This window comes from Mesocricetus auratus, unplaced genomic scaffold (genome assembly GCF_017639785.1).
Source record: "Mesocricetus auratus isolate SY011 unplaced genomic scaffold, BCM_Maur_2.0 Super-Scaffold_100014, whole genome shotgun sequence".
Classification (NCBI taxonomy): Eukaryota; Metazoa; Chordata; class Mammalia; order Rodentia; family Cricetidae; genus Mesocricetus; species Mesocricetus auratus.
The window spans coordinates 2,653,384-2,794,100 of NW_024429197.1; the positions used below are offsets into that span (position 1 = coordinate 2,653,384).

The window sequence follows — 140,717 nt, forward strand, 5'->3', positions numbered from 1 at the left end:
CAGCAATGCACAAGGCCATGCCTTTCATTGCCAGTACCATAAAAACCAGATACAGCGGCATACGACTGTAATTCCAGCACTTTGGAGATAGAGGCAAGAGATTCAGAAGTTCCAGGTCACCCTTGGCTCCATAAATTCAAGGCCAGCCTGCCCTACATGAGACTCTGTAAAAAAAAAATGAAACACTATTCAAAAACTCATCTGGGGTGTGGCTGAGAGTGCCTTGCGGTGGCAAAACTCTTACTTAGTGTATTTGCGGTTCTGAGTTTTACCACCAGCACCTCCCCACCCCCAATTGCAGTTTGGATCTTTTAAAAAAAACAAATTAAAAAGCTGCCCCCCTCATTTGTTGAGGAGCTTGGACACTGCCCCCCTAGTTGGGAGAAAAGACAACTCGTGGCACCGATGAGCTGCCCAGTGGAGTCAGGAAGGAGGCCTGAGTTTGGATCCTAGGTGTCTCCAAGGCTGTATCATCCTGAGCCACCAGCTCTTCCTTCCTGGGCCTTAGTTTTCTGCAAGATAACTAGAAGGGTTTGACATAGAAAGTGCCTTTTGGGGATGGAGAGATGGCTCAGTGGTTAAGAGCACTGACTGCTCTTCCAGAGGTCCTGAGTTCAATTCCCAGCAACCACATTGTGACTCAGTCATCTATAGTGAGATATGGTGCCGTCTTCTGGTGTGCAGGGATACATGCAGACAGAACACTGTGTGTATAATAAATAGATAAATAGGCCTTTAAAAAAGAAGAAAGATCGTGCTGTTTGAGCTCTGCTCTGAGGCCTCAGAGCCCCCTGGACCAACGGGACAGGCTCCTCTGTCCACATGGGGGTTCTCAGGAGTTCTGAGCATCCAGCAAGGAGCTGAGTCAGGGGACTTTGGAGAAGGTCAGTGTGGCCACCACTGCCCAGCCAGAGCAGGGTGGGAGGGATGTGGGGTCAGATGCGCCCAGAGTCTCCTGGGCCTCGTCTGTGAGCAGAGCTGGCACAATAGGGGACCTGGGACCCCTGGTGATTGCAACTGCCACTCAGAGCCTGCACTGTTTGGATTGTGGTCTCTGTCCCCACAGGCCAGTGCTGAGGGAGCCTTGTCTTTTGTTTCTGTTTTCTGTTTTAACCACTGGAACCTCTCATCGGCAGCTTTGTTTTGGAGGCCAGAGCCTTAGCCCAAGAGGGAGGCATCAGGTCAGTGAGGACAGAACAGCTAAGCCCCAGGACATGGAGTTGTCAGTCAGCAACTACTTGACTTTGGACAAGTCACCCCGGCGCCTCAGTTTCCCCAAAGTGAGATGATAATGTGCACATAATACAGGGACAGCTTCATTTACCGAAGTCACCAGTATCATCCTCACAGTGGGCAGGCAGACAAGGGCACAGAGGAAGAGCTGGCCGAGGGCTCCTGTGTCATCCTTGTGGCCCCAGTGGGGACTTAGGGCCAGCATTTCTAAGCAGTCCCTTTGCCATGAGGCTTAGGCATCAGTAGCCATCAGAAGGACTTGATGGCCAGGTCCCTGTAGCGCCACCGGCACTGGGAGCTTTGTTCACAAGGTTCAAGGAACTGGTCACTTGTAGTTTTCAAGGACTGTTCAGTTTTTTTTTTAATATATTATTTCATTTATTTATTTATTTGTGCAGTGGGGATGGAGAGGTAACAGCGGGTTCAAGTGGACAGTGTTCAGGAGGACTCAGATCTCTCTTTCTACCATGTAGGTCCAAGGGATCAAATACAGGTCATCAATCCTGGTGGAAAAAGCCTCTACTGGGTGAGCCATCTCACCAGCCCCTGCCTAGGTTTTAGCTCTGGATGTTCTGTCTCAGGAACACGCCTTGGTTCTTGCAAGGCTGGTCACCTTACTGAGAACACAGCCTCTGTGCACCCCAGCTGCCTGGTAGGACTGTGAACAGGCTCAGTTGGGTTAGGAGAGTAATGGCCTAGAGCCATCTGGAAGGTAGGGCGAGGGGTTTGCCTCACCGACTGTCATGGTTGCCTGGCCCAGGAAGAGTGTTGCCCAAGAGAGGTTCTAGGCACTTCCTAACTTCCAGGAAGCAGAGATCTGCTGCCGCTGGTCCAGGTTCTTCTTCCGGGAGCCACCTCGGCCATCCCGACACATTGCTTCCGTGCTGGGGCGTCATTCCTGGATGGGGCTCTGGAGTCTTACCTTCTGGCCGCCTCAGTTTCCCTAACAGTAAAATAAGGTTCTGTGTTGAGGTATATTTGATGGCACTGTGGAACTCCGAGACTGTGTTAATAAAATTAGCCTCAGATCAGGGGATGGAGACAGCCACTAGTTGTCAAGAATTGGCCTTAGAGAAAATGGAGGGTCCAGGATGGAGAGGCGCAGGGGAATGAGTAGGGAGGGACTTGGAGATTCTCCGTCTTTTTTGGTTTGGGATGGGTGGACGGTTTCTGGGCCTCTGACCAAAAAGGAAGGACAGCTGGTTGTTTCTCAGCTTCCCGTCTGGCAGGTTTTCACCCCAACATCTGACTCCTGAGTCTTTGTTGATAAACAGAACGATAGAGACTTAGTTAAGACCTACATGTGATGGCTGCGGCCGGGCCAGCGCCAGCAGACTGGAAATCCCGCCAGGCCTTGGTCTGAGCATTGGGACACTGATTGCGGGGCTGCAGGGCACAGACAGCAGCTAAAATGTCTGTAGATTCAGGTGCAGCCGCTAAGTAGACAGAAAAACCACAGTTATAACTTTCATTCTGAGCGCTTTACAGACACATCTGCCCCTTCCATCTCCTGGTCATCTGAACAGGATAGAGTGAGCTGCCTAGAAGGCCGTGTCATGCCCTCCAGGTGTGAGCGGTGGGCTGGGATTTGAACCCGGGCTTCCCGCCTGCAGGGGCCACATCGCCCCCCTCTCAAGAACCATCGGTGGTTCCACACTACGGATAAAATGGGAATCAACCCACCGCACTGTAGCGTTGACCTCCTGAGGCCCCTGCATGAAATCTCCTTTTCTTCAGAGGAATCTGAGTCGCCCCAGCTCACCATCCTCCTGCAGCCTGCACCATAATTCATCTTAATAGCAGCTTCCTTACCTTGGCCAGGGGTGTTCCAAGCCTCTCATGGCTATTAATACACTTGAGCCTCCTGATTTCCCAAGAGACTGGCCAAGTGTGTGTCATTAGCCCACGCTCTAGGAGACTGAGTCAAGGTCACCTGGCTGAAATGGGACCCGGCTAGATAGCCACCTGACCGATGATTGTGGCCTTAGCCACTAAGCCCTTGCCTCTGCCGAGGCTGCAGTGCATGTCAGTGTCTGTGGCCACCACCTTTGTTTGTCCTTCCTGGACAATGCTGTCTCCAGCTTCCCTAGGGATTCCTAGCAACTCATTGGGTGGCCCAGGGATACTGAGCTGAGTTGACTGGAACCTCTGAGCCAAAGGGCTTCACACTAGGAAGGTTTCAAGTCACTTTGGCCCTCCGTGGTGGATCCAGGGCCCAGCATGGTAGTGGACCAAATGTAGAAAACTGACCAGCTTCTTGGGTTACTGGAAGCCAGCTGCCTCTAGGAATGGGATGCTCCCTGGGGTTCAAGAGAGAGCTCTTCCTCCCTGAGGTTCAAGAGAGAGCTCTTCCTCCCTGGGGTTCAAGAGAGAGCTCTTCCTCCCTGAGGTTCAAGAGAGAGCTCTTCCTCCCTGAGGTTCAAGAGAGAGCTCTTCCTGAGGTTCAAGAGAGAGCTCTTCCTCCCTGGGGTTCAAGAGAGAGCTCTTCCTCCCTGGCTGAAGCACCTACCTATGTCTGCCTTCCTTTCTTTTTTGGTTTTCTTTTACTGTTTTGTTTTTTGAGACAGGCTCTCACTGTAGCCCTGAGTGTCCTGGAACTAGCTCTATAGATCAGGCTAACCTCTAACTCACTGAGATCCACCTGTGGAAGCCTCCTAAGTGCTGGGATTAAAGGTGTGTGCCATTGGGCCCCGCCCATGTCTGTATTTCCCACTCATCCATCTCTCTTGAGTCTTTCTGCCGTGTGTGTGTGTGTGTGTGTGTGTGTGTGTGTGTGTGTGTGTGTGTGTGTGATCACCAGCACCAAATGAGCAGGATGGTGGTGAGATATTGGATCTCAGCTCTTAGGCACAAGAATGCCCATGAGTTTGTGTGGTACCTACCTGGGCTCTGCCACCCAGACGTTGCTGTGAGTTGCCTGGGTAGTTGGGGAATGCTTCCTGGAGGAGGGCACGAAACTTGAGCTCACATGTCTCAGTAAGGTTCCCTCACATTGCCCATGATCCCTTGCTCTACTCAGCTCGGTTCCCGAGGGCACAGCCATGTTTGAGGTCTATGGGACACCCGGTGTGGACATCTACGTGTCACCCAGCTTTGAGAGGAGCCGAGAGCGAGCTGACACCAGGCGGTGGTGTTTCAACGAGGGGCTGGAAATCATTGTGGTCATGAACTCCCCTAGCAATCACCTCAACGACAGTCATGTGAGTTCACCCCGGCCCCGCATCCCATCTTCCTGTAGAGTTCCACAGCTCCGTGGGGGAGCACTCGGCCTGAGGGCCACACTGCTGGGTGTGAGTCTCAATTCTGCAACTTACAAGTCCAGGCTGCGTGTCCTCAGACCTCAGTGTTTCAATCTGTAGGGTGGGGCCGCTGCAGTCCTGCTCCCAGGCTGGGTGGGGATGAACCCTGAGTGTCTTCTCCTGCTGAATCAGCCCCCATGAAGGGAGGAGTTAGCATAGTCCTTCTGTGTTGGACCTCAGTTTCCCCATCTTTAGGGAGGGACTTGGTTAGGGGTTTCTGCTGCTCTGGATGGAGGAGAGAGCAGGGATGGGGAAGGAAACTGATGCCTAGGAGCTGACATTTCCCTGATGGGCCTCACCTCCCTCCCAACCACCCTCTTCCTGTCTCCATTTAAAAGATAGGAGAGATTTAAAGCATAGAAGAAACTGTGACTGGTGGTATCCCCTTGAAGGATTGATGGGGACCAGGACCTGTCATGAGGGAGATATTCTTGCATCAAGGGCAATGTTTTGGGGAGCTAATCCTTTAAGGATCATTGACCATTACTAAGCCCCGGGTAGCCCACATATCATGAGCTGGCCCTCTCCCCTATGTGGGGCACCAAGAAACTGTCAGGGGGCTGACCCAGCTAGGGAACAGAAGTTTTTAAGACATCTGGATTCTCACACATCTGGCTCCCTCCCTTCCTAGTCTTCTCATCTTCCTTCTGAATCTGGCTTCAGCCCTAAGCTCAATGAACCCATTTTTCAGAGGATAACACTGAGGTTAAGAAGGAGTGTGTCTTATGTAAAGTCACAAGTCCCAGTGAGTGGTCTAGTTACTGAGGATCAGAGTCTCTGGGGCTGGGCTGCCAGGCTATGGAAGCTCTGCCTGTTGTTTTGAAAGTTGAGGCTGTGTGGGTCCGTCCCCATCCTGAGCTCTGGGGCTCACAGGTCAGTAGGACTGAGGAAGGCCCTCCTCCCCTCCCCACATGTGAGAGCCTGGTGTAGATACTGGGGTTCCTAGTCTGAGGGGTAGGTGGGCTCCACAGGGTCCTGACCCTGCGACCCAGATGAAGGAGGATGTCAGAGCCAGGGTGGCATGGCACAGGTGTCTGCAGGACATGCCCCAGGGTCAGTGACAGATGCCACCACCAGCTTCCCAACGTGGCAACCTCTGTCCTCACCCTTAATGGTAGCTAAGCCTGGGCCAGCTGTGATGAACCCCCACACGCTGTGCCCCTTTAATCCACCTGGCTGTAACCCATCCTACAGGGTAGAAACCATCATTATCCTCACTTTATGGCTGAGGAAACTGAGGCCCAGAGGTCAGAAGCTATCTCAGGAGAGTCGATCTGAGACCAGGTCACCCGGCAGAGCCCATAGGAGTGCCCTTCTGTCACCAGAGTGGCAAATGTGGGCAGGTCAAATGTAGGGCTCTAGAGTTTTCTTTCCTACAAAGCAGGTCCCACCCTCAGAGGATCTACAGTTCTGGTCAGAAAGGCTGGGGAAACTAAGGCAGCACAGACAGGTATCAGACTTTCGCCAGAAGATGCTGGGCTCAAGTCTAGGTACTTGTTGGTAGGGCTAGAACTCATATCCCCATGGACCCAGGACAAATGGTGCCCACCTACAGACATGCCAAGGGATGGGAATAAATGACTCTGAGGAGCTTAAACGGGAGCTGGCACAGGGGCAGAGGTGGCTGAGGGTCCTGCCTCTGCCCACCAGGTCCCAGAGGCCTGTCCAAATGCCATATATGTGACACTGAGCATGTCTCTCTGCAGATTCAGATAGCCTACCACTCCAGCCACGAGCAGTTGCCCCTGGCCTATGCGGTACTCTACCTCACCTGTGTGGGTAAGCCGGGCAGGGGAGGGTGTGGCCAGCAAGCCCTGTGAGAACTGCTGATAAACTTCCTTTAAAAAGAAGCGGGTTAGGAGCTGGGCATGCTGCTCTACAGTAGAATACCCTGCTGACCTCTGCAAGAGCTTGGGTTTGGTTCCAGGAACACATGTGTGTGAACACGAATGTGCACATGCACACACACACACACACACACACATACACACAACGCCAACCAATTGTTTTTTTTAATGGAAAAAGAAAGTGCATATTAGAAAATTCAAACATAGGGGATAAAGGGCCTAGGGAAGACAGGTAAAGTGCTTACTGAACAAGCATGAGAACCTGAGTTCTAATCCCCAGTGCCCATATAAAAGCAGACCATGGCAGCCTGTGTTATAACCCCAGCACTGGGAGGGGGAAACAGGAAAACCCTGGAGTCTTGCTGGCTATCCAGGCTAGCTGAATTGTTGAGCTCCAGGTTTAGCGAGAGACCCTGCCTTAACAGGTAAAACAGAGGGGCTGGAGAGATGGCTGCTCTTCCAGAATTCAACTCCTAACAATCACATGGCGGCTCACAAATATCTATAATGAGATCTGGTGCCCTCTTCTGGTGTGCAAGGATACATGCAGGTAGAACACGGTATACGTAATAAATAAATAAATAAATACTTTTTTTTTAATGACAAGTGGAATCCAGGTACGGTGGCACAAGCCTTTAATCCCACCATTGGGAGGCAGAGGCAGGAGGATATCCTGATCTACATAGCTAGTTCTAGGCCAATCAGGGCTACATAGTGAGACCCTGTCTCAAAAACAAAAACAGAAATCACTACACATACCAGCTGTGCACAGTAAATGAAGTTACAAACATGTACTCGGCACACCAATCACTGAGTCAGCCCCCAGAGTCCCCCACCCAAGGTCTCTTCACTGTCTTCTGCTGTGTTCCCTTTATCTTCTATATGATTTACAACCAAGCACATGTAGCAAAGTGTGTAGTCTGTCGGATTCCTGCAGCTGGAATCCCTCCCTCCACATCTGCTCCTCTGTGTGGGGTTCCTTCCACCCACCTGTGTTGGTGAGGTCCCACCATTCTTGTCACAGTGGTGGGGGAATAAAATCACCCAAGTGCTCTCTCTCTCTCTCTCTCTCTCTCTCTCTCTCTCTCTCTCCCTCCTTCCTTCTCTCCCTCCCTCCCTCCCTCCCTCCCTCCCTCCCTCCCTCCCTCCCTCCCTCCCTCCCTCCCTCATACTTCAGAGCATGTTACCTTCAGGGAAAGCTTCCTCTGGTCCATTCTTTGCACTGACCCTCCTTCCTCCCCAAAGCCCCTCCCCTTGCCCAAGGATGGGAAACTCTAAGGCCCCAGCCTGTGGGTGTCTCCTGGGGGATGGCACCCACCTACCTGGCCCCGATGACTGAGGTGGACGCCAAGGTCTATCATGGGGACTCACCTGCTGCTGCCTCCCAACAGACATCACTCTGGACTGTGGCGTGGATTGTGAGGACCGACAGGACAGGAGCTTCGTGGATAAGGTGGGCTTCTGGCTGAGCCTTGGACAGAGGCAGCAAGTGTGGAGTTCCTATGCAGCAGGTCAGAGGTGCAAGGCCATATGAGTGTCACTTTCCCCCCAGGTGACTCGAGGTTGAGGCAGCCAGACAGAGACCAGGCATGGCAGGAGTCATCAGCAAATGTGACCATAATATGGGTCCCTAGACCTGGGCTATCTGTGATTGATGAGAAGAAAGCTCTTAGTTTACAAAGTAGGCCAAGGGTTATGAAACTTTTAGAAAGAAAAATAAAAGCCTTGCCAGGAGGTGGTGGCACACGTCTTTGGTACCAGCACTCAGGAGGCAAAGACAGGTAGATCTCTGAGTTCGAGACCAGCCTGGTCTACAGAGATAGTTCCAGGACAGCTAGGGCTACACAGAGAAACACTTATCTCAAAAAGTCAAAATAAATAAATAGAAGCCAGATTGTAAATGCTTTAGACCTTGTGACCTATACTACTTTGAAAAAGCCAGTTAACGCATAAACTAATCATGGGACTGTGTTCTGATAAAGCTTTATTGACAAAAACAGACGCCGAGCAGATTAGTCCTACAGGTAATAAATGTGAGGACCCAGGTCTGGGCAGAAAGAGCAGCCTACTGAATAAGACACTGTTAAAGGCCTTTGATACAGTCTAATAGTGCTGATGCATTGGGGGTTTAGAAGAGGCCACAGTGGCCAGAAGGGCAAGGAGGACTTCTAGGAAGGAATGCCTGAGCCAGACAAGGAGGGTTTCCGGGAAGGAATGCTTAAGCTGGGTTGGAAAGGGATTCCATTAGCTGGAACAGGGCTTGAGCTGGAGGGATGAGAGGGGAATTGAGAAGTCACCCATAGAGAAAGAGGATCATGGTCAGGGGGCACCTCACAGCCAGCCACCATGGATCGGACTTGATGGTGTAAGCACTAGGCCACCATGGATGCTTCTTGAGCAGGGGCTGCTTCAGTGAAAGTGGGCTTCTCACAGGATAGCATAAAGGCTCAGGAGGCTGGCCAGGAAGTACTGAGTTGGAGGCCTGCCCTGGGTCTGGCTGGAGCCCCTGTTGCCAGCTGTATCTTCTCGTTGACAGAGGCAGTGGGTGTGGGGCCCTGACGGGTATGGAGCCATCTTGCTGGTGAACTGTGATCGGGATGATGTGGGCTCTGATGCCCAAGATAACTGTGACCAACATGTGAACTGCCTGCAAGGTGAGTGTGCTGGGCTAGCCCAGTCTCTGGGTACCCAAGGTCCCTCCTCAGTTACCCCACAGGGGTTCCTACCCCCAGGAGGGGCTCTGAAGTTGGGCAGGGGAGGGTCAGAGTTCACCATGAAATTCTTCAGAACCCAGCCCAGGCTGTCTCTCCGCAGTCCCCAGTCCTTGTGGTACTGGAGGGAAAGGGCTGCTGGCATTGTCTGAGTACCCACTGTGTGCAAGGCCCTTCCCCCAGATCTTTCTTTAATCATTCAAGGGGGTGAGTGTCCACCCCAGTTTAGAAAGGAAAGGACTGAGGCTCAGAGGTCAGGAGGGATCCTCCAATTTGCACATCCAGCCTGTGGGCTGCCAAACCCACATCCAGACCCCTTCCCACTGGATCTCTGACCTGTGATGGAATGAGGCACTGCATTATACTCGTAGGAGCTGCCTTCTAAAGTAAGCATCCCCTGGGGATGGGAGGGCGTGGCTTACCCAGTAAGATGCCCAGGTGATCTTCAACTCTGCTCTGGGCACACAGGGAATGTGGGCTGCAGAGAGGACATGCAGCAGGGTAGAATCACATGTGCACACACACCTCTCAGTCACTCCAGTGGGTCCTGATATCTCCCTGAGCTGAGGCTGGGATGCCCAGCCCTTGAGATTTAGTGCACTTATGGAGCAGCTGTCTGTCAACTCCCTCTGTCCGGCTTCACAGATCTGGAAGACATGTCCATCATGGTCCTACGGACCCAGGGACCTGAAGCCCTCTTTGACGACCACAAACTTATCCTCCACACCTCCAGCTGTGATGCAGAAAGGGCACGGGTCTTCCACGTCTGTGGTAAGTGTGAATTGGGCACCCGCCCAACCCTGTCTGCCCCCCTGTCGTGGGTATATGTGCATCTCAGCTCAGGTTCCAGCGGAGTGTGTGTGCGTGTGTGTGTGTGTGTGTGTGTGTGTGTGTGTGTGTGTGTGTGTGTGATGTGAAGACCACAGGACAGCCTCAGGTATTGTTCCTCAGGTACTGTCTTGCTTTGTTTTCGAGTCAGAGTCCCTCACTAGCTTTTCTGAGCATGAGCTCTGGGCACGGCACTTGGGTCCTCAAGCTTGCACATCAAGTCCTTTATTGACTGAGCCATCATCCTTGAGCCTATTAAATAGGCTTCTCTACCAGACCCCTGAAGAGGGTTTATTTTGTTTTTGTTTGTTTGTTTTTGCTTTGTTTTGTTAGCTTTTAGACACAGAATTTCTCTGTGTAGCCCTCACTGTCCCAGAACTCGCTCTGTACACCAGGCTGTCCTCATTGAGCCCAGAGGTCCCCCTGCCTCTGCCTCCCGAGTGCTGGGATTAAAGGCGTGCTCCACCACCCCTTTGTTGAAGTTGAGCTTCTTACTGCAATTTGCACCCATATATTTTTAGATTCATTTTTATATATGTACATGGGGGTGGGTATTACACACATATGCAGGTGATCATGGAGGCCAGGAGAGGGCATCAGATCCCCTGGAGTTGGAGTTACAGGTGGTTGTGAGCTTCCAACATGGGTGCAGAGAACTGAACCCTGCAAGAACAGCAAGCACCCCTAACCACTGAGCTGTCTCTCCAGCCCCTGTCTACATATTCTTGTGGGAAGATGGTGAGAGGCAGCATGCTGGGTTAGGGTAAACACTGATTTGTCTCTTAGAGAAGAGTGCCCTTCCCCACCATGCCCAGGGGCTGGGCCTTTTCTCCCTCCCTGGGGTAGGAGAGGAAGGGCCCTTTTAAAGGCTGTTTGCCTTGCACTTGGGAGAAACTGCTCAACTCTCCTGAGACCTTCACATTCCCTGAGCAGCTCAACTGTCACAGCCCCTCCTCTTCTCACAGGTCCTGAGGATTCCTGTGAGGCCTATAAGTGTGTCCTGGGACCAGACAGGGTGTCCTACGAGGTACCCCGCCTCAATGGCGACGAGGAGCGCTTCTTTGTGGAGGGCCTCTCCTTCCCTGATGCGGGTTTCCCAGGGATCATCTCCTTCCACGTCACCCTGCTGGATGACTCCAATGAGGTAAGTAAGGGTGGCGCTACAGAGGGTGAGACAAAAGTTCCTGGGCATCGCAGGAGTTAAAGGTCTCACACTCGAATACCCTACTGGGCATCTCCATCCTTTAGAGAAGCCAAGGAATGGTTTGCTTGTTTTGAGACAGGGTCTTTTGTAGCCCAGCTTAGTCTTAAGCTCACTATGTAACCAAGGATGACCTTGAACTTCTAACCTTTCTGTCTTCACCTCCTGAACGCTAGGATTTTAGGCATACACTACTATACCCCCTTTTTATGCAATGGTGGGGACAGATCTCAGGACTCAGATGCTAGGCAAACACTCTTCCAGAGGACGTACATCCATAGCCCAAGTCAGGGAATTTCTTGAGGACTTAGGGGAGGGCTTCGGAAAATCAAAAGTCTTGTCTGGCCACCACACTCTTGAGTCCAGCACTCTTTGTCTCCGTCCTCCTATGAAGGACTTCTCCGAGACCCCAATCTTCACGGACACTGTGGTGTTCCGGGTGGCGCCCTGGATCATGACACCCAGCACCCTGCCACCCCGGGAGGTGTACGTGTGCAGGTGAGTCTGGGTGGAGTCCTAGCCTTGGAGTCGGCTCTGATCCTGGGCCCTGGCTCTGAGTGTCCCCTTCCACCCGGATTGCTCACAGTGTGAGAAATAACACGTGCTTTGTGGAGGCCGTGGAGGAGCTGGCCAGGAAGGCAGGCTGCAAACTCACCATCTGTCCTCAGGCGGAGAACCGCAATGACCGCTGGATCCAGGTAAGCAGCGCCATGGGCAGTCCCACTGGGACAGCATTCTGCAAGGAAATACCCATGAGGACCCAGGGCTCCCTGACTCCAGAGGTGGAGTCCTCATTCCAAAATTTCTCAGACAGGCAGACCTCTAGGGAAGGTGGCAGAAGCCACACACACTCCCAGCCCACTGAACTGAGCTGAGAGGCAGTTTATCCCTCAAGGGGACGTTAGGTAGCATCCGGAGACACTGGTTGTCACAGAGTGGGGAGAGGGGCTGCCTTTAGCACCTAGAGTCTCATAGTGTCGCTAAAACTCCAGGGCCAAGTCAAGTCCCGCAGGGAACAGTCTGGTCCAGTGTGTCAACAGCACAGGGCTGGGAAGCCCCACTGTAGTGAATGACTGTTTCAGAAGCCCTGGAGTCCAGGATACAAGGGGTACCAGAGTGCCAGAGGGGACTGGAGGAAGCCTTACTGTTTCTGTTGGATGGATGGCGGGTTCCAAGGGGCGGGGCTTCTGGCCGAGCGCCCTGGGGAGTCCTCCCCAAGGAAAAGCCCGGGAGGGAGGGGCCTCTGCGTGAGCTGGACTGGGAAAGTGGGGAACATTCACGGCTATTCCCCAGGCGCTTCCCCCACAGGCCCTGCATAGCGTCACTTCATCTTCTCTGGCCTCTTGTAATCACACCTGGGTGTTTGCTGATGAGCTCATGCAATGAACACCCAGCCACTGTGCTGACAAAGGCTTGGACTTGGACTACCAATCATCAGGTGGGATGGGATCGGACCAGCATATACCAAGGCCCAGAGGCAGGAGGCAGGAGAGTAAACCTTATTTGCTCCCTTGGCCAGGGCAGTGGTTCTGGGAAGGGGCAAGCGCTGAACTGAAAAGCCTTGAATGCCAAGCTACGGAGTTTCCAGTTCAGATAGAGGTTAGGATCCTGGAACAGGACACCTGGACTTCAGGTTCTTGTCACTGGCAGGCTGTGTGCCCTTGAGCAAAAAGCTAGTGTCTCTGTTCCTCTCTGCCTTCATGTATCATAGGAATGATAGCCATATCTTCCATGGATGGGTCGTGGAGACTAATAGTGTGTGTTCATAAAGAGCTCAGGGCCTGGCACACAGCAGGCCACTCACTGGCTGTGCCATCATGGATTCTGGGCCATCATTTCCTCAAGAGCTCTGAGGAGGGGACATCCCTGTCTCATGTCCCTCAGCACTGCTGCCAGCCCTTCATGACCAAGTATAGAGGCCATAGGGGTGGATGCATGCTCCGTGGGTGACCTGGGTGTCCAAACTGCTCCATGCTGCATCTCTCTGTACCCACCCTGACCTGCCCAAGCGCAGGCACACCCCAATGTCTGTGTTCTCCTTTATTCCTATGTGACTCTCATGGGCAACCAAGCCCCCATCCCCTTCTCTTGGCTGTCTCCCCCACCTTGAAAAGCCGAGACCGACCCACACCTAGGAGCCGCCCATCCCAAGAACTCAGTGGCCAGCACTTGGGGGCACTGTTGACTGTCCACAGCTGCGGTCTCTCTCCCCATCTGCAGGATGAGATGGAGCTGGGCTACGTGCAGGCGCCACACAAGACTATGCCCGTGGTCTTTGATTCCCCCAGGAACGGGGAACTGCAGGGCTTCCCTTACAAACGGATCCTGGTGAGTCGGGGGCCAATGCAGCCCCAGGGACTGAGACGACACAGCCTCAGGGACACCCAGGAATACAGGGAATAGCACCTGGAACCTTGTTCTGCAGGAGCAACAGCTGGCTGGCTGGTTACCTTATGAGAGAGGGCCAGTGATGTTTAGTCAGGGCAATCAATTTTGGTATGAGCCTATTCCACCCTTAATATGGGATAGATTTATGCATTTATCTGTGCTTCACTGCGGCAGTACTATGTGGTTTTATTTGCTGATCAGCCGCGGGAGGTGGGAAAGACGTAAGGGCTTTGGTATCATCCACATGCTGTGTGGCATTGAGAGACTTCTGTCCCTCTCACAGCCTCTGTTTCCTCAAAGGCAGAAATAGTTTCACAGTTTTATAAAGCCTGTCATTGTCACGGTGACAGCTGCCTGCCGGGAAGGAGCCTGTCTTACTAGAGCATGTGCTGCCTTTTGGGTTTTTGTTGTTATTTGGGGGATTTTTTTGTTTTGTTTTGTTTGGAGGGGGGTTCAAGACAGGGTTTCTCTGTGTTACACAGCTCTGGCTGTCCTGGAACTCACTCTGTAGACCAGGCTGGCCTTGAACTCACAGAGATCCGCCTGCCTTGTCTCCTGAGTGCTGGGATTAAAGGTGTGTGCCGCCGCCACCACGTGGCCTTTCTGCCTTTTGTAATAAACAGAGTAACAGTGAGTACAGAGGGCCCCTGAGCACTGAGGGGACGGACACTCTCGTTTTCTAAGGACTGTGCTCGCTGCTGCAGGTCACTGGGCCATATAGTGTCAGACACTCATCTGCCCTCAGTGCTGTCTGGATTCCCCCTGAGAGACAACAGGGGAGGCCGCCATTCTGAGAGTTTGAAGACTCTGCCCCCCTTGGCCTGGACTTGACAGGAGGGCCCTGTGCAGTTCAAGGAGCCTGTCTCATCAGGGTCTGTCTGATCGGGGTACAGAGTGACTGGGCCTGGCAAAATGTCACCGGCCTAACAGCTCCACCACGGGCCTCAGGATTAAATGCTTCCCAGTCTCAGTTTTGGCCCCTTTGCACATGTGACATAAAACCAGATCAGACTCAGTATTTCCTCCTGAAGAATGGGAGGCTGTTCCCACCTGTCTTTTAGGAGCTCAGAGACCATCACATGAGTTCAGACTCTTCCTAATCCTCTACCTGAGCCTGACTGAGTTTCCCCTCCCAGGGTCTAGATTTTGGCTATGTGACTCGGGAGCCTCGAGACAGCTCTGTGAGTGGCCTGGACTCCTTTGGCAACCTGGAGGTCAGCCCGCCGGTGGTGGCCAATGGAAAGGAGTACCCCTTGGGGAGGATCCTCATCGGGGGCAACCTGCCTGGGTGAGAGGCTCTGGGCGGTAATGGTGGTGGTGGGGATGAGCCCAGGGAAGTCCTGGGTGGGGTGGGCTGCTCTCCAGACTGCCTGTGCTTACCCTGGGAAGTCAGATAATACCAGCGAAGTGGGCCAGAGTGAGCAGGGACATGCGATGTCGTTAAGTCCAGCCCTTTCCTTTACAAGGGGCACAAAGAGGCTGGGCCACACACACACAGTACATCCTGGCTGGGCTGAAGTCCTCTGTGAAATAAATATATGGCACATGTAAGGAAGCATCTGAGAGCATAGAGAAAACAGCATCTAAGTCAAACCTTGGTCATACTGTAGTGGAAATGATTAATGTTGGATCTTTTTCTGAAAGCAAGGGAGGGATTAAGTGAAATGAGAGTTGAGATTACAGGAGCCTTAATGTGTACACACATACACACACTCATGTGCATGCACACACACATGCACACACATATACACACATGCTCATGCACAAGCACACACATGCATGCACACTCGAATGCACAAACTCTCTCTCTCTCTCTCTCACACACACACATATATATATACAGGCATGCACACACATGTATTCTACATGTGACACAGGTCAATGACGGACAAGGAGAGTGAAAGCTACAGGCAGTTAAGCAAAGCCACTAGAAGAGATGAGATCAAATATAGACGAGCCCAGAGTCAAGCTAGAGAGAAGACGTTGAGACCGTGCTGTAGGTATTTTCCAGAGGGCCAGAGAAGGATGGGTTGTAAATGCACGAACAGAAAGTCCCAGGCCTGTGAGATCTGCCGGGGCGATCTTGTTGACCTCTCCCGTGGACGTCCAGCAAACTGAGGCTGCAAGAGAGGTGTAAACTAACTCCAGGAAGGACTACTCAGTTTTGTGAGACTCAAGACAAGAGTGGGGGTGGGGTGGTTCAGTGTCCTGGAGAACATGGTTCTCAGGACCTGTGTCACGGGTCATTCATTACCGTGACTAGCCTGTGCTAAGTGGCTTAATCGGAACCCACCCTGAGTGGAATATTAAAATATACTTACTGTCTTTCCTATTTATAAAGTAATATGTTGCTTTGAGATTAACGTATTGCTACGTAGCTCAGCCTGGCCTGGAAGTCACTATATATCCCGGGCTTCCCTTGAACTTGCAATCCTCCTGCCTCAACTTCCCAAATGCTAAGTCTGTGACACTATGCCTGGGAGCACATTTTGGAGTCAGGTACTAGGGAGAGCTGCCCTCTGGCCATTCTGGCCATTTCCCGTAGAGTGTGTGTTTAGTCTGGTGTCTTTTCCTAACCACGCCCCAGGTCGAGAGGCCGCAGAGTCACCCGGGTGGTCCGAGACTTCCTCCGTGCCCAGAAGGTGCAGCCCCTGGTGGAGCTCTTTGTGGACTGGCTGGCTGTGGGCCATGTGGATGAGTTTCTGAGTTTCGTCCCTGCACCAGACAGGAAGGTAAGGACTTGAAGCATGTCTCGGCAGCCTTGAGAGTTTGGGGCCGGGGCTGAATGGGGGTGATAGGAGCGTAAGACCATGAGTTCAGCTGTGCCTGCTCTCCACACACAGGGCTTCCGGCTCCTTCTGGCCAGCCCCAGTGCCTGCTTCAGGCTGTTCCAGGAAAAGCAGAAGTGGGGTCATGGCAGGTCCCTCCTTTTTGAGGGAGTCATTGGTAAGTAAAGGCGTCAAGTCCCCCCCAAAAAACATACTGTCTCTCTCCTGAACTGAGCACCCCATGACTTCAGAAAGGAATGAGCATTTTATTTTATTTTATTTTTTTATTTTTTATTTATTTATTTTTTTGGTTTTACGAGACAGGGTTTCTGTGTATTGTTTTGGAGGCTGTCAGACCAGCCCTGCCTTGAACTCACAGAGATCCGCCTGCCTCTGCCTTCCGAGTGCTGGGATTAAAGGCATGCGCCACCACCACCCAGCAGAATGAGCATTTTAAAGCCAACTGGTACCCTCAAAATTCAGGACCGCTTCCTTCTGACATGGCACACCCTGCATCACTGGTGACCACCGTCTATTAGGGGCGGGGCTAAGATTGGCACAGGGCAGAGGGTGTGGAGAAGAAGGTGAGGGCCAGGTGTGCCCAGGGATGTCCCATCATGCCTCCACTCAGAAGGTTCCAGAGCCCAGGTTTAGTGTTTTTTGGTCATTGGTTTGAAGTCCAGATGATTTTTTTAAGTGAGGTCTAACAGCTCTACGAAGCTGCTGGAGCCCCAAAACCTCCATCAGTGGTCTCCTGTCTCTCTCAGAGGGGCTCTCTGCCACCCTCTAAAGTGCTCTCCGAAGCCCCAGCCACCATGCCTTCTGTCCTTGGTCATCACAGGATGTAGTTACGCCCTCACCTATGTCAGGGCCTGGCTTTAGGGAGAAACCCAAGGGCAACTTGGTGGGAGGAGCCTCTTGCCAGCACATCTTTGCCAGGAGGCTGCGGCACTCTGGCCACCTCCAATGGTGGCTGCTTGAGGTAATGAACCTGCAGGGGAATAGACACTGCAGCGGAGCTCATGGTCAGGGCTTGGTTAGCTGGCAGCTGAGAGGGCTCTGTTTCCCTGGCCAGTCCTGTCTCCATGGCCTCTACTGGGCAGGCAGGAAAACCCGACCCGAAGTCGCTCCTAAAAAAGCAAGCCAGAGCCTGTTGGTATTGGACTTCTAGGACCTGCTGAGCTGGGCTGCTTCACTGTCTAAAGAACCCATAAACCCCGGCCCTGGATGAAGGCCCTCAATAGACCCAGCTTCTCCCCAAGGAGCTGGAGGAAGAAGAATCATTACCAGGTTCCCAGTGCTGCTGTTAAGCCCAATTAGTCATTACCACTTCCAGTGAACTTAAATAAAACTACAGTTCATCGCACCCTGGCAACCAGGCTCCTCCAATCCCTCTTCTTCCCCCAGATGTGCCCATTGGCCAGGCTAAGCTCTCACAGATGCTGGTCACCCCCTGCTCAGGAGAGCCTTGGAGCCATTGACTAGGCAGACCAGCAGCTGTGAACCTGGCCTCTGGTCTCCAGAGCGGGAGGCCCTCACACAGCTTTGTGGGAGCGTCCCCAGGCCTCTTTGTCTCTTTCACAGGTGACAGGCGGGTCAAGACCATCTCCATCAATCAGGTCCTTTCCAACCAGAACCTTATCAACTTTAATAAGTTTGCCCAGGTACAAAGGCCATGGGGCTGTGGGAGGCACGTAGGTGTGGATGGGACTGGGGTCAGGGCCAGGGCAGACATCTGGGACCCACAGTTCACAAAAGGTCAGCCAGGTTGAAACAGGCCCAGACCCTCCTTTGACCTGGCATCTGTGAGCCCTGTGCATCTGAGAAATGAGGCAGCCAGGGCTATAAGCACAGAGACAGATGCAACTCAACCCCCAGGAAGGATGTCAGAGTCGGTGGCAAGGGTTTGGCCTGCTACAGCCTTGAACTTGGGACTGCGCGAAGACTCAGATGAGACAGGTGTGGGATAAATCAGTGGGCAAGGGCACTGCAACCCACCAGGCCCGAGGGCAGCATTCAACAGGTGTCCTTGAAGCAAGAGAAGAGGGCAGATGGGGACAGACTGAGATGGAACTGATGTGGAGGGAAAGGAGAGGTGGGAATAAAGGCTTGAAGCCTAGTGTAGGGCGTCCCATGGATGGGAAACTTGGGGAAGTCAAACTTGTGAGTACACCTTTTGCCTCTTCTGGCCTCCAAGGGTACTGCATCCAGGCACACACCTACACACACACACACACACACACACACACACACACACACACACACAATTAATGATAACATAGATCTTAAATCACGTATTGACTAAGAGCCCCTAAATTGGAGTCTAGGATGGTGTGTTCTCAGTGTTTGTTCAGACTGAGGAGCCGGACATGGGAGGGTAGGAACTAGGCAGGAGGGGTGTGTATAGCTGATGGTGGGCACTTGGTCACCTGCCTCAGCCACACTGGCAAGGTCTCTCCAGTTTGTCCCTTGCCCACCTGCAGAGCTGTATCGACTGGAACCGGGAGGTGCTGAAGCGGGAGCTGGGCCTGACGGAGGGCGACATCATTGACATCCCGCAGCTCTTCAAGACGGAGAGGAGGAAGGCCGTGGCTTTCTTCCCCGACCTGGTGAGTTCCCCACCTGGGCTTCCTCGGGTGAGGCTCTGAGTCTCAGTATGGGGAAAGACATTCGATTGCCTTCATGTGGGAACTGCAGTGACCTGGGGGTGGGGGTGAGGAGAATCGAGGCCCAGGATGCCCAGGCTGACATTATGGCTTCCTGTGACCCAATCTGTGGCATTAAGAAAAGTTACATAGGTTCATGTGTGCAGAGCACATGGCGTCACCCAGGAGCTCAGGGGTCAGCCCTGACTCTGCCGCCATCATTCCACACAGAGCCAGACGTCCTATGGAGAACAGAGACGGCTGAGAACGGTCCCTGGCCTCTGTTAAGGGAGCATTCTCCTCACCACTCTGAGGGCATGTCCCAACCACTGATTCTGCATGGATAAGGGGTCAGATCACAGACGGGACGAGATGCAGTCAACCTGAGATAGGAGTGGAGGTCCCAGAGGGCTTCACGGAAGGCATGCCTTGGATGGAACATGCCTTGTCTCTGCTGTCTCTAAACCTTGAGTTTCCACTTCAAACACCCAATACTGGAGCTCCCCCCTCAAGCATCCTGATTGAGCAGGTCTGAGGGAGGGTCATGGAGTATGGCTGCCTTCTAACTCGCTGCCAAGGAGCATTGTTGCTGCCCTGGTCACCAGCTGTTCTCGTCACTCTCCATCCTCAGAGCCTGCATCCCCTAACCCTGACCCTGACCCTGACACTAACCCTGACCCTGACCCTGACCCTAACCCTAACCCTGACTCTAACCCTAACCCTGACCCTGACCCTGACTCTAACCCTAACCCTGACTCTAACCCTAACGCTAACCCTGACCCTGACCCTGACCCTAACCCTAACCCTGACTCTAACCCTGACCCTGACTCTAACCCTAACCCTAACCCTGACTCTAACCCTAACCCTGACTCTAACCCTAACCCTGACCCTGACCCTAACCCTAACCCTAACCCTAACCCTGACTCTAACCCTAACCCTGACTCTAACCCTGACCCTGACTCTAACCCTAACCCTAACCCTAACCCTGACTCTAACCCTGACCCTGACTCTAACCCTAACCCTAGCCCTAGCCCTGACCCTAACCCAGTCCTCCCTTCCTTCCCTCTCTGACTTTCCGCCCTTACTTGCAAAGCCCTTCTCTGCTCCCCTTCCTTCCTGCATGTTTGGGGCAACCTTGTAATTAATCCGCATGCTCCCGGAAGCTTGTGCAAGGGTTGAGGTTCTTGTGTTGGCTAGAGGCAGAGGCCCACCCAAGCTGGCTCAGCCAGATGGAGACCTGACAGAAGGCCACTGTGACATCTGAGGGTGGTACAGCTGTAGCGAGCCCTCAGTGTGGCCTGAGCCCTCTCGTTTCTGTGTCCGCATCGCTGCCTCCGCTGGTCTCCTGTCTCTGCCCCTCTCTCTTTGCCGTTCGGCAGCAGGTGCGAATGTCTGTGTTACTTTTCTACTGTGTGTTAAAGCACCACGACCAAGGCAACATGTAAAAGAAAACGTTTCATGGGAGCTCACCGTTTGGAGGGGAAGTTCCTGAGCAAGGGGTGAGGCAGGAGGCAGGCAGGCCTGGCATTGGAGCAGTAGCTCAGAGCTCGTGTCTGATCCACAAATGTGAGGCAGACAGAGTTAACTGGGGAATGATGTGGGCTTTTTGAAGCCTCAAAACCCACCCCGAGTGACTCCTCCAACAAGGCCATATTTCTTTTTTATTGTTATTTTAATTTAAATAACTTGTTTTACATGTCAATCCCTGTTCCCTCTTCCTCCCCTCCTCCCACACCCCCTCCACTATCCCTCCCCCAGCCTCCCACCCTATTGCCATTTCCTTCCACATAGGGGATATCTAGAGTCTGTCATTTCACTCAGGGCAGTGTCCAGGCACTCCTCTAAGAGTCCAGGCTGAGAGAGCATCCCTCTTTGTGTTATGGACACACGATGTCTGTTTGTATTCCAAGGATAAACACTGATCCACTGCTCAGGGCCCCATAGGTTGCCCAGGCCTCCTCACTGACTCTTACACTCAGGGGGTCTGGATCAGTCCCATGCTGGCCTCCCAGCTGTCAGTCTGGGGTCCAAGAGCTCCCCCTTGTTCAGATCAGCTGTCTCTGCTGGTTTTGCCAGCCCATTCTTTGCCAATTTGCTCATCTCTCTCTGTCACTGGGTTCCATGGGTTCAGTTCAGTGTTTAACTGTGGGTGTTTGCCTCTGCTTCCATCAGTCACAGGATGAAGGCTCCAGGATGGTTATAGACATCAAGTTCATTATCAGGAATGGGCATTCGAGGTGGTCTCTCCACTATTGCTTAGCTTGCCAATTGGTGACATCCCTTTAGATCACTAGAGTTCTCACTGGTGCCAGATCTGTCTTCTAACCTATGATTCCCTCTTCCCCCTATTCTACCCCCCCACTCAACCTTCCTGTTCCCCCATGACCTACTCTCTCTTCCTCTTCTCCCCCTCTCTTCTTCCCAGCTCCCACCACCCCCCCACTCCTCACCATGTTCCCAATCTGTTCAGAAGCTCTTGCCTCATTTCTCTTCTCTTGGGTACCATGCATATCTTTTAGGTTCTTTCCTGTTTCCCAGACTCTCTGTCAGTGGAAGTGCAGACTGGCACTATCCTGAACCATGTCTAAAATCCATATATGAGTGAGTACATACCATGTTTGTCTTTTTGTGACTGGGTTACCTCACTCAGGATGGTTTCTTCCAGTGCTATCCATTTACCTGTGAATTTCAAGATTCCATTGTTTTTTTCTGCTGAGTAATACTCCATTGTGTAAATGTACCACATTTTCTCTATCCACTCTTCAGTTGAGGGGCATCTAGGTTGCTTCCAGGTTCTGGCTATTACAAATAATGCTGCTATGAACATAGTGGAGCAGATGCCCTTGTTGTATGAATTTGCCTCTTTTGTATATATGCCTAAGAGTGGAATTGCTGGATCTTGTGGTAGATCGATGCCCATTTTCCTGAGGAATCTCCATACTGATTTCCAAAGTGGCTGTACAAGTTGGCACTCCCACCAGCAGTGGAGGAGTGTTCCCCTCTCTCCACATCCTCTCCAGCATAAATTGTCTTCAGTGTTTTTGATTTTAGCCATTCTGACAGGAGTAATCTCAAAAATTTTTTTTGTTTTTTTTGAGGCAAAGTTTCTCTGTGGCTTTGGAGGCTGTCCTGGAGCTAGCTCTTGTAGAACAGGCTGGTCTTGAACTCACAGAGATCCGCCTGCATCTGCCTCCCGAGGATTAAAGGCATGTGCCGCCGCCACCCGGCAGCCACATTTCTCAATCCTTCCCAAACAGTTCCACCAGCTAGAGACCACATATGCATACATATTGTCACTCAAACCACCACAATGAATGGTGGCCATGAGATGCTGAACCTGTATAGAAAAAGATTCACCCCACGTCAACGCTAATTTTCTGGAAGAGGGAACCCGATTGGCTCATCTTGGTCAGCTGTTTAACTTGGTCCAATCAGAGATGGCCTAGGAGGGGTTCTGTTGTGCAAACATGGCAACCACCAAAGAGGAGGGCAGGGGCCTGGGCTCTGCAGATCCTTCTGCAGGTGTCAGGTTCGCTGGCGCTCTCCAGGAGAGAGGAGTGAGAGATCAGACATGTTCAAGGCTGCCTGGAGATAACCCCAGATTCTCTTGGGGCCTCCAGGGTGGGCAGGTGATGTTGGAGTCCTGCCTCTGATCTGGGCCCCCACTTTGCCGCAGGTGAACATGCTGGTATTGGGCAAGTACCTGGGCATCCCCAAGCCCTTCGGGCCCATCATCAATGGCCGCTGCTGCCTGGAGGAGAAGGTGCGCTCCCTGCTGGAGCCGCTGGGCCTACACTGCACCTTCATCGATGACTTCACACCCTACCACATGCTGCACGGGGAAGTTCACTGTGGCACCAATGTGCGCCGGGAGCCCTTCGCCTTCAAGTGGTGGCACATGATACCCTGAGCCACGCCCGTCCCGCATCCTTCCCCTGGGATGGGGCATCCACCCAGGCGATGGAGACTGAGACGGACCCCTGAGCAACAGGCACCAAGAGACTCCCATTTTCTACATGGAATGCCCAGGGTGACCCATTCCCCTCAGAAGCCTTGTCTCTTGAAGTGTCTGCAATCACCTGCAGCCCATTCAGTCCCCAGGAATGAATCCTCTTGGTTCCCCCCAAAGAAGGGCCTCTCATGTAGATCAACATGACCATGGGATACCCCTAAATACCATCCCTACACAGTCCAAAACTCCTCTGTGGGTACATCCACTTGGGTGTCTAGAAGTGTTGGCACATTGTCTCGTCAGCAGCTTGGCCTGTGTTTCCTATGGTGGAAGGCCCCATTGCCTCCTGTCCTACAGAGGATGACTGTAAAGTCAGAATAGTCCACATAAAACAAGAGAGATTCCACCCACCTCACCCCCCAGGAAGCTCTTGGGGGTCCATTAGGTCAAAGTGTGACCATCATTCCCACTGCAAGTTCCCGGCCAGGACCCACCTCTGTCCCACCCAACCTAAGCTATACACAGTAGGCACCTCTGTGAACTGTTGTCACACGGTGGGCGCCTCTGTGTGCTGTCACACAGTGGGTGCCTCTAGATGCTCTGAGAATGGCAGTTATTCATTTTAGCTTTATACACTCCCCATCATCTGATGTTTGAGAACCTGGTTGTCCAAATCCTCTTGGAGGGGAAGTGACTGAAGGGCTGTTGGTGCTTAGGAAGACTGACTTCCGGTGGAGAGTGTCTTTCCTAAGACACAGGATTGACTGTGGTGGTCCCACTGTCTGGAGGAGGAGGGTCAGCTGGCCTGGGGTAGAAGAGACCACTGGCTGACCTAGCCCTACACCTTCTGCCAATATGCCTGTCCTGCAAGAGAGGCCAGGGAGCCCAACCCCAGGCGCCACCAAGGCAGAACTCAGTGGGACAGTTGAACCTCTCCACATACAGGGAGAAGGGAGGGGCCTGGCTGTCTCAAGATGTGTGTTCTGTGGTCCAGCTGGCCAATAAATCAGCAGAAACACAAATGGCCTGGGTCTAGTGTTGGCCTTTCTTTGGTGACTAAATTGAGGGGGTTTCTTGCAACTGAGACATTTGAGGCTTGATAATTTGGGTAATAGGGTAAGAGTGCTTTGTCTTGGCTACAGAATGACCTGGGGGTTCATGAGCACATCGATGGTATAGATGAGAAAAAGCAAGCCTATGATAGGTGGGATGCTAGACCTGGGCTGAGCAAGATGCCAGGAACCAGGCCCATTGGAGATGGAGGCAGCATCATTGGGGCAGGAGTTCCGAGTGCTTGGAAGAGCCAGTTGCAAAGGGACAGAGACACAGCTCGACACTGTCACCCTCAACAACCTGGGGAGTCCCCCTAATTTTTAAGGATCTTGGCTCAGATCAAACCAGGATTCGTGGCTTTAGTGCAGAAAGGAATTTCAGAAGTAGACGGTATAAAGCAGAATTTGAGGTTTTAATAAAAATAATCTTAGTATATGCTGAGAGCACAGGGTGAGGAGAAAGAGAGGGAGGGGCTCAGAACTGCACTGGAGGACTGAGGAAATGACCCTGTAATATAAGAGTGCTTCTGCTATTCCAGAGGACCAGGGTTTAACTCCCAGCACCCTGTGTCTACTAACTCTAGCTCCAGGAGCTCTAGTGCCCCCTTCTGGCCTCTATGGGCCTCTGCACACATGTAGTACACACACACACACACACACACACACACATTTATTTTATTTTTTAATTTTGTTGTTTTTTCGAGACAGGGTTTCTCTGTGTAACAGTCCTGGCTGTCCTGGAACTCACTCTGTAGACCAGGCTGGCCTTGAACTCACAGACTCTTGAACTCACCTGTCTCTGCCTCCTGAGTGCTGGGATTAAAGGCATCTGTCACCACCATCTGGTTTACATATGCATTTTTTTAGATAAAGAACTAAAAGGCACCCAAAAGCATGGGTGTGATTATAGACTTCCAAGGAAGTGGCACAGGAAATGAGATGTCCCTAAGTGTGATATGGGCAATCTCAAAAAGAGTAGCATTGATTTATGGTTAGTGGTAGAGTAAGAACAGTGCCACTAGGCAGGAAAGAGAAGCCCCTGGCAGAGCGGGCTTCTCAGCGAGTTCTACAGGGGCTATGAGCTCATCTCAGAAGGGAACGACTGCAAACTAGTGGGAGGCTTCTGAATGGACTCTGTACAGACAGTAATGTAGAGACAGCCCCAAAGCCTGTAAAGTCATCCCCAAAGTCGTGCATTTCCCCCAGAAGCTGGGAACTTTGAAAGGCTCTGACTTACCAAGGTAATAGTGATGGCTGACTGACACCCCGCTTTCCTCACTTCCTGGTCCCTCCTTCCTCCTTGAGACTTCTTAGTCGACCTCCCCCTCCCCCAGTCTGTTTCTCCTACCCCACCCCACACCCATCCAACTCAACCAAACTCGAATCTCTGAACTCAATCTCAAGTTTACACACGGCCCAAGTCAATTAGGACGGAAAACAGAACCAGGAGGCCGGGCCGGCAACACACCTTCAAGTCCGTTCCCCTGTGGGAAGCTGCTTTCCAATTCAGTAAAGCTTGGCCTACTGTCCTTGTTCATCTCGGGATCCACTGACCTGGGAGCCACCGGTTAGGAGCGACTTGAGTGGCTGTCTGTTCTCCTGACCACGCCCATCTGAGCCAGGAATTTGGTTGCTCTGCTCTCAGGGATCACAGAAACAGTGCCATTATCCGTGTACGCCAGTTCCCTTTCCTCTCCCATGATGGCTGAGATTGTGGGTGTCTGTGGAGAGCCTTGGATGTGGCTATCAGACAGTCAGTCAAAGCCGAGAGCCGAGGTCACACAGTGTGTGCTCCTTCCCTGTGAATGGGTTTCTGGTGAGATTCCTAGGTTTAGAGTGTAGGTTCATAACTGGGAAGGCAGAAAGGTGAATGACTCCTTCATGTCCTCCTAATTTTTCCTGTCTTTCTGTCCTGCCTCAGAGGTGTGCTCTGCACTGCTGGGTCCGGGTAGGCACATGTGAGGGCCTCCCAAACCAAAACAGAATGCAATTTCTTTCAACATTGGGTGTGGCTCCCAGGGCACATCCTTTCAAATCCTGCTAGAACACGTATCGCGCTCCCCAGCTTATTGAGAGGTGGGGTGATGGCTCCAGGATCAGATACAAAGGGGGTGGGTTTGGGGGATGCATTCACCCGGAAGGTCAGCTCCTCCAGCAGAAACTCTAGGAAGCATAGATGGACAAACCCAGCCATTATAAACAAAGCCTCTCTTGCCCAAGTCCATAGCTGAAGGTGGGTCAGGGGTGAGGGGGATGGCTCAGCTGGTCCAGGCACTTGCTGTTCGTCCCTGGCAACCCTAACTGATCACTGAAACCCACATAAAAGTGGAGAGAGCTCACTCCACAAGGCCGTCCTCTGGCCTCCACCTTCATGCTGTGGCATATGCCCGCTCACACGGACACTACTGAATAGTGTGGTTAGGTCTGAAGAGTGAGCTCACTGCATGTCAGGGTTAGGCGGGGACAACTCCATTCCACACTGCCCTTGGGAGACCCAGGCTGGAGAAGGTCTTCCAAGTGTGGATTCCAAAGTCACTTTGAACTTGACCCTGAGAAAACAGAGAGGGGAAGACAGATCATCTCAGGTTAGAGAGGATGTGCAACACTGCCATATACATACATACATACATGCATACATACATGCATGCATGCATGCATGCATACATACATACATACATACATGCGTAGCAGTTTTGGCAGCTGGGTCCCAGCCTTCCATCTTCAGCACATGTTTCATTTGCTTCATGTTAGGATGTCCTCACAGTTTCAGTCACCTTTGCTGTCACAGCTGTAGCCAAGCAGAACCAGCCCAGGCCTGCAGGCTCCTGTCCGCCCCGTACTCCACTTGGTCATTCCCTGTAAGCACCTACTGACCATGGCACCCTGGAGAGACCCGAGAGTCAAGAGTGGGGCTGGGGAGATGGCTCATCGGTTAAAGAACTCGCCACGCCTGCATGAGGATCAGAATTCAGATCCACAGAACTCAGATTAATGCCGGGTAGACACAGGCAAGCCGTCTCGGATTCCAGTCTCAGAAGGCAGAGACAGGGGTATTCCCAGAGCAAACTGGCTAGCAAGATTAGCCTTACTTGCAAACTTCGGGTTTGACTGGGAGACCCTACCTCAAGTAATAAGATAGAAGAGTAACTGAGGATGAATTCAGACATTAGCCTTGGGCCTCCAGAAGCATGCATACACACGCAGAAGAAAAAATACATTCATGTACAACACACACACACATACACACACGTGTGCACACAGGCAAAATGGAAAATAGAGGGAAAAAGGAATCTGTGGTTTCTTTAGTGTAAAATGCAAAGCATGCTGTGGAATAATCCTTCTGCTTGCTGTGAAAATGTGTTGCTCTCATTGTTAATAAAAACCTGACTGGCCAATAGCTAGCTAGACAGGAAGAGGTTAGGCAGGAGAGCCAGACTGGGAGAACACTGGGAAGAAGGCAGAGTCTCCAGTCAGATGCAGAGGACATAGGGGATGAACATGCTGTGCTGAAAAGAGCTACCACCACATAGTAGAGCATGGATGAGAAATATGAGTTAGTTTAACTTGAAAGAGCCAGTTAGTAACAAGCCTAAGCTATGGGCTGAGCATTTATAGTTAATAAGAAGTCTCTGTGTGGTTATTTGGGAAGCCGGCAGTCCTGACAAAAGCCTCCGCCTACAAAAGCAAAACAAATAAGTGTAAAGAAAAGGAATTAAAAAGAGAAGTCTAAGAGTTTGAAGACGGAGGCCAGCCTTGTCTGGGGAGGTGGCTCCTTTCCTGTTTACAAGGGAGGAAGTGATGAGCCAATGTGCTAAGTTGAGGCTTTGCTTGCCACCCTGGTCTGTGGGTGGGGAAGAACCAGGAGGCTCAGGTCCGCCCCGTCTCTAATCATCAGCTGTATATGGACGACACACTGTTGTGTCCCAGACAGTAAGTGGCCAGGGCTGTGGCACAGATCCTGTGGTTCCAGGATACATGTCCTAGCTTTGCCATTCACTAGCGGTATGACCTGGGCAAGTTACTTACTCTCTCTGGACTTTACTCTCCTTAGTAAGCTGGAGATAGTGCTGGCATCTGTCTCCAGGGATGGCTGGGAGCAGCTAAGTAGTCACCATGCAGGTGTCTGGCCCAGTAAAGTGTGAGATGCAACTTGAAGTAACTGAAGAACCAGAAGAAGAGGAGGAGGAAAGGGAGGAGAGGGAGGAGGAGGAGGAGGAAGTGGAGAAGGAGGAGGAGGAGGAAATGAAGGAGGAGGAGGAGGAGGAGGAGGAAGTGGAGGAGGAGGAGGAGGACTTACACTTTTAAACCTGGCACTCAGGAGACAGAAGCAGGCAGATCTCTGTGATTTCAAATCTAGCCTGGACTATACATAGTGAGGTTCAGGCTGGCCAGAGCTACATAGTGAGACCTTGTTAAATAGATGCCCCTCAACCGAAACATGGATAAGGAAAATATAGTATATTTACATAATGGAGTACTACTCGGTGGTAAAAAAAAAAAATCTTTAAATTTGCAGGTAAATGTACAGAACTAGGGAAAAAACATAACTGAGTGAGGTAACCCAGACCCAGAAAGACAAATACAGTATGTATTCACTCATAAGTGGATATTAGACATAAAGCAGAGGAAAACCAGCCTTCAGACCACAATCCCAGAGATCCTAGGTAACAAAGAGGACCCTGAAAGAGAAATACATGGATCTGCTAGGAAAGGAAAAAAACAAGATCTCCTGAGTAAACTGGGAACATGGGGCGGGGAGGGGAGAAGGGGAGAAGGTAGGAGGGAAGGGGAGTGGGGATTGTATTGTTCAATAAACAGGGGGAAACCCCAATATGGTGATGATTATGATTTTACAATTCTAGGAAATACATTAATAAGAACACACATGCAGGATGTTACTAATAACAGCCACTACGAGAAATACAGGATCGAGAAACGGGCAGTGGTGACTTACACTGGAGCAGATGACAAGAATGAAGGGTGGCTTACTAAGAGCCCTCTGCACAGACGGAAGAAGAAAAAAGGGAGCATGCAGCCAAGATGAGGAAGATGGAGATGAAACAGGTGTTTGAGACGATGGTCGAAGAAAAAGTTCAAAACCTAAAGGACTCCAAAACAGGGCGCCCGCGGTGCCAGGAGCAAGTGAAAAGGAACTTGAAGACAAAAAAGCAAACTGGGACGCTCAGCAACACATTTTAAAGCAACAGAAGTCTTCAAGAACATTGGAAAAGAACAGGAAGAAAGGCTTTAAACCCTTTGACCAACGGCTATGTGTTACTTGCCAATGTGCCAGCTTGGTCACCGGTGTTTGCCAAATCCGTGTGACCAGTTTGCACCCACTTTATCCACAATGACCGATTTTATTTTTTTATTTTTATTTTTTTGGTTTTACGAGACTGGGTTTCTCTGTATTGTTTTGGAGGCTGTGGGTCCAGCCCAGCCTCGAACTCACAGAGATCCGCCTGCCTCTGCCTCCCGAGTGCTGGGATTAAAGGCGTGCGCCACCACCGATTCACAATGACGGATTTAACGGCTGCTGATGTTTGAGAGCCACTGATCTATAAGAAACCACACTGTTACCAAGCCCGAGTCCATTTACTCACTGCTCAAACAGACCCCAAGGGCTGGAAAGGTGTCCAAGTGCTTGCCTTGGAGCCTGGTGACCTGAGTTCAATCACCAGAACCCACGTGATCAAAGGAGCGAGTCCACTCCCGAAAACTGTCCTCTGACCTCCACGCTCATACCCTCACACGTCACACAGGACACAAATACGTAAATGAACAGTTTAACTGGGGATGCATGCTGCTCCCCGGTAGCAGAGAAGACGAGCTGCCACGCACAGCAACGGAGATTAGCAAGAATGCAGGGCAGCTGGAGTCTCACGGCTACTAACCAGATGAGATCGTATGAAGAGCAGCCTGTTGCTCCCCAGTCAGGTTAGCAGTGGCCACACCCTGCTCCAGAAATGCAACTCGTGGGTATAACGAGAACAACTCTAAAGTTGTACTCCAGGACGCATGAATAAACCCAACAACAGTCGTATTAACCATAAGCTTGAACACCCACTGCTCTCAGGATGGATAATTACATTGCTACATATTCATGGGATGAAATGTTAGACAGTAATGACCATGGGCCATCCGTGCCCCACACAGTCGCATGGACAAATCCCCTTAACAGCATGGAATTAGAGAAACAGAGGCATACAGTATCCATCCTTCAACACAAAGGCAAGCCCTAACAATAATGTAAAACCCATAAAGAAAACCAAGGGAATAATAACTGCAAAAGGCACATTTGTTCTGAGGTTGGAGAGGTGCAGTCAGGGAGATGACTATGAACATCTAAAGGCTCTGTTTCCTTAGCGAGGTGGCATTTGCCAGGCTTTACTTTAATATTCTTTAAGGTTCTCGTATGTTTACACATCCTCCTGATATATGGAATATTGTGTGATTTTAAGAGATGGTGACTGATAAAGAGAACAAAGAATGCTCACCTGAGCATACGTGAGCAGACCAAGCTTAGCCTGTGGCAGGTAGTGGCCCACTGGGCAGCTCACAGAGGGGACTGCTGTGGTTAGGCTGTCAAGGGGCCAGCTGCCTGAAGCTCCCAGAACAAGATTGCGCTCCAACAACCACACTGCATGCCACAGCCGGAATAGTTCCTAAGTGTGTGGGTGGAGGAGGGACAGCTGTGTCAATAAGCTTCGCCTACCCTGGTGAGGGCGAGTGGACTAGAGAGGGGAAGACAGGGTGAGTCACATTGGCAGTCTAGTCTAGCCAGAATTCTTACTATGGACTCTCTAACTGGCCTCCAGAGTCCATGAGCCCATGACAGCATGTGCAAAATGTGCTCTCTCTCTCTCTCTCTCTCTCACACACACACACACACACACATACACACACACACACACCACAATAAGATGAATCTTTAAGTTTTTTATTTCTTAAAAAATGTGTTTGTTTGTATGTATCTTAGGGTTTCTATTGCTGGGATGAAACACCATGACCAAGTTGGGGAAGAAAGAGTTTATTAGGCTTACACTTCTGTATCACTCACTGTTCGTGACTGAGGGAAGTCAGGGCAGGAACTTAGGGCTGGAACCTGGAGGCAGGAGCTGATGCAGAGGCCATGGAGGGGCGCTACTCACTGGCTTCCTCACATGGCTTGCTCAGCCTGCTTTCTTGTAGAACCCAGGACCACCAGCCCAGGGTTGACCCCACCCGAAATGGACTGGTCCCCCACCAATCGCTAATTTAACAAATGCCTTACAGCTGGATCTTACGGAGGCGTCTTCTCAATTGAGTTTCCCTCCTTTCAGATAACTCTCTATTGTGTCAAGTTGACAGAAAACTAACCAGCACAATGTGCCACCCTGAGTTTATATGCACCCCTTATGTACAGGTGCCCATAGAGGCCAGAGAGCATCAGTTCGCCAGGAGGTGCAGATCCAGAGCAAAATTATTTAGTGCCCAAAAGGACCACTTCTCATCCACCAGGGTCTGACCTGACCCCTTGTGACTATCACTGAGGTCTTTGGGGATGTAATTTAACAAACCACCACCAGCTTCCACCAACTCAGAATGTCCACACATCCAGAATGTCACCACAAGACAGCACCTGAGGCTTCCAACAGAATTCCTCTGCAACCTCATGTTGCTACCAGCATATTTGAAAAAATGCCTTGACTTATGAATTTTTCTTTGAGACAGTCTCTCTCTATGTAGCCCAGGCTGACCTTAAATCAGAGATCCAACCCATGCCACGGTTTCGTGAATTCTTTTTTTGTTCTATTCCTGTAAAAGCTTCATGAAACTATCATGGCGCCGAACCACAGTGTTGAGGGTGACCTGCATGTTTCCAGGCTGTACCCAATCATCTCTGACTTCAGAATAAGCTAATTCCCTTTGAGGTGAGAGCCATGTTTATGCATCAGCAAGGCCTTGACGTTACATCTTCGCTGTCAGAGCTGGGTGGCCTGAGAAACCATTGGAGTCTCACTGCACGTTCTTAGAGCCCACCCTTTCTCTCCAGCAGGTAAGAGGGTCACCCAGAGCTCAGGATACAGCTAAGAGCCCTGAGATGTTCTCTGCACACAGGGGCCACATACCAGCCATCAAAATGGCCTGGAAGAGGTGCGGATATTGTAAGACACTAGTGTCCCTCAATCTTCAATAGTCCCTGTTAGACTATTGAAACAATGATCACCCCAACATTGGAATTCCCCTCAGGAGTCTCATGGTGGGAGAAGGAAGAGGCTAAAACCTATCATCATCTGGAGGCTGAATTTGTCTCCCAGGAGGAGACTCCACAAATGCTGACAGTTTACTAGACTGCCCTTCTGAAGAAACTAGAGCCCAGACAATGACAGGTCAGCAGTGGGCAGGACCATACCTTGATCATGACATGCTGAGACATGCAGATTCCTGGCCCTCTACTTAAATGTTAAAGATCTTTTAAACTTTTTTATTTATATGTATGTGTGTCTCTGTGTGCCCACAGTGGCCAGAAAAGGGCATCAGATCCCCTGCAACTGGAATCACAGATACTTGTTGCTCTGATGGAAGGTTCAGCCCAGCCCCTGGCATCCATATACCCAGAGTCTGGGATGTTCTTGTGGAAGTTCTACCCAAGTCCCCCTCCCCTATGGCACTCCAAACCCTGCTGTGTCTCAGAAAGCCCACCAAATGATGACCCCTCCCTGAGAGATGCTCAAGACCACTCCCACAGGGTGTTTACGCTGCCCCCCAGAAAACATACATGTGGTTTTCCAGTCTCTCTTTTCCATCTCCTCTCTGGGAGGCTGGAAAATCATCCGGGAACATTGTATCCATTTAGCTTGGACTTCAGTTGTGAACCTCCACGTGGGTGCCAGGAACTGAACTCAGGTCCTCTGCAAGGGCATCAAACTTTCTTATCCACTGAGTCAACTCTCCAGCCTGGTGCTTACACTTCAAGTCTCACTTCAGGACCCTGAAGATGGACTTGAGAAGATCATTATATCTCTTTGTCCCTCTTCCCAGCGTGGCCACATAGACTAAATCTCCTTTTTCTGCTCTTTGCTATTGTATGACTGTTTTAATTGGCTTCTTGAGATCGGGTGGCTCGGTCTGGCTTCTCAGACTATGATCCCAGATTCAGCAACAATAACATTCCAAAGAATCGAAGGCCTGGATCCTTGAGACTATGGAGGGCAAAGTACCTGCCAGCAACAGGAGGATGGTGCATAAACAGCCCCCTGCTGCCACCGGGAAAGGAAGCCATGGTCCAGGGGTGTGAGCATGTGGCCACGGTTACTTACAACTTCTGTAACTACCAGAAGCGTGTTCATTCTACACCGCAGGACCCTTGAGTGACAGCTGGAGAGGATGAGTGGGCCTGCTTCCTTAGTGGGGAGCGTGGTGAGGTCTGGAAGCCAGGGAACAGAAGCCCTGAAGAGCTAGCAGCAGCCGAGGAGCCCAGGGCAACCCTGACCACACCTGGCCATTGTGCAACCCAGCCCTGCCTGGTAGCCTTCCGCTGGGTGTGACTCCACCGGGCAGATAAACACGTCCAGGAAGGGAATGACCCACGCACAGCTGGGGAAAGTGTTATTTTAAACCCGACCCAGGTTCAGTTCAGATGCCAGTGTTATTTCTGAAGACTGCTGGCCCAGCCCTTAAGTTGCTGTGGAGAGTTGGGATCGCAGTCCTGGGAGCCAAAGCACAGGGTGGGGGGACTCTTTAAAGCCAGCAGGTGCCTGCAAGGCCTGCCTTGATCAATGCCAGATGCCCAGCATCAGTAGCGTCTGTTCATCTCACCAGCAGCAACATCAATAGCAAAGGGCACCGTGGAAACAGAAACCAGGCAAGCGGGCACTGGGCAGCGATGACCAGGAGCCAGCTCGGGGAGGTGTGGTTTGATGAAATCATTTGGGAAGCAATTGTCTGACTCCACCATCTTACTTCCGTGGGTGTAGAGGAAATAAATCAGTATTTGGAAGAGAGGCTATGCTTCCCGCATGGCAGTGCTCTGCAAGGCCATCATGATACAAAAAGAATCTAAGTGCCCACCAACAGGGACAGGTAAGAAAGCGTGACACAAACAGTTCCCTGTGTGAGGAGACGGATACATCAGCTCGATTACCGCCACCATTTGACAATGGCTACCTTGGGTCAGCAAGCCGGCTTGGAGGGTAAAGGAGCTTGCCACCAAGCCTGACAACCTGAGTTTGATCCCCAGAACTATGTGAAGGTGGAAGGGGAGAATGGATCCCCAAATTTGTCCTTTGACCTCTATGTATGCCCCATCACATAATAGTAGTAATAATAATAATAATTCAACAACAACAAAAACATCCCATAACACACTGTGCATCTTGAATACACACACTTCTCAATAATCGGTGGGTAAAGTCTGGGGTGACAGCTCAGCCCGGAAAGTGCTTCCTTTGCAAGCATGAGGACCTGAGTTTGCATTCCCAGCACCCATATAGAAAGCAGCCCAGCCTGTACTCCCAGCACTGGGGAGTCGGAAGCAGGGGGATCCAAGTAGGACTCACTGGTCAGAAAATCTAGCCAATCAGCATGGGTTCAATGAGAGACCCTGTCTCAAAGAATAAAGTGGAGACACCCAACATTGCCCTGTGGCTTCTACCCAAGTACGCACAGTTGTGTACCCCCTCACCCCTGTGCACAGGCGCGGGACACATACACGAGGCCAGGCAGGGGTGGGGGCACACGCTTGAATCCCGGCGTTGAGGAGGCAGAGAGACATCTGGGGCTCACCAGAAGCCGGCAGAGCATACTTAGTAGGTTCTGACCAGTGAGAGAACCTGTCTCAAAAATCAAGTTGAGGACCAGGGAGATGGTTCAACAGGTGTTTGCTACAAAGCCCAGCGACCTGAGTTGGAGCCCCAGGACTCATGTGATGGAAGGACAGACTGACTCCTGCAGTGTCATTATCCCACAGCTGTGCTGGCTCTTCCTAGGGAACAGTCAAATATGCATGTCGTCATCAGCCCCTCAAGTCTGACCCAATGACCCCATTTAAAAGGAGAGACAGAGAGAGAGAAGGGCAAAGCAAGGAAGCTATTCCAGGAGAGACTTGAGTACATTCACGCCCGCCCACTGACTTGCTGTGTGACAGTGGGTCTATCGATACCCTCTCTGTGCTCATTTTCTCCACGTACAGAATGGAGGCTGCGTGTTGCCTGAGGGCTCCCTCCTGCCATTAGAAACACAGATACTCCTGGTCATGTTACAAGCCTGAGACACTGGGCTTATTTTGGGTCTACTGTGAGCCGGGTCACGTAGAGCATCTGGCCCGGTCAAATCCTCCAGAGGACAGGAAACGGCCCTGGTCCTAGCTCCTGTTTGGGGATTGCTGCACCCGGGGGCCTTTCTTGGCCTCTCCGGGCCCCAATGGCCTCCTCCCAGCTCTGGGGATGCTGGCAAGGAGGCCGTCTGTGTGATCCTGCAGCCGGCTCATCTCTCCTGAGGCAAAGTCTTTGATTGGAAGCCAAACGAGAAGATGAAAACCCCAGTTCCACAGCCCCCCCAACACCCCGCACTCGCTGCAGCTCCCGGGATGCGCCTTCTCTGGGCGCTCCCTGCCGGGACTTGTTCACCCACCCCCGTTTACCTCATTAGCAGACTGACCTGGAACCAGGTGCTGTGCCCTCATGAGAGCCCTGGGGCCAGTATGGCCCAAACCTGCACCATCTGGTCTCACGGGGGAGGCTCCCTGGAGGTGGACACCCAGGGTATACAGCAAACCTCACTTCCAGGTCAGGCACAGCCCTGCCACAGACAATCCATGGCCCCCAGGACAAGTAAGTGTCTTTTCCCTCCCTGTGCCTGGATCTATAAAATGGGCTAGCAGTCACCTGCCCTTGGATGCCTGGTGCTAAGGTCTGAAAAGATCAAGTCACCCGGGCAGGCTGCTAATAAAGGCCCTACCCTGTGGTGACGCCTCTGTTCAAATCCCGACTGACCGTGAAGGCTCCCTGTACCTCAGTTTCTCCCTCCGGAAAGTGGGTGTGATAATGTGTGCTGACCTCAGAGCTGCTTCCAGGATGAGCTGGGGGAGGGGACTGTAACAGCGCATGCTTCCTAGGCTGTCCTGAGAGCATCCCTGTAACAGCAGAGAGCAGGGGTCCTGATGAGAAGACCTCGGCGAGACTCAGCCACACCCGGCGTGACCTCCGGCTTAGCATCCCCCTGAGCTGCTCTGCTTTCGGATGCCCTGTTAAGTGTACCTCTGTGCTTCGACAAGACTACCCAGTCCTGGCCCAGGCAGGGGTGGTGAAGGCCACAGGCTGTGCTCTCCCCTCTCAGGCTTCAGGGCGCTTGACTCTTATGCCATTGCCACGCCCACCCTGGACACCCACCTGGGGGTCCTGAGTGTCCCAGGGTAGAGGAGGCTCTGCAGCCCACTGGGGCACCTGAGTGGCAAGGGGCTGGGCCTTCGGGGCAGGGCAAGTGCTGACTCATGGCCTCATCTGGTTCTATAAAGGAACCAGCCAGGGGCTTCCTGCTGCCTGCTGCCCGAGGATGGCCCAGGGCACGGTGATCCATGTGGCCCCAGAGCAGCCCACCCATGCCGTGTGTGTGGTGGGCACCGCGACCCCGCTGGACGTCTGTGGGTGAGAGGGAAGGCTCCTGAGCCTGTGGGGGTGGGGTGGGGTAGGCAGTGCCAGCGGGGAGGGGCAGGGCGCTGCTGGGCGGGTTGAGGCTCTGGGCAAGAGATCTGCTAGGGAGATAATCCGGGCAGTGTGGGACCCACCACAGCCAGCTCTCCTTGAGGTATAAATACTTCCTCAGCCAGGCTCTGCTGTAGGCTGATGGAGGGAAAGCTAATGGGCTAGAGCAACTGAGCCTCAGTTTCCCTACCCGGTGAAATGGCTCTGAAGGTTAAGTGTGGCAATTGCAAACGCATTTGTTAAGTACTCCGCGGCACTGCTGGTTAGGTAATCCACAGTGCAGCTTATTAGACACTCTGCACAGTACCGGGCCGATCCCCAACAGTTTTTCATTTGTGCATTCTTCCATTCCCTTGCTCATTCATCAAATATAGGCTGAGGACCTACAGAGCACTGAGACCTTTGCCAGGTCACACAGGACAATGGAGGAAGCCTCAGGGTGGAGTCTGGTGTCGCCTTTCATGTGGGAATTACTGTAGCTGACCCTACAGCGCTGTGACCCCCAGTAGCGTCCATAAAAGTCTCTGGGAAGTGCCCGTGGTCAGAAGCTGGTTGATGCCAGCAGCACAAAAACACTCAGGGTCTCTGGGGTCCCGAGGCCACCGGTGAGAGGCTGGGGACACAGGCAAAAGAAAGCCTGGTGTCATCAGAGAATGAGCTGCTTGGGTGTGGGTGCAGAGATGGCAGGGGCCAGAGCTAGCCCAGTGTCATTGCCAGGGTCCCAGGCTAGCCCTCCCTCAACCAAGGTCACGGTGGTTCTCTTGAACATGTCTGCACGTATACATGGTTGTAGATTCAGGTGTGGGAGGGAGCGTGTGGAGGCCAGAACAAACTGGGGTGTCATTCCTCAGGCTCTGTGTTCAGAGGTTAGAGGACAATCTGTGAGAGTCGGTTCTTTGATTTCACCTCGGGAGTTCTGGGAATGGAATTCACCTCATCAGGCTTGGCAGCGAGCGCCTTCACCCCTGAACTGACTAATCCTGATCGCAGTTTTCCAATGGGGAGATCAGAACAGCGACATTTGGTTAGACAGGGGTGTTGAAGACAATGTGGACGTTTGTCCCCTGGCAAGAGTCAATATAGCTCGTGCCCCGGCGTGCGGAGTCAGTAGGAAGAGAGACAAGAAGACATGAATGGGAGGGTGGCCTGGCCAGGAGCAGCATCCTGTGCTGCTTGGGTGGGGCACTGGAAGGACTTCTGCTCTTCTCAAGGCTTGGTTTGCCGTGGACTACCATGGAGGTGTGTTGGGCAACGGAATACCATGTGTGGACTTGGTTAAACCCAGACACTGGCTGCCATGTGAGAACAGGTACAGGGGTTGAAGGAGGAGGCAGGAGATGTCAGGGTCAGGTCATGGGAAGACCATGAAGAGTGACATGCTGGCTGGAGTCTGCTTCCCTAGCATGGAGATTTCCTTTTTTTTTTTTTTTTTTTTTTTGACAGGGTTTCTCTGTGTAGCTCTGGCTGTCCTGGAACTCATGCTGTAGACTAGGCTGTCTTTGAACTCAAAGAGTTCCATCCGCCTGCCTCCCGAGTGCTGGGATTAAAGGCATGCACCACTAAGCCCAGCTACCACGCTTAGCTTTTATACATGGGTTCTGGGGATCAAACTCAGGTCCTTATGTTTTTTACATGACCATGACTGGATCTGCTGGATGGATGGATAGATAGGTAGACAGACAGACAGACAGACAGACAGATGTATAACTGCTCCTAGCTGACCCTTAGCCCAGGCTGCTGGCTAAGGCAGACGCACTGGTCTCTGTAACCCAATGAGTCAGGGTACCCAGGCCTAGTGATAGCATCCTGCTTCCTGACTCCACAAGCATGGGAACCAGGTGAGGATGCCCTCTCACTTGTGTTAAGGGGACAAACAGAGGCACATGTGGTTTGAGATGAGTGGTGTTGAATTGTGTCCCTATTTGGGACCACAAGCCTATGCTGGGAGTCAGTGTTATGGATTAGGCGAATAATTGTGTGTGTGTGTGTGTGTGTGTGTGTGTGTTTGCACAATCAAATGTGCACGTAGGGAGGGCCAGACCTTACACATAGTGGCATTCTGTTTTGCTGAGTGGATAAAAGAAAGCTGAGCAAAAAAGGGATTTCATTGACGCTCAGTCACCTGGGAATTTTTTTGCAGAAAGATAGAAAGATAGACAGGAAGGGAAGAAGGAAGGAAGGAAGGAAGGAAATATACTACAAAAAGTAAAGCCCTTGGCTGGTCATTCCCCTCTCACCAGGCAGGTCCCCGGGTCACTTCCCAGCCTTTTCCCACAATCCTCCAGGAAAGTCTCTCTCTGTTCTCTTTGCTCATACAGCTCTGACCCTGGAGTATAGTGTGGATTCAAAAGGTAGGGATGAGGAAAAGAGAAAGGAAAGAGAATGTTCCAGAAATCAGGCTCCTTCACTCCTGCCCTGCAACCTCGTCCAGGAGAAGCTTCCTCCTCCACTGACCTCACTGTGACAGTCTCTGTCACTCCCTTCCTCCACAACACACACTCCCCATTACCCATGTGCTTGTCCTGACTACTGCTGACCCAAACCAGAAACTGCTCCCTGCCCCCAGCTTCATCACCTCAGAGTCGCTTGAGAAAGAAACCTGGGCGTTGCTCTTCCCCCTGTCCAGCAGGTTCTGTTGACTTTGAAATGAAACAATCGCCTCATAAAATAATAATAATAGTAAGAGTAATAATAATAATAGTAAGAGTAATAATAATAATAACAACAGGTTTTCTCAGCCACCAGCTTCATTTGTGCCTGGTTACCTAGGTTCTGGGTCCCTCAGCTTCCGCTCAGTTGGGTAACTCAGCAGCTGCCTATCAGTAACTTCCTGGGTGCGGTTCTCATGCCTGATGGTGCACCCTGGGGACAGGCGGAAACTCAGATCACTGGGTTCCAAGTCTGCAGCAGCAGATCTGAGGATCGAGCCTGGGAACCTGTCTTCCTGTTTCCAGGAGAGGTTGAGGCAGCTGCTTCTGTGCCTAGGACCACACCTTGGCTGTGGCAGGTCGCTGAAGAATGCCCACAGGGAAAGTGTGTCCCTGGAGACAGTCCTGAGTTCATCCGGCCTGGACGGGCAGTGGGTGGTTCCTCAATGACAGGGTCCCAAGGGGGAGGACTGGAGATGAGAAGACAAAGATAGGGAAGTTGAGGCCAGATCTTGCCTAAGCTGATGGTTTGTGTCAAGAGTTTATTGAGAACTAGAGCACCCTCTAATAAGTTTACTGAGAGGAGGGGCAGAGACAACAGAAAGTTATCACACAACTCTGCAAAGTCAGCAGGAAGTTGGTCAAGCAGTGTTGCACAAAGGGAACACCTTGTATCTCAAGAGCATCACTGAGCACACGGTAGCCCTGGGATGGGCAACTCCAGTCTCTCCCCCCGAAAAGAATCAGGTGCCCAGGAACTAAACCTTAACTCCTTCAAGACCCTGGCCCCAGCCCCAGATAGACCTTCTTGTCAAGGCCACCCCAAGCAGGGACCCAGAACTGAAGTTCCTTTTGACCTTTCTGCAGGACCTCTGAGAAATCCCGGGGTCATCTTGGCTCCTAACAACTTTTATAATTTTTATTTTGAGAACTTCATACATACATGAGTACCATACTGACCTCAGTCCTCCCCTCCCTCTCTGGTCTCCAATGCTCCCCCTGTTCCCTCACCTACTCCCTCTCAAATTCATGCTGTTTTGTAAATTTGAGTTGTTTTGTAAGAGGATGAGTCTCAAGAATGTCTACCTGCTCTGCCTCCCGGTATGGTGGCGCACGCCTTTAATCCCAGTACTCAGGAGGCAGAGGCAGGCGGATCTCTATGAGTTCCAGGCCAGCCTGGTCCTCAGAGTGAGTTCCATGACAGCCAGGACTATGTAGCGAGACCTTGTCTCAAAAACAGGAAAGGAAAAAAAAAAGATTGTGTGTTCTGTCAACTCCAGAAATCTGTGGTTTTGTTTTGGCTGTTGTGGGGTTTTTGTCTGGGGACATATTTTGAACCACGTCTCCAGCCCCCTGTGTGTGATTCTATATGCACACTGCTCTGTGGGTGCCTTTGCTACACACCTCCTGCTGCCGTCTCTCTAGCTCAAGTGTAGGGCCTCCAGTCTGAGGATTCTACTTTCTCATTCCCTTCGGGCAATCATGCCACATTTACTCTCTGCTCAGAGCAAGTCCAGCGGCGGCCTGTGTTTCTTCCTGCCAGGGAAAGGGGACAAGCATGGTGATGGGCTGGGCCCTGTCATCACCGATGCCTCTGCCGGGCCCCTGTCACTCACTCCACAGCTCTGCCCCTAAGGGCTACACGTCCTTTGGCGTCACAGCCTCCCCAGGAGTGGTCGTAGATGTTGCCCACAGTCCTCCAGCCAAAAAGAACACCACTGGGGCCTCCAAATGGCCTCTGGACCCAGAGCTGGAGGTGACCCTACAGGTCAAAGCAGCCAGCAGCAACACAGATGACCAAAAGGTAAGTGTGATGAATGGGTGGGGACCTGCTGGGTGGGGTGGGGTGGGGTAGAGAACCGAGGGTAGGGAGGTGAAGGGTTGAGGGAGGTGAGGGTTAAAGGGGGTGGGTTGGGGCCTGGGAGGTGGGATGAGGAGGGGGTGGGGGCTGAGGGTGGGATGGGGGACTGATGGGTAGGGTGGGGTGGGATGGGGGCCTGGTGCCTGGAGTGGGGGGCTGAGATTGGAAGATGTCAGCCCCACAGTTGCTGTACACAGTCTGTTGGATTCCATGCACAGGGCCCACTCTGGGAGAGCCTTCTTCCCCTGGCCAAGTTCTCAGTGACTTCTCCCTCCACAGTGTCCCCATGGATGGGACATCCATTCTTGTCATTCTTATCCTCATCACTGGGATCAAATACCCAAAAAACAAACAAACAAACAAACAGCTTAGGGAAGGCCAGGCTTATTTTGGCTCACAGCTTGGGGACAGTCCATCACGGTAGGAGAGAAGCCGCTGGCAGGATCTTGAGGCAACCGGTCACATCACACCCGCAGTCAGGAAGCAGAGAGAGACGGACGCTGGCGCCCAGCTTGCCTTCTTCTCCCTTCCACTCAGTCTCGACTCTAGCCCACCCGACGGTGCCACCACCTCATCCCTCCTCAGTTAAACCTCGCTGGAAACAAGCTCTTCGGCACACCCAGCGGCGGGTCTCCCAGTTCTAAAAGCAGTCAAGTTCACAGTGGAGCTTGCAGGCGCCTGTGAAGGCTGGCGTCTGGATCAAGTTCATCCGCTTAGCAACTGTTTAATAAACACCATCTTTGCAGAAATGGGCAAGGCACTGGTGTGGGGGGCTACAGTCCTTGGGGGCATCGGGTAGCATGCAGGTAGACCTCATAGCTGTGGCCGTGAGGTCTCTGAAAGTCACAGGCAGGGAGCCACCAGGGGCACCTTCTGTGGCCCATGTTAGTTCCCAGTGGCCGTTGCAGCAAATCATCACACCAGCTTGCTTGTGGGTGGAATTTTCTGTCCTGCCAGCCAGCTCCCAAATAACCACACAGAGACTATTGTTAGTTATAAATGCTCAGCCAATAGCTTAGACTTGTTACTAACTAGATCTTATAACTTAAATTAACCCATATTTCTTATCTACATTCTACCACTTGGCTTGGTACCTATACTCAACATGGCGTGTTCACTTTGCTTCTCCCAGAGTCTCCTAACAACTCCACCCTTCTTCATCCCAGAGCTCTCTCCCTGGCCTCAAGTCCTGCCTAACCTCTCCCTGCCAACTATTGGCCATTTAGCTCTTTATTAAACCAATGAGAGTAACACATCTTCACAGTGTACAAAAAGATTGTTCCACAACACTTGCAGATTTAGAAGACAGAGGTGTGACCCTCTGTGGCTCCCCTTGAGAGTCCTGTGACAGCATTCCCTGATGTGTGGTCAGTCCTCCCCTTCTGTGTGCCTCTCTTGTAAGAGCACGTGCCACTGGATTGAATCCCTGGGTCACCCTTAACCTACATCCTTAGAGACTTTGTTCCCAGTGTCTCATTCACAAGTTCCAGGAGTGAGAAGGGGGTCTGCCTAACTATGACCCCATTCTCCACAAGACCCTCTGGGGTGTCCCTGCAGGAGCAAACCAAGTTTGCTCTTTCCTGGGGGCCAAGTTCTGTAGCCCGCCCTGGAAACACAGAGCTAGGGTGTCCGGCAGGTACAGTCAGGGACTCCTTCCCAAAAGAAGTGGCAAGGTGAAGGACGGAACCAGAGGCCAGCCTGAGAGAGAGCTGGGATACCTAGGTGACCCTGGGCTGACCCTGGATGAGGAGACCGTAGCAAGACACCTGCTCTTTCTTTGTCCGTTACGCCTCTTGAACCTCATTTCCAGCTGCTGACCCCTACTCCCCTTCTGAGAACTTCTCAAGCTACACATTGCCCCAGTTAGGGTTTCTATTGCTGTGATGAGACACCATGACCCAAACAAGTTGGGAGGGAAGGGTGTATTCAGTTTACGCTTCCTCAGCACTGTCCATCTTAAAAGGAAGCCAGGGCAGGAACTCAAACAGGAAAAGGATTCTGGAGGCGGGAGCTGATGCAGAGGCCGTGGAAGGGTGCTGCTTACTGACTTGCTCAGCCTGCTTTCTTATAGAAGCCAGCACCACCAGCCCAGGGATGGCCCCAACCGCAATGGACTGGGCCCCACCATCACTAATTTTAAAAAATGCCCTACAGCCAGAGCATTCTCAATGCAGGCATTCTCTGAATTGAGGTTCCCTCCTTTCAGATAACTCTATATTGTGTCAAGTTGACAGCCAATAAATCCCCCCTTGTCAAATCTTCCCTCATCCCATTTCTCAGGCTCAGTGGATCCCTCCATTTCTGGACTCCATTGTGACCCTGAGCTGAACTGGCCTAAGCCAGCACACAGCAGGGCTCAGACTGTGTTTGCTGAATGACTAAGAGAAGTCATGAATGGTCTGTTATTGTCTTATAGGTTCGAATTTCATATTATGGACCCAAGACCTCACCGATCCAAGCCCTGCTCTACCTCACTGGAGTGGGTAAGTGATGGCCAGGGTCCCAAAGACCTGCCAATGGCACACACCTTTAATCCCAGCACTTGGAGGCAGAGGCAGGCGGATCTCTGAGCTCAAGACCAGCCAGGGCTAAATAGTAAGAACCAGGTCTCAAAAGAAAGAAAGGGAGGGAGGGAGGGAGGGAGGGAGGGGCCATAGAGCTGCCATCTGTCTCCACACAGCAGTGTCTTTCCAAGACACAATATAACTAGATCCTACTTTAGAGCAAGCAAAGAAAAATTATCATTTCTAGCTGGCCACACACCTGCTGATTCATAAATACCCCTTCCCCGGAGAGTGAACACAAATTGGGGGAACACAGATGGGGGCTGGGGACGAGGGTAGAGTTTGCCTAAGTAGCATGAAGCCCCAGGTTCAATCCCCAGTACTGTATAAACCAGCTGTGGGGTCCACTTCTGTGCTCCAACCCCTGAGAGGTAGAGGCAGAAGGGTCAGAGGTTCAAGGTCACCCTCAGCTACAGATGAGTTTCCAGCTCCATGGAACTCTGACAATAGTCAGTTAATGTCAGTGCAGGAGAAGACTCCCATTACAGTGTAATAACTGATTTCTCAGGCTAGGAAGGTGCCTGGATTCTGTGCACAAGGCTCTTTGTAATGCTTTATATACACATACATACACAGAAACATATGCATATGCATACATATATATCTTTTGGTAGCCAATAATTATGTGTTTCCCAAATCACAATATATATGTTTCATTTTTATCACACTAATAACCCATTTATGCACATGTACTTGTATTTCTTTTTTTTTAATGTATATTGGTGTTTTTGCCATGAGTGTCAGGTCCCCTGGAACTTGGGTTACAGACAGTTGTGAGCTGCCATGTGGGTGCTGGGACTTGAACCCTGATCCTCTGGAAGAGCAGTCAGTGCTCTTAACCACTGAGCCGTCTCTCCAGCTCCATACTTGTAGCTCTCTAACATTCATCTTTAAATAGTGTAGCTGGAGAGATAAGTCCGTGGTTAAGAGCGTGTGTTGCTCCAACAGAGGACCTGAGTTTAGCTCCCAGGACCCACATCAGGTGGCTCACAACCGTGTGTAACTCCAGCTCCAGAGGATCCAACGCCCTCTTCTGGCTTCCACAGACAACTACACTCATATACCTCACCACCACCATATACACACACACAATTCAAAATAAAAATAATAAGATCCTTTTTAAATCCATTCTTAGAATCACAGAGTTCAGGAGCTAGAGGCTAGCCTGCACAACATAGTGAAGCCTAGTGTCTATGTTTTTAAAAATTAAATCGATTTTTAATGAGATCTCAACCTGAACAACACACTCTTTATTTATGTGTGCATTAAATATATAGACATGTAAAATATCCAGATGTCATTTCGTTGATAAATTTCCTTCATGAACATACAATTAAGCGAAATGGGGCTTACTCTAAAGCCAGGCCCTGTGCTGAGATGTTGCATTTAATTCTTACAGTAACCCAGTGAGCTTGACCCCATGATCCCATTCCACAGATGAGGAAAATGAGGCTCAAGTGGTGAACACATTTGCTCAAAGAACTACTTACTGAGAGGTGGGGAAGCCCAAGGCCACAGTGATTCTAACGCTATGTCCCTATCTGTGCTCATGTATATTAGGGTAGCCGCTATGTCATGATAATACAAGGTCATATTGCCCCTCTCATGTAGGCCATGGTCCCTGCGTCCCACTGTGAGGCACATGGGTCTACATCATTGAAACAACTGCGGTCACACACTCTGATAAAGGGGAAGGGATTCACAGACACACCTGTCCCCGGTCACATACTCTGATAAAGGGGAAGGGATTCACAGACACACCTGTCCCCGGTCACACACTCTGATAAAGGGGAAGGGACTTACAGACACACCTGTCCCTTGCGTTGACATTTGCAGAGGCTGGGTTTGGGAACTGACACAAACACACATGTATGACAACGAAGGGTTGAGGCTCGGGGAACAAGAGTTCTTGGAGAACTTGGCCGGGTGACCTGGCAGGGGGGTGAAGGCTTCCTGGGGTAGCAATTGCTTTGGCATCACAGTCATGGCTCCCAAGGAAGGCAGAGTGGTCGGAAGACCTGGCTCTGTTCTCCAAATTGTAGTGTGACTTCTTGGGGCCAAAAGGGCAGAATGTCTTCCCCTCTGAAGGAATAGAGAGGCTCTCATCCTTGGGGACAACCTGTCTGTCAGAGTCAGTTTAAGAGCTTCGAGGTTCATGCTCACCAACTCTCCCCTCTCTTGCTGATTTCAGAGATCTCCCTGAGCACCGATGTCACCCGCACGGGCAAAAAGAAGTCAGCCAGGACTAAGAAGGATCAGGTAAAGCTCAAACATCCATCAATACACATGCTTTAGGGTCATGGTGCTCTCCTATTGCGCCTCCTGGTGGTGTCAAGCTGAACAGCGGCACCTCCTCAACAACGTCTCATGTTAACTTGTATAAGGGACACAACCCTTACCAGGAAATTACTGGTGACCTTTCGGCTTATGCATATCCCATCTCTTTTACAAGATAATATTTACAACCAATTGTGGGTTCAGAAATGGTGTTAGCCTACAAGCTGGAATCTCTATGGTCACCCAGGTAACAAAAAAAATGCATATATGGGCCTCAGCTGTGACTCAGAAATGCTCTCCAGACTTGTTAAAGTCATTAGACTGATGGAAGAGTTTCCCATGGAGCTATGTACAGGGGTGAGTGATGGAGATGGGGAGAGAGAAAAGGGTGGAGGGAGAGAGAAGCGAGGCATGGCAGGGAGTGTGTGTTGCAGAGAGAAAGATGGTTGATCGGGATAACAAAGGGACTACTATTAACCCAGGGTATGTGGGCGAATTCAAGTGCCATTGGAACTTCAGAACTGCCTGCAGGATTTCATGTGGGTGGCTAGTATACACTTTGGGGGGGTCCATCAACAATAGTAGAGGAAGGGGAAGAGTATGGCTTAGAGTGTTTGTCCGGCATTGCAATTTAGCCAATATTGTATAAGCTGTCGTGTTATAATAGATCTCTGCAGGCCAGGCCACCCAGAGCTAGTTCAGCATTGGGCAGATGGTGCCTGTACCAAGAGTGGCACTCACATGGGGAAGGAGTGACTGTGTGTCACGTGAGAGTAGCGGGGTGGATGGGAATCTCGATTCTCTTACGTATTTGGCTTCGGATGGGAATCTCGATACTCTCACGTATTTGGCTCCAATGTTGTTGAGTCAACATTGTTTGAAGGCTTTTAAAGAATACTTGACCATCGGGCTCCTTTTTAAGAACGGGAGAATTGAGGCTGGGATGTAGCTGAGTTGGTAGAGTGCTTGCCTAGCGTGCACGAAGTCCAGGGTTCGATGCCCAGCACCGCACAGGCTGGGTGTGGTGGCACAGGCTTGTAATCTCAGCTCTCAGAGGTGGGGACAGGTGGATTAGAGGTTGAAGCTAGCCTTGGCTAAAAGTAGATGCCGTCTTTAAGAGACCACAAACACTGATGAATCACATTCGGATTTGGTTATATTTGGAGTCACCAAAAGCCCACTCTTTGGGCCCACGGATTGTTGGGTAAGAGAAACAGACAAAATGGGAGGGAGAGAAAACCGGCCACTTGTCTCCCGAGGGCTGATGGGATCTGAGAAGGTTTCCAACAGTGCCTTTTGCCCTCCTGATATACCCAGAGCACCTGGACCTGGGGCCCGTATGGCCAAGGCGCCATCCTGTTGGTCAACTGTGACAAGGAGAACCCCAGGTCCTCCAAAATGGACTTCGAGGATGACAAGATCTTGGACAACAAAGGTAAAGAGCAAAGGCCATGGCCAGCTCTGGGGACAAAGGCCATGGCCAGCTCTGGGGACAGAGGCCATGGCCAGCTCCCAGAACAGGAGCTTTACTCGTCTGCAAGGCTTATTTGCCCATGTGACTTTGTAACATAGCCCCTGAATTTGGGTTTAGTGACATCAAGTTTGTGTTAGCATGTCCATGTTACAGAGAAAGGAATGGAAAAGTGTCCCAAGAGAGTAAGTGGCCTGCCAAAGTCGCACAGCAGTCAGAAGAGACCAGCATGGACTCCTGATGCCCCAAGAGGCTCCGCTTTCCATGGTGGCCCCTGTCCAACCCACACATCTGGGCTTGGCTCAGACATGGTGCCCAAATTAATTAAGAAAGAAGTGCTGGTCCCCAAATATTGCCTAAGGGATGGGGAAACTGAGACACAGAGAAGTTAAGAAGTTAAGAAAAAGGCTGGAGAGATTGCTCAGAGGTTAAGAGCACTGACCGCTCTTCCAGAGGTCCTGAGTTCAGTTCCTAGCAACCACATGGTACTCACCACCATTCATAATGAGATCCGGTGCCCTCTTCTGGCCTGGAGGCAGACATGCAGGCAGAACACGGTACACATAATAAATCTTAAACAAAAATCAAAAGAAAGAAGTTAAGACAAGAAGTCAGGCTTGTCTAAGTCACACAACTACTCAGTAGCAGCCAGTACTTGAGGCAGGGTGTGGGTGAGTGTGGGCTCCACCAGGATGGCTGGAGGGAGACGGGCACTGGGGACGCAGCCGTCTCCAGCCACATGGTTCTTGTTTCAGACCTGAAGGACATGTCCCCAATGACCCTAAGCACGAAGACGCCCAAAGACTTCTTTGCCAAGTATCAGCTGGTGCTGCACGTAGCCAAGGCCAAGATGAACAAAGTGAGGGTGTTCCGGGCCACACGTGAGTCGGCCTGACCCTTCCCTCGCCATCTCTGATGCTGGCACCCCGTGTTCCTTTCCTGGCCCACCAGATGGGGCACTGCCCTGTCCCACCGCCCTTGGGCAAGTAGCTCCCTTGCAGCTCTGGTGCGCTTGGCTCTGAGCGCCAGGCACGGGCCTCTGTCCTCTGTCTCCAGATGAGGTGACTTGAGGAAAGATCCCAGCCAGCCCTTCCTGGACCCCTCTAATCAGGGAAACAAGGTCCCAGCTGGAGCTTTGATGTGTTCCCCCTAAACACCTCCAGGAGCCCTTGAATAGTGACACACAGGGACCCGGGTATCTCAGCATCCAGGAGAGGAAATCCGAGCCACAGAGGGATCCTAGGCCTAAGCGTACTTTGCCTCTGTCTAGGGGGCAAGCTGCCGTCCAGGTACAAGGTGGTCCTGGGACCACAGCAGTTCTCACACCGCCTGGAGCTGCCAGGCGGCCAGCATAACACAGACTTCTATGTGGAGGGTCTTGCTTTTCCCGACGCTGACTTCCAGGGGCTCATTCCCCTCACTGTCTCCCTGCTGGACATATCTAACCCGGTAGGCCTCAGCCTAGGGGCGGGGTGGGGGAGGGGAAGCAGATGGCCCCTGCTTGACATGACATCCCTTCTCATCTCTCCCCTCCAGGATCTCCCTGAGGCCCTGGTGTTCCAAGACAGTGTGACATTTCGTGTGGCCCCCTGGATCATGACCCCCAACACTCAGCCCCCCCAGGAGGTGTACGTGTGCAGGTGAAGCTCTAGGAGATGGAGATTGGGTACACCAGGGAGAGCCCTGAATCTTGGGGGCTACGTTTGCTGGGAATGGAAAAACAAACTCCCGGCCCTCAGTGATGCTGGAAGCCATAATTTGATCAGGACCCTGGAGAGAGGGACAAACTGTTAGAGTCACTCCTCTGAGGTCATGAGGGCTAATGTCTGTAGGATTCCTGAAAACGAAGACTTCCTAAAGTCATTGACTGCTCTGACCAAGAAAGCCAAGTGCAAGTTGACGGTGTGCCCAGAGGAGGAGAATATGGATGACCAGTGGATGCAGGTACGTGGCCCTGTTCACCTGAGGCCAAGGGACAGATGCGGGCCTTGGGCTCCTGGGGTACAGCCTAGAGCTGGGGGCAGTCTTTCCTGGGATGGGCATGGAGGAGGGAGCCTCAGGAGGTCCTCACACCAGGGGGCTGAGGCTGAGAGTTATCTGATATAAACTGTGAGGCACTGTGTCCCCCTCATCTCCACGCCCGTCCGCTGGCTCTCACATGGTCCCTCTTCTCTTCTCTCCACAAATGTGTCCCTTCTCATCACCCATATCCCAGTCACGCCCATCAAAAACCAGCACGAAGGCTGCCCCTCCGTGAATGCCACCCCTCCAGCGGGGCTGCCTCTCTCTTCCTGTCTGCTAAGCCCCACCCTTGCCATCCCATCTGTGTGATGCAGGCTGATCCCTGGAAAGCTGCAGACAGGTCCCCATCTTTCACCTGAAGGAAGGGAACTAGCCAAGGTTTCCATCCTGCAGCCTGTTATAGTGACTGTCCCTCAAACTCTGCACAGCTGCCTGCTGAGGGTCAAGGTCCTCACTAGATTCACTTCTGAAAACTTGGACACCCACCTAGAGGGCCAGGTGGGCCTCCTGCCTGCTCCTCTGAGACCCGGAAGGCTGCTCTCACCTGGACTCCATCAACAGCCTTCCCACTGAAACCTTTGCCTATCCCAGTGATACTGGGAGCCTCTTGGGTCCCCCAGCATTCCCTCAGCACCCAAATCACCCCAACACCGGGACTCACTGTCCTCAAGGACAAGGCTCAGTCACCCATCCCAGTCACAGCCCAGGGTCCCCCACCACCCAAGCCAGGGCCTCTGTCTCATTCATTTTCCCAGAAGGCTGTGCAGGACACAGGTCTGCAGCCCCAGAGCCATTCTCTGGGCTCAGGTGCCCCACAGAGTTTGTTCTTGGTGGCAATGATTAGCAGGTGGGGTGGGTCCACACTGCATCAGGGACGGGACTGTGTGTCACATACGATGGCCTGTCTGCACCCCTCCAGGATGAAATGGAGATTGGCTACATCCAGGCTCCCCACAAGACGCTTCCTGTGGTCTTTGACTCCCCGAGGGACAGAGGCCTGAAGGACTTCCCCATCAATCGAGTCATGGTAGGAGCCCCGTAGGCCTGGCTGAGACCCAGTCACCCAGTGCCCCTGACCTTGAGGCCCCTCCCTCCTCAGCCTGTCTCTCCCCAGGCCACCCCTCCTCCCGGGCAGCCTGGTCCCCAAAGCTGAATCCCTGCTCCAGCAGCACTCAAGGGGTTAAACCGGCTGTTTCAGTCATTACCCTGATAAGATCTGGTTTCTCAAGCCTAGTCATGAATGAGCTCAGCTGGTCCTTGGGATAAGAGTGTGAGGGGCAGCCTGGGCTACCTAAGAGTGCTTTTGCCACAAGGCAGGAGTTCCTTCTCTCGGGCGTGGTTTGTCCTTTGGGGGCTCCACTGGAACTGCACTGTGGCTTCAGGATGACGGGGCTTTGTCGGTCACAGTCAACAAACACATTTGGGACCGGGAAGTGAGATGTTGGTGAGTCACGCTGGCCTGGCCTGGCAGATGAATGCCAGCTCAGCACAGGTCATCACCATCATACATAAAAATAATAGTATGTTTACTGAGCCCGCACACTTCCAGCCACGCTGCTGACTTCTCCACAGGCACTGACTCATTTCATGTGACAACCATCAGAGATGCTGTCAATGGGCCCATTTCACAGAGGTAGAAACTGAGGCTCTGTGTGAGGACATCAGGCCTCCCACACTGCCTCTCTGCCCTCTCAGGAAGATCCTAGCCTGCACTGGGGCCTGGAACCCTCAGACAAAGGAGAGGCAAGGCTTGCAGCCAGGAGTTATTTTGCACTCCAGAGAGAGAGGCCCACCGCATGTCAGAGGCTTGGAAGGAAATGTCTGTCTCATCAACAGTTTCTTTTGCTTCTTCCTGAAACGCCCTAACCCTGTGGCGGAGCTGTAGCTGGGCTCCCTGTGTGGGCTAATGGCGGAAGCAAGTTCACGCCCTTTGGTAACAGCCTACTGTTACCCGAACTTTGCACCCTCCATTCCCCTGCCACTCTGGTTCCCATGCTGTAGCCCCGTTACAAGCCAGACCTCCAGCATCTGGTGACACAGACAGACAGACAGACCCTCAGCACGGGCATCTCCCCTCTGCCTCATCCAGCCTTGGGTGGAAGGAACCGGCAGCAGGCCCTTGGCTGGGTACGAGCGCCACAGCCTCGCCTGACTCTTCCAAGTGAAAAGAGCCAGGGTAGCAGGGAAACTGTCACCAGGCCTCCCACAAGTGTCGTCATGGACCAGTCTCCCCGTCACTCCCTGCCTCCAGCCTGCGGGATTCATCTAAGGCCTTAGCATAGGCCTTGTGCCCTTCCCTCCTCCAGGAATGCGCCTCCCTATGCTGCCCCTGGGTGACCCTCAGCCTTCAAGTCAGAGTCCTACCCAGGAGGGCCTCTCCGGGGACTGCCAGGGCCACCCCAATGTCACAGCTTGCTTCTGTTGCAGTGATAAAAACCTGACCAAAGGCAACTTGTGGAAGAAAGGGATTTGTTTGCTTCACAATTCCATGCCACATTCTATCCCTGAGGGAAGTCCAGGCAGGAGCTGATGCAGAGGCCGTGGAGAAGCGCTGCTTACTGGCTCGATCCTCGCGGCTCGCTCCTCGCGGCTGGCTCAACCAGGCTTCTAATAACACCCAGGCCCACCTGCCCAGGGCTGGCATTGCCTACAGTGGGCCGGGCCCTTCCATATAAATCATTAATCAAGAAAATGCCCCATAAACTTGCCCACAAGCCAATCAGGTGCAGACATCTCAATTGAGGTTCTTTCTCTCCACATGATCTCATGTCAAGTTGACAAAACTAACCAGCCTTGCATGCCAGACACCCCACCACACACACACACACACACACATACACACACACACACCACACACACACCACACACACACACCACACACACACACACATACACACACACATACACACACACACCACACACACACACACACCACACACACACACATACACACACACATACACACACACATACACACACACACACCACACACACACACACCACACACACACACACACCACACACACACACACACACACACACCACACACACACACACCACACACACACCACACACACACACACACACACCACACACACACCACACACACACACACACACACCATGCTCATTTCCCACAGAGTATTTTGCTGCACCGTCTCCACCGAGTCTGTTGAATGCTCATCAACCTGGCCAGGGTGTGGGGCTGCTCTGCTACTGCTGTAGGGGGTAGTGGAGTGTGACCTGTTGTCACTGCTGTAGGGGACAGTGGAGTGTGACCTGTTGTCACTGCTGTAGGGGGTAGTGGAGTGTGACCTGTTGTCACTGCTGTAGGGGACAGTGGAGTGTGACCTGTTGTCACTGCTGTAGGGGGTAGTGGAGTGTGACCTGTTGTCACTGCTGTAGGGGGTAGTGGAGTGTGACCTGTTGTCACTGCTGTAGGGGACAGTGGAGTGTGACCTGTTGTCACTGCTGTAGGGGGTAGTGGAGTGTGAACTGTTGTCACTGCTGTAGGGGGCAGTGGAGTGTGACCTGTCACTGTTGTCACTGCTGTAGGGGACAGTGGAGTGTGACATGTTGTCACTGCTGTAGGGGGCAGTGGAGTGTGACCTCTCACTGTTGTCACTGCTGTAGGGGACAGTGGAGTGTGACCTGTCACTGTTGTCACTGCTGTAGGGGACAGTGGAGTGTGACCTGTTGTCACTGCTGTAGGGGGCAGTGGAGTGTGACCTGTCACTGTTGTCACTGCTGTACGGGACAGTGGAGTGTGACCTGTTGTCACTGCTGTAGGGGACAGTGGAGTGTGACATGTTGTCACTGCTGTAGGGGACAGTGGAGTGTGACCTGTTGTCACTGCTTTAGGGGACAGTGGAGTGTGACCTGTCACTGTTGTCACTGCTGTAGGGGACAGTGGAGTGTGACCTGTCACTGTTGTCACTGCTGTAGGGGGCAGCGGTATGTGACCTGTAGTTACTGCTGTAGGTGGGCAGGAACATGGGCCCTGCATGTGCTGGTCTTTCAGTATGATGTTGGGAAATTTCACGTTGCCAAGCATGGTGCGTCCCCACTCGCAGTACTCGGGAGGTAGAATGTGAGGCTGTTCTGAGCTATACAGACTGGTCTTGTCTTTCTGTATATATAAGAAAATGTGAAAGAGAAAAAAAGGAAACAGAGGACTGGGGAAGTGGCTCTTCACATTGCTTCTTTCTTTTTGTTGCTGCTCATTGTTTACTTTTAATTTAATTTGATTTTAAACAGTGTCTTGTTTTGTAGCCCTGGCTGGTCTGGAACCGGCTTTTGTAGACAAGGCCGGCCTAGAACTCAGAAATCCACCTTCCTCTGCCTGCCAAGTGCTAGGATAAAAGGTGTGCACCACCATACCCGGGGCTTATCTTAGGAGAGCATTTACTGCTCTTGTAGAGGACCCAGGTTTAGGTCTCAGTACCCATATAATGACTCATAACCACCTGCAATTCCAGTTCCTGCAGATCTGACGGCCTCTACTGGCCCCTGTGGGCTCCAGCAAACATGTGGCACATATAAACTCATGCAGATGCACACACATGTACATACATAAAAATGATGGATACATAAATAAATTTTTAAAAAAGAAATAGAGGGCTAGAGAGATGGCTCAGTGGTTAAGAGCACTGACTGCTCTTCCAGAGGTGCTGAGTTCAATCCACAGCAATGTCTATGATGGGATCAGATGCCCTCTGCTGGCATGCAGGTGAACATGCAGATAGGGCACCATATACAAAAAATAATTTTTTTAAAGAAAGAGAATTTAAACAAAATACCTGCTGTGAAAGCTGGCTCGATGCCATGGACAGCAAAGTGAGGGAGCTGCTTGCCTCTGTGGGGCCGTCAGTTTACAGTCTGAGAAATGGGCGATCTATGTACATTTCAAGTCAGGGAAGGTGTGTCCTACGTTATGGTATAAAGAGATTACGCTCGGGGGCAGAGCAGAGTGTGAAAGTACCAGGATGGATGCCGGGCAGCGACTCATCCTGCGGGAAGTGGTCACACTCCAAGTGGCTCTACAAGACCAGGTCAGCAGGATTTTTTACCATCGAGAGAGATGAGGCACAGGTGGCCTCTAGGTTGTCCCCTGGGAAGAGGGGCCCCTGGGAAGGTGCCAGGTTGGTGAGAGGAGGCGTCACCAGCGCTCGGGCAGGACAAGTGGGAAGCCAGGCAGGTGTGGAGGCCTTGTCTCGGGGAGCAGAGGTGACTGGAGGTGTGGCGTGAGTGGTGGGCTCATCTCACAGTGGGATTCCATGGATGACAAGGCCTCCTAGGCATCGGCTGGCACCAGGAAATGAAGGGGGCAAAGCTGGGCGTGCCCTTCCGCCACAGCAAGACAGCCAAGCGCTGCAATGGGGAGGCAGCACAAGACCACCACACGCAGTGGCATCCAGCACGAGACGCTTTCTCTTCAGACTCTTCCTCTGGGGCCTCCGCGATGGCCATGAGGCCACACTTTGACTCCCTCCTGTGACAAGTGACTGGAGGCCTTTAGAACTGCAGGAGGATAAACCAGCTTTCCGCTAAGCCACTGTCCTGGTGGTGACTTGCCACAGCAGCCACAAAGTTCATACAGGGGGGGTCACAGATGTGACCTCTGGAGAAGACTCACATGGGGAGGTCACGAACGCTCTGTAAAGCCCATTCCAGGCCAGAATCAGGACGGGGACATTGCTGTGGAGCAAGTGCCGGCCACGGGTGGTTAGGACTCCTGTCCCTCCTCAAACTGGCTGAAGGAGTCCCTGTCTCCACTCATTCCCTGTTCCCAGCCTGTAAAGGGACAGCAGGAAGAACGCGTTGAGATTCTGTTCTGCGCATGTGCCGGGGACCCAACAAGCCCGGTCTCACTCCAGCGGCCCCTCCACACTGCACAGTCATAAGCTCCCTCTCTGACCACCGCAGAATTCCTTCCTGTGACCACACCAACCTTAAACTTGCAGCCACTATTCCCCCTGGGGACAAGTGCCTCTAATTCTCAGTGTGTCTTTCTCCCACCTTAGGGTCCAAATTTTGGCTATGTGACCCGAGGGCCCTATATAGCAGAGGTCTCGGGGCTGGATGCCTTCGGGAACCTGGAGGTGAGTCCCCCAGTCACCGTCAGAGGGAAGGAATACCCACTGGGCAGGATTCTCATCGGGAGCAGTGGTTACTCCAGGTAAGGAGAACACAAGGGGTGGCCAGGACTCAGGTGCTGAGGTTGGGGACAGTGACAAAAGCCAAAGTGGTGCCTCCCTTACCTTCTCCAAACCTAGGAGGTCAGCAGACATTGATTGAGAGCAACCCACACGTGGGGTGAGAAACCTCCAGAGCCTTCCTCCGCCCTCTTGTAGGCCTTCAGTCAATGACTATTTACTGAGCATGTGCCAGAAGCTGGGGGTGGGGCAGTGAGTGCGACCAGCTCCGAAGCCCATACTTCTCCATCACACGGTCGAGTCAGCAGGCTATGCGTCCCATGGTTTCACAGTGATCCTATGTACCTCAGTTTCCCCCCAAGGAAGCTGCAGTAACAAAGCCTAAATTGTTCAGATGTCAGTGCCACAACAGCAGCAGCCCAGGCTCCCTTCCGTAGGTGGGAGGAGCCTTGAGTCCTAGACCAATCCTCCATCCCTGGACAGCTCCCCACGCCCACGCCCACGCCCACGCCCATTGGGTGAATTTTTCCAGATGCGCTCCCAACAACTGACCGAAGTAATTGTTTTTCCAAGGCCCAACTTGGGGGTGGACTGGGCTCACACGGAGCATGGGCGAGGGGTTACTACAGGTGGGTGGGTGACCATGAAGTCTCACCCCAGCATGGATGACTTCCCGCCCCCAGCTGCATCCATGAACTCCTCCCCTAGTCAGTCAACCTTCCTCCCACACGGCCACACTCCAGCACAGTGGCTCTCAACCTTCCTCACGCTGCGACCCTTTAACACGGTTCCTCACGTGGTGGTGACCCCCCAAACATAGAACCATGTCACCGGTACTCCATCACTACAACCTTGCTACTGTTTTTGTTTGGTTTTTCTGGGTTTTCAAGACAGGGTTTCTTTTTTCTTTTTCTTTTTTTTTTTTAAGATTTTATTTATTTATTTATTATGAATACAACATTCTGCCTGCACGCCAGGAGAGGGCACCAGATCTCATTATGGGATGGTTGTGAGCCATCATGTGGTTGCTGAGAATTGAACTCAGGACCTCTGGAAGAGCAGTCAGTGCTCTTAACCTCTGAGCCATCTCTCCAGCCCCAAGACAGGGTTTCTCTGCATTGTTTTGTAGAACTTTGCTACTGTTGTGAATCGTAATGTAAATATCTATGTTTTCCGGTGGTCTTAGGAGACTCCTGTGAAAAGGTTATTCGACCTATGAGGTTGTGACCCACAGGTTGAGAACCACTGCTCTAGCTCCTCTTGCGATCACGTGACAACATATCGTTAAGGCAGAATCATATACAGCCGGAAGGGGTGTAGACAGGTACCGCTGGAATTGTGCAGGCGGATCCAGTGGCCCTCCCAACACCCTCCTTCGGTGAGGGAAGGTCAGCAGGCCACCTGTGAATGAATAGTCACTGTGTCTTTTGATGATGTTGGAGGCTGTCATGACTTCTTATTCCCTGTGAGGACAGCATCGAGAGCCGGGACATGCATCAGGCCCTGCAGGACTTCCTGTGCGCCCAGCAGGTGCAGGCCCCCGTGAGGCTCTTCTCTGATTGGCTCTTCGTGGGTCACATCGATGAGTTCTTGAGTTTCGTCCCAGCACCGGACAGGCAGGTGCGGAGCCCTTCTGCCTGGGTTTTCAAGCCGGCTCTCCTTCTCTGTGGGGACCGGAAGGAGGTAGAGGGTGCCATCCCCCATTCTGGGAACCCCAGGTTCCCAAAGCCTCCCTTTTGACTCCAGTGTTTCCCGGCAGGGCTTTCGGCTGCTGATGTCCAGCCCCAGAGCCTGCTACCAGCTATTTCAGGAGCAGCAGAGTCAGGGCCGTGGTGAGGCACCGCTTTTCGATGGGATCAAGAGTAAGTTGATGTAGCTGCCCATAGTCTCCGCTGCTCCACACCTGAGATCCTGTGGGTTAAAAGAGATTTGTGTACCTCTGTGTGCAGGGGGGGGGGGCGAAGGGGGGAGCTCTGCTCAGCACTGGGCCCCCAAGCTCCCAGTGAGCTACTAAGACAAAAAAAGGTATTTTGGGGCTGCCTGAGTCGGTCCAGCTCAGGAAAGGCTTCCTGGAGGTGACAGGGCATGAGCAGGGGTTAGCGGGATGGAGGGCGCTATGAGAGAACCAAAAGGGAAAATTACAGACAGGGAACTGAGAAGGCTTAGGAGCAGCAGAGAGAAAGAGTTGAGTGCAGTCCATGGGAGGGACGGGATGTTTTCAGTAAATTCAATAGGTGGGGTCAGAGGCTAAGGATCCTCTAGGGCTCAAGAGTTTTCTCTAAGTATGTTTGAGCATGTTAGACAGAAGCCAGCCCCACCCCCTCAGCTTGCTTGTTTTCCTCTCTGTGATGCTGACATTGAAATTCAGGGTCTCACACAAGATAGGGAAGTGCTCTGTCACTGAGCTCACACCCGGCCAGTCTCCTCCTTTCTAACAGCAGCTGGATCTTGTAGTCAGACTTTTTCTGTCCTGCCTGCCAGCTCCCAAATAACCACACGGAGACTTCTTATTAGTTATAAAAACTCGGCCAGTAGCTTAGGCTTGTTTCTAACTAGCTCTTATAACTTAAATTAGCCCATATTGTTATTAATTAATCCACGTTCTACCGTGTGACTTCTACCTCTGTCCTATTTTGTGTGTCCAACTCCTTCCGAGTCTGGCTGGCTTCTCCTCCCTGCTTCTTCCCAGCATTCTCTCTGCCCCAAAAATCCTGCCTAGCTCTTGGCTACTCAGCTTTTTATTAAACTAGCCACAGTGGCATATCTTCACGCAGTGTAAAGGAATATTCCACAGCAGGATCTGGTGCTGGGGCGCAGCTCAGATGGTGGAGCTCTTGCCAAGTATCAGCCTCCTTTCTATCCTCAGCACCGGGAAACCGGATGTGGTGGTGCACACCCATAATCCCAGCACTCAGGAGGCTAAGGACCAGTTCAGAGTCACCCTTGGCTATACAGCAAATTCGAGGCTCTCCTGGGCTACATGAGGCTGTCTGAGCACTTGTTACTCTTCCAGAGGACTTGAGTTGGTGGGTTCCCAGAGATCACGTGATGCCTCCCAGCTACCTGTAACTCCAGTTCCAGGGAATCTGATGCCCTCTCCTGACCTGCTCAGGCATCACACACACACTTAACAAATTAAAAATAATATAAATAGGCTATGAGACCAAGGGTGAAAGCTTCGGGACTGGAAAAGTGCAGACCGCCAGGGCCTCTCTCATCTCTCCAGTTCTGATAGATCCACCGCTGAGCCAGGGGTCCAGTCACACTCCACTGCTCCCAAGCAGACCTGAGGCCCCACTAAATAGCCTTCCTCAAGCAGCTCCCCCTTCCTGGTGGCTGGTGCCACCTCCTGGGGACACTGACACAGCAGCCTCCTCTTTTGGTGCTGGGGCCACGGCAGTTGGCTGGATAGGGGGCTGGCACTGGAGTGGAGTTTGTTAGCCTGATTGGTTGACTCTGCCAGCACCCTTGTCCTCTGTGCCACCCTGGGCTTTGCCCTGTCTGAGGCATCAGGCTCTTCGGTTCCACAGTCGCCTTCCTCATCCTCTGTCTGTGTCACACGACATTCAGCGGGGTCACCCAGCCATCTTTGCTGCTTTGACTCTGTGCCAATCCTGGTGCTGGAGTGTGCTACGATTTACCATTGAAGACAACATTTCTGGGGCCCCTCCTCCAAAACAACCAGGGTCCCCTGTGGGGAACAAGTGCATCTTGAATCAGAGCACCCCACTAAAGAGATGGCAGCCCTAGGTTCAGCTCCGACCCTCACTGGAGGGTAGCCTGCCTCATAAGTCGGTCTATTTTTTCTCTCTCCTCCATGACAGGAAAAAAACAGCAGACGATCAATGACATTTTGTCCAACAAGAAATTAAGAGACCAGAATGCCTACGTGGAGGTAATCCACCCAGCTGTCCTGGAGACGGTGCAGTGGGTGCCTGGCTATCTGTCTGATTAGATGCCTAGAGTCGGGTGGGGTGGGGTGGAGTGGAGGCCTCTCAGGGATGCTCACTACGAATTGGCTTGGCTACAGGTCCAGGGTCTGAAGTCCAGCGACAGGCAGAGAGCAGGAGGGGGAGTGTGTGAGGTCCCTGGGAGCCTGAACCCTGATTCTTATCCATCCCTATTGTTCCATACTTTCTCCTCACCTAATGCACCCACCCCCTTGGCGTCCCCGCCAGAGCTGCATCGACTGGAATCGGGCGGTGCTGAAGCGGGAGCTGGGCCTGACGGAGGGCGACATCATTGACATCCCGCAGCTCTTCAAGCTCTTGGGGAACTCCAGAGGGAACCTGAAGGCTGAGGCCTTCTTCCCAAACATGGTAAGGAGGTGACAGCCACCACCTGATGAGGTTATAATGCTATCTGTAAAGGAGGTCTAAGGTATCTATTAAATATACTTACAAGATAAACAGAGGGATAGGAGCTCTGGGAATGTGGCTAGCTTCCAAAAGAGAGCGATTTGCTTTCTCTTCCCCTTTTATCCTTACCTGTCCCACAAACCCCCGTCCACGCCCCTTTGGGGGGTGTACAGTATTGTGGACCCACCCCAACAACCACCCAGCTTCATCTCATTCAAATGACTTAAATGTCAGCATGCAACCAGGGGCCTAAGGCGGGTACAGGTGGCTCTTCCTTCACCCTTTGAGGCTCACGTGACCCTCATCGCACCAAGGACCTCTTCTAAGCCTTGCAGCAGTGTCAGGAGTGGGTTCTCTCATTGCCTTGCTTTCCAGAAGCAGTTCAGAGAGGTTAGGTCACTAGCGCAAAAACACACAGCAGGTAAGAGATGGCAGAGCTGGGGTCTGGTTTCAAAACCAGCTCTATCTACCACTGCTGCCTCCAGGCTTCCATAGAGAAGTCAGAGACTGGCAGGCATTGGCCACCAAGTGTTCTGGGGTGGCATCCATTGCCAGGAAGGAAGCCCATGTGGAACATGACCTTGGAGGGAGGGAGTGGTTGTAGATTTGACCTTTCAGAGCATGGACACCTTTGTTACTTGACTGTGACCCCAAGCATTTCTTTCTCTGTAAAGAGAAGCTTTTTCCTTGCTAGCCGCTTTGGTTTATCACCCACCAGCCGCCTGGGCTCTGCCGCGTTGTAGTCCCCAAATAACACACAAGACGCTGCATTAATTATGAAGCTGTTGGCCTTGCTTGTTTCTTACTGGCTAGCTCTGACTTAAGTAATTACCCCATAATTGTTAATCTAAGTATTTCTCTTACCGGAGAACTTTCCGGGCTTCCTACCCCATGGCGTTACATCTTGACTCTCTGTGTTTCTCCTTCCCAGAGTCCCACCTATCTAGATTCCTATTGGCCCAACAGTGCTTTATTAACATAAGACTTCCCCAACATTTCTCACTTACTGGTTACCCTTCCAAGGGACCTGTGTTCAATTCCCAGCACCCACCTGGCAGTTCACAACTGCCTGTAAGTCCAGTCTTAGTCCACCCTCACATAGGCGTACACATGTAGGCAATACACCAATGCTTGTAAAGGAAAAATAAAGTCAAAATAACTTTGAAAACACAGGACTAGTCCACTAGACCTGTGGGTCCCACACTAGCTGCTGTTTCCTCTGATCTGGGCCCCCACTTTCCCGCAGGTGAACATGCTGGTGTTGGGCAAGTACCTGGGCATCCCCAAGCCCTTCGGGCCCATCATCAATGGCCGCTGCTGCCTGGAGGAGAAGGTACGCTCCCTGCTGGAGCCGCTGGGCCTACACTGCACCTTCATCGATGACTTCACACCCTACCACATGTACCACGGGGAAGTTCACTGTGGCACCAATGTGCGAAGGAAGCCCTTTGCCTTCAAGTGGTGGCACATGGTGCCCTGAGCCACCGCCTCTGGCAGCCTCCCTCAAAGACTTTCCTGGCAGAGGTTGTTGGGCCCCCTGTAGGAAGGGGCAGCAAGAGATCTGGGGCTGTTTGGGCTTCCCTGGGGGCCACCCCTCCCTGCTGTGGCTTGCTTACTTCACCCATGTCTGGTTCTCCCATCTTTGCAAGTCCTAAAATGGTCCTTGCATAGCAAACTCAGTTCTACTCAAAGATGTTGCAATAAAGGTATGGTTCTGTGTCTTTATTTTACCACAGAATTTGCCCCCAGCCCCACTCTGTAACACACACTGAAATCCATTTCAAAGCACTCATGAGGTGTGAATGGCTTTTTTGTTTGTTTGTTTGTTTTGGTTTCTCGAGACAAGGTTTCTCTGTATTGTTTTGGAGGCTGTCCTGGAACTCGGCTCTGTAGACCAGGCTGGCCTTGAACTTACAGAGACCCACCTGCCTCTGCCTCCAGAGTGCTGGGATTAAAGGCATGTCCCACCAACACACAGCCAGGTGAATAGCTTTAATCATGGCTGGAGCTCTTTTGACTTAATTTATGTGTGCTGGAGATGGAACCTGGGACTTCATGGGTGTTGGGCAAGTGCTCTACCAATCAGCTACACCCTCAGCCCTTAAAAATACATGCCTTGGAGCCCAGGGTGGTAATTCACATCTTTAGTGAATTTAGGCAAGCAGTCTGTGAATTCAAGACCAGCCTGGTCTGGATATGAGTTCCAGGCTAATGGGGGCAACATAATGAGACCCAGGCTCAATTAATTAACTAATTAATTAAAAATAAATAGAAACACATCCCTCAGCCAGGCGTTGGTGGTGCACGCCTTTAATCCCAGCACTCGGGAGGCAGAGGCAGGCGGATCTCTGTGAGTTCGAGGCCAGCCTGGTCTACAGAGTGAGTTCCAGGACAGCCTCCAAAGCCACAGAGAAACCCTGTCTCGAAAAACCAAAAAAAAAAAAAAAAGATGGTTCAGTGGGTACAACCTGAAGACCAGCTATCAACCTGTGGGTCCCACATAATAGGAGAACCAACTACCATACATTGTCCTCTGAAGGCCACACGCAAATACAATTTTTATAAAACTCAGATTCAGACAGGTGTGGAGATGCACATTTATAATCCCAGAACTCAAGAGGCTGAGGCAGGAGGATTATTGTGAGCTAAAGGTAGCCTAGGCTAGATAGTGAGATTTGGCCCAGAACAAGATTCTTTCCTAAAATCTCTGCCCTGCCCACAAGAAAGAGATGGATAGACCCTGAGTCCAACCGTGAAACAGAGCAGCTGCTCCCCTGCCCAGAATTTTCTAAATCAAAGCAACTTTCCTGTGGCCCAGAGAGGCTGTGGTAGACAGACCCCTGCAGACTACAGGTCTGAGGTTGCAGAAGGATCAGGGGAGGCTGGATGGATAAGGCAGCCCCTGAAATGGAGGGAGCTGCTTCAGCCATCATGGGGGAGAAGGAGCTGCCTCCAAGAGAGGCAGGGCAAAACACAGTGATCTGATGAGCAGCTCACTGTGCGAAGCCAGGCCTGGTGGCTCGTGCCTGCAACCCCAGCACTGGAAAAGAAAAAGCAAGAACAGGGATTCGAGGCCAAGCTCAGATGCATAGGGAGTCAGAGGCCAGCTTGAGCTATATGACACCCTGTCTCAAAGGATAGCCAAGATCATTTTAAAAAGGTTGGGACTAGAGCAGTGGTTCTCAACCTTCCTAATGCTGTGACCTTTTAACACAGTTCCTCATGTTGTGGTGACCTCAACCATAAAATTATTTCCATTGAGCTTCATAAGAGTAGTTTTGTTACTGTTATGAATCATAATGTGAATATGTTATATGCAGGATATTTGATATGTGACACCTGTGAAAAGGGTCGCAGTCCTCAGGTTGAGAAACGCTAAGTGGTTAAAAGCACGTGTTGCCCTTGTAGAGGGCCTGGGTTTGGTTCTCAGCCATGTACACAATAGCTCACAACTGCCTGTAACTCCAGTTCCGGGGCAGCTGATGTCCCTTTCTGACCTCTGTGGCCTCCTGCATACACATGGTACATTTACCTACACTCAGACACATACACATGACATTTAATCTTTTTATAAAACATTTTTCAAGCCAGGCGGTGGTGACGCACGCCTTTAATCCCAGCACTCGGGAGGCAGAGGCAGGTGGATCTCTGTGAGTTCGAGGGCAGCCTAGGCTACAGAGCGAGTGCCAGGATAAGCTCCAAAATAATACAGAGAAACCCTGTCTCGAAAAACAAAAACAAAACATTTTTCAAAAGATTCCATCACTTCTTGATAACACTGTGGGGTGGGGACAATGCCCTTGGCACATGGGATCGTTGGGGACACTCTAACCAGAGCACCAAGCCTGCAGAATCCTTGAGTAGATAAAACCAGATGGGCCTCAACAGCACCTTCAACCTTGTTCCGCTACATATGAGTGAAATTGGGTTATTTTCTGAAAGATTTGTTTACGAAACTTAACTCCAGTCAATCACAAGCTGTTAGGCTACTACTGTGACCAGAGGTTTCCTCATCGCCTCTACCACCTCGTTCTGACGATGCTAGCTAATCCTCTCAGTTTGCTATACACCTCTAAAGCCATCCGGGAGCTGATACCATCACTGCCTCTCTGCTAGGCGGGCAGAATGGAGAGAGGAGTGGAGGTGACTCCCTCTAAGCTCTGCCCTGCACCAAGGTCTTCTGGGAAATAAGCTGGAGATGTTCCTGTATGGAGTCCCCTTAATTAGCCCAGGCTGGCATCCTCCACCCACTCAGTCTGCCAAGTTCCGGGACTGCAGCCACCAGCCACCATGCTCAGCTTTTAGTGAAGGAATAATGGGAACTGAGCCTAAGACCTGGAGGCAGATGTTCTCTCTAACAAGGAGCCACTCTCCCACCCACCTCCTTTTTAAAAACTTTGACACACTCTTACTGAATTACCCAATCTAGTCTTGAACTCACTCCATGAGCACAGGCTGGCCTTACCTCAGCTGGATCTTTTTTTTTTTTTTTGCCACCAACAGCAAATATGTACACTGTGGAATGGAGTATGATATTTTGTGGGTTTTGAATCAGAGTCTCACTCTGTAACCCAGGCTAGTCTCAAACTTGCAGAAATCCTCCTGCCTCAGTCTGAGTGCTGAACCAGTTGACTGGCAGGAATCACCACACGTGGCTTAGTCGTTTGGCCTGGGTATGCATTACTGAGACCATGAAATTCACGGATGAACTTGTCATACCAGCAACTTATCACGGGGCGTGAGAATGTTGAGCCCTGTTTTAACAATTTTGAAATATACAATAATTATAAATTTCCCTTTCTGCCTTGTGGGCCTAGATGGACCACAGCTGTAAGCAAGGCTCCTCAGGCTTACACCATGCACCAGCTGGTGCTGCCTATCCCCACCCCGCCCCCCCACCCCACCCTTCACCACCCCTCCCCACCCCTATGCTGGCAGGAGACACAGCTGTGAGCAACCGGCTCACCTGTGTCACCAGGAAAACGATGTAGGTTGTGCCAGGACCAGGGATACGCAGAGATAATCAGCTTCCCCGACTGTGACCTCAGCACTTTGCCAAGCCCTCCCCATATCAGCTGCCAAGCAGCATACATGCTAGAGCAGTGTTTCTCAGCCTTCCTAAAGCTGTGACCCTTTGTTTTGTCTTTCTAGACAGCTTCTCTGTGTAACAGTCCTGGCTGTCCTGGTACTCTCTTTGTAGACCAGGCTGGCCTTGAACTCACAGAGATCCACCTGCCTCTGCCTCCCAAGTGCTGGGATTAAAGGCCTGCACCACCACTGCCCTGCCTGCTGTGACCCTTTAATACAGTTCCTCATGCATGTTGTGATGACCTCCAACCATAAAATTATTTCATTGCTACTTCATAACTGTGATTCTGCTACTGCTATGAATTGCAGTGTGAATATCTGGTGTGTAGGATATCTGATTATTCAACCCCAAAGGGGTCGAAACCCACAAGTTGAGAACCGCTGTCCTAGAACCAAGATCCCAGCCTTGAGATGTAGCACCCTGACCACAGCCCCTTATGTCTGGAGACTTCCGCCCTGCCAGCACTAGCAGAGTCTGCTAGTGTCTCGCTCGGTCCATGCAGGTTCCAACCACCCAGAAGGCTCCTTGCTCCCAGTGGAAGGCCAGGGCTCCAAGCGATTAGCCTCTGATTGCCCAGGGCTGCAGGGTCCATAGGCAGCAGGTGCTAAACACTGACACTGAAAGGGTCCCCCTCAGCATCCCTTCTCTCCCCTCCCCGCTCCCAGGCTCCTCCCACAGCTGCCAGAGGGAAAGGCAGGCTCCACCTGGGTGGAATTGAAGCTGCAAACCCTTAACAAGGGGGTGGGCCGGGGCGCTCCTTACCCTACTAAAGAGGAATGCAAGGGGGCTCGAGCACCCTGGGCACTTGCTCTGCTAGGTAAGGGCTGCACCTAAGGGTGGCTGTCTTGGAAAGCCTTGCCATGTTTTTCCAGAGTACTATGAGCCTGTCCCTGGACAGCCCCACCCATGCCATTTGTGTAATAGGCATGGAAATCACCTTGGACATCAGTGGGTAAGGCTCGGGGACACCTGAAGTGGGTATCTAGGAGGGGTGGCCTAGGAGGGGTGGTCTGGGTAGAGTCCTTGTGCCTAGCAATCTGGGGTTAGTTTAGCTCTCTTGGCTGGACTGACCGGCCTCCGGGAATCTGGCTTGGTCTTGGGGGCCTTCCGGTCCCACCACACGATACTGACTTACTGCTTGCTTCTGTCTCTTGCTCCTAAGAGTCCCTTTAGCTTTGGCGTGGCCATGAGGAGTAGGTGAGGGGATGTTTTCTTTGTGGTTCTCATATATGCTCACTCCATGCATGGGAGCTGGGGCCTGTATAGAAAATGAAAATCCGGTCACTGTGAGGCGTTGGTTGGAAGGTGAGGTTAGCTGAAAGTCCCTAGAGGAAGAATGAAGGCCCTGGGGTGGCAGGGATGGTAAGAGAAACTGAAGACATCCGCCCGCCTCCCTCCCGAACTTCACTGACCAGCAGCAGGCCGCTTCCTCAGTCCTGTGAGATGGATGAGGATTGGCAGGATAGCCTCAAGCCCTACTGACTCCCAGGCCAACGTGTCCCTGTGCCTCTAATGTGTGTTGTCTTTGGCAAACCAGGTGTGCGCCCAAGAATTGTGAGTCCTTCGCCATCCGTGGCTCCCCCAGGGTCCTGATCCATACCTCCAACTCTGTCATTACTGGGAAGACCGATACCGTGGTCTGGCAACCAATGACCCAGCCCATGGATGCCTTGGTGAGAATGGTGTCACCCAGCCCCACTGTGGATGAGGACAAGGTGAGCCAGGGAGGGCAGGTGGGTGACCCTTACCTACCCAGGTGGCCCCAGTGTGGCAGCCCGCAAGCCTAGCTGAAACCCATTAGCATTAGGCCAGCTGCAGCTGTCTGTGGGAGGGGACCAAAGACACAGTACAGGGTGGTGGGTGGGCGGAACCCGCCCATCTGTGTCTAGGGCAGGCAGTTTCCTGAGGCAGGAGGCTCACTTGGCTATGTAAGCACTGTGCCTTGAGTTAGGCCAGAAACCGAGGTTGTAAACTGGACCTAACGGTACATGCTTATTAAACCCGATTAATGGGGAGGAGGATAAAAAATACAAGATCTGCTGTAGAACAAGTTCAAGGCCAACATAAGCAACCTCTATGAGACAATACTAAAAGTCTAAGTGGTCGAGGCCCTTGGGGCCAGCTTACTGTGGGCCATTGGAAGCTTTAGGTACTAGAGTATAAAGCCAAGGTCAAATGCTTAGACTCTGGTGCTGGGCTCCTGCTCTCGGCCCTTAGACTCTGGTGCTGGGCTCCTGCTCTCGGCCCTTAGACTCTGGTGCTGGGCTCCTGCTCTCGGCCCTTAGACTCTGGTGCTGGGCTCCTGCTCTCGGCCCTTAGACTCTGGTGCTGGGCTCCTGCTCTCGGCCCTTAGACTCTGGTGCTGGGCTCCTGCTCTCGGCCCTTAGACTCTGGTGCTGGGCTCCTGCTCTCGGCCCTTAGACTCTGGTGCTGGGCTCCTGCTCTCGGCCCTTAGATTCTTCATGCTGTCTCCACAGGTGTTGGTCTCATACTACTGTCCTGAAAACGAGGTCCCCAAGACCACAGCTGTGCTGTACCTCACTGGCATTGGTAAGTCTCGCTGCCTCTAGGAGCTGAAGACCATCCAGCCCTCTGGAGAGCAGGGCAGGTGGTGCCAAGCTAGGGAGAGGCTCCTCTTTATAAAATGTCTTCTATTGGACCTGAGACATCCACACACATTCCCTCGGAGTTTAGTTACCGTTCCTCCGTTTCCTGAGGATGGAATCTGCATAACTTATCTGCCCCCCTTACTCTATCACTGATGGTCTGGTCCAAAGTTCCTGTATCCCCTCACTGTAGATCTCTCTGCCCTTGGCAACTTACTGCTCTAAGAAGGCCTTATACTCTATGTGAGTGCACATGAGGCTCCCGGGGGCGGAGGGGGGAGGGGATCAGATGCCCCTGGACTAGAATTACAGGTGGCTGTGAGAAGTCTGATGCACGCTGGGACCCGAACCCGGATCCTCCGAGAAACAGTGAGTTCCTCGCAGCTGAGCCATCTCTCCAGCCCCATCTCGCACCTGCTTTGTAAGAACCAGATGGCCACTGTCTTCTCTGCCTTGACCTGGTGGTGTTAGATACACTTGTCATCCTGTCACCTGAAACCTATTGAGGTAGCTCCCTGATCCTTTCCAGGGCTTCCACCCCCAGATGGCCACCAAAGTGTTTCAGGCTCACATAACTCATTCCTCTATAGACTCCAAAACCGTCTCTACCCAGGTGACCCAAAGATTCATGGGTATTGCCTTCCCAACACAGCTTACATCTCTTAACTTAATGGGTCCTAAATGAAACTGATTTCTCTACCCTGCCTCGAGGCTATCTTTGTGTGTTTAGTTCGTGGGCATCACATGGCGTATGAAGTCCTTGGAGGCCAGATGGGTCTGTCATCTCGAACTCTTGAGTGACAGTAGTTGTGAGCTCCGTGTGGATGCTGGGAATTGAAGTCGAGTCCCTGCACAAGCAGCCAGTGCTCTTGACTGCATCTGTCTCCTGAAGCTAATCCCTTCCCCCTCACAGCAGACTCGGCTCCATCCTTCCGGGTGTTCAGGCTCCTCACCCTGGTGTCGCCCTTCCTCTGGGGACGCCTTGTCAGTCTAAGTCTTAGACTCCCCAGGCGTAGCCAGACTGAGTTCTGTCCCGGTTTCCAGCAGTTTTTACCCAGGTCTTCAGTGGGGCTCCCAGCTTCTTGGCATTGTGTGGGTCCAGTTGTGGTCGTGGTCTTATCCCACAACCGGAGTGGTGTGTCTTTAGGAAGATGCCAGATGACAGCACCTGGGTTCCCAGGCTTCAGCTTCTGTGGGACCCGAATCAAACTACAACCCAAAGTCATAGTCATGACTGCCCCTAAGCCTTCCGTGAGTCACCCAGCTACCTGACACTCGAGTCTGTTTCTTACCCCTTCTATTTTTGGCACTGGTGGCTTCCTTGACCCTTGAACTTGCCACTTTGTGCTTATTTCCCATTCCTTCTGGTACCTTTCACTCCAGATATTGGGGATCTTTCTGCCTCTTTTAGGGCTTTAAGATGTTAGTTTAGCCAGGTGGCAGAGGCAGGCGGATCTCTGAGTTCGAGGCCAGGCTGGACCGACAGCCTCAAACAATAGAGAATCCCTGTCTTGTAAAACCCAAAACAATGTCAGTTTATAGAAGATCCCTTTGACTAAGACAAGCACCTGGCTCCATTCCCTAACCTCTGAATCCCCTGGCCCATGTTACTGTCCATGAGCACGTATACTATGATCATCTACAGCCAACCTCTATGGATATTAAACACTAAGCTCCAAAATGGCAAGTTTTACACACGGCTATACCCCAAACATTCGGGCTCACCGTGGGCAGTAGGACACCATGCCTGTTGGTTGGGTGCTGAGGGTGCAGCACCAAGCCAGCAGCAAGTCATGGTCCTAACCTTCCAGGTGGGAAGTGGCCTTCACTCGAGATCTAGGGGTGACACTAAGGTAAGGCTGAAGGGAGCTGAGCCGTGTGGGAAGTGGGGGTGAACAGTGAGAAGCCACAAGAAGGTAGTACCCCAGGAAGACTTTAGGCAGAAGTCCGGCACCATTAAGTTCCCAAGGGGTTCCATGTGGATCCTTGTGGATCTTCAAGTCTGAAGATTGTTCTAGAAGGGTAGGAAGGTAGGTTCCTTGTTGGGATTGCTTGGATGGAAGCAGGAAGGGTGAGGTCACATCACAAGTGTCTGACCTCTGGTGTGTGGATGGGGGAAGGGGAGAGGGGCTCCCTCCCTGACTTACCATGAGAACCAGCTTGCCTTTGAGGACACTGACTTACCAGGAGTGTCCAACTTGTGGCCCAATATAGCTATGGATATATCCCAACATAAAGTCACACACAAGAAAATTGACTTTAATGTGACTTACTCTGACTCACTGTGTGGGTCTCCAGCATGAATTTTGAAGATGCTGAACTTCTTGACATTAAGATACCCTACTAGGCTTTCAGCATGGGCTTGCTCTGTGAGGACCACTGGAGTTTCTGGGTCCCATTAACAAGCATCCCAGGTGTCTGAGATCTTCCCTTTCCCTTCAGAGATCTCCTTGGAGGCAGACATCTACAGAGACGGGCAGCTGGACATGCCAAGTGACAAGCAGGCTAAGGTGAGACTTGCCTGGTTGAGGGAGCAAGGCCGGACCCAAGGGAGCCCTGACCCCTGGGCCCATTTTTATGACTTCAGGTGTCTTTATCACTGCTATACAAGTCAAGGTCAATGAAATCGATTGCTGACTTCTGAAAAATGGCTAGGTGTGGTGGGATGTGCCTTTTTAACATGCACGAAGGAGAAGCAGAAAGGTCAGGCATTGAAGGCCATTCTCAGATACACAGGAACCACATACTAACCTGGGCTATAGTAGATCCTGTCTCAAAACAAAACAGTCAGATGTGGTGGCACCTGCCTGTCAACCCAGTACTGGGACGACAAAGGCAGAATGAGTTTTCTGCCTTCCTAGGATTACATGTCAAGACCAAACCAAAATAGCAAGGTGTCCAGAGGCACTGGCCTGGCTATATAGCCAGCTACACCTGAGTTAGCTGTGCCACCCCTGGCCCTCTGGTGGGACACAGCTCTTGCAGCAAGTCTCTCTGGACCTGCCTTCCTGGAACCTGTATTTATTCCCCCAGTAGCTTTCTGTTCCCGCAGGCCATCTGTCTCAAACTGTCTTCCTGCGTCCCCAGGGACTGAGTACAAAGCTCTGTATACGAGAAGCAAAGGGTTTGTTTGTGTCTCTCTCCTACCTCAATGTCCCTGTCATTTGCAGAAAAAATGGGTGTGGGGCCCGAATGGCTGGGGAGCCATCCTGCTGGTGAATTGTAACCCTGTAACAGACGAAGCTGATGACGAAGCCAGTGATCAGGAGGCCCCCAAAGGTACCTTTCCCGTGTTCCCACCTCTATCCAGTTCTGACCGTTCCTCAGCCCACCGTGCAAGTCACAGCTGATTTCCTCAGGGATGACCAAGCCTTTTATCATGGGTTGGGAGTGTATCACTCCATAGGAGAGCATTTGCTTAACATGTACAGAGGCCCTAGGTGACATTACTGGTATGCCAAGGGGTTTTGTGCCTTGAAGCTGTGTAATGAGAGGCCGTATGGTTTCATACAAAGGTGCGTATAGCTTTTAAAATTCATAGCTGGGCAGTGGTGGGTGCCCACCTTTTAATCCCAGCACTTGGGAGGCAGAGATAGGCTGACCTGTAAATTTGAGGCCAGCCTGCTCTACAGAGTGAGTTTCAGGACAGCCAGGACTGTTACAGAGAAATACTGTCTCAAAGAAAGTTATTCATAGCCAGGCTGTGGTAGCACACAATTAATTCCAGCACTTGAAGTGGAATCGGGCAGATCTGAGATCATGACCAACCTGGTCTAGTGTGAGTTCCAGGACAGTCAGGGCTACAGAGAAACCCTATCTCAAAAAACTACATGTGTATCTACGTGAGTTTATGTGCACCATGTGTGTGCTGGAGCCCTTGAAGTCAGAGGGCAGCAGATCTCCGAGAACTAGAATTTGCAATTGGTTGTAAGCCACCTGAAAATTGATGCTGAGTCAAACCCAGGTCCTTTGGAAGAGCAAGTGCTCTTAACCACCGAGTCAACCCTCCGGCTTGCTCTCCTGCATGTGTTTGAGACTAAGATCACATGTATCCCGGGCTGGCCTTGAACTTTTGATCTTGCGTCTACCTCCTGAGAGAATTACAAATGTGCTCCATCACAGCATTCATATATAGTGCTAGGGACTGGACACCCCAGCCCCAGAACTCTGTGCGAGCTAAGCACTCTACCAGCTGAGCTATATCCTCGGTCCCCATGAAGGCAGTCTGAACATCCGACAGCAACCCATTAACTTCCTGGTTGTGAATGAGCTTCATCTTGCCATTCGGGGGTAGAGATGAGACATTGACCTCACAAGGTGGTGAAAACTCTCCATTCCATAGAAGGGGTGTGACAAACTCTCTCCAGTGCCCAGGAGGTGCCTTCGGGCTGGGAACACTGAGCATCCCAGGAAACAAGATTTCAGATAAGCCTTAAGGCCAGACATGACAGCTCACACCTGTCACCCCAGCACCTGGGAGGCTGAGGCAGAGGAATTGCTGAGTTCAGCCAGACTGGACTTGATGTAACGTCTACCCCAATCTCTCACTTTGCCATCCCGGAGCCTGGCCTGAACCTGCCTGTGTCCATCCTTCTGCCCAGAGATACAGAACATGTCTCAGATGACTCTGACAGTAGATGGCCCCATCTCTGTCATCAAGAACTACATGATGATCCTCCACACATCCAAGGAAGAGGCGAACAAGGCAAAAGTCTACTGGCCCCAGAGTAAGTCCCGACCCTGCTCCACCTCGGCCTGCTGGCCAAGTGGTGGCCCTACACCACCTCTAACAGGGAACCCAGGATCTAGTCATAGGCCCTACACCACCTCTAACGGGGAACCCAGGACCTAGTCATAGGCCACAGGCTGTGTGGCCAGATCAATGTTGCAGGGGCTGTCTGGCTGCCACCTTTACCGGAGTTAACTTATTACCATGGGGTTAGCCATCCATCATATGGAGATGATGGTGCGTAGCTTCAGGAGTCTCTCAGCTGGGAAAGGATGGAATGCACCTGAGCCGATAAGATAACTTAGATATCCCCAAGTAACTCCTATAAGGGAGATCCCTTTTCAGAAAACCTTAAACTTGTGTACGGGTGTCTTATCTACATACGTCTGTGCACTCACTATGTGTACGTGGTAACTGCGGAGGCCCACGAGAGGGTGTGAGGTTCTCAAACTGGAGTCAGATGGCTGTGAGCCTGCAGCATGGGTGCTGGGAATCTCCTGTCCAGTCACTGTAGTTGAATCGGTAAGCTCCTGGTCCAGTGAAGGAGACCTTGAGGACACCTGCGTCAACCTCTGGCCTACACATGCGTGTGTACACGCATGCAAACACCATACAGTGTGTACAGTGTGATGGTGCATTACCTCACTCTTAACCGTGCTGGCAATCCCAGAACCCTCTGATGTCCTAACGAATCACAAGTCTGCTGTGCTTGCCCACCTGGGACGGACAGCAACCAGACCGCTCTAGTAACTAGTCACCCCTTTATCTCTCCTAGAAGGTACCCATGAGATGGTAATAGGACCTGGCAAGCCTATCCATGTCCTGGCTCCCTTTGAGAATGGAGGGAAAGAGACCTTCTACATCGAAGCTATAGAGTTCCCATCTGCCAGCTTCACAGGCCTGATTTCATTCTCCATCTCCCTAGTGGAAGAGTCTCATGACAAGGTATGCTGCCTGGCCAGTGAGGATCCCTGGGAGAGTCACAGTGGTGGCTGGACACTCAGGAGTATGGCTCTTAGTACGGCTGGGGGGTATTAGAGCTGGAAGGCAGTGGACTCCAGTGACGGGTTGGGATGAGTAGCTGCAGACGCCAGGGGTGTTAAGAGGGAAGGGGGCAGATGGAGCCCAGGTCTCCATGGAGACTGTCCTACATTGCAGTTAGTCCCGGAGATGCCGCTATACAAAGATACAGTGATGTTCCGGGTGGCCCCTTACATCTTCACTCCCAGTACCCAGCCGCCTCTCGAGGTTTACCTGTGCAGGTAAGAGTGCCTGAGGTCACCTGGGGAGGAGCGAGTGTCATTAGCATCCTCTCTTCCCCCCCCCATGCTGGGCAGAGACCCAAGAAATGATGAGGTCTTTGGAGCGTTGCATGGGATGTCAACATAAACAATGGGCCTGGGACCAGCCTAGAATCTGGGTGACACTTCCCTGATTGTGACTCCCCGATGCAGCCTATCAGGTGTCTTTATCACCTTCAAATGTCACTTTGTACCCAAGAAGAAAAGGATGTCCACCGTAGATCCACAGTGTTGGTCCTCTGTATGAAAAGTGCTATAATCTCCAGGTGTGGTGCGGTGCACACCTTGAACCCCACCCCCAGCACTCAGGTTACAAAAGGCTGGCCAGTCTGTGTTTGGGGCTAGCCTGGTCTGCAAAGCAAGTCTCAGGACACTGTCTAGTAGTGAGACCCTGTCTCAAAAAGCCAACCCAGGTGTCCAGATGTCCCCATATCCCCATGCCCCACAGAGAGATGACCTCACTGGCCATCTTGAGCTGCCTAGTTTCTGATAGTCTCTTGGGGAGCAAACGGTCATCCGATAGTTTGAACGGAGGAGCCCATCCAAGGACATAATAGAGAGCGTGTGTGCAGAGGTCAAAAGGTGTGCACTGTGACCGGGGCTGGACCATCACCAGCCGTGCCAGCATGGTCTAGGTAGAAAAAGTCTAGGTCTGTGACTATGCTGAGGTAGGGGACACATTGTGGGGCAGAATGTGGCCCTCTCCCTTGCCTTCCCCCTGGGACCAGGCAGTGTGGCTGATTCAAGGACCTTGAAATCAGTGTGGGCTTCTCTCTCGTGGCAGGGACTTGCAGCTGCAGGGTTTTGTGGACACAGTGACAAGGCTGAGTGAGAAGATTAATGTGCAGGTGGCATCTGTCTACGAGGACCCGAGCCGTCAGGGCAGGTGGCTCCAGGTAACTGACAGCCCACCTGGGGTGCTCGAGCTGTGGAGGGGCAGGGCAGCTTGACACACATGCCACAAGATGACCTCAACACAGTGAGCAAGCGCACCACTGAAGACAAATCTAGAGTCCGGCCCCCTTCCTTCTGGGTGGCAGGCATATTTCAAGATGAATTTGAGGCCTCGGTTGCAGGTATCAGAGCCGGGCTACGAGTCTGAGCTTGTGCCTGGCCTAACAGCAGGACCAGAGCTGGGCTATGAGTCTGAGCTTGTGCCTGGCCTAACAGCAGGACCAGAGCTGGCTCCTACGAGTCTGAGCTTGTGCCTGGCCTAACAGCAGGACCAGAGCTGGCTCCTACGAGTCTGAGCTTGTGCCTGGCCTAACAGCAGGACCAGAGCTGGCTCCTACGAGTCTGAGCTTGTGCCTGGCCTAACAGCAGGACCAGAGCTGGCTCCTACGAGTCTGAGCTTGTGCCTGGCCTAACAGCAGGACCAGAGCTGGCTCCTACGAGTCTGAGCTTGTGCCTGGCCTAACAGCAGGACCAGAGCTGGCTCCTACGAGTCTGAGCTTGTGCCTGGCCTAACAGCAGGACCAGAGCCGGCTCCTACGAGTCTGAGCTTGTGCCTGGCCTAACAGCAGGACCAGAGCCGGCTCCTACGAGTCTGAGCTTGTGCCTGGCCTAACAGCAGGACCAGAGCCGGCTCCTACGAGTCTGAGCTTGTGCCTGGCCTAACAGCAGGACCAGAGCCGGCTCCTACGAGTCTGAGCTTGTGCCTGGCCTAACAGCAGGACCAGAGCCGGCTCCTACGAGTCTGAGCTTGTGCCTGGCCTAACAGCAGGACCAGAGCCGGCTCCTACGAGTCTGAGCTTGTGCCTGGCCTAACAGCAGGACCAGAGCCGGCTCCTACGAGTCTGAGCTTGTGCCTGGCCTAACAGCAGGACCAGAGCCGGCTCCTACGAGTCTGAGCTTGTGCCTGGCCTAACAGCAGGACCAGAGCCGGCTCCTACGAGTCTGAGCTTGTGCCTGGCCTAACAGCAGGACCAGAGCCGGCTCCTACGAGTCTGAGCTTGTGCCTGGCCTAACAGCAGGACCAGAGCCGGCTCCTACGAGTCTGAGCTTGTGCCTGGCCTAACAGCAGGACCAGAGCTGGCTCCTATGAGTCTGAGCTTGTGCCTGGCCTAACAGCAGGACCAGAGCTGGCTCTGCTTTTCTGGAGAATCCTTCTGCTCCAAACACATCTGAGCCCTTACCGGAGGCCGTCGTGCCACCGGGAGCTAGAGCTGAATAAGAACAGGTACCCTCCAGTCGGGCCCGAGCTCTAAGTGCTGAGGAGGACAAAAAGGCACAGACATGACAGCCTGAAGCAGGGGTCACTTATGTAGCTGAGAAACATTCAGGTGGGCCATAAGGCAAGGGCTGCTGGGGCTGTGATGGGGGCCACCAGGTCTTCAGGTGACAGTGCCATTGACATGGAGGTTTGCAATGTGAGGTGTGCCTGGAGGAGCGAGGAGTGATCAGGGGCGGGTAGAAGTTGCATCATGGAATAAGAGAACCTTCCAGCAAAGGACAGACGCGCTAACTCAAAGCAAGGTGTGTGTGGGTGGGTGGGGGGGTGATGTTCTAAAGGTAAAAGCTGGAACTGAAAGGTCAAGGGTTAGGGATGTAACTTGGAGTGTTTGCCTAGTGTCGAGTAGAATCCCAAATTCAGTTCCCAGCATCATGTAAACTGGGGTATGAGCTGGTGCATACCTGTAATCCCAGCCCTCGGAGACAAGGCAGGGTGGATCAGAACGCAAAGCCAGCCCTCAGTTGCATAGTAACTTTAAAGGTTACAAGAGATGATGTCTCAAAAGACACCCTGCCCCCATCTACACACATACCCTAAAAAAAAACAGGTCCTTGGCTGAGATGCAGGGAACTCGATCTGGCTAGATGTCATAGGGCAGGTCAGATCATAGTGACTGGCCTACAGGTACCAGAAACAATTGACTTGCTTTGTAAGTAGAACTTGACAAAGACCAGGTGATGGGGTGGGGGGTTCTCAGTCTTAAACTGGAAAGTGGAATGCGTTGGGCAAAGCGTCTGGGGGCAGGTTTTGAGGGCTGAGCTGAAGCCGGCCACATCTCTCTTCCGGCTGCCCCCATGACGCAGTATAGCAGATGAGGGAGCAGCCGATGAAGAGTTAATCGTCTTTGTCTCCCCAGGATGAGATGGCTTTCTGCTATACTCAGGCTCCCCACAAGACCCTGTCCTTGGTTCTCGACACCCCCCGGGTTTCCAAGCTGGACGAGTTCCCCATGAAATACTCACTGGTGAGGCACTGGGTCTGATTACAGTGAACCTCTCAGGCTTGGTGTTGAGCCAGGATGCTGGGATGCTGGGGGCGGGGCTTCCAGGTGGCCTCTGTGAGGAAGGGGGGATGTGCATGTAGCTGACAGAGTGAGACCGGACCTACATTCAGTCCTTCCTCTACTTTCCCCCTCTGGGTCTCCTCCTTAGAGTCCTGGTGTTGGCTACCTGACCTTCGAAACTGAGGACCACGGAGTGGCTAGCCTGGATTCCATTGGGAACCTGATCGTATCCCCGCCAGTCAAGGCTCAAGGCAAAGATTACCCACTAGGCAGAGTCCTCATTGGTGGCAGCTTTTACCCCAGGTGAGCTGGATCACCAGCTGGCAGGTAACTAGCTGTCTTAAAGGGAAGACCACCATCACCCTGGTCACAATAATTATCGGTTCCCCTCAGCAGACAAGCTCTGTATTTTTGACGCTGAAGGGTATTTGAGCCTTTGGTTCGTGTAAGACTGGAGTTAGAGAAAAGTAAGCCGTGGAGGGATGGCACAGTTTGGAGTGCTTGCCTAGCAAGCAGGAGGTCCTAGGTTCAGCTTCATCCGTGATTCATGCCTCTATGGATTTGAGGCCAGCCTGAGCCTGAGGCCACCCCTACCCCGTCTCAAAAGCCACCAAAAATTATTTCCTGGGTTTAAAGCCAACTAAGCTGACTGTTGGCCCCAAAGGCATGACTTTTATAAAATAATGGGGTTGGGTTGGTGGTATTAACTCTAAATCCAGATCATGTAGTTCAGGGCTCAGTCAACTTGGATCAGGTGATTTGGGCTTGAGCCAGGTCACAGTAAGGGTTACCGCAAACACACACCCCTTTCTAAATGTGCCACAGTACACATTTTGTGCTCAGGACAACTTGTTGGAGTTCGTTCCCTATGTGTGGGTCTTAGGGATTCAATCCAGGTCCCCAGGCTTGGCATCAAGTGCTTCCATCTTCAGAGCCAGTTGGCGCTGGCCCAGAACGAGACCTTTTTAAAAGCCTGCCTACCCATTGGCAAAAGCAGTCTGTATCCTGGAGGTGGCCTGACTCAGTGGATGATGGGTAGCTGCCCTGGAGCCTCCCAGCATCTCAAAGACTGCACTTTCTTCTATCTCCCAGCAACGAAGGCCGGGACATGAGCAAGGTCCTGCGAGACTTCGTGTGTGCCCAGCAGGTGCAGGCCCCTGTGGAGCTCTTCTCTGACTGGCTGATGACCGGCCGTATGGATGAGTTCATGTGCTTTGTCCCCGTAAAGGACAAAAATGATGACGGGAAGGTTTGTGTCAGGGGCTGGAGAAGATGCATCTGCTGGAGACCCCAGAGACCCCCACAGCGGGTGACTCTCGTCTCCCTTCCCAGGGTTTCCGCCTCCTGATGGCCAGCCCCAGTGCCTGCTATGAGCTCTTTGAAGAGAAGCAGAAGGAAGGCTTTGGGGACATGACCCTGTTTGAAGATGTCGGAGCAGAACAGCTCCTTTCTAATGGTAAAGGTGACTTTTCTTCACCTAGGACTTTTTTCAGACAGGGTTTCAAGACCAGGCTGCCCTCGAACTTGGATCCATCTGTCTCTGCCTCCTGGGTGCTGGAATTAAAATTGTGAGCCACCACCACCACCTGGTCACCTAGTACCTTCTATAGTAGTTCTCAACCTGCTGTTGGGTCAAGACCCCAAAGGGGGTTGAACTACCCTTTCACAGGAATCACATATCGGATATTTACATTAGGATTCCTAACGGTAGCAAAATCAGTTATTGAAGTAGCAACAAAATCTTATGGCTGGGGGTCACAACATGAACTGTTAAAGGGTCGCAGCATTAGCCAGGTTGAGAATCACTGGTCTAGAGGTTTCACTTGTCATTGGTAGAGAAGGCACAGGGAATCCTAAGGGGTGGTAGAAAGGGACATCTCTCACTAAAAGGCAGACTGGTGCCACCTGGTGCCACTTGGAAGCACTGACACTCCCAGGTCTCCCTTAAGGAGACACAAGGAGACTGGCAAGGGTGTTCCCCGGCCACCTTCTAGCCTAACCATGAAGGGACCACAAAGGGACTGACTTTCCAATAAGGAGGTGAGGACATCAGGACATTCCTTTTTTTTTTTTTTTTGGTTCCTTGAGGCCGGGATTTCTGTGGCTTTGGAGCCTGTCCCGAACTCGCTCTGTAGACCAGGCTGGCCTCGAACTCACAGATCTGCCTGTCTCTGCCTCCCAAGTGCTGGGATTAAAGGCGTGCGCCACCACCGCCCGGCTCAGGACATTCTCTCAACCTGGGCTAGAGACTCGGGTACCACCCATCTCCTGAGCAACATTCTATGGTAGGATCCAGGGACACCTTGTCACAGGGTGAGGGCATGGGATACAATACCAGAAGGCAAAGGCTGTCACCTCTGGGCTAAAACCTGAGGAACAGAGTCTGAGCCTGATGGCCACACTAGAAGGCTCCTGGTACAAACCTAGGCAGGGGAGGGAGTAGTGCCACACAGCCGTACAGAGGTTGAGGTGCCTGTCTAAGTTAGTGGGGGCTGATGTCACCACACTAATGCACTTTGACCTCACTTTCCCTCTAGACAGTGGCTAGTGGCAGTAAATCCTGTCTGGGTTTTCTGGTGGTATGCATCTTAGTTGATACCAGATGTAGGATTCAGGAACCGCACCTGGGTCTAGAGACAAATACAGTGACTGAGGATGCACCAGTCATGCTGGACATTGATCTGTCCCCTGCCTGGCCGCCTCTTTCCACAGGGAGGGAGGCCAGAACCATCTCCCAAATCCTGGCTGATCAGAAGTTGCGAAAGCAGAATGACTACGTGGAGGTAAAGGCCTGGGGTGCTGGCCCTGCAGGGAGGCTTGCCTCCTATCAGGGTGGAGGCAGCTGCCCAGCCCCAGATACAGACTTCAGGGGTGCAGTAGGGTGCCCTGTTCACTGGGTCATTACTACTTAGACCATGAACATCCTATGCCATGGTTTACTGGTGCCCTGGCCTCTGCAGAACCTGCCCTGGCAAGTGGGTACCAGATAGGATCAAACCACCTGCCCTAGGCCCTGTCTGAAGCTGGTTGGATACCATGGGTGTTGTCAGCAGGGGAGGGTGTGCTGAGTAGGTGGGAACGGATGCTTAGATGTGAGGGAAGGACCTGAAGACTTCTGTGGCCCCCACACACATACACCCTGCTCACTTGAAAGACCCAGGGGGCTTTGTGACATTAGTGGCCATCCAGCAGACTAGCTGAGGGATCCTGGCCTCCTACATCTCGGCCTTTTCTCTGAATTCCCTTTGCCTTAGGACTGCTATAACTACATGTTCAGGAAAGGCTCACAGGGCCCGCCAGGACTCCTGGCTCATGGGATTTAAGCCTAATAGAAGCCCCTCCAAGGTCTTTCCTGGATTTGTGTAGAAACAAGCGAAGCTTCCTGATGTCCACACCCCTGCTGTCTCTCTTCCCCCCTTCCCTATTGTGCAGAAATGCATTAACCTGAACCGTACCCTCCTCAAGAAGGAGCTGGGCCTGACAGAGAAGGACATCATTGCCATTCCACAGCTCTTCTGCCTGGAGTTGCTGACAAACGTCCCCTCCAACCAACAGACCACAAAACACTACGCGAGGCCCTACTTCCCTAACATGGTGAGGGCTACTGGGCGTGCCTGGTTCAAACAGTCTGCTTGGCCCACACTGCTGGTGCCTCGCCGGCCATGGTGCTAGATCGGTGTCTGATGGTTGGGGCCTGGAATGGAAGCCTGCCTGATGTAGCAGCCCCCAGGCTCGTGTGAGCAGTACCTGAGCTGCTATGAGTGGGTTCGGAAACGCAGGTATCAACGAACGAAGGCAGGGAGGTCTGCCTTCAGGTTTCTGGAGCCCCCTGGGTCTTAAAGCTGGCTGGGACAGGGTATGCAGACAAGGCCAGAGCAACAAATCCAGAGACAATGTATGGTGGCAAGCCACCAAGGTTAGCTGCTGGTCAGAATTCATGTTTTTTCATAAACATTGGCAGGCACTGAAACTAAGCAGATTTCACTGAGGTTGTTTAGTGGTGCCTACAGGGACGCACACAGGCTTAAGTTTGGCCAACCCTAAGGAGTGACGTGTGGTTTTTCCCTGTATCTGATTCTGTGCCCCTACCCAACCCCACCTCTCCCCATACACACCCCAGGAAGGGCAGGGAGAGCTTTTATTTCAGGGCCCTGATCCCAGCTCTGTGTTTAACAGCTGCAGATGCTTGTGTTGGACAAGCATGTAGGGATCCCCAAGCCCTTTGGGCCCCAAATCAAGGGCACCTGCTGCCTGGAAGAGAAAGTCTGCGACGTACTGGAGCCCCTGGGTCTCAAGTGTACCTTCATCGATGACTTTGACTGCTACCTGACCAACATGGGAGACACCTGTGCCTGTGCGATTGTCCACCGAGTGCCATTTGCATTCAAGTGGTGGAAGATGATTCCTTAGACCCTGGAGCTGCTGGCTCTGCGCCCTCTCCCTGGCGTGAATGGCCTTACCATTAAGCAATAGTGGCACCTGTGATTCCCGGTGCACGGGGTTGAAGCTGAAGGGAATGAGGAGCCTGGAAAGCTAGGGTCCCTCAGATATACCATCTTGATTGTCCACACCCCTCCCTGGGTCAGAGAAAATGGTGTGGGGAAAGAAAATGGTGTGGGGAACTGTCTTTAGACAACTACAGAGCAAAAAATAAAACATAACTACAGAGCAAATAAAACAGGTGTTCTGAATGCATCCTAGGGCAGCTGCCTTACTTTGGAGAAGGGGCAGGTTGGAGCTTTTGCCACTTCAGCAGGATGTGGGCCCTAGTTGCTGTTCTGAGTTTATAATGGGCAATACAGCTGGACTTCCCCAAATGCTCTGGACTGATTCAGCTAGGCCATACTGATCTATACTCTTCAAGCTGGAGGAAGGAGCAGGGGGCTGTACCTAGCCTCGGGCCTGCATTTGAGGAGACGGGCCTAAATGGAGTTGACATCCTGCTGGCAGGCAGCCGGTCCCAGCAGATGGAGGCTCTGGTCTCAGCTGTCCAGTAGCATGAGGGTTAAGGGTAGCTGGGTGAGCCTACGCTGGTTCCCAGAGCCTGCTGTCCACGTTGAAAAGTGTCCTGTCTCACTGGCTGGGTCAAGGGCAAGCACTGTTAACAGCAGAGGGGTTCGGAGGTCTGGTACCCTCAGGCTCTTCCCGTGGTCAAGATCAGGACCCTTAAGTCCTTGGCAAACCTCAACAGTGGCCCCCACCACACCCCCACACTCCCAAGAGTTGTCAGAAGCAGGGGTGAGTGGCCTTGCTTGTTCGAGGGGTCAGTGGGAGCAGGACCGTACCCCCAAGGTAACCTGTAGGTGGAACTGGAGAGCTGTGACCTGAGGGAGCCACTTGGTGACCTCAACCTAAGAGGAGCTCTACAGTCCCACAGACCTGCTCAGGGCTAGGTGTGGATCTGACACAGACGGACAGACTCCGGCTGGCCAGAAGGCCCTAGAATGAGGCCAATGCTAAGACTTTTCTGGTCGGGGAGATGATCCTAGGACCTGCTGTGCCCTGAACCTATAGCCCCCCCCCCCACGGTGCATCTACAACTTGGGGTGCACTGCCCAACTTGAGGGTGATGTAGCTGAGAAAACTGAGGGTTAATAATCCAGAACCAGTTACGTGACCTCTAGCCACCTCCAGAAGGATTCTTTCTTGGAGACACGGTCTCATGTTGCCCAAACCAGCCTTGAACTCCCTATGTAGCCAGAAACGACCTTGAGGGCTGATGAAATGGTTCCGCAGGCAAACAGTGCTAACCCTAACAAGCTTACATTTGGTCCCTGGGACACACACAGTGAGATGACCGACGCCCACATCTCCGTGAGTGTCTTACCACGTGCATGTAGGCACACAAACACTTGGAAATCCCAATCCTCTTGCCACCAGAGGGCTAGCATGTGTAACTATGGCTAACAGTTGGAATGGAGTCTGGTGGTGGTGGTGCACGCCTTTAATCCCGGTGCTTGGGAGGCCGAGGCAGGTGGATCCCTAGGAGTTGGACGCCAGCCTTGTCTACAAAGTTGAGTTCCAGGACAGCCAGGGCTGTTAATGGGAACTAACAGTGCTCTGGTGTGCTGTACGAACGAGCACTCTGCCAAGGGAGGGCCAGGCCTAGCACAGCCTCTTAGAAGGCACCAAGTCTAGGTCCTGGGACTTCTGCTTTCCTGGAGGCTCTTAGGGAGCGGCTGGGGAGGTGTGTATGTGGTTAAGAGCACAGGCGGCTCTTCCAGAGGACCCGGGTTCGAGTCTCCGTACCCACATGGCAGCTCACAACTGTAATTCTAGTTCCATGGGTTGTTTTCTGGCCTCTGGGTACTACACGGCACACATATATGAACATTGTGGTGCATGAGAACCAGGGTCTTGTGTGACCCCCACCACCTCCCTTCCCGACGAGAGGCAAAAATGTGAAAGTTGGTCACCTGGGGCCTGCGTTTTTATCCTAAGGAGCTCATGACGAGAGGGCTAAGGAGGCTGCTGGCCTCTCCAGACAGCTTCTCCATCAGCGACCAGCATGGACTGCAGCACCAAGTCTTGCCAGGGCAGCTTGTAAAAGGTCAGGGTGGGGTCTCTTCGGCTCTGTTGCAAACTTCCCCATAGGCCGTTCTGGAGGGCAGTGGGGTGGAGGTGGGGGTGGGGGTGGATGGATGACTGCAGCCTTTTGGCAGAAGTTCCCGGCACAGGTCAGCCCAGCAGCTCCCCCTTCCCTGTGACCAAGCTCATCACATGACTACAACTCATTTCCTCTATAAAACAGGAACAATGACCCAAGCTCAAGGCTGTTGGTGCGTGTTACAGATGATAGCCAGGATGTGCGGCAGCCCTCGGGAGCCTTGAGTCCAATCCTCTGCCATCAAATGAAAGGCTGACTCCTCTGCGCCCCCTGGTGGGTAACTGGCCAAACTGAAGCAGCCAGGTAGCCTCTGATCTCTTGTGAAGTCTGGGGTTTATGTGTATGATTACATGTGTTCTTTGACAGACCTCCTCATAGAGCTAGGGTGGATATAACTCATGTAGGCTTGATTCTCAGGACCAAACCCAAAAAAAGTCCAGGTCGAAAACATCTTAAGGTGGACATTTAAGCGAGCACGGTGGCACACACCTTTACTCCCAGCACCTGCAAAGTAGAGACAGGTAGATCCGAGTTCAAGGCCAATATAGTGTACACAGCAAATTTCAGGCCCAAGATAGCTATATTGCAAGACCTGTAATCCCGACCCCAGGAACGTCAACAGCTAGCCATCTTCACACTCAGCGTGAAGCCCTTAACCAAGGGCTGTGCAAGATTTACAGTGAGGGCTGACACCTCACATAGGCTGGGCACCCAAAGGTGGAAGGAGGTGCCCAGCCTGAGCTACATGAGACCTTGTTCCGTCCACAAAACAGCTCCTGAGCTGGGACCACATGTGTTCTGGAGCACCTCTGTGGCCCCCTGGCCATGATCCCTTAGGGCCAGTTAGGGCTCTCTGCACCTTTAGCCCAGGATGGCTCAGAAGTTCCCTAGGGGATACTTTCACCCTTTTCGAACATTTTATAGTGTTCTGCCTGCATGTATCCCTGAAGGCCGCAAGAGGGCACTAGATCTCATTACAGATGGTTGTGAGACACCACGTGGTTACTGGGGATTGAACTCCGGACCTCTAGAAGAGCAACCATCTCTCCAGCCTTCTTTGGACACTTATGGTGCACTTGCACAGGGCTGAGGATGCAATCCATGTTACTGAAGAGGAAACACGAGAGCCAAGGCAGAGTAAACAATGATGCCGTTTATTTAAAATGTTTACTCCAAGAAATATATATATAAAAAAAAAATAAGACAATTAACAGCACTAAACCAGGCACCTTCAACCAAATCACATCCTTGCTGTTCCCTTCATGCTACCCTCTTGTCGATGACCGGAAGACTTCAGGAGCCCACAGGCATCCAGAGTAGTTCCCACCCAGGGTTTCCCACCACCCCCATTCTAAAGACATTTCCCAGTGGAAAAGCTCAGTGGACATTTTAGCCTAAAAGAAGGGGTTGTGACAGGGCTCAAGGATCTCTCCCCAGAAAATACTTCCTGTGCACATCCCCTCCCCAACAGTCTACCCAGAGGGGCTGACTGCTGGCTTTAGTTTGCTCCCTGGAAGATGAGCCCAGCTCAGCTCAGGGCTGTTGCATCCTCGGCCCTCTTGGTGACCACACACCTCCAGGACAGAAGGAGCAGACACTGAGCGGCACTAGCCAGAGACACTAGGGAAGTGGAAGCAAGGGCTGTGTCTGGGGTGACCTGGACAAAGCAGGTTAGTTTTGCAGAAGCACTGCCTCTGCAGAAGCTTGTCGCGACACTGGGAGACAGAGGAAACTTGGATCTGTTCCCGCCAGGCCATGGCACTGGCTGGGACAAGTGCCTCGAAAAGCCAGAAGCTGCTGTGGAGCGCTGGAGCAGGAGAAAGCAACAACTATATCATTTTTGGCATTTTAACATAGAAACAACAAGCGCTACAACAGCAGAAAACGAAACCATAAATGTGAAGACCAGAATTAAATTTCCCATCCACCCAGCCTCACACTTCAACCCTTCTCCCGGTCTCCTCCGGAGCACCACTGAACTAAACCTAGTTACAGTAGCCAAAACAAGCCCAGACCCTCTGGAAACCAGGGGCCCCCGCCCAAGCTTTCCACCACACTCGGGTCCAGTGAGGAGGGATCCGGGAAAGGCACCTCGGAACTCAGCTGCAAAGTCAATACCAGGACGGGCTCGGGCAGAGGGCACTTGTGGGGACGTGGGTGGCAGTCACAGCATCTGCACTGACACGCGGGGCAGGGATTTCATCATGAATCCCAACTATTTGGTACCAGAGCCAAGCAAATGCAAGCGACCAAAGAGCACTGGGGCCAGCAGAAGAGGGGCCAAGTCTCGGGACGGGGCAGCCATCCCAGGCACAGGGGACAGCAGGAGCGGACAGGAGACGCACGCGGGCGACAACAGTGGGTCACAGAGGGCTGAGCACACTTGACTGCTGGCTGATCTCTAACTGGTAAGCACAGCCTGGGCTCCACAGGGAGCCATAAAACCAGACCCTTCAACAACACAAAGGTTCCCCACCTTGCCCACCCCCATACCCCATGGTCCCCAATTCTCATCTGGACTTGAGAACTAAAGTAGATATAAATGGCTAAACACAGACTCCAGAGCCCCCCACCGGGGGGTGGGGGGTGGGGGGAATGGCTGGTTCTACAAATGCTTCAGCCAAAAGGCAGTGGGCCTTGCAGACAAGACAGCAAGTCAGCAACAGCTGTTGGGAGGAGGTGCGGGCAGGCAGGAGAGCCTGTAAGCAAGTGACCGGTCTCCCAAAGCGGGCAGGCGGGACTCTGGGTGGAGACCGACCACTGGGGATTTCTTGGCCTAGAGGCTGCTGGTTCCTGGAAGGGCCGTTTCTGTCTGGGAAAGTGGCGATTCCTCTCCCACGTGGCACCCACTCGGATCACAATGCTAATTATGGCTGGAATGGGAGGGCTGGACAAGGATATTCAGGAGGGGGTGAAAAGAGTACAACTTAAAAAAAAAAAAACCTAATTGCTCAGAGTTCCTGCCTGTCTGTCTCGTAGAAAGGCAAGCAGGCTATGAGCAAATGTTTAATCAGACACTGAGGGAAAACACTGTGGAAAGCATACAGAAAAGGTAGTTAACGTTGGATTGCTTGGAAACGGAACCGCAGGGAGGCTGACCCAATGCACCTTCGGTCAACTTTTGCTTCCTAAATTCCTTGTCTGACTTCTGGTCCCAGTGCACGTGAAAATGACAGCTGCCACGAGGGGAGTGCCACCCCGCCTCAGAGGGTGCGTGGGGTGTACTCGGGCAGCCTCTTGAGCTTCTCCTTCTCAGCCTCACTCTCATCTCGTGCTATCACCAACGAGTGTGAATAGCCCATGGCCACCTGCAGGGACAACAGTGTCAGCATTGCGCAGGCGCCCATCACAGACGCTGGGTCCTGGGACATCAGTGAAACCCGTCCCTCCTCCCTAGACACCTGGTGCATCCAAGCCCCATCCTTCCCAGGACTGCAGGCCCAGATGGAAGCCAGTGGAGCCCCTGTGGGCAGGGACTGGGGTACGGCTCCACACTGCACTTGCGCCCCACCGCCCATCACAAGTCAAAAATGTATTATTATCTGCTCAGGGGACTAGTCCCTGACCCGCCTGTGGCAAGGATCCCAGTGTGAGGGGACTGGGGGTGATGACCACAGAACCAGGGACACAAGGACAGAAAGGCCAGTCAAGGGATGTCACACAGCTCAGCAGGCTGTGAAGAGCTACGACACCACAGGCCTCACGCTCACCTGTTCTGAGTAAATGCCATCCAGGGTCTTCACCTCTTGAGCTGCAGTGGAAGATTTGGGCTTGTGGTCCCCATAACCCTGGAAAAACAAAAACAGACTGTGACAAGGTCTAAACAAGAGGGAAATGTGTGTTTCCAGGTGTCTCTCACTGAGGTAAGAGTGAAGGACCCAGTCACTGTGATTACGGAACAAAATGTACAGAGCACGGAGATGACAGTGGCTGACAACCTGTACACACAACCAACCGCAACCTTTGACACACCTGCCAGTCCTGACACTTGACAAGGAGAAGGGAGACTGCCAGTGACAACGTCAGACACCAGCGGTTTTAAGAAGTGGCCATCGGCTGCTGGGGAGCACGGGGCCGAGGGCAGCTGGTCCTGAGGCTGGTCCTGCACCCTGGTTAAGCTCCTTCTAGACAGACTGAGCATCTTCCCAAACCCCATCACACCCTCTGAAGCTGCATCACCTTCCCTGCCTCAGGCTTTCTAAGCCCACTGCTACTAAGATTCCAAGTTGTGTTTAGAAGAACAAAACATTTTTTAAAATTAGTGTTTTAGAGTCTGGCAGTGGTGGCACACGCTTTTAATACAAGCACTTGGGAGGCAGAGGTAGGAGAATCTCAGTGAGTTCGAGACCAGCCTGGTCTACCAAGCAAGTTCCAGGACAGTCAGATCTGTTACACAGAAAAATACTGTCTCGAAAAACCAAAATAAGAGAAAATAAAATAAATTTGTGTTTGGGTATTTTGCCTGCCATGTATGTCTGTGTTCTTGTGTGTTAGATCACCCTAGAACTGGAGTTACAGACAGGTGGGAGCCACCGTGTGGGTTCTGGGAATTGAACCTTCATACTCTGCAAGAGCAGGAAATGCTCTTATCCAATGAGTGTATTGTGACAGAGGGTCTTGATAACGTAGCTTACGCTGTCCTGTAAGTCACTAGGCCACTGACACTTCACTATGCAGTTGAGACTGCCAAAGACTATTTCTGAAGGGCCCCAAAAACTACCCAACAGCCAGGTTAGTTATAGTGGTGCACACCTTTAATCCTAGCACTTGAGAGGCAGAGGCAAGCAGATCTCTGAGTTGAGGCCAGGCAGGTCTACAGAGCAAATTCTAAAACAGCTAGAGCTACATGATGAGTTGCTGGCTTAAAAAAATCCAACAGAAGCTGGGTAGTGGTGGCACACGCCTTTAATCCCAGCACGCAGGAAGCAGAGGCAGGCGGATCGCTGAGTTCCAGTTCCAGCCTGATCTATAGAGTTGAGATCTGGGGCAGCCAGGACTACACAGGGAAAAACAGAAACACACCACCCATCCTTCTCTGACACACAGAAATGGGAGGAAGGTGCTCAGTCTCTCTGCCGCTGCAGGAGGGGGTACCATGGTGTGGGAACCCTGAGGAGCAGCTAGTGGCCCATGGAGGCCAGTGATGACAGCTTGAGAGACAAGGACAGTCCTGCCTCTCTGACTCCACCAATGAGGAAACTTCCACTCCCAAAAGGATGATGGAATAAGAAACCATAAGGACAGCCGGCAGTGGTGGCGCACGCCTTTAATTCCAGCACTCGGGAGGCAGAGGCAGGCAGGCGGATCTCTGTGAGTTCGAGGCCTGGCTAGACCGACAGCCTCCAAAACAATACAGAGAAACCCTGTCTCGTAAAAATAAGAAAAAAAGAAAGAAAGAAACCATAAAGACAAAAGAGTCAAAGGCCGGATATACAAACCCCCAGTCAGCCTTGGCCTCCTCACAAAGAGAATACTCACTGAGCTAGGGTCTAAGAGTCCTGTTCTTAGGATGGACAGAGTGAGGTCAGAGCCAAGGGCAGCTGCTTCTGACCTCACTCCAGTCACTGGGACTGAAAACCAACTGTAACTCAAGTTGGAGAAAGGAAGAACAAAACCATCTGTATGGCTGGCCTAGCAACACTGGTCCTGAGCACAGACCAACAGCCCCAGCTGCCTACTAAGCACAATGTCTGGAGGCCACGGGAGACAGGATGACACACGCAGCTCAGGAAGACCCTGCTTCCTGTGAACATGGGCAATGAGTCCCAATAGTAGGAAAACACCTGACAGGTCTGAAGCCCCCAACTTGTTCTATAGCACAGACCACAACAATCTTACTACCAACCAATCAGGACAGCTTTAGAACTTAAAAACCAAATGTGATCCAATGTTACACAGAAGGACATCCTTAATGGACAAGGAAATACCACCCATCTTCCTCATGCCCACTTTCAGGCTGGTCTCGGCTAGTCCAGCTCTTCCCAGATCCTAGTGAGGGCTCACCAGCTCCCCGAAGGTTGGCGACGGACCCCAGCTGATGGTACTCTCATCGGCCGCCACAATGATGCTGCTCTTCCTGCAAATAGGCAGAAGTTGTCACCACCCACACAAGGCCAGTACACCTTGCAGTGCCACTGACCTGGACAGACACACACAGGGGACCAGAGAACAACAGCTCAGGCCAAGCTAACTCAGACACACCTGCATTCGTTACCTGTAAGTACTGGGTAATCTAGCAAGTGCCCTTCAATGAGGACACCAAATTAACAATGAGGACACCAAATTAAAAGTCACCCCACACTCTCCTACTGTGTTGAGAAATTAAAACCCTATAGTTTCCAAGCTGTGGGAAAACTGCCAAACAAAAACTTTCAAAATTACTTTCCATGAAGGAAGTAGGCACCTGTTAGAGCCAACCTGGCCCTCGCTCTCCCCTCTCCCATATTTTGGGGGTTTGGTGTCTCTGTCCAGCCAGGAAGACCCCAAGTCAGCAGGCACAGCAGCCTTCCCAAAGACATAGGCACACAGGGCACCTACCACTCACAGGACAGAACCGACACCACGAGCACTGTTCAGCCACTTACCCACAGGCGAGGCTCCGGATCCTCCAGCCACAGAGGTCCTGCACTGCTTTCGGGTACATGGTGGACTCACGAGATGTATTGGTGGCCCCCCAGAAAAACAGGCCACCTAGAAGGAAGCAAAGCACATTAGTGCCACAAGCAAGCATCCCAGGACACCAAGGTGATGGACATCGGCTTAAAAGGAAACTGCAGAGAGAGCCAGGGACAGACATGGCATGGCTGTGGGACCCGTGAAAATAGCCATCCCCAGAGAGGGGAAACCTTGCACACGGCTCCAGCCATGGGGACCGGGAAGCTGGGCAGGGGAAACGGATACTGACCCACTTCACTGACAGCAAAGGAGCAGGTGTAGCCGGCGTAGATCTGGGTTGCACCACGCCCTGGGAAGTCAAACAGCTTCACCAGGCGAGGCACCATCTCATCCTTCTGCTCGGCATGGCCCAGTCGGCCATAGCCTCCAAAACCCCAGGAGAAGACTCGCTTCTGTGAGTCCAGGACCAGCTGCAGGGAGAGGAGACACAGGCTAGGACACATGGGTCACGCATGGCTTCTGTCCAGGAGGAGCTGGGACAGCAGCAGATGGCAAGGACAGAAACTTCACAGCATTTAAGGCAGGACGGAAGCTGGCCACACAAACAGCCAGCAGGGGGAGTGATTTTCCTTTTTCTCTTTAAATCTCTCCTTTCCTTGGCAGAAGCTAACGCTTTCAAGTTCCTATTATAACACTGTCTAAACTACAGAACCAGGAAGGAAAGGCTGCGACTATCCGCTCTGCACTTGCTGTCATAGGTGCACACAGTCGGAGCAGGCACAGATGCGCCAGCTGTTTACAAACTGCCTTTTCTGAGTCTCTGAGGTTTCGCATCTACACCTCATGAAATGTGCAACCTCAGCATGGAACAGGGGATGCATAGTTCAGGCCCACAGCACTTGCCCACCTTAGGTTCCATACCCAGCAATGCAAAACATGTAACATGGGTTGCCTTGCCCTGAGATCGAAAATAGCATCCTGGTTTAAGGACTCACAGGCTCAAGACACCTGCACTTACTCACTGAGCACCACCAAGCAGGCAGAGGGTGGTCCTGGGACTCAACTCTGTCTGGGCTTCCTGTCTGCTGCCAAAACAAGACCCAGACCAGATGCCTCTATTGTCAGCAAAGAGAGCAGAAGGGCCAGCAACAGGTGCACACCTTTCACCCCAGCACTGGGGAGGCAGAGGCAGGCGCTCATCTCTGAGTTTGAGACCAACCTGGTCACAGAGCAAGTTCCAGGCCAGTCAGGGCTAAAGTCAAACCCTATCTTAAAAAGAGGGCCAGCAAGATGCCTCAGCAGGCGAGGGCACTTGCCACGCAAGGCTCATGAGCAGAGGTGAACTCAGCACTGATTCCCACAAACTCCCATTAGTGCCTGTGGACTCACAAATACAAAGACCTTGAGGAGCTCATAGAGATTATCCTCCCATGGTTATTTTGCTAAGATGACCTTTAAGGAGACACCCTCAATAGTTAATCATTCACACCCTAGCAAAAGGTAAATATCATATTGACACCATGATGTGTGTGTGTGTGGGGGGGGTCTGCAGACACACACCTGAATAGTCGTGTTTAGATGTGTCTGCAGTGGTCAGGAGATCACGATGGGAAACTCACATGACACAGTCTGAGCAAGGCAGACACCCACCCCAGAACCAGTCTATACCAGCATGGTTATTGAACAGCGAAAAAGAAACAAGGCTTACTGTGTGGTTAGCGCCACAGGCTACATCTCGAACCACCACATTCGGAACAGGCAAGATCTGCCCATCCTTGGTCTTCTCGATGAAGATGGCCACCCGCCGGGGTACCAGCTCACAGTCATATTCTATCCGCTGTGCCCGGGCGATGAACTTCCCATCTGAGTTGTGTCCTGCGGTGAGCAGAGCCGGAAATCAGCAACAGCAGAGGGCACAGGGCATGGAGGCACACTGCTTCACTCGCACCGCCACACGCCCAGGGGACCGACCCCTGCCCCAGCCAGAGATTCAGCCACCCATTTAGTCATGAGCTTGTCGTAACACAAGTCATTCTTCTAAAATGCACGTAAAACAAGGGTGCCCTATGCAATAGGACCATAACTTGGGAAGACTCCACATAATACTCTGGAGGCAAAGGAAAGTGTGTCTCCTCCTGTGGCTGAAGTCACAACAGCGACCTCACAGCAGTTCTGATCCCAAAGACGATCTACCAAGCACCCAGTTGGGGGGCTCTGAGGCCCTCCAGAAGGGAAAGGGTAGACAATCATTTAGCACAAACGTTTCCATTTCTGTCGACATTTAAACATGCTGCAAAGGACACAAAATCCTGGGATTCACAAACCACCTGCAAGAAGTCATGCGGGACTGGGTCGGTACTGGCTTCACAGGTGAAGGGCCTGCCCGGCACATACCAGGCATGTTCCAGCCCAGCACTGAATTCAAATGTCTGTGGCCCTAGGACCCAACAATTTCTGGCTTCTTGCACTGGTGGTATATCCGGGCACTTAGGAGGCAGATACAGGAAGATCATGAAGTAAAAGGCATCCTCAGTTACACAGGGAATTTCAAGTCACCCTGGGCTACACTGAGTCTGTCTCAAAAAACAAAACAAACATATGACCCACACCTTTAATCCCAACCCTCAGAGGCAATCAGATCTGAGACTTACGGCAGCCTGGTATATTCTAGGCTAGCCAGAGATACACAGTGAGATTATCTCCAAAAAACAATGTAAATAAATGAAACCACCAAACAAACAAAAACAAGTCACAAGGACCAGTCTGGACCCACTAGCCAAGATACTGATAGTTTACAACCCCAAACATTCTCAATTCCTGCCCTGAAACAAGTAACAATTTGTCACTGCATCCCACCAGGCAGGAAGTGACCCTGCCAGGGAAGTAGCGTCATGGCAGGATACTGGTTGGTCTCCAGGGGGCGCTGTTCTGCTCATCAGACCTTTACAGGTGGCCAAGTGTGGATGCTGTGCCTCAGAAACACAGGTTAACTGAGCACAGCAGGGCACGGGCTTGCTGTTCAGGCTCCCCTCTGTGAGCAGTTCAGATCACACCACTGGGAGTACCCGGCCACCAGGGACCTCACCATCTTCCCAACCTTCTCTCTACTGACCAGGGTGCCAGTGTCCTGTCCATGTGCTGACTACTGAACCAGACTGTCCCCAGAGAGCAGCAGGGAGGTCCTGCCGTTCTCTCCCTCCCACCTCCTTTAAAGGTGTTATACTCAGTACCTAGCTTTGGTGGAGTACAGGCAACACCCTCCCCAGGAAGGTGGTGGTGGGGAGGCAGCTACCTTCTCCCCTGGGAGGTATTCAGTGCCCTTTCCCGGTCACTGCAGCAGAACATGAGGAAGTGTAGCCCAGGAGCCCCTCCTGAAATCATGTTTGAATTCTGAAAGCAATGTCGGCACTGAGACAAGAGCAGAACTGGGGGTTAGGCTGGGTTGTTTTGAGACAGCTTTCACTGTGTAGCCTGGCTAGCCTATAACCCATGCGAACTATGCCAGCCTCAAACTTGCTGTAATCCTCCTGCCTGCTTCTCAGTTGCTGGGAACACAGGTGCGTGATCACCTGGCTGAGTGGGAGCGTGCCTCAGAGTGAGCTGGAGTTTCGAATGAGAGCTGGGTTCTGTAGAAGAGGTGGAGCCAGGCTCCTAACTGCACAGTGGTAACTGTCCCTGCAGAGCCTTTCCACTGATGCCACCCTTACTGTAAAGATCAAACTGCTGGTGGCAATCAGGCTGGCTCCACCACGATACTGTCTAAAGGTGGCAGAGAAGCCGCACACATAGCAGGAAGCACAGAAACACACTTCCTGTGCTGAGCCTGGGTATGGCAGGAGGCCCACCCGTGGCCATGGAAACCGTTTATCCAACAGCCCCAAGAACTCCCTGGCAACCAGCACGGATGTGCGTAAGGGGCTGGTCCTTCTTATTCACTTCTGACTCAAGGTATATTTAGTTTCACAGAGTCACTGTTCCCTGCAGTCCAAGGCCAGAGCAACGCTCTGCTTCTATTTATATTCTCCCATCTGCGCACTTGTAATGACGCTGGGACCCAGCAACCCAGATCTTGGACTGCTCCAGGCTGTTCAGACACCAGCAGGGGGCGCCCACACCTCACCACCTGCTCAAGACTGGAGAAGGCACCAAGAAGAGCCACCTCGGAGTCAGAGGGGAAAGGAAAATGGAGGCCTTGAAAAATTCCGGTAGTGAGCTTCACCGCCTCTGAGGACAGCTTGCTGGCCTCCTCTCTTCTACTCTGGGCCTGTGTGACATCCACTGCAGTGAAGATGAGCCAGCTGCTCATTCAACCAGGATTCTTACAACCTCTTATGTAATTCTCTCACTTCTAATATACACGAAACTGGCTGAGCGTGGCTCAAGCTTCTGTCCTGTCTCAGAGTCTCATACAAATGGATTTCCAAAAGAAAAGCTTGGCCAGACTCAGTCCTGGTGTTTTCACCAAGGTAAAGCATTGTGACCCTTGTAACCTGTGAGTTAACAGCAAGCTGTTCCATGGAGCGTGAGACGCACTTAGTGGGTTGGCTACTGTCTGGATCAATTACCCACACTTGTAACATGTGTGCGCAGTCCCACACTGCCTTCTGGCTCCACGTTTACAGTTAAGATTACAGAGCTTGTAAGAAAAAGCCTTCCATACCCAGCTGGCCATACTCAGGGCACCCGAAGGAGTAGAGGTTGCCTTTGCAGTCCATCAGCATGCTGAATTCAGCCCCGCAGGCCATCTTGGTAATTGGCTGCCCGTTGTACATGATCTGAAAAGAAAGACAGCCAACTTTCAACTCCTTCAGTCTTTTCCTCATTCCACCCTGGTATGAAACAACAGTGAGCTCACCCAGAGGGTGACTGCATGGTTCCAAAGGCAGCCACTTGAGCACACAGTATCACAAAACTGACTACAAGGACACTTAATTGTTGGAGACCCCCACCCTCCCAGGACAGCAGAGGCCAAGAACATTAGCTCTTGCTCTGGGGCTTACACTTGGGAGTCTCCCAGCAACACCTCCCCCACCCAATCACCAGGCTCAAGCACAGGGACCAGGGCTCGTGGGAGCAGTGACCCCAAAAGCTCACTCTAGTGTTCATACTGCTGTCAGCCCCAGCTAGGGAAAAAACGAGGAGGGCTTCCGTGCTGTCACCCAGCCTCAACGAGCTGTCCTGTTGCAGACCTCAGTCGGGCCTCAATGAAGATGTGAGCCAGACACAAAATGGCTCAAACAAAGACAGCAAGTGACAGGGACAGAAAGCAAGAGCAGGATCTGGCAAGGCCCAGACACAGGAACAGTGTTTTAACCCTTGATGGTGCAGGCAAACATGGCGCCCAGGCTCATCCCATCCTTACTCAACTACCCAACTGCACTCCAGAACTCTTCTTAACAAAGCAGGAGCCCTTCATTATCCTTCAAAGCCTACAGGCAAAGCCACGAGGTCCCCCCCACACTCCTAAGCCACTGGCTGGCAGTCAGCACTGTTTCCCAAGAAGGAAGCCTCCTACAGAACCTCTTGCTCCATTCTGAGCACCTGTGAGGACAACTTTACACAAGATCAAAACTTAGTATCTGCCAGGTGGTGGTGGCGAGCACCTTTGATCTAGCACTTGAAGGCAGAGGCAGGGGCCAATCTCTGTAAGCTTGAGGCTAGCCTGGTCTACAGAGTTGAGATCTAGGACAGCTAGGTCCTACACAGAGAAACCTTGTGGGGAGACTTCGGGGAGGGGGGTTGCAAACAACAAAAAAACAGTGTCTGCACATGAGGAGACCCTTGCATCCCACGGCGCGGTGACCTAACATAGCATCTCCATCATACTTTCCAAACCAAAGCTGCTCCAAGCCCACAACCCTGCTTGTACCTGAGCAGGGCTTGGGACAGCATCTGTCTGGTTCCCAAGGCCCAGCTGTCCCATCTTATTCTCTCCAAAGGCAAACACGGAGCCAGTATCTGGAAGGACAGAAGAACATGACGGAAGAGGATGTAAAGATGATCATTTTCAACTGGATTTGGATCAATGTTATGGAAATAGCTCATCCACCAAGCAGAGCATGAGTAGTAGGAGAGCTGAGTGTTGAGCGTGTGTCCATCTGTCCTAAGGACAGCAAGGGTGCAGAACAGACCTGAGCCCTGCCACTCACAGAACCTGGTCTGGGCTCCCAGGGACCACCATAGGGCTCTCACTCCCTTCAGGAAGACACCCATCAAACCAGGGCATCATCTTCCTTTGGGCACTGACCCAGAGTTGCAACCAGCTTTGCTAGAAGAAGAGAACCCCCCCTTACCTGTTAACGCCAGGGTGTGGTTGCGCCCACACGCTGCCAGCACGATTGCCTCATGGCTGAGGGCCTCGATGAGTCTGGGGGCTTCAACCCGCTTGGTATCACCATGGCCCAGCTGCCCCTTCTCATTCCGACCTGTGGTGAAATCAAGGCTGGCTAGGTAAGCAATGCAAGGGGATGCTGGGGTAAGCACCCATGCTCATCCCCAAAAACAAACCTTCAACAAATCCCAGAGAAGGACGAGCCCCGCTACTCTCCCCAGTGGAATTGGCCCCAGTGAAAAGGGCTACACTGAATATATCCCAACAGGAATTGGCCAGCTACAGGACCATCCCAAATGCACCCCCAGTCTGTTACCCCAGGAAATGCTTGGTGTTCCTTGAATGCTCGCTCCACAGGCACCAAGCTCCAGGAACAGAGTTCCCACTCCTCATGCAGCTGGGGGCCATTGTCCCTCCTCCTCAGGGGATCTGATACATCTAATTATGATCTTCATTTCTTACTTCACCCTGCCCTGTTATAAAAGCCCAGCCCAGGCGTTGGAGAGATAGTGTGGTGATTAAAAGCACTGGCTACCTAAGACCAGGGTTCAATTCCCAGCATCCACATGGCAGTTCATAACTGTCTGTAACTCCAGTTCCAAAGGAGCTGACCCTCATACAGACACATACATGCAGGCAAAGCCCCATTATATACACTAAATAAATAAATCTTTAAAAGACCCCAGCTCCATGTACCCTCACGACAAGGGACAGACCTGCCCTAACAATGCCCCCTGCCTACAGGGCCACCTCCTTCTGGACAGTTGCTGTGTTGTATGAAGTCAAGCAGGGGACCAAACCCTGTGGAAGCCTTAGCAATGCACAGCTCCTCTAGGGAGCCCTAAAAGGCCTTGGCCAGTGTTGAGGACAAAGCATTAGGGAATGGGGGAGGGGCCCTATACCAACCCAGAGAAAACAAAAATTGGGGCAGATGTTGGTGTGTCACCCAGAGCCTGGGAGGATAAATTTGGGCCACACACACTTGTTAGATCTTTTTCAACAGAATTATAAAATTAGCAAAGTGCAGAGAAAACGGCAGATGTTAATACATTTGGACTCTGGTACAGCAGCTCATGATATCACCAAAAGGAAAAAAAGGGGCTCAAACAACCCAAAATAAAAACTTCATCTGAACTAGAAGCCAGCCAAAGGCGAGAACAAGTGGATGAGAAGCCACCTCCTCAAGTCCTGAGGCGTGGGTGCCGGAGTCTTGGGCAATACCCCTGTACTATCTGGAAAAATAAGAGCTGGCGGGAGGGAGGTTGAGACGCGGGAGGAAAGGAAGATGTGGACAAAGGCGCTGTACAGACCTGAGGCCAGGAGCCACAAAGGCTCAGCCAAGGGGGCCTTCTAACAAGACCTATTAGCTACAAAAGTCAGGGAGCGGCCTTCAGAGTGGTGGGAACCCAGGCCTCATGCCACGTGCCACAAAGCAGGACACGGGTTAAGGTGAAGGGACAATAGGTCAGGAACAGATGGCTGATTGGAGGGATGGCAGCATCAGAGAGTTCACATGTGTTTCAAGTTCAGGACAATATTCCCCAAGGAGAATTTAAACAACAGGAACTAGTGAGATGGCTCAGCAGTAAAGGAACTTGCTGCGCAAGCCTGGAGACTTGGGCTCCATCTCCAGAACCTACGTAAACGTGGAAGGGAAGAACTCACTCCCAAGTTGTCCTCTGCATCAACACATACACACACACACACACACACACACACACACACACACACACACACACACACACACACAGAGCACAGTCATGGATCCAGACAGAAGATGGGTCCTCTTCCAGGTGGCTTTAAGTCACACTTCAAAGCGTGTTATGTGTAACCCCATGTCCAATACTTACCCCAGCTCCACAGCTTCCCTTCTGTGGTGATGAGGAGGCTGTGGGCAGCACATGAACCTGAAACCACAGTCCGCACCCGAACTCCCGACAGGCACCCATACCTATGGGGCCCCCACAAATTCTGACCAAGGTTTCGGTAAGCAGCTGCAAAGGGAAGACAACAATTCAAACCTCTGCAGAGCACAGCTGAACAGGACACCCTAACGCATCACCCAGGGGTCGCACAAAAACCAAACCTGCCTGGAGTCACTAGCCACCTCTACAGTGACGGCACCAACCCCTCTACTTGGACCCACACAGCTTCTTGACCCCAACCCTACTATAGGGCAGGATTGGCCTTCCTGCACTCTGTCTGGAACAACCTTTGGCTCTCCTGTCTACCCTCCTGCCTGCACCCCAGGCCTCCTGACAACCAAAAAGCAGGTCTTACTCAACTGTCTTCAGTGTCCCCTTTGTCCTCAGACTCACTTGCTTCCTTAGACAAAGGTCTGTAGTCATCCACCAGGTTCACCCACACCTAGGAACCTCAGCCTGTCTGTCACCTGTCTTGCCCACCAAGTCACTTCCCCAAGCACATCCTCCCATGGTCCCTACTAGTCCTTCAAACTTTCTGGGAAACCCACATCTAATTTTGCACTGTACCTCTTCTTTAAACCTGTACCCCATCCCGAGCATCCCATCTATTCTGCTGTGACAGACAGCAGGGACCAGGTCCTAGTCCTGCCCTTGCCAAGCCTCACGCCAGCTACCACTTCCCTGAGGCAGGGGCGTGGCTTTCTTTTACTTCCAGGACAATGGTGGCTATCTTGAGAAACAAGCCACAGTTTAGGTGACTCAGACACAGCCCGGCTGGCAAGTAATGGATAGAAAGGCTTCCCACTGGTCCCCTATGAGCTGCGACAGCACTGGGCATCAGAGGGCCAGGGCGCAGCGGAGAATGGCCTGGTTCTTGAACTAGCTGGCTCAGGTAGACCCTGGTTCCCTGGCACCCCTGCTAACACCTTTCCCCAAAGAGGGCACTACCATCAGCCACAAGAACATCGGGGTATCTCCCTGTCCCAAGGACTACCTACTCCATTCAGTTCAGAGGAGCCCAAGTTAAAATCATAAGCTGGCAGCGGCCCCAGCTCAGAGCCAGGCTGGTAGACATTAATCCCACGGTCTCCAGACCCCCAGGACCTGGTCCTCACCACAAGCTACAGCAAAGACCACCATGCTGCCACACAAACCAGGACACAGTAAGGGTAAGGAGCTGCAAAGACCCAAGAGACAGGGTGGGTAGGTAAATCTCCCCTTTACCTGCAGGTTGGTGGGTGCAAAGTTACAGGCAGCCTAGACAAACCTAAATGTCTACAATAAATTAAGCGAAACCGCACAAACCTGACTTGGGAGACAGAGGGCCAGGAGGTTCCCTAGGATGGGTAGGTTGGAAAGAATCCCAAACCTAGCCCAATCTGCTGTGGACTCATGGCTCAGCTTCTGGGCCCGAGGACACAGGAGCAGAGGTGACTGTCAGCTCAAGGCACCCCTGCCATATCTGCAGGGCAATGGACACACTGGCGAGCAAGAACCCTGTGTGCCCTAGCTGCAGTGGCCACTCTGTTCACTCATGAGGACTGGTAGGTGCCCAGGGCTGTGCTGAAGGATGGGCATCTCTCACAAGAAGGAGCAGCGGCCAGTCAGCTCCATCTGTACCATGCAGGACTCCCTGACATCTTCCTGGGCAGGATGATGGCCAAGGCCCCTAGGTTTGGGCACTAGGGTGTGACGGTATTCAAATATTTGTTCACAGACAAAGCAATGCTGGGAAGCACTTTGGGTGTGTTTCCAAGTGAAATCAAGAGCCAAAGTGTGGCACTGAGCCAGCCGTCTTCTCCAAGAGGCCCCTCAGGAAGGGACCCATCTTCCACAAACAGCTGGACAGAGGGAGCTGGTGGGACTGTGCCCTCTCCACAGCTTACCAGTTCCACTGAGTTGTTCTAACAAGCCACCAAGTAGCCTATACATCTCCGTCCATTACATCTGACAGTGTCTGGGGCCTTGCGGCACCTCAGAACTGGGCCGGCCTCTTCCTTGTAGTGAAAAGCAATCTTGAGGACTACATTCCCAAGTAATCTGAGTGTTTTAAATACAGGACTGTAAAGGCACAACACGCACGCATGGCCTCAAGCAATCTGCTTGGCCTCTGAATATGCCCACAAACACAGAATACCTACCTGGTGGGCAGTACTAGAACTCTACTGGCCACCCGGTTTACAAGCAGTCAGTCACCATTCAGACAGTTTCTCATACCTTGCTGTTTAGGCACTTCCTTCCGTCCAATCAAGTCCCAGTTGGTTGCCCCAAAAATCAAAAGCTGCCCTTTGCACTTAGACCCTTCAAGTTTCTAGAGAGAGAGAGAAGGCCAAGAATTAGTTTATCAATTGCTACGTGCTTGCTGCTGGCACTCCCCAGCTGTCTGTCCATGAACTAGAAAAGAAATGAGGCCTCTCTACAGCCTACATCACCCTTGAACTCACATCTACAGCCTCGGCCATGCACACACCACTGCACCCGACTGGAAATAATTCTTTGCTGGTGCCAGAGGTTCCATCCAATCACCCCCTCATCGACCTGCTCCACGGTGGGTGACTCCAAGCCCATCCCCAGAAATCGCCTTAAGTTTGAGCTCAACACTAACACTAAGCCAAAAGAGAGCTCTGTTCTCCCCCATTCTGTGTGACGAATTAGAGTCATGCACAAGACCAGTCCCCAAAGCGGGGGATCAAGGAACCACACACGCTGAGGCAGCTACACATTCCCTACTCCGAGCATCACATTGTATTGGCAGCCTTCACATGTCAAGCCCTGCATGACTTATGTATGTGTGGTCACCATGATACCAGTCCCATGTGCTGACCACAGTAATAGGAGATTTTTAAAAGAGAGGAAGGCAGGCACCTAACTTCATCAGGAGTAAGGGCTCAGTTTTGGTGGGGCAGCAGGGTCTGATGCAGGGGGCCTTCCCTGGATCATTTGACAATGCCCACAGCGGGGACCTTGTCACTAGGGCTCCCAGTGAAGAACACAACTCCCCGCACCCTCCGTGTTTAGAGATAGGAGTCTGCTCTGTAGTTCCGATTGTTCTCAAACTCAGCGGTCCTCCTGCCTCAGCCTCCTAGCACCAGGAGCACAGGCATGCACCACTGTATCTGTCCAGCCATCTTAAACACAAAATCCCACCAGGGCTACTGAGCCTCCACTATGCAGACGGAGCTAGCATTTTAAAAGGCCACTACACAATCATGGGCTGCACCCATAAAAATAATCAGCATTTCCTCTTTGCCTTCTTAAATGTAAAAATTATTATTCTTTCCTTTCAAAATATACTTATGGGCTGCTGAGCTGGCTCAGTGAGGTAAAAGGGCTCATAGTGCAAGCCTGATGACCTGAGTTCAAATCCTCAGGATCCATGGCCTCTGCATGCCCATACTCACACACATACCTCACACACACATCAACAATAAATAAAATGCTTGTTTTTGACAAAAAAGCACTTTTGCTTTGTTTGAGACAAAGCCTATGGGGCCCAGGCTGGCCTCCACTAATAGAATTCTCCTGCATCAGTCTTCCAAATGCTGGGATTGCACCCAGTTTCCAAACGCACTCTGTGGAAATAAAATAGTTCAGTGGTTGAGTATTTGCTGCACTTGCAGAAGACCTGGGTTCAGTTCCTAGCACCAAGGTCAGGTAATGAGTGGCTCACAATTCTCTTCCAGGGATCCAACACCCTCTGGCCTCTGTGCACAGAGTGTAAAGCAGGTACACAGAGAAATAAAAATTAGTATGAAAAGCAATTAAATAAAGTTGGTTATTAGGCTCAATCTATGTACCTACCCTTCCACCTCCACCCCAACTGAAAAAGACCCTTTTTTGAGCTATCTGTGGAAGACTGGAGCAAACCAGAACTGAGCAGCAGCTGCAGTTTCAATACCTCCAAGCCCACAGCAGCCCCAGGTCAGCTGTCCTGGACAACACACTCCACGTTTTAGTTTTTGGGGAACTTGATCTCCAAGGTGTCTCCAGTATTATGTAACCCCTACTTCCAATCAGGTCCAGGAGGCAGATGGCAGGAAGCGAGCTTCAAGACTGGCTCTGCGGGCCCAGGCCTCACAGGGATGGAGTAGCAGCCTCCTTCTCAATTATTCAGGAGTGTGGAGTGTGGGGGCAGTCTTCCAAAGCCAGACTGCAAGTTACCCGATGGGAGCCTACTTTCCCGTTCTCTCTCCTTTGTTGAAAGGCAGGTGTGCTGGAATAACCTACAAACTTCAGCCCACAGCACTGGACACTTTGTAAGGCTGTCACTTACTTGTGTGTGCTCATTCTTCAGGTCAAGACTGAAGGAGCCCCAGAAATAGAGGGAAGAGGACTCAAACCCAGCATGGCTCCAGGCCAGACAGCAGTGCACTTCTGACATGGAAAAGTTCAAGGGCTCCCAAGCTCAGCACTCACTGAGAAACTCACACACAGCAAAGCCTCGTGGGTGCTATGGCCACCACAAGCCCAGAACTCCACAGACCAAGGGCGGTGGCCAGTATCTATTGCCATCCTCGGGGCTCCTGAAGCCTTTCAGGCCACCCAGCACGTATATAAAAGCCTGCCCTTTGAAAAGGCTGTCTGTGGGCATGCATGCCTGGCTGTCCACAAAACATGTTTCACATCATGGACCTTTGTATTCTCACAGATGAGAGATTGCATCCACTCCCAATACCTACACAACTGTTTACTAATAACGCAACAGTTCATTTCTCTACATCTTGACACTCCTCTCCTTCTTATGGAATAAAAATTTTAATTAGTGCTATTCACAATGCCCTTTCAATCAAAGTCACAGAACTGCAACAACCTATGCCATAAGCCTGCTGCCCCATCCAGGAGATCCCAGTGAGCAAATGGATTTGAGAGGGCTTGGGGGGGAATCAGTGGAAGAGCATGTATGTGCTTAGCCCTGAGTTCAGTCCCACCCAAGCATCGGAGGGAGGGAGGGAGGGAGGGAGGGAGGGAAGGAGGGAGGGAGGGAGGGAGGGAGGGAGAGACAGGAAGGAAGGAAAAGGAACAAGCCAGCAGTTTCCCTGCTTTCCGAAGGCTAACCCAGACTACAATGTGACTGCACCGTGTCTAAAGGCTTGCACACAGACAAAGCCCAACAGTCCAGGATGGGTGAACTCCATCTCACCTAGCTACTCCCCATGACTGGTCACAAAAATGACCTGGGCTTAGATGAGTGGCCAAGGCAGAAAAAGCACTCAGTATCTTCAATCAACAAAATAGGAGTTCCTGGCCACAGCAGTTTCTGAATTATCACCCAAGTACACTTTGCAAGGCTGAGAGTCAATCTTTTCACACATCCATTTAGGAGACTGACGCTCTGGGATGAGGAGGACCAAGAGCAAGATGCTGGCAACAACAGTCCCTGAGGGCTACCAACCCTCCCACTTCAGGCTTGGCCTTCAATAATGCTCACTAAAAATGGACAACATGTCTCAGGGCCCATGAGCTAGGCGTGGTGGTACACAACTTTAATCCCAGCATTTGGAAGGCAGAGGCAGGTGGATCTCAGGGTTCAAAGCCAGCCTGTTCTATAGATCGAGTTCCAGGCCAGTCAGAGCTACTACATAGAGAAACATTGCCTCAAAACACAAAACAAAACAGAAACAACCAAACAAAAACCACATAGAGCTGGATATCTGCACCACTCCGTTTTCTGATGGTACAGGCAACACTACAGGGATGATCAATCAGCCTCTTCCTTGGAAGACAAAATAGCTACTCTTCACAACTACCTGTGAGCCTCCGGTCCTAAACTAACAGGACAAGACCAACAAGTTGGCTGTTAAGGACTCTCCTGTCTTTCCTAGGACACCTGACTCGTGCAGGACAACTCTACCCCTCAACAGTGTGAGCACATGGCTTATCTTCCCCAAGCCCAACACCACTGCAAGTTCAAGATAAGGGAAGATGTACAGGCTTGTGTCTGCTCAGTGAAGTTACTTCTGAAAATCAAGAGACTGGTAGCCTACTACAGCAAACAATCCATAATCTGCCTAGCAGAGAGACCATGATGGTCCTTTGGCCTGCTGGCCTAGGCTAGTGGGGATGAATGCAAGGCTGTGCTCTCGGCCTTGAGTGAAACTCACCAACGCTAAGGGACACAAACTCAAGGCACACTCTTCAGGTGCAAGTGTATCACTTCTGAATCGCCACAGGCCCCTGGCTTCACCTATCCTATGGCCCTGTACTGACCAGTGAGAGGGGTTCCTGCAATAGCCCCCCTAACTTTAAGGTGGCAGATACACAGCTTTTAAGTTCCTGTTTCTACACACAGACGGGAAGTTAGCTGTACACATAAACAGAGCACAAACTGCAGGGGACTGCTTCACTCAGAGATGGCATCTCCCGGTAGGGCACAAGGCGCCAATTCCAGCACTGGGCTGGTGGGGGCAGAGGCAGGCCTCCGAATCCCTCCTACACTCCTTTCTTCCACTCCTCATGTGAATCCCTCGGTGGGTTAAGAATCTCCTTCCAAAGAACTCACTCCGCTTGGGGTAGACAAGAGCAGTACAGCCAACTCAGAAACAGATAATCCAGTTCCACATGGCTTTCCCAAACTTGGAAAACCCGGTTCAACAGAGATAGGACTCCAACATGCCTAACTTCTTAGCATCATCCTAACCCTCCAAGCGGGGAGTAGGAGGGCAACTGTCGACTTCCTCTTTTAACACGCTGGCGGAGACCATCACCCTATCTGGCAAGCCTACCTCACGCAGAGTTCCCCTGCATGCCTACCCAGTCTCTTCCTTCCACTTCAGAGCTGTTTGTGAGGCATGTTCACGGGCATGATCTGCAAGATGGTGAAGGGCTTTCTACTATCCCTTCCAGTGAGCCCGGACGACTGTGAGGCGCCCAGGTCCCTTTACCCTTGTCACCTCTCCAGAGCATCCTTCGAAACAAGGGTGACGCTCCAAGGATGGAACACCATCCCTTTCTAAGGATTAACGGAGAATGGGGTCTCCTGCCTAAGCAGAGGGATGAGATGTACCAAAGAAAACTTCCACAAAGTTCTAGCAAGGATGCTGCGGACCCTGGGCCCTGCTCGCGCCGGCTCTGCGGGGCTTTTTCTGCAAGCTCAAGTTCGATGGCCGAGACCAGGGCTTACAGGAGGACCGACGCCCCCCCCACCGGCCCCACGCCGCGGCCACCCCAGGCAAACAAAGCCGAGCGCCGCTCTGCGGGGGGTCGCGGGTGGGAGGGGAGCCCCCGGGCGCGCGCGGGGGGGAGGGGGGTGCGGCTCCGGGGAGCATGCGCGCTCACACCCGCGCGGCCCCCACCATGCCCCGCGCGCACCGGCCGGCCGACCGCGCAGGCTGCCCATGGAGCATGCGCGCAGCGCGCCAGGCCCCGCCCCCCCGGGGCGCCCGAGCCGCAGCGGCGGGAACCTCAAAGCCCCGGCGCGAGCCGGCAGCTCCCGGAGGGTTGCCCTCCCCCGGAAAGCGAGACGCGGGGGGGGGAGGAGGAGGACGCACCCGGGGAAGAGCGACAGCCCCTGCGTGGCCACGCACGCCCGATTCCCCCGGCTCCGGGACCAGCTCCTCCCGAGGTCCCCGCGCGGCGTGGGGGGAGGGGCGGGGCGTGACCCCGCGGCGCCCCTCCCCCTCAACCGCCAACCGCCCGCGCCCCCGCCCCACTCACGACGCGCTCCTTCGTGTGCTCGGGTTCCGTGATAATCGCGGCCGCGCCGCCCGCCTTGCCCGCCGCCGCCGGCCTGGCCGCGCGCTTGCCGCCGCCGGGGGCCCCGTCCAGCTCCGGGCCATCCTCGTCGCCGCTGCTGCCGCCGCCGCTGCTACTGCTGCAGCGCTCGGGCCGCTCGCGCTTCCTGCCCGCGGGGCCGCCGCGCCTCCGAGGCCCCGCGCGCGCCGTGCCGTTGCCCGAACTCGGCTCCTCCCAGGCCGCCCCCTTCTTCCTGGGCATGGTCGCGGGCTGCGGAGACACGGGCGCACAATGCACGGGCTGGCGGCGGGGCGGGGGAGGGGAGCGCGGCGCGGCGTGGGCCGCCCCACCTGCTGCTCCCTCGCCCCTCCCCACGCCGCGCGCCACGCGGGGACCCCCCTCGCCCCAGGCCGGCCCCAGGCACCTGCGAGCACGCGCGGAAAGAGGAACTTTCGTGGGCCCCCGGCCCCCGCTGCCCCGCACTCGCCCCGTCTGCTTTTTTTTTTAATTGATTTTGAACAATGGGATCTCTGTCTGTCTCCGATTAAACCACGTGGATCCGCCTTCCTTCCCCTTCTTATTCATTCCGTTCCCCAACCCCCCCTTCCCCAGCGTTGTTTTTTTTTTTCCTAACCTTTTCGTGAGGTGGGGGGGAAGAGGAGGAGAAAAAAAAAAAGAGGAAAAAAAAAACTTTCCCAGACCCCGCAAACTGGTCCTTGTTGGTTTTCAGCCCCTACCTGGTTGGAGTGATGAGAAAAGGGGAAGGGGAGCGATTGAGAGACGGGTCGACGGCTTCCTCTCTCCCCGGCCGGGACGAGGGCTCCAGCCCACTCACCAGATACACTTAAAATGTAAATACGAGCTTCCAGAACAAATGCTACAACACAAAACAGAAACACATGTGCGGCCGGGCGGCAAGCGAGCGCGCGCGCGGCGGGCGGCGAGGGGCTCCGGGCGCGCACGCCCCCTACAGGCCGGAGGACCCCGCGGCCCGGCCACCCACCCGAGCCTGCGTCCCGGGCACCCGGCGCCACGCCGCAAGCCCCGCTGGGCCTGCCGCTATGCGCTCCGCACGCCCTTCCACGCAGCGCGGCCTGCGCGTCACAGGCGTCTTTGGGGCTCCGGAGAGTGTCAGATTCTCTTGTTTTTTCCTCTGAGCGTCTAGACAGGTCACCTGAGGACAGTCGCTGGAAAACAGTTCCTTTGCTCACGCAGCAGCCAACGAGGGACGTGCCCTAATTGAGTGATTGGAATGAAAGATGAATGCAATTTGAATAACTTTCTCCTATGCAGACAGAGGCTAGATTTTATACACCGTGGATGTGTCCCCAGGATGCAGCCGGGTGCTGTTGCGCGCTCAAGTTATATAAAGGTTTGATATACTAAGAACTTAGTAATTAGTCGGGGCTATGGGGGCATATGTGGACTTGAAACTACATGTGGCGGAAAGTCTGTCTTACTTCCTTCCCTTTCTTTTTTTCTTTCTTTCTAAGTATATTTACTGCGCCCCCAGTAAAAGCAAAACAAGATGCAAGGGTGCTAGATGGCGAAAACGTGGAGAACAAGATCTATGCCCAGTTGGAAGGCGGAGTAAGGAGGAAGACAGAAATAACTGAAAGTGTGGTACTTACCCCATTCCAGGATCAAGGAAGGCGTTTCCTGGACAAGCTAAGTTGAGCAATTTAAAAAATCCGACCTGCCAGAAAAGGGGTAGAAAGCATTTTCCCAGCCCCGTGGAGTAATGCAGGGATCCCGGAAGGGAAGTGGCCGGGGTGCCGGGGTGAGATTAAAGCGACAAGGCTGAGGAGTGAGGAGTTGACAGTGGCCATCTCACAGAACCGGGCTAGCAATGTGCAGGATTGCCGATTGGAGAAGGATCGACTTGGCTGCTACTAGGGGAAGGCTTGCATCACAGTATAACTCTCTTCTACATTTTTTTTACCCCTTTGGGGTTTTGTTTTGTCTCACATAGCCCAGGCTGGCCTGAAACTCACCATGTAGCCCAGGCTGGCATTGCACTTAATCATCCTTCCTCCACCTCTCAAGTGCCCGAGTTGAACGTTTCTTTTTTTTTAAGCAACTTCCTTGGTTGGCTAGAGAGTTCTAGGGTCTTTGCGGTTCATTCTTTATTATATCGAGAAGCAGGGGGGGGACGACACAAAAATATCTGAAGGCAAGCAGACTCCAAACGAACCAAATCTAAGTTATTTGATAATGTCACAAGTCTGTGTGTCCTGAGAGCTGGATACACTTATGTAAAACAACCCCGAAAATGAGCCTCAACTGGTGCATTACGGAGATACTCAGGTCAAGACCACATAGGAGCACCTTTTGAAAGCCTCTTAATAGGACAGGCATTCGAAAAGATTGAAGAGATAAAACCTTGAGGCTTTGATATAAAACATTAGAACCGACCAGAAAAGAATTCTGCCTTAAGTGTGCCGTCAGGTCCCGGTTTCAGGAAACGGCATGCTGGAGCTTGTCCGGGGGAGGTGGCTGGTTGGGCGTTTATCTTCCCGACAACACCCTGTGTGGCCAATTAGAAACGCTGAGGGCGCCTTTAAAAGGCTTTCAAGCAGCGAATGTCTCTTTCTTTCTCCTGCCCCATAATACTGCTTTCTGCCGGCGTAAAAGGCACATGCGTCAGAACCGCTGATGCAACCCGACGCTAATATCACGTTGCATCATCTGACCCAAGGTGTGGTACTTCCAAAACTGGTTTTTCCTGAGGCCGTCCTGAAGAAGAGCACTCGGGGGATAACACCCACCAACTGGCCCTCCTCAGCGGGCGATAAAAGTGTTTTCTGCCACTATATGCCTCGGTTCCACACTATTTCAGACCCAGGGAAAGCCCGAGTGACTCCCCTAACTGAGACGGGGGTGCAGACGCACACACTCATCAGCGATGCAGGTCGTCTGCTGCTCAGCTTATGTAACGAGTGTGACAGTGAGGTGCACCTACGGGGCAAGCTGGGAGTGCTCCCTCCAACCCCTACTCAAGCCTGGGAACTGTACTTCATTTTAGTTGAGCAGCTGCTCGTAGAGAGCAGAAAGGAGAGCAGGGGCTGAGACTTCTAGGCCCTTCTCTCTGGGCACAGGTGACTGGCCTCCGTTTGTACATGGAAGTGTGGCTATCTTGCTGGTAGCCTTTTCTGCTGCTCCTCAATAAAGGTTGGACTCAGCGACAGCCAGAACCCCTCCCAGAGGTGCGATTCCATGCAGCTCAACCTCAGAAAACTCCCCCTAGTCAAGTCTACAGTCTCATTTACATAAAAACGAAGCCAGCCACTAGTGGCAGAAACAGTTTTGGTTTTAGACCAGGTCGCAAGTATTGCAGGCTAGCCTCGAACTCACAATGTAACCAACGGTGCCCTTCACTTTGATTCACCTGCCTCACCTCTGGAGTGTTGAGATTACAGACATGGAGGACCATCATAGTCCATTTGTGTGGTGCTGGGACTTGAATCGGGCTTCATACATGCTAGGCAAACACTCTACCCACCAATCCACACTGCCAGCTCCAGACAGAAAGGAATTCTGATGGTCTGGGTAGGTCCAATTGGACCACAATAGAATGATACACAGTCTGCCTGTACTGTTGTACCAAGAAGCTAAAAGCTACTGGACCCTTGAATATGGCAGGTCCATGCTGCAATTATAGCATAAACACACTGGATTTGTTTGTTTCATTTGGGATTTTTGTTATTGGTTTTGGTTTTTCCTTTGTTCTTGAAGCAGGATCCCACCATGTAGCCCAGGCTGGCTTTGAACTGGTATCCTATTGCCTCGCCCGCAGAATGCTGGTATTATAGGCTTGTACCAACATACCCAGCTCACACTACACTTGAAGACTCAGAGCAAACAAAACAAAACCCCCGGGACAGATGCCATGAGCCGTTTTATTACGTTAATATGGGCACGATGGTGTGTAGCTATGTCGTCCCAGCTACTTGGGAAACTGAGGCAAGGGGGATCAGAAGTTTGAAACTAGCTTGGGCAACAGAGAGACCTCATATAAGAAGCAAATAGAGTTGGGGATACAGCTCAGCAGTAGAGCACTTGCCTGGCATGAGAGGCTCTGGGTTCAATCCCCGGCACACCCAGAAATAAAGGATAAGCTTGGTATAGCAGCACACACCTAAAATCCTAGCACTCAGCTAGCTAAGACAGGGGGATTGCTACGAGTTGAAGGCCAGCCTGGTCTACAGAGTGAATCTCAGATCACCCTGATATGCATACACCCAGAGCCTACCTCAAAAGTAAACTCAAGCTGGGGCTGGAGAGATGGCTCAGTGGTTAAGATTGCGTACTGCTCTCACAGGGGCCAGAGTCTGGCTCCCAGCACCCCACTCAGTAGCTCATGACTGCCTTGTCTAGCTCCAGGCCAGCCAACAATGCCTCTGGTGTACAAACTTACTCAACCACATACTAAAAATTAAAAATAAATCTGTAACACTAACAAACAAGTAATAACAACAACAACAAAAATGGCAGGCCAGATGTCTTAACAGGTAAAGGCTCTTGCAAGCATGATGACCTGATAAGTCTTAGGACCCACGCACAACCCATGGCACATACTCACATCCTACGTGTACCCTGGATAGTAAATTTTAAAACGGTAAAGCCAAATAATACTTAAAATAGCATTGATTCCACACTGAAATAATATCTTGCCTATCTAGGGTTAATATACTAAAATATTCTTTTTCTTTCTTTTGTTTCTTTTTTATTTATTTATTTTGAGAGACAGGGTTTCTCTGTGTATCCCAGGCTGGTCAAACTCAGAGGACTGCCTGCCTCTGCATCCTGAGTGCTGGGATTAAAGGCACAGCCACTAGGCCTGACTTATATCATCTTTCTTTTTGGGGGGTGGGGAGGAGACACATGCCAACAGGCCCCAGTGAGATCAGAGAACAACTTGCAGGATGCAGGAGGTGGGTCTCCTACCGTACAGTGCCCAGGGACAGACCTTAGGCCTTCAGGCTGAAGGCAGGGGCTGTAGCCCACCAAGCACTCTAACCTGCCCAGGAAGTTCACACTCACTGAGCCACACTGCCTCTGCGGGCACAACTGGAAAGCCAGTAGATGAATGAAAAAAATGAAATAGAAGAAGGAGGACGTGGCTGCTCCTAAAGTATGAGGATTTATCTATCTATCTATCTATCTATCTATCTATCTATCTATCATCTATCTATGTATCTCTCTATCATCTATATATCTATCTATGTATCTATTTATGTATGTATCTATCTATGTATCTATCATATATTTATCTATTTATCTATCTATCTATGTATCTATCTATCTATGTATCTATCTATCTATTTATTGGTTATTTGAGACAGGGTTTCTCTGTATTGCTTTGGAGGTTGTCCTGGAACTTGATCTTGTAGACCAGGCTGGCCTCGAACTCACAGAGATCTGCCTGCCTCTGCCTCCTGAGTGCTGGGATTAAATACGTGCGCAGTTTTTTTTTTATTGTATATGTAAAGAGAAAACAGGCAGAGGGAAGAGCCCAGGCTGAACTTGGCCTGCAGACTGAACCCAACCCCCAACCATGAGTGGGGAGAGGGGCAAGGGAGGAGCCACTGAGCCAAGAGGTGGCAGCCAAAAGATAAAAGGGCCAAAAAAGCCACCACATAGCCAAAATGGCTGAATTATATAGAGAAGAGTAGTTCGGGGTAGGGCAGGTGCAGCCCAGTCTCTGGGCTGAAGAAGTTTAGGATAGGGGGTGGGGTGTGCCAGCCAAGGGGAGCCCTGAACAGGTAGGAATTGGGGGATACTGGGAGGATCTGGCCTCCAGGCCTGCTTTGATGTGTTAATAGACATCTCCGCCGTTTGTCCTGGGTTTGAGATCCACACAGCCTTTGCAAGCACAACTGGAAAACCAGTTGGTTGATGTGGAGTCCAGACTTTCTGCTTCCTGTCTGGTTTCCCTTGTCAGTAAAATGACAACACTGAGCTGGGGTTTCCTTCTGAATTTACTATTTCCTCATACCCAGATCTGTAGGTAGTGAATCCTAAGGTCCTGCTCTAGGGCCTGGAGAGATTGTTCAGCACTTTAGACTGTTGGCTCTTCTAAAAGACCTGGTTCGATGCCCATCACTCACATTGTGGCTCACAATTGGCTGTAACTTCAGTTCCAGGTGATCCAACACCCTCTCCTGGCCTCCGTGGGCATCAGAAATGCATGCCCCATGGTACACAGGCATACAGACAGGCAAAACATCATACACATAAAAATAATTGAAATAAAAGAACAAACTATTCTATTTCTGTCAGTGAGTCATGGAATTTTAGAATCCAAAAGGTCTTTAAATGTTACAGCTGGACCTCTGAGTCCCCAGCTGGACCTCTGAGTCCCCAGCCTGGCAGCTATCCTGGGTTCAGCCTGTGGTTTTTTGTGTGTTATCTAGTAAACGCCCAGGGCAGCTGGCATGCAGGAAGTTGTCTACATTTTCCTGCTGACCTAAATAATATCCAGAAGAAGGAATGGAAGCTCAGAGAAGCTCTTAGGGCACTTAGGGCTGCACAGCTGGCTGGTATGACAGGCAGGAGGATCGGGGCGTCTCAACTCAGGTCAGGAAGCTGGGGTGACCCCAGGGCCAGCAGCGTCAGCCTCCCTTGGGAGTTTCTTAGAACCCACCTTACTAAAACAGAAACTGCAGGGGCGCGAGAGATGGCAGCAAGCACTTAAAGCATGCATTGCTCTTCCCAATACCCACGTGGTACCTGCCACAAGCACGTGGCACCCTTCCATACAAGGAGGCAAAATACCCAGGCGCGCAAACTAAAGGCAATAAGTATTTGAGAAAAAGAAAACAAGCTATTTTTCGTTTGCTTCATTTTTAATTTTATCCTCCTTTATTTATTTTGAGACAGGGTCTCACAATGCATCCTTGGCTGGCCTGGGACTCACTTTGTAGACCAGGTTGGCCTTGAATTCACAGAGATCTGCCTGCCTCTGCCTCCTGAATGCTGGAAGTGCTACCATACATGATTATAATTACGATTTTAGCTGGGTGTGGTGGCATACTTCTTTACTCCCAGTACTCAGGACACTGAGGCAGGCTAATTTGTGTGAATTCCAGGTTAGCCTGGTCTACAGAATGAGTTTTGGTACAGCCAGAGCTGTTATACAGAGAAAACCAGTCTCAAAAAACAAAAGCAAATAAATAAAATAATTATGATTTTTAAAGATTTATTATTTTTATGCATATGAGGGGTTTTCCTGCATGTATGCCAGTACTCACAGAGGCCAGAAAAGGGTGTCAAATTCCCTAGAACTGAAACTATAGACCTGTGAGCCTCCATGTGGAGTGCTCAAATCCGGGTCCTCTGGAAGAGCAGTGAGTGCTCTTAACTGCTGAGCCATCCCTCCAGCTCCCTCATAACCATTATCTTTTTAATAAATATGTACCCCTTAGACTGACCTCCAATTCACCATCGCAGCAAGGGTGACCTGGAACTCCTGATCCTCTTGACTTTTCCCCACAACTGCTGGCATAATGGGTGTGCATCAACATGCTTAGCTTGACTTTATTTTCCTGTCTGCAGTGATGGGGATCCTACAGACGGACTGGGACTTTTTTTAGCATCCGATGTTAGCTGGACACTTGGTTCGGGAAGGAAGGAAGGTTCAAGGTCTTCCTTGGATGCATACATCCTGAGCTACATGAGGTCCTGTCTCATAAATAAGAACCCAACGAGGAAAAAGAGAAAAAATAAGCAATGAAACAAACAAAAGGATGTACTCTATCACTGAGCCAGGAAAATGCATCTTAAACACATATCCCAGGAGACTTTTCTGCTTCCCAAAGTCTGAGAAGTGCCACCTGCTCGTCCCTTTTCCTCAAGGAAGAGCGCACTTTTTCATCCTTGGGGTGTTTGTCCCCTAGTTCGTGGAGAGGAGCTCTCAGCTAAAGGACATAGGACTCACGAAGCTGCACAGCGAGGGCTCTGGGCTAAGCCAACTCAGTGAGCATTTGCCGGCATCCTCACGTCTGAGCCGCATCCTGTTTTGAAGGTAAGAACAGTCCCAAGGGCTGGAGAGGGCTCTTGCAGTCCTGCCACCTCGTCTTCAAGGATTAGGCAAGCACTTTGCAATTGTGCCCTGACAGGTTTTACCGTTTCCCTTTTAATAGAAGAGAGGCCAGGAGAGATGTGAAATGAGAATGGGCTCATCTGGGGAATCAAATGTAATTTCTCCAATCCCGGAAACCTGGATCGAAATCAATTCAATCAACATCCGTGGTTAGTTTGCAAGCCACCAGTGACTCCCCATCCTGACCCGTGTTTGCATTCTTGACAGAGCCACAATCTGCAGAATTGGTCTGTAATCAATAGCTCACCATCATTCTAGAAGACTGTCTGCCACTCAAGTTTTCAGGTAACAGACATTCTCTGTTGAGTCTATTTTCCCTGTCGGAGGACAGTACAGATACTGCAATTTTTGTTTGTTTGTTTGTTTGTTTCTTTCTTTCTTTCTTTCTTTCTTTCTTTCTTTCTTTCTTTCTTTCTTTCTTTCTTTCTCAGTGTGGCCCAGGATGTCTTGGAACTCACTTAGGCTGGCCTTAAACTCCCAGAGATCCGCCTGCCTCTGGGATTAAAGGTGTGTGCCACCACTTTGAGGCAAGATCTCATTTAGTGCAGGATGGCCTCCAGTTCACTATATAGCCAGGGATAGTTTTTTGTTTTTTGTTTTTCTCCTTGAGACAGGGTTTCTCTGTGTAGGTTTGAAGCCTGTCCTGGGACTCACTCTGTAGACAGGCTAGTCTTGAACTCACAGAGATCTACCTCCCTCTGCCTCTGAGTGCTGGGATTAAAGTCTTGAACTTGTGGTCATCCTGTCTCCACCTCCTAAATTCTGGGGTTACAGGCCAATGCCACCACATTCAGCTAGTCATGCAGGTTTGAAACAAGAGAAAGACTAATTAGGCTCTGGTGGCTCAAGCCTGTGATTCCATCATTTTGGAAGCAAAGGAAGGGAGATAAGGAGTTCTAGGCTGGGCTACGCTACAAAGCAAGTCTCAGGTCAGTCCAAGCTATATTAGCAAGACCTACTGAGGTTGTAGAGGAACAAGGCACGAAGGAATTGTGGGGTGTCTTACAGACGTCCTCTCAATGTCAACTGTGAAATGAACCAAGCCAAGCACCTTTCAGGTGAGGAGGTTGAGAGCCACTGGGCAAGAGAAATGGCTTTATCCAGCGTGGTGTCATCTCACTCCCCTAAATGTTACAACCAAACAGAAAAGATACAGCCTGTTTAAGGCAGACTGGTAGTCTTGGTGATTGTGGTAGCCCTGCTGGCTCGGAGATCTTGCACTACAATCTGTGTTATGTCATACAAAACTATAATCCTTTCAAAGTGGAAAAAGAAAACTGTTGCTACAGGAGGCCCTGGCTTCCATTTCTGTCACTGTCAATCAGGAATGGTGACATATACTTGTGATTCCAACACTCTGAAGTGGGGGGTAGAAGATAAAAAAAATCCTAAGTTATACTCCACCCCTAGCTACAAAGCACATTTAGGCCAACCCATCTAAAAAAGTAAGAAAAGCAAGCCGAGGCGTGGCAGCACACGATTTTTATCCCAGCATGCAAGAGGCAGAGGCAGGTGAACTCTGTGAGTTCCAGGCCAGCCTCATCCACACAGCAAGTTCCTGGCTACCAGCCCTAGCTACATAGTGAAACCATATCCAGAGACAGAGAGAGAGAGACAGAGTGCTGGGCAGGGCAGTGGTGGCACATGCCATTAATCCCAGCACTCGGGAGGCAGAGGCAGTCAGATCTCTGAGAGTTCAAGGCCAGCCTGGTCTATAGAGAAAGTTCCAGAACAGCTAGGGCTGCACAGAGAAACCCTGTCTTAGGGAAAAAAAAGCAACTAGAGGAAGAAAAGCACATTATTAATCTCATGAGAAGTCCCCACAACTCTAAATATCCAGGCTAATTCTAAAACTCACCAAATAGGCAGCCCGGTGAAAGGAGGAAAGACATTCCTACATTTGTTCCAAAAACACGGAACTTTTACTGTGTGCAGACATGACAAGGCTTGTTTGAGTTGAGGGTGTGGCTCCGTGGTACAGTGCATGCCCTGGACTCCATCCCTAGTACTGCTACGGAAAAAAAAAAGAGATGTAAGAAGATGAAAGTTCTTCTACAGCCTGATATGGCTATGGTCCCACTATGAGTTTGCTTAGGGTCTACCCCAGGAGTACAGCTCAGTACACAGAACATACTCAAACGCATGAAGCCGTGGTTCCACCCTAATGCAGCAAAGAAAAGATAGGAAAAGAAAAAAGGGGCCAGAAAGATGGCTCAGCAGTGAAGAGGGCTCCTCCAGAGGATGGGAGTTCAGTTACCCAACACCCACTTTGGGCGGTTTACAACCACCTGCTAACTCCAGCTCCAGGAGACTGACAGCCTCCTCTGGACTTCTCTGATATTACACTCATATGCACAACTCCCTGCCTCCACACACATACATACACATATGATTCACAATAAAGCAAATATGTTTTAGCTTTTATTTTTCACTGCATGTGATGGGTGTTTTGCCTACATTTATGTCTACACCGTGCATGTGAGTGCCCAAAAAGTCAGCACTTGGGAGGCAGAGGCGGCAGATCTCTGAGAGAGTTCCAGGACAGCCAGGGCTACACGTTACATGGAGAAACCCTGCCTTGAAAAACAAAACTTAAAATAGTAATAATAATGACAGTTATAGCCCGGTGGTGGTGGCACACACCTTTAATTCCAGCACTTGATCTCTGTAAATTCAAGGCCACCCTGGTCTATAGAGTCAGTTCTAGGACAGCCAGGGCTACACAAAGAAAAACAGTTATAGGTCTTGTAAATGTGGAAGATGGTTTATACACAGGGGATTGGATGCTGCCTGATGCCTCTCCAAACCCTGATACTCTCCCATCACCTTATGACCCCTGACCTCTGTCTAGAAGCAGCTCCTGACTGGCAGAGTGACTCATGCAACAAAACCTGAGACCTGTGTTTGATCTCTGGAATCCATGTTGATGAGGGGCAAACTGAGTCTCACACACAGTGTTCTCCAATATCTTCACGCTCAACTCACCCAGTGTCATTGCATGCACGGGGTAGTGCACACACATATAAATTAAAAATTTAAAAATAAATACAGAAGCCAGGCGGGGATGTCAAATGCCTTTAGTCCCAGCAGTTGGGAGGCAGAGGCAGGTGGATCTCTGTGAGTTCGAGGCCAGCCTGGTCTGCAAAGCTACCAGCCTGGTCTGCAAAGCTACACAGAGAAACCCTATCTCAGAAAAACCAAAAATAAATAAATAAATAAATAAATAAATAAATAAATAAATAAATAGATAAATCCAGAAGCATCCATCATGATGGGGAGATGGAAGGAGACAAGAAAGTAGGCTGCTCTTCATACACTGACTCACACAGATCTGCACCCCATGCATAGAAGACCTGTTGGCGAGTTAGTGCACAGCCTGTCACAGCCTGGAGCTATGGGGCCTCAGGAGCCCCTGCAGCGGGAAGTGGCCTCTCTGGAGCGTGCATGTAAAGTAAAGCTGCTCATTTGGAGAAGTTCTCTTTCTGGCTGGACTCTAACCCCTCCTCAGAGGGACAGAACCTCAGAGACCAGGGGAAGCCCCGCTGGCTCCAGTGAGCCCAGAGAAGGACCATGTGTCCACTCCCTGGAGCCTGCGGCTCGGTGCCCTCCACTCTGCCTGGAGCCACTCTGCCAGCTAAACCACTCATTATTTTTTTTTAATCTACTGGATACTTTAAATAACTGTTATTACACACAGTGTTCAAAAGAGTCCATTTATTACCAAACCTCATTAAAACTGCCTGCCTATGGGGAAAGCCTGTGACTGTACGGGGAAGCACTCCCTCCACAGATCACCACCCAGGGCCCTTGCCTGCTGAGGAGGGTCTCAGTGCCACGCAGCAGGGGTGAGCATGGGCGCAGCTAAGGTCAGAGCAGGGCTGGAAGGGTAGTAAGTGAGACACGGAGGCGGGGCACAGACTCCAAGTGCCCTGGCTCAGGCTCGGCCACCCGCTGTGTGTTCTTGGTCAAGTTAAGCTGCTTCTCTGTGCCTTGATTCCCTCTGCTGTCTGTGGAATGATCTACCAAGGTGCCTCTGAAAAAACAGAATAATCTAGATGTTACACGATGGCAAATTGAAAGTAGCGTAGCGATAAAAAAAAAGTGTCATGAACCACATGGGATCAAAATGGGTGGGAACTTCATGGCTTCCCATGAGTCCTGCTTCACATCTGACTCTTCCATGGCTCTGTAAAGGGGGAATATGGACCCTTGCTGTGCCAACTACCTTTGATCTAAAAAAAAATCGTTAGGGGGCCTGGAGAGATGGTGCAGATTGTAAGAGCTCTGGCTGCAAGCCGTTGCTCTTTTGGAGGACACAGGTTCAATTCCCAGCACCCACTGACGGCTGCCAACCATCTGAAACTCTAGTTTCAAAGGATCTGATGCCCTCTTCTGACCTCCATGGTCTCCAGGCATGCACATACATTCAAGCAAAATATTCACACGCAGAAAAAAGAAAGCCAGGCAAAATGGTACAAGTCTTTATTTAATTCCAGCAGCCGGGGAGCCGAGGGAGGTGAACTTTTTAGTTTTGTGATTTCAAGACCAGCCTGTGCTACACAATAAGACACCCCCATCTCAAAAACTAACTAAAAAAATTAACCTTTTCTAATTTTCTTACAGTTGTGTTTGTTTAGCTCTTTATTTATTTATTTAGTTTCGAGGCAGGGTTTCTCTGTATTGCTTTGGAGGTTGTCCTGGAACTCACTCTATAGACCAGGCTGGCCTTGAACTCACAGAGCCACCTGCCTCTGCCTCCAAGTGCTGGAACTAAAGGCATGCTTCACCATCCCCAGCCTTCTGGGGTCTTGTAGCCCAGGCTGGAATTAAACTCCTAACCAGCCTTAGGAGTGCTGGGACCACAGCTGTGTGACACCACCACTAACTCCAGATTCTGTTTGATGGAAACGCAGCTGGTATGCTTAGTGTACCCAGCTTGTTACCTCCTGGTCCACAGGGTCTCCTTCCCAACTCTTTTTGTGAGGCTCCTCTGAGTGAAGTCGTTTCTTTTCTTTCACAAATGACACCCCAGGCCTTGTCTGTGCCTGAGGGAGTGGAGCCTGACGGCACACTGGAGAACTGTAGTTTGCTGCTTGTAGGAGGGGGAAGGGTGGAGATACTGGTAGGAGTGGCCAAGAGAGAAGGCCTGCCAGCCTTGGGAGGAGGCTCCAAACTGGGGAGACTCCCATACGGGCTCCGGAAGACCTTGTCGGTGGTGTAGATGAAGAACTTGCAGAGGGCATGAGCCCCTACCCACCAAAAACCTCTTCAGTCAGAGTGTGTATACTAATGAGGTCCCCTCTCCAGCCTTTCTGACTTTTCTTCCCTTGGTAATTGGTGTTGTCAAGTTGACAGAATCTAAAGATTGGGAGGTTGGCCTCTGGGCATTCCTAGGGGAGGTTATTTTAATTAGGTTAAGTGAGGTGAGAAGACCACCCACTGTGATTAGCCCTATTCCTCAGGCTGTCTGAATGGAGAGAGAAGGCTAGGCAGCAGCATCCCTACACACACTCATTCACTAATATACACACATGCACACACTCATTCACTAATATACACACATGCACACACTCACTAATATACACACATGCACACACACATGCACATGCGTGCGAACACACACATGCATGCACACACACTCATTCACTAATATACACACATGCACACAGGCACGCGCGCACGCGCACACACACACACACATGCACGCACCCACGCTCGCTCGCTTCCTGGCTGCAGATGTGACTGGATCAGTTGCTTCAGGCCTCTGCTACCATGACTTCCCACCATGGTGGACTGCAGCCTTGAACTGGGAGCCACAACAAACTTCCACAAGTTGCTTCTTGTCCAAGTAGTTTATCACAGAAACAGGAGAAAGGAAGGAAGGAAGAAAGAAAGGAAGGAAGGAAGGAAGGAAGGAAGGAAGGAAGGAAGGAAGGAAGGGAAGAGGGCATCAGAGAGTTAATAGATTCCAGCCACCCTTCTTCCTGTGCCCATTTGGATCTGCATGGAATCCTGCCTCAGTTGTATATGGTCCCAAGAGGCGCCTGCACAGACTATATAGAGGTTGGAAAGTTAATGAGGGGGCGGGGACTCTATTTCTACAGCTTTCAGGAGGCTATCACCCATGCTGGGTAGGACTGTGGTATCGCAACTGTTTTTTTTGGGGGGGGGGATCACCTGCCATGCTGGTTCATTTTTGTCAACTTAACCCAAGCCAGAGTCATCTGGAAAGAGGACACCTTAACTGAGAATTCACCTCTATTGGATTGTCCCTTGGGCAAATCTGTGGGGTGTTTTCTTGATTAGTGATTGATGTGGGAGAACCCAGGGCACTTTGATATCCCTGGTCAGATTGTCCTGGGCTGTATAAGAAAGCAGGTTGATCCCAGCACTCGGGAGGCAGAGGCAGGCGGATCTCTGTGAGTTTGAGACCAGCCTGGACTACCAAGCGAGTGTTCCAGGACAGCCTCCAAAGCCACAGAGAAACCCTGTCTCGAAAAACCAAAAAAAAAAAAAAAAAAAAAGAGAAAGAAAGAAAGCAGGTTGAGCCAGGCACACACCTTTAATCCCAGCACTTGTGAGGCAGAGAAAGGAGGATCTCTGTGAGTTTGAGGCCAGCCTGGTCTACAGAGCAAGTGCCAGGACAGGCTCCAAAGCTACACAGAGAAACCCTGTCTCAAAAAACCGAAAAGAAGAAAGAAAGAAAGAAAGAAAGAAAGAGAGAGAGAGAGAGGGAGAGAGAAAGAAGGAAGGAAGGAAGGAAGGAAGGAAGGAAGGAAGGAAGGAAGGAAAGAAATGAAGACGGAAAGTTGAGCCAGCCACGAGGTCCAAGCCAGGAAGCAGCTCCCCTCCATGGCCTCTGCGTCTGTTCCAGCCTCTAGGTTCCTGCTCTGACTTTCTGTCCTGACTTCCTCAGTGATAGCTTGTGACCTGTGGTTGTAAGATGTAAATTACTTTGGACCAGGTCTGTGTTTCAGTGTCTTTGGGAATAATTCGTGGGCCAGGAGGCTGTCCAGCCGCATCTGATCAGGCCTACTTGCCTCCAAGGCCCCCCACCCCTTGATTTTAAAGTCGCCTTTGTTGCTTTTGGCCTGGAGCCCTCTAAGTAGGCCGAACTCACCTTAAACACAGAGAGCTGACTGCCTTTGCCTGCCGAGTGCCAGGATTAAAGGCATGTGTCACCACACCTAGCTACTGGTTTTTTTGTTTGGTTTTTTTTCGAGACAGGGTTTCTCTGTGGTTTTGGAGGCTGTCCTGGAACTAGCTCTTGTAGATCAGGCTGGCCTTGAATTCACAGAGATTCACCTGCCTCTGCCTCTCGAGTGCTGGGATTAAAGGTGTGGGCCACCAATGCCCGGCTTCTGGCTACTGTTTTGTTGAGACAGTGTCTTGTAGTTCAGGCTAGCCTCAAAGTCCTTATGTATCCAAGGATAGTCTTGAATTTCTGGTCCTCCTGCCTCTGCCTCCCACATTCTGGGATTATAAGCATATAACACTACTATTTAGTTTTGAGGCAAGGGAACATTCTTCACCACCGGTTACCCCTGAACTCTTGGAAATCCTCCTGCTTCAACTTCCCAAGTGCTTGGATTACAGATGAATATCTGGAAGACCAGCATCCTACCCCTGCATGCAGGCATGTCACCAGCCACATGGAGGCACTCTAGACAGCCAACTCTCACACATGGCAGGGTTTTTCCTGATTCTCTTTAACACACTCAGGGGACAGCAGGAGAGGCTGCCAGCTGAAGCTCAGGCCAGGCATGGCAGGCTGGAGCTTGCCCACTCTTCAAAGGCCCTCTCCCTCCCCCAGCCATTACCTGCACAACCATAGGTGCCAGGGACCAGTACACCTCGTGTAATGCTGGCCAGGAGGAAGAACCCTTGACCCAGACAGAGGAAAAGTCAGAGGGTTCCAGGAAAAGAACCACACAGCCAAAGGAGGATGTAGGCTCTGGGGAGTCCTCAAGCCTGGGGTGGGTTTCTGCCATTTACCTGATGTCTTATGACTTTTTACAATTTGGTGCCCCATTCTGAGCAGCAATAAACAATAGAGAAAGACAGTAGTGGCCGCCAGTGGTGGTGGTGCATACCTGCCTTTAGTTCCAGCACTCGGGAGGCAGAGGCAGGCAGAGGCTACAGAGTGAGTTCCAGGACAGCCAAGGCTACATAGAAAAACCCTGTCTCAAAAACCCAAAAAGCAAGCAAGCAAGGAAGGAAGGAAGGAAGGAAGGAAGACAGACAGACTGCAAGCCACCGCTCTATGGAGTAACATTCCCCCCAGGAGATATGAACAAATGTCTACTCATCCTAGATGAGGCACCAACAACAGATTCCACCATTTCCTGAACCAACAAATTTTCTGGCCTTGCTCATGGGAGCACGTGAGAAGTGTGGGTGGCTTAGCTTGGATTCTCTACTGTTGTGACAAAATACATAATAGTGACATTCCAGACTGTTTCACGGGCACACCACAAGCACTTGGAAAAAGGGCTCAGGAATATATATATGTATAAATATATGTGTGTGTGTGTGTATATGTATATATGCTTTTTTTCCAGGTTAGATTCCCAGAAATTAAAATATCTAGAACAAAAGATGGGACTTTTGTTTTGTGACAGACTTACCATGTGGCCTGTCTGCCTCTGAGGTTGGCTCTACTGCCTTGGCCTCCCAAGTGTTGGGACTATGTGTGTGCCCAACATGTACTGCTTAAAGACTGGATTGTTTTTCGTTTTTTCCCATTGATTGATTGATTGATTGCACCTTGCACTCAGGAAACCCCGTGTTTAAATACAGCACAGAATAAACCAGATACGGAGACACACACACCTACAGTTTTAGGAGGCATAGGAGAATCAAAAGTCCAAGGTTGTCTTCAACTAAAAAGGGAGTTCAAATCTAGCCAGGGCTATAGGAATCTCTGCCTCGAAAATAGCAAACTAGAAAACCCCCAACAAAAAAAGATGCTGCATACCTGGTCTAGGAGTTAGCACTGACTGAGGGAGTGAAACAGGCACTACTCTGCTCCACAAAGGCTTTCAAGATAGCATCTCCTGTACAAGAGATATTATCTCATTTAATGCTTTGACAGTGGAAATTTATGATCCTCTTCCTAAAGGAAGTGAAACATAAGTTGTCTGAAATTTACATGGTGAATATGCTGTGTTTGACTCGTTCCCACCTGTGTTTGAATTACAGGGCCAAGACACCACCTCTGCCCTCTCTCTCTCTCTCTCTCTCTCTCTCTCTCTCTGTCTCCTTTATCCGTTAGTCTAATTCTCAGGGTCCCAGTCCATGAATCTAAGTGAGGCACAGGCCCTGGCACACAGCTTTCCTCTTCCGCTTGCCGGGGCTTGACGCTCTAGGGCGTACCCACCCACCCCTTCTTAGCTGGTGCAGGCCCCTTCCACTCACACTGCACTGGGCAAGCCTTACACCTATATGCACGTCTGTTCAATGGGACGGAGCTCAGGTGATTCTGTTACCCGCACCACCTAAAACCAGGCATGGCGGTGCATGCCTGTAATCTTAGTGCTCTGGAGGTGGAGGCAGGAGGATGAGAAGTTCTAGGTCATCCTTGCTGATACAGTGAGTTTTAGGTAAGCTTAGTTTCAAAAGTAGAAGGGGGGCTGGATGGGGCGTGGCAGCAGGGCTGCCTCTTGGGTCCGTTTGCAGCCGTCTCTTTGTGTTCAGCCATAGGAAGCGGCAGACTTCTTGGTTCTTGGCTTTGTCTCCGGGGCCCCGGTCGCTTGGCCAGGTGACTCTGTACAGTGTGGGCACCCTGCCGTGATGGGTGATTTGTTCTGGCACAGTCGAGGGCGGCTTTTGCCCTCGCACATCCCTTCACAAGTCCTCACAAGCCTGGCTAAGGTCTGTAAGGAGGTGGAAACAGCATCTCTGTACATGAACGTACGTGGGTGTGCTTGCTCACCACCAGGAGTTGCTGCTGAGGGTCCTCCTCCTGCCTCCACCTCCCCAGTGCTGGGCTTACAGGCCTGCAGCAACATGCCCTGATTCAGGCAGCCCTGGGCCTGAAGCCCTGGGCCCACACATGCCAGGCAAACACTTTACTTTTTTTTTCTTCTTACTTTATTTTGAGGAGTTTTGCTTTGTAACCCAAGCCAGCCTCCAAATCACAATCCCTCCGCCTCTGCCTCTCCAGTGATAAAATCACAGGCATTCCATATCAAAATTATTTGGTCCAGCGTCTGACATACTGACATAGGCTTTCCTACAATACAGCCTCTAACAAAACTAGGCTGTCTCGAACCCCTGGCAACAGGATTGTTTACCTTTATACCAAGAAGGTTGGGAAAGCACCTGCATCCGCATGCGGTGTGTGTCCAGGCAGACTTTGAGGGGTTTGTGCTGTGAGACCGAAAGTCCTTATGAGACCGTCTAAGACAAAGAACCATGTCAGTGGGTCTATGGTGGGTGGTTCCAGGTGTGCCAAGTGTGTCCATGACACGATCAAGCGGGCTTTCCTAACTGAGGAGCAGAAAACTCTTGTGAAAGTGTTGAAGGCACAAGCACAGAGTCAGACAGCAAAATAAATATGCAGCTAAAAAAAAAAGAACACTTGTTGCTCTTGTAGAGGACCCGGGGTTCAATTCTTAGTACTCACCTGGTAGTTCACAACCTTCCTTAACTCTAGTTGGAGGGGACAAGAACCCCTGACCTCTGCAGGATACCACGCACAAATATTATATACATGCAGGCAAAAGACTCCTACACATAAATAAATCTTTAAAAAATAATAGTATTTCAGGTAGGGGTGTTGTGTACACCTTTAATCCCAGCACCTGGGAGGCAGAGGTAGACTGATCTTTCTGAGTTTGAGACCAGCCTGGTCTGCAGATCGAGTTCCAGGATATACAGAGAAACCCTCTTGAGAAATGGGGAGAAAAAAAGTATAGAATGAAAACAACTTAACAGGAGAATGCCCTATATGTTAATATTTTTATGCTTATTTTATCTTATCTTATGCATACGAGTGTGTTTTCCTGTGTGTATGTAAGTGCCTGGTGCCCGTGGGATCTGCAGCGTTTCCTCTGCAAGAGCAGCAAGCTTCAGCTGCTGAGTCATCATCACTGAAGCCCCAGTGTTTGTTATATTCATTTCACCACCACATGGGGGCACCTAGAATGAACACCTCAAAGGGTTAGTTAGCATTTGGGCCTTGGGAGCCAAAGAATGGTGTCATTTTTTTTCTGGTCAGATATGCCAAGGCTGGAGAGATGGCTCAGTGGCTAAGAGCCCTTGCTGCTCTTCTAGAAAACAGGGGTTTGATTCCCAGCACCCACATGGCAGCTCACTACTATCTGCAACTCTATTGCAATGCTACTGCTAGGCAGTTGGAGGTAAGAAGATTGGAGTGCGTTTGAAGCCAGTCTGGTCTACAGAGCGAGATCTTGTGTCGAAACCCCAAGTAACATGTTTTTTAGCACTGGCCTGACATGCGTGGGGCCTGAACTTAGTCTTTAATATTGATGAGAAAAATTTATTTATTTATTTTTTACTTAAAAACACACCTTTATGTCAGTGGGGAGGCCTCGGCATTCTTTGTGGTTTCGGGCAGTGGATCAGCATTTTTCCCTGGCATCCAGATGGACTTTGGGAGCCCATTCCACGTGGAGGGGTGCTGTCTCTGTCTGGACACATGGGAGAGGGCCTAGGCCTCACCCTCTCTGGAGAGTGAGTGGGGATTGGGTGGGGGGTTGGGGAGTGTTGAAGGGGGACAGGGAACTGGGAGGAAGGGAGGGAGAGAGAGCTGGGATTGATGTGTGAAACAGGCTTGTTTCTAATTTAAATAAATAAAAAAAAGCACATACTGCTCTTACAGAGGAAAAACAAAAAACAAAAACAAAACCCACACCATTAACCCCCTTTCTCAGAAGGCAGAAACAGGCAGGTCTCTGTGAGTTTCAGCCTAGCCTGGTCTACATAGTGAGCTCTAGGACAGCCAAGTGAGACCTGTCTTAAAATCAAAAACAACAAACAAACAAAAACCCTCTATCAACAACAACAAAATTATTTGTTTAATCTGTGTGTGTGTGTGATTTGTTTACTCTGTGTGTGTATGTGATTTGTTTACTCTGTGTGTGTGTGTGTAAATATGGACACCTGTAGGTGGACATGTACCATGGAATTTTTTTTTTTTTTGGTTTTTATGAGACAGGGTTTCTCTGTATTGTTTTGGAGGCTATCGGTCCAGCCCAGCCTCGAACTCACAGAGATCCGCCTGCCTCTGCCTCCCGAGTGCTGGGATTAAAGGGGTGCGCCACCACCGCCCGGCTACCATGGCATTTGTGTAGAGGTTAGAGGACAACTTTGTAGGGTTGGTTCTAGGGAACCTACCACCATGTAGGTTCTGAGGATCAAGCTCAAGTCATCAGGATTGGTGGCAAATATCCTCACCTGCTGAGCTGTCTCGATGGTCCTCCGTAACTTTTTTTTTTAATTGTGACAGGGTTTCTTGTATCGCAGTTGGGCTTTGAGTGAAGTAGCCGAGGGCGACCTTGAATTTCTAATCCTTGTGCCCCTATCTCTTGAATGCTGGATTGCAAGGTATAAGCCCCCTTGAGAAGTTTATTTGTCAGGGCTGGAGAGAGAGCTCCGTGGTTAAGAACACCTATTGCTCTTCTGGAAGACAAAGGTTCCATTCTCAGCTCCCACAAGGCAGTTCACTACTGTCTATAACTCTATTGCCACATTACTGCTAGGTAGGCTGAGGCGGGAGGATCAGCATGGATTTGAGGCTGTCGAGAAATGGAGTCTGTATTTCCATTTCTGTGGGATCTAACACCCTCTACCTCTACTAGCATCCATGAGCACCAGGCACACACACGGTGAACAGACACATATGGCAAAACACCTGTATGTACTAAAGAATAAAAGCTGATGGGCGGGGTCCTGAGGCACAAACCTGAGGCCTCCTTCATGCTAAGCAAACCCTCTGCCAACTGGGCCACATCTGTAGCCCTGACACCTGTACCCGGCTGTGAATTGGGGAACTAACGATATGAGGGAAGAGAAAATGAGGGTTTTGTTCTTGGCCAAGAGCAGACATGGGAGACCCAAGGTTTGTTTTTCACTCCTTGGGTGGGGGTTGTTCCAGAAGCTGGATAAAAGAAAGGAGGGGCGGAAGAAGCTTCGAAGGGGAGGGTTGTGGTTATGTTTTCTGTGAATGGCATTTTTCAGGAATTCGGGTGTGGCCCTTTTCTGTGCTTTTCTGTCCAGTCATCACCTGGCAATCCAGGCCAACTGTCAACTGTCCTGGCATTTGGGGAAGGTTGTCACTGAGTGTGTAGATAGGATTTTTTTCTGATTCAGGGTTTCTGTATGTACTCCTCGCTGTCCTGGAACTCACTCTGGATACCAGGCTGGCCTCAAACTCACAGAGATCCCCCTGCCTCTGCCTCCCGAGCTCAGGGATTAAAGGCATGTGTCACCATTGCCCGGCACATGTTTTCTAAGACAGGTTTTTACTATGTAGCTCTGGTTAGCCTGCAATTCTTTTTTTTTTTAATTTTTATTTTATGTGTGTGTGTTGGGTCCCCTGGAACTGAAATTACAGACAGTTGTGAGCTGCCATGTGGGTGCTAGGAATTGAACCGGAGTTCTCTGGAAGTGCAATCAGTGCTCTTAACCACTGAGCCATCTCTCTAGCCCCTAGTCTGCAATTCTTGACTTCTCTCTCTCTCTCTCTCTCTCTCTCTCTCTCTCTCTCTCTCTCTCTCTCTCTCTCTCTTCCTTTCTTCATTTTTTCGAGACAGGGTTTCTCTGTGTAATAGTCCTGGCTGTTCTAGAACTCACTTTGTAGACCAGGCTGGCCTTGAACTCATAGAGATCCACTTGCCTCTGCCTCCCCAGTGGTGGGATTAAAGGTGTGCTCCGTTCACCATAGCCTGGAGCTTTCTATTTGGACCAGGCTAGTTTTGTCCCTGCAATGATCCTCTTGCCTCAGTGCTGGGATTACAGGTATGTGCTACCCACCACATTGACCTCCCAGGTACCACTGATATCATGCCACCCTGAGTACCCAGGAAGCCCATTTGATATTTAGCTCTCCCTAATCCATAGGATATCTGTGGCCAGAAGTCTCCCTTTAGGTCAACCAGGTCAACCATTTAGAGCCAAGATGGATCCAGAGTGATGATGATGACCAGTCAACTTCCAATCAACCTCATTACAATGTCAGCTGCATGCTAAGCGACACCACCAGGGGCACAACAGTTGACAGTGTCATAGTGTAGAAAAAACTATAAAAAGGCTAATGGCTGCATGGCTCCAGAATTCCCAGGAAAGCTGTGAATATCCCAGTATCCCTCATCCTGATCTTCATTTCTTGTGCACTGTATCTTAGTTCCATCTCCAGGGCCCGAATGATGGAAAGAGAACAAACGATCCCCCAGATATGCACAGACATAGACACAAACATGCACAGACATGCACATATACACACAAACACACCACACCCATGTGCACACACATGCACACACACACACAGACCACACCCATGCACAGAGACACACACATACACACAGATACACACATGTACAGACACAGGCACACACATGCAAATATACACACACATACATACATAGACACACACAGAAACACAGACACACATAGACACACACACACCATACACACGTCATTCTCTGTGGTGAGACCGCCCTCTGCACAGTGTAAATGGAACTGAAGTTCTCTGAGGAAGCTGGATTTGTCAAGAGCGTGCAGCCCTCTTGACCCTGGCTGAGCAGAGCATTGCACTTTGAGAGAGATGAGGGTTGTAGATCAAGAGAGCGATTATCCCAGCCGTCTTCAGTGCCGTGTAATAGCCATTCACTACCCACCTCTCCTATGACCTGACATCCTCTTGACTTTTAGAAGACATTCTTGATACACAAGAGTGTAGCTTCCATCAACCCTCAAGCTAAGAATCCGATTGAAAAGGTTTCTCAGCTCAGGGAGCTGTGCTTGCCTCTGGCATGTACAAAGTAAGGTATTTCATTCTTAGCACTTTGTAACACAGCAGTGGGCACACATCCACAACCTCAGTGCTTGGAAGGTGGGGGCAGGAGAGTCAGAAGGTCAGGTCATCTTTGGTCACATAGAAAGTTGGTGGCACACGCCTTTAATCCCAGCACTCGGGAGGCAGAAGCAGGTGGATCTCTGTGAGTTCGAGGCCAGTCTGGTCTACAGAGTGAGTTCCAGGACAGCCCCCCAAAAATAAAGAGAAACCCTGTCTCGAAAAACAAAACAAACAAACAGAAAAAAGTTTGAGGCTAGTCTGGACTATTTGAAGTCTTGTCTCTTAAAAAGGAGCCGGCTGCGGTTGCTTAGGACTTTAATTCAGCATTCTGGCAGCAGAGGCAGGTGGACCTCTGAGTTCAGCCCAGCACTTCCTCATCTGCTGTAGTTCATCTACCTGAGGCTCCACCAGTACATACCGGTTTTGCTTTGGGACAGGGTTTCCTGTGTCCAAGGCTGGCTTAAAACTGAATATACAGTCGAGGGTGACCTTGAACTCCTGATCTTCTGCTTCCTGAGTGCTGGGGTTAAAGGCATGCCTCCACTTGGTTTATGCATGCTAGGGATTGAACCCAGCCCCTTCGTCTATAATTTGCAGTGACTCATGACTTCTCTTTTGTCCTGTGACTATACAGGTTAATGTCACTTTTCCCAAGTGTCATTTTGACATGTCATTCCAGCTACTTTGAACTTGAACCTACTCCTGGTCAAGAGGATGGAATCTGGGGCCTGGGTGGAAACCTAACATTCCAGCTGGGCTGGTTCATTCTCTTTGTGTAAGGGCTCTCCCTAGGATAGTGGGCTTACTGTATGCCGTGGGAGGAGATGGGCAGAATAATTAGTCCTTTAATGAGATACTGTAGTCTCCTTCTAGAATCCCTGCCCTTAGTGCACAGGCCTATTTGTCACAGCCACATAAGTTGGTAGGTTTATGTGGCACGAATCATTTTACCCTCCCCGCCCCCCCTTTTTTTTTTTTTTTTTTTTTTTTGGTTTTACGAGACAGGGTTTCTCTGTATTGTTTTGGAGGCTGTCAGTCCAGCCCGGCCTCGAACTCACAGAGATCCGCCTGCCTCTGCCTCCAGAGTGCTGGGATTAAAGGCATGCGTCACCACCGCCCGGCTTTTCGTTCTCTTTTCTAAGCGTGCTTTCGTCAACATTTTGGGCTTTCCCCCCAACTTTTTGGGTTTTCTTACACTTTCTCTAAAGCCTCCCTCCGCACCATGTGACTGCTCGTCAGCCATGTGTTTGACCTCCCTGCCAGCTTAGATGGCACGGTCCTTTTTCCTTTCCTCCATCCTCCTCCTCTGCTGACTTTTGCAGCCAGCTTGCCTGCCCTGGGGTTTTCTTTTAACCTCTAATAAAATTGTCCATGTGTCTCCAATTTAGTTCATTCTTCACTCTTTTTGTTAATGAGGCTAAGAACCTCTAGAGGGGACCCCAGTTTCCCCCCAGCACTTTCAGTGGAGCTGGTGTTGGCCATCAGCAATTGCAACTATTTCAACACAACCCTGGGCCCCAGCCAACTGAATGTCAGCAGCTCCCCTTTTCTTCCAGCTATGAAACCCAAAAACATCTCCTGACATTGACAGATGTTCTGCGCGTGCTGGGGGGGGGTGGCAATCACAGCCCCCTTCCCAATGGAGAACCACGGAATTGCTGGAAAAAATTACCTTCCCATGTGGTCCATCCAGGAGCTTGGGCTCTGGCTGGGGCCCCTTCAAGGGGAGGGGCATCAGAACCAGATGCTTCGCTTTGATCTTAACAACCTAGCAGACTGCATGGCCATGTGTTTCCTATCTGCTGGGGGCTCAGAGACCTCATTGTCCTGGGGTGGGGCCCAGAGTCTGTGAGAATTACCAGGCTCCCTCAGGGACAGTAGGAGTGGATAACCTGTCAGTGATGTCTTTGTTAATGAAGGAACATGCCATTCTTCAAGGGAAAGAGAAGAGAAGTTGGTGTTAGGGCTACATACCTGTGTTCCCTGCGCTTGGGAAGCAGAGGCAGGCTGTTTTCGAGTTCAAGACTAGCCTGGGTTACATATCAAGACCTTGACTCAAATAAGTAAATTAGTGAGGTGCTGGAGAGATAAGCAGTCAAAAACACGTACTGCTGTCCTGGAATCTGTGGAGTAGCTCTCAGACATCAGTAAAGTCAGCTCCAGGGATCTGACGTCTCTGTAGGAACATGCACACACGTGCACATACCCTACACACTTATACGTGATTTTTAAAGGTCTTAAAATAGTGAACAAAATATATAAAGAAACGAGGGACTGGAGAGATGAGTCTGTCAGTAAAGTAACTGCTGTGCGAGCCTGAAGAACTGAGTTCGGATCCTAAGTATCCACAGAAGAGCCTGCTATGTCTTTAATCCTAGCACCAGGGAGATGGAGATTGGAGGACCAGGGAGATGGAGACCGGAGGACCCGTGGGGTTCCCGTGGACTGCTACCCTTGCAGAATTGGTGAGTGTTCATTGAGAGATCCCGTCTCGATGAGGTGGAGACTTTGCGGGGCAGAGCAAGCGTGAGGACCGGAGTTCGGATCTCTAAACCACCTGCTCTTGGGAGGCAGAGAGATCCCCAAGACAAGCCATCTAGCTAGACTAGCTGAATTGGTGAGTTTGGGGTTCGAGTGGGTGGCTCTGCCTTGCTCTATAAGGTGGGGAATGACCCAGGAAGAACACCTGACTTAGCCTAGAGTTCCCACACCCACACACGTGACTAGGAACACACACATGCACACCACGCCCAAAGTAAGGTGGAGAGTCATTGAGGAAGACACCTGCACGTGTACACACTTGCGTACGTAACACACTTACACATAGAAAAAAACTAGAGGAAAGTGGCTGAGGGGCTGGATCTTGGCAGGTGTAGAAGACGGACCTCGGGCGAGTCCCTTAACCTCACTGGGTTGTAAAGGTCAAGTGCCAGGGGTTTTGGAAGGTGCCCAGACTTTCTGTGACCTGCAACTGGCCACCCTGTGAATGAGGAGTGTGTGATTTCACTCCTGAGATGGAAGCAGGGTTGAATTGCTACAGAGGTCTCCTAAAAACTTTCTGGAGATGTGACGTTGTAGGGTCCTGACACACAGTCTTGTCATTTTGAAAGGCTGAGGGCCAGGCAGTGATAATTTCCTGCACCCCGACCAGCCTCTCCGTAGATGCAGGAATCCAAATCAGACCAAATTAAACCAAATTAGAAAACGTTTAATGGATACAACGCTCCAGGGTGATTTTTCAGCCCCCCTCAGAGAGGAGAGAAACCGGAAAATCATGTGTTTATTTTCTGGGGGGCAGTTTAAATACCCTGTGGTCTTGAGCGTTTGTGGGGGAGGGTCATCATTTGGTGGGCTTCCTGAGATGCAGTAGTGTTGGGGAAGACCTGTGTATTTGTCAATAAAGCACTGTTGGCCCTTTACACTGTAGGGTTTGGAGAGAGATTGGGGAGGGGGCTTGGGGTGGAACTTCCATCAGAACATTCCAGATTTGGGCATATGGATTCCAGGGGCTGGGGTGAAGCTTCCACTAGAACAGGGTAGTGTCTGTGTCTAGATAGGACACAAATCAAAAGGTTGAGAGGGACTTTGCGGCGGGCAGTTCCTTTAACGGCCTTTTGTTTTGGGATGACTGGGTTCAGATATTCTTAGAAAGTCTGGTGTTTTCTTGATATCAGTGAAGGGGGCTGGAGAGATGGCTCAAGGGTAAGTGCACTCACTGCTCTTCTGCTCTTTTATTTTTGAAGATTTATTATGTATATGGTGTCATGCCTACAGGTCAGAAGAGGGCACCAGTTCTCATTATAGATGATTGTGAGCCGCCATACACCATGTGGTTGCTGGGAATTGAACTCAGGACCTCTAGAAAAGCAGCCAGTGCTCTTAACCTCTGAACCATCTCTCCAGCTCCACTCTTCCACGCTGCTAGAGAGTCCAAATTTGGTTTCCAGAACTCACACCAGGAGACTTTTTTTTTTTAATTCGAGACAGGGTTTCTCTGTAACTTTGGAGCCTGTCCTGGAACTAGCTTTGTAGACCAGGCTGGCCTGGAACTCACAGACAGAGATCCACCTGCCTCTGCCTCCCGAGTGCTGGGATCAAAGGCGTGCGCCCATGGCTTTTAAGTGCTCGTAACTCCAGCTCCAAGGAAACGGATCCCCTCTTCTGTCCTCTGGGCACCTGCACTTACAGACACACCCACACACAGGTGTACTCACAACTAAAATAAAGTAAGTGGTGGGTGTGGGGGACACCTGCCTTTAATCCCAAAGTCAATCTGTAAATTCAAGGTCAATCTGGTCTTCACAGTGAGTTCCAGGTCAGCCAGGATACAAGGTGAGAGCCTGTCTCAAACAAATTATATATATATATATATATATATATATATATATATATATATATATATATATATAATTAAAAACAGAAGAACAGGGTTTCTCTGTGTAGCCCTGGCTGTCCTGGAACGCACTATGTAGACCATACTGGCCTTGAACTCAGGGACCCACTTGCCTCTGCCTTTTGGGCGCTGGGATTTAAAGATGTGGGCCACCATGCCTGATTTATAAAACAAATGTTAAAAAAAAAGACTAGGGAGATTAAAGAAACATCCATGGTGGTGGTGAAAGAAGGCTTAAGAGACATTAAATGAAAATTACAGGGCTTGAAGAGATGGCTCTGTGGTTAAAAGCACTTGTTCTTCCAGAGGACCCCGGTTCAATTCCCAGCACCGGCAGAGCAGCTCCGAACCGTCTATAACTTCAGTCCCAGGGGATCTGATGCCCTCTTCTGGCTTCCTTGGACACCAGACATAGATGTAGTGCACGGACATACATGCAGGCAAGGCACCCATACACATAAAGCATAAGTGAATGAATGAATGAATGAATGAATGAATGTAGGAATCCATTGTTTTGGAGTAATTCTCAAACGGCCCCAAGCAGCCAGCCTAGAAAACAAGCCAGACTTGATTCCACACCTCTCAAATGAGCTGTTAGTCTGGCCGAGAGAGTGTAGGTGAGACAATATTTCCCAGCTAAATTTCTCAGGCAGGCCATTTAATAGAGCGCTGAAGACACTCCCTCCTTCGTTACCATGTAAGAGTTCCCTGGTGTTCCAAGACATTTTGTCCTCAGCCTCCTGTGTGGTTCCCTTCATGGACTGAACTTTTGACAGTTCAATGCACCGGGTTACCCATTGTGTTTCCCGGCATTCTAGAATAATTCTGTCTGACAACTAAAGGTCTTTAATAAAGATTAAACCAGGCCTGGGGTGGGGCTCAGAGGTGGCTTGGTTGGTTCCACATGCTGGAGGAGGACCCGAGCTCCTCAGCACTTCGGAGAGGCAGGACAGCGGACTGGGATGTGGTTTTGCTGGCACCCTGCCACCCCAGCCCTTGGGATGCGGAGGCTGGAGGATCAGACTTTCAAGGTCATTGCTGTGGGATAGTTGCATGAAAATGCGTCTGTGATTGGTGTAATAAGCTGAAGGACCAATAGCTAGGCAGGAGAGGTAGGCGGGGCTTCTGGGCAGAGACCTCTGGGAGGAAGACGGTATGAGCAGTACGGAGAGATGAGGTAGCAAAACCGCGGGAGACAAAACGTAGATTAAGATAAACAGAGGCGCAAGATGGAAAAGCAATGAGAAGCCGTGAGACAAAACGTAAATTAAAATAAATAGGTTAATTTAAGTTATAATACCCAGTGAGAAAAGCCCAAGCTATAGGCCGAGCTTTCATAATTAATAAGTCTCCGTGCCATTATTTGTGAGCTGGTAGCACAACTAAAAATCTGACTGCAGGTGATTTTCAGCTATATAGGCAGTTCGAGGCTAGCTTGGACTACTTAAGACCCTACCTAAAAGAAAAACGGGAAGGGAGGGAGAGGGAGCTGGGATTGACATGTGAAACAAGCTTGTTTCTAACTTAAATATTAAAAAAATGGGTTTATATTAAAAAAAAGAAAATCACTTAAAATCCATTTACTAAAAAAAAGAAAAGAAAAAAACAGTACAGATTGGAGTTTTGTTTAACTGTTTTTAGATTGATTTACGTTTCCTTGTGCATGTGAATGTGTTGCCTGCATGCGTATTTGTGCACCACACAAGTGCCCCGGGACTGGGTTTATAGGTGGTTTAGAGACACCACATGAGGCTGGGACTCCAACACAGGTCACCTTAACCTCTGAGTCATTTTTACAGCCCCCTGGAATTTTGCTCTTTGACCTTCCTGGGTTCTGTATTTTCCTTTATTTATTTTCCAGGCAGGGTTTCTCTATGTAGTCTTGGCTGTCCTGGAACTCACTCTGTAGACCAGGCTGGCCTCGAACTCACAGAGATCCACCTGCCTCTGCCTCCAAGTGCTGGAATTAAAGGTGTGTGCCACCAGCCCGGCTGGGTTCTGCATTTTTCATTCTCAAGTCCAGCCCCATGAGGCACCCACCCCCTGCTATCCCCTCCCAATCAAAGCTACAGTGCAGTGAAGCAGGGGTGGGGGGAATCCCAGGCCTGGAGATGGCACCGTGACCCTAGCCAAGACGGCAGATGCTTTGCCAAAATTATCAGAAAAGGAAAAAGAGTAAGAAAAAAAAAAGTGGATTCTTTTTGTTGCAACCTCTAGCACACCAGGAGCTAGCGCTCTGAGGCAGGGTCTCTGTGACACGTGAGGCTTGTGTGCGCGCATGCGTGTGTGTACACACACACACACACACACACACACACACACACACACACACACACCCTCAGTAACGCCCACCTCATCCTGTCTCCCTCCCTGGCTCGCTCATCCCGCACACTCTGCTCTGCTTTCCCTGGCACACTGTCTCCCTCTGCTGCCCAGACACGAAGTGTCCTCAACACCACTGGCTCTGCCACCACAAACCCAGAACAGAAGGGAAATCATGGCTGCTCAAGTTTTACCAATGGGGCATTTCTTTCTCTTTTCCTGTGGTCTCACTCTGTAGCTCAGGTTGGCCTTGAACTCTTGACCCTCCTGGCCCTTCTTCCCTGTGCTGAGATTTGTGTATGTGCCACCACACAAGCCTGCTTTCTCTCTCCCTCCCTCTCGTTGGGCACCCCCCCCCCCCCATAAGACCACAAGAGGCTTTGGAGGCTGCCCTGGAACTTGCTCTGTAGACCAGGCTAGCCTCAAACTCACAGAGATCCGCCTGCCTCTCCCTCCTGAGTGCTGGGATTAAAGGAGTGTGCCACCACCCCCTGGCCTTCTTCCTTTCAGACTGTGTAGCCCTAGCTAGCCTGGAAGTCACAGAGATCTGCCTCTGCCTCTTGAATGCTGGGATTAAAGGCGTGGGCCAACATGCTCTACCGCCTTGAGCTTTTCCTAACCTGAAAGGGTGGTCTGTGCAATTGCCCTGGTCAAGTAGACACAGATTATTATCTGGGACCCTGAGTCAGGCTATCTGCCATTGAATGAAGATCACTTCCTCCAGATGGCAGAGTGGGCCAGCTGAGCTTCCTTGGCTCTGTGCTGGGGGCCTTTTCAGAAATGGTTGTTTTTCTCTGAAGAGAGCATGAGCCTTTCAAGGCTGGAATGCTGCTGCAATTAGTTTAGAATCCCGGGTAGACCCTGAAAGCACGCAGCGGAGGAAGCAAGTATAGTCCTCTTGGTGTTGCCTTCACTATCACCAGCAGGGGGCGATGGAGCCCCACACTTCTGCACAGATGGGCCTGTTGGAGGGGAAGGGGACACAGGTGAGGGCTCTAGCCTTCCTTCAGAATCAGGTCACTGCCAGGCTGTGAAGAACCTGGGGCTTTGTGTCTTCCCATCTGACCCTTGTAGTTAGTAAAGCAAGGATGGGCCAGGCAGAGCTCTGAGCCTGGCCAGGTGTAGCGCGTCGTGCAGTTCCGGCTGGTCTCGAATGTGCCATGTAGCAAAGGATGAGCTTGGACCTCTGATCTTCCCTCTTCTTCCCAGTGCTGGGATGACAGGACTGTAGCACCTCCCCTGGGCCCTGAAGCTGACCATGTCCCTGAGAAGGCCTCACCCGCAGGCTGGAAGGAGAGAGGGGTGGACACCTGGGACCTGGCTTCCTATCCATATTTGGGGGACAATAACTCCCATGCCAACTTTTGTATTTTGTTCTTTTATTGAGATGGGGCCTCATGTAGCCCAGGATGGCCTTGAACTTTATGTAGCCAAGGCTGGCTGAAGCTCAGTTGTCTACAGTGTCTCTGGATGCTGAAGGTAGCAGACATCAGCAGATATTGAACCTCTGATGCTCCTGTCTCCATCTTCAAAGTGCTGGGATGGCAGATGTGCCCTCCACAGCTGCCCACGTCTCTCTTATGTGGTCTAGTCTCTCTTCTGTGGTCTAGTTGGGTTTGTTCCATCCAGTAGACCCCCTTTTTCCCTCCCTCTCTCCCCCTCCTCCTCTTCCTCTTTCTTCTGACTTGCTCTGTAGACCAGGCTGGCCTTGAACTCATGCATCACTGTGGTCTCACCCCTCTGTTTTACATACTGGGGACTGGACTGAGGGCCTCATACAGGCTAGATAGGCACTGTGCAACTGAGCTTCATCAATCGACCTCGTTTTACTATTAATTGGGCTTTTTGTTTGAAAATTATTTTTAGATACAAGGCTTGGTGGCACACACCTTTAATCCCAATACTGGGGAGGCAGAGGCAGTCAGATCTCTGTGAGTTCAAGGTCAGTCTGGTCTATGTAGCAAGCTCCAGGTCAGCCAGGGCTGTATAGTGAGACCCTGGTTTCAGTTTTTTTAGGGTCTGGAGAGATGGCTCAGAGGTTAAGAACACTTCCTGGTTTTCTGAGGATCCAGGTTCTGTCCCTAGCATTCACAGGACAGCTCACACTCTGCTGTACCCTAACTCCGGGGATACAGCACCCTCTTTTGGCCTCCGAGGGCACTAGGCACCTACTCGGAGTATATACGTATTTGCAGGTAAGGTTCTCAGAAACATAAAATAAAAATAAGTAAATCTTTAAAAAGAAACAAAATTGAAATTTTATCTTACAGTTGAGATATGGTCCTCTTTGTGGCCTGTAGGCTGCTTGTCCTTTGCTTTATGCCTAATATCCACTTATGAGGGAGTACATATTATATTTGCTTTCTGGGTCTGAGTTACCTCACTCAGGATGGTGCTCTCTAGTTCCAATCATTTGCCTGCAAATTTCAAGATATCATTGTTTCTTACTGCTGAGTAGTACTCCATTGTGTAAATGTACCACATTTTCTTTATCCATTCTTTGGTTGAGGGGCATCTAGGTTGTTTCCAGCTTCTGGCTATAATGAATAATGCTTTAGACATTTTCTTTTCTTTTTTGTTTTTTTTTGAGACAGGCTTTGTTTGTATTGCTTTGGAGCCTGTCCTGGAACTCAGATCTGTAGACCAGGCTGACTTCACACTCACAGAGATCCACCTGCCTCTGCCTCTTGAGTGCTGGGATTAAAGGCATGCACCACCAACGCCCGGCTGGGCATTTTCTTTTCTTTTTCTTTGTTTTTGTTTTGTTTTTCTATACAGGGCTTCTCTGTGGCTTTGGAGGATGTCTTGGAACTAGCTTTTGTAGACCAGGCTGGTCTTGAACTCACAGAGATCCCCCTGCCTCTGCCTCCCGAGTGCTGAGATTAAAGGTGTGTGCTACCGCCTGGCTCGGCTGGGCATTTTCTTAATTAGTGATTTATGGAGCGAACCCGGCCCACTGTGGGTGGTGCCATTCCTGGGCTGGTGGTCCTGGTTTCCATGAGAAAGCAGGCCAAGAAAACCAGTAAGCGGCGCCCCTCCATGGCCTCTGCATCAGCCCCTGCCTCCAGGTTCTTGCCTTGTTTGAATTCCTGCCCAGACTTTTCCTCAATGTTAAACAGTGATTTGGAAGTGTAAGCCAAATAGACATTTTCCTTTTCAACTTGCTTTTGGTCGGGTGTTTTATTGTAATAATAGAAATCCTAACTAGGACTCTCTGTCCCCCAAATCCTGGTGTTATAGGATCTGTGTCACTACACCTGGCACTATTATTCAATTTGAAACAGGGTCTCACTAGCTGCTTAGGCTAGCCTTGAACAACTTATTCCAACTCCAGCCTCCTCAGTAGCTGGAACAACAGACTTGTTTATCAGCGGTGAAATCTTCCAGAAGAATTCCCTGCAGAGGAAAAGCCCACATTCTGCGTGCAGTCAGCCCATTTGGCATCGGCTCTCATTTCTGTGACAGTCTGTGTGACATTGAGCAGGTAACCTCTTCACTGGAGCTCAGTGTCTGCTGTCTCTGGATGCTGCATGTGCCTTCCCCTTGTTTCAGTTATTAACGTTGGAAGCTAGGTCATCTTTAGTGATACAAGAAGGACTTGAGGAAGAAGGGTTATTCTTAGCTACGTAGCAAGTTCAAGGCTGGCCTGGGCTTCATGAAATCCTGTTCCAAAAAGACAAAACAGGGCCTGGGAGATGACTCAAATGAAAGGTATTTGCTGTACAAACATGAGGGCCTGAGTTCAGATCTACAGCACATATAAAAAACCTTAGACATGGTGGCTGCGTCTCTACCTCCAGCATGGAGAGTGGAGATGGGTGGGGCTCACTGATGTTTCCTGGCTATCCATTTAGCCACCATGGAGAACTGATGGAGATGTTGTCTGTATGTGTTTTTCTTATTGGTTGATGCATAAAACACTGTGGCCAATGAGGCAGGGATTATAGGCAGGGCTAGGAGAAGTCTGAGAAGTGTAGGCAGACAGGAGCTGTCATGTAGAGTCGGGGAAGAAAGAACGTGCAAAGTGTTCTCCAGTAAGTCAAGACCACGTGGAACTACATAGGTTAATAGAAATGGGTTAATAATTAGGACAGAACTAGCCAATAAGAAGCCCTAGCCACTGGCCAACAGTTTTATAATTAATATAAGTCTTGTGTGTTTACTTGGGGCTCAGGGGTGGTAGAATCTGCTGGGCCAAGAATCTCCTGTAACAGAGAACTCCATGTTTATTGAGAGACCTCGTCTCAAGACATAAGGTGTGGTGGTGTGGTGGTGTACACCTCTAGTTCCAGCGTTCAGGAGGCAGAGGCAAGTAGATTGCTGTGAGTTTGAGACCAGCCTGGGTTACATTGTAAGTTCCAGGACAGCCAAGGCTATGTAGCCCTTTCTAAAAACAAACCAACTAAAAAATAAGGTGGAGTGTGACTCGAAAAATAAATGACCCAGAGACTGATATTGGGGTTCAAACTTCAAGTTGAGTATCATAAAAGCAAAGCAGCCGGCCACCAGCTTACCTCTACCTCAGGCTGAATGGGCCGATCCTGTCTCCACTAATTCTCACTAAGTCTCAGACTGTAACCTCTCCTCAGCGTGGCTGGAGAATGCTGTCTAAATACTTGCTCCTGTCTGCTATATCCCTCTAGTTCTGGGATTAAAGGTATGAGCTATAATCCTCTTTTAGACTGATTCAATCTTGTGTAGATCTGGGTGGCCTTGGACTCACAGAGATTTGTGAGTCCTAGGATTAAAGGTGTGTACCACCACCTCCTAGCTTCTGGCTGCTGGG

At 51.3% G+C, this 140,717-nt stretch overlaps 4 protein-coding genes, 2 long non-coding RNA genes and 1 pseudogene across 8 annotated transcripts; 6 read left to right on the plus strand and 1 right to left on the minus strand.

Moving 5' to 3' along the window:
* The first annotated feature begins 3,991 nt into the window (after positions 1 to 3,991).
* Padi3 (peptidyl arginine deiminase 3) lies at positions 3,992 to 23,888 on the plus strand. Its single transcript, XM_040757531.1, has 16 exons — positions 3,992 to 4,141; positions 4,253 to 4,433; positions 6,239 to 6,311; positions 7,771 to 7,832; positions 8,916 to 9,033; positions 9,736 to 9,861; positions 10,884 to 11,062; positions 11,514 to 11,617; positions 11,706 to 11,817; positions 13,340 to 13,447; positions 14,644 to 14,795; positions 16,095 to 16,239; positions 16,351 to 16,453; positions 17,860 to 17,939; positions 18,759 to 18,884; positions 22,597 to 23,888. Exons 1-16 carry the CDS (start codon positions 4,089 to 4,091, stop codon positions 22,828 to 22,830), a joined length of 1,956 nt encoding a protein of 651 aa, XP_040613465.1. The 5' UTR covers positions 3,992 to 4,088; the 3' UTR covers positions 22,831 to 23,888.
* A 12,568-nt stretch (positions 23,889 to 36,456) lies between these two features.
* On the plus strand, positions 36,457 to 61,697 carry Padi4 (peptidyl arginine deiminase 4). The gene is made up of 16 exons (XM_040757532.1): positions 36,457 to 36,550; positions 40,879 to 41,059; positions 43,533 to 43,599; positions 45,872 to 45,939; positions 47,275 to 47,392; positions 48,184 to 48,309; positions 48,699 to 48,877; positions 48,965 to 49,068; positions 49,261 to 49,372; positions 50,370 to 50,477; positions 55,473 to 55,627; positions 57,080 to 57,224; positions 57,364 to 57,466; positions 59,429 to 59,499; positions 59,783 to 59,923; positions 61,209 to 61,697. The coding sequence occupies exons 1-16, from the start codon at positions 36,459 to 36,461 to the stop codon at positions 61,440 to 61,442; spliced, it is 2,004 nt and encodes a 667-aa protein (XP_040613466.1). The 5' UTR covers positions 36,457 to 36,458; the 3' UTR covers positions 61,443 to 61,697.
* A 4,134-nt stretch (positions 61,698 to 65,831) lies between these two features.
* Padi6 (peptidyl arginine deiminase 6) lies at positions 65,832 to 81,601 on the plus strand. The gene is made up of 16 exons (XM_040757533.1): positions 65,832 to 66,003; positions 66,589 to 66,766; positions 67,529 to 67,601; positions 70,100 to 70,167; positions 70,828 to 70,936; positions 72,259 to 72,384; positions 73,162 to 73,331; positions 73,545 to 73,648; positions 74,472 to 74,583; positions 76,777 to 76,884; positions 77,072 to 77,226; positions 78,016 to 78,172; positions 78,256 to 78,379; positions 79,636 to 79,706; positions 80,356 to 80,517; positions 81,100 to 81,601. Exons 1-16 carry the CDS (start codon positions 65,912 to 65,914, stop codon positions 81,331 to 81,333), a joined length of 2,043 nt encoding a protein of 680 aa, XP_040613467.1. The 5' UTR covers positions 65,832 to 65,911; the 3' UTR covers positions 81,334 to 81,601.
* A 3,062-nt stretch (positions 81,602 to 84,663) lies between these two features.
* On the minus strand, positions 84,664 to 107,986 carry Rcc2 (regulator of chromosome condensation 2). 3 transcript variants are annotated; one of them, XM_040757535.1, is made up of 15 exons: positions 107,704 to 107,986; positions 107,247 to 107,307; positions 106,810 to 106,949; positions 106,055 to 106,342; positions 100,619 to 100,712; positions 98,327 to 98,470; positions 96,439 to 96,570; positions 96,015 to 96,103; positions 94,806 to 94,920; positions 91,854 to 92,020; positions 90,435 to 90,615; positions 90,115 to 90,220; positions 89,534 to 89,606; positions 87,241 to 87,318; positions 84,664 to 86,838 (listed from the first exon to the last, which is right to left on the minus strand). In XM_040757535.1, exons 4-15 carry the CDS (start codon positions 106,331 to 106,333, stop codon positions 86,734 to 86,736), a joined length of 1,563 nt encoding a protein of 520 aa, XP_040613469.1. In that variant the 5' UTR covers positions 106,334 to 106,342; positions 106,810 to 106,949; positions 107,247 to 107,307; positions 107,704 to 107,986; the 3' UTR covers positions 84,664 to 86,733. The 3 variants fall into 3 exon arrangements, with proteins under 3 accessions (XP_040613469.1, XP_040613468.1, XP_040613470.1); XM_040757534.1 differs by having other exon boundaries at positions 107,076 to 107,307; XM_040757536.1 differs by lacking the exon at positions 107,704 to 107,986 and having other exon boundaries at positions 107,247 to 107,310.
* LOC121144164 lies at positions 107,302 to 109,748 on the plus strand. Its single transcript, XR_005881474.1, has 2 exons — positions 107,302 to 107,444; positions 107,566 to 109,748. It is a non-coding gene; the product is annotated as an uncharacterized LOC121144164 (long non-coding RNA).
* Positions 109,749 to 113,350: 3,602 nt separating this feature from the next.
* LOC121144165 lies at positions 113,351 to 114,525 on the plus strand. Its single transcript, XR_005881475.1, has 2 exons — positions 113,351 to 114,098; positions 114,217 to 114,525. It is a non-coding gene; the product is annotated as an uncharacterized LOC121144165 (long non-coding RNA).
* Positions 114,526 to 123,968: 9,443 nt separating this feature from the next.
* Positions 123,969 to 124,902, plus strand: LOC121144067 (annotated as a pseudogene).
* The last annotated feature ends 15,815 nt before the right edge of the window (positions 124,903 to 140,717 follow it).

Bases quoted from the DNA above. Each gene is read 5' to 3' on its own strand.
- Padi3 (XM_040757531.1), top strand. From the start codon at position 4,089: ATGCCCATGAGTTTGTGTGGTACCTACCTGGGCTCTGCCACCCAGACG. The intron at 4,142-4,252 runs GTGAGTTGCCTG...TGCTCTACTCAG, and splicing joins TCTGCCACCCAGACGTTGCT to CTCGGTTCCCGAGGGCACAG. The intron at 11,818-13,339 runs GTAAGCAGCGCC...CCCCATCTGCAG, and splicing joins GCAATGACCGCTGGATCCAG to GATGAGATGGAGCTGGGCTA.
- Rcc2 (XM_040757535.1), bottom strand. From the start codon at position 106,333: ATGCCCAGGAAGAAGGGGGCGGCCTGGGAGGAGCCGAGTTCGGGCAAC. The intron at 96,571-98,326 runs GTAAGTATTGGA...ATTTCACCACAG, and splicing joins AGGGAAGCTGTGGAGCTGGG to GTCGGAATGAGAAGGGGCAG. The intron at 89,607-90,114 runs GTAAGTGGCTGA...GCCTATTTGCAG, and splicing joins ATCCGGAGCCTCGCCTGTGG to GAAGAGCAGCATCATTGTGG.
- Padi4 (XM_040757532.1), top strand. From the start codon at position 36,459: ATGGCCCAGGGCACGGTGATCCATGTGGCCCCAGAGCAGCCCACCCAT. The intron at 49,069-49,260 runs GTGAAGCTCTAG...TAATGTCTGTAG, and splicing joins CAGGAGGTGTACGTGTGCAG to GATTCCTGAAAACGAAGACT. The intron at 59,924-61,208 runs GTAAGGAGGTGA...ACTTTCCCGCAG, and splicing joins AGGCCTTCTTCCCAAACATG to GTGAACATGCTGGTGTTGGG.
- Padi6 (XM_040757533.1), top strand. From the start codon at position 65,912: ATGTTTTTCCAGAGTACTATGAGCCTGTCCCTGGACAGCCCCACCCAT. The intron at 77,227-78,015 runs GTGAGCTGGATC...TCTATCTCCCAG, and splicing joins GGTGGCAGCTTTTACCCCAG to CAACGAAGGCCGGGACATGA. The intron at 78,173-78,255 runs GTTTGTGTCAGG...CTCCCTTCCCAG, and splicing joins ACAAAAATGATGACGGGAAG to GGTTTCCGCCTCCTGATGGC.